Source organism: Xiphophorus couchianus, chromosome 8, assembly GCF_001444195.1.
Source record: "Xiphophorus couchianus chromosome 8, X_couchianus-1.0, whole genome shotgun sequence".
NCBI classification, from domain to species: Eukaryota; Metazoa; Chordata; class Actinopteri; order Cyprinodontiformes; family Poeciliidae; genus Xiphophorus; species Xiphophorus couchianus.
In genome coordinates this window covers 24,960,407-25,071,360 of record NC_040235.1, presented here as the reverse complement: position 1 = coordinate 25,071,360, position 110,954 = coordinate 24,960,407, and the positions used below count along the sequence as shown (strand labels likewise).

Below are 110,954 nucleotides of genomic sequence, written 5' to 3'. Positions count from 1 at the left end.
CAATGCGCAAATGGTAAGAATAAATGTATAAGAGAAGCTAACACAAAGGAATAAAGTAAAATGGTATGATCAAAGTATATTAGCAATAGCAGCAAGGAAATGATCCAAACAGAAAAGCAAATAAAACCCAAAGTTTAAAAACCCGCATATCATGACACTGAGGTTTGTAAAGCTGAAGGAAGTCAGGCAAAACCTTATTCCCAGTTTAGTTGTCAGTAGAAACACATGTGGATTGCTCATCTGCAGTGGAGCTATCTTACAGCAGCTCAGCTGCAATATCAAAAAGGTAAAAACACAAATTCTAGTGGCATACCACTTTGTGTGGCATGCCACTAGAATTCAGCGACGTGGAAAAACATACAATAGAATTGAAAAATTATATGCTATGAATTTAAAATTTAAAAAAGAAAAAAAAAACCTCAAAGGCTCCCAGATAGTCCCAGATAATATGCACATATTCTGTGAGCAGCATAGACTCCACACGCACTGTCTGAGGACGGTTGAGCTTTCATAGTCAAGCGTAACAATTGCCTCCATTTCTTGTGACAAAATTCCTTCTTTTCCCATTATCCAAAATGGATTTGTGGGAGGTTTGATACCACGAGACTAAATGCAAACTGTCACACTTGATCAAAAGGATCAAGTTCACTGAACGATCCCGAGGCCAGGAGTTTAGCTTCGACCGTTTCAGGTTGCAGTCGCCTGGACAAGTGCAGCAAGTTCAGGATCTTCGCAGGAACAAAATAGAGAGTGTGTGATTAGGGAAACAAAACAGAAAGGAAGAAATAGAGCAAATTCACTTAACTTCTGCTATCTTACCAAAAATTTGGACCTCTAATCAATCTTTTTGCAACAGAGCCAGACATACGGAGGATAAGGCGTCCGCACGTGAACTTCTCTAAATGTACTTACACACCTGACGTCAACGCAACTTCTCGCTAATGACGTCCCAGTACGCTGGTGTGAGGGACGCTTTGGGCGTCCCATTACCACATATGGACTCTCTGCTGGGTTACAATGGCTGGCGAGGGTGATAATGACAGTCTGGCTCTCTCCTGGGAATAATCATACACACACACACACACACACACACAACACAAACCTTGGTATCTGCTCGTGCTGGGATCATTTACATGCTCATCAGTATGCATGAAATCTCTTGCTGAACTTTAATACCAGAACTGCTGCATAATACACTATAATGAGCATAAAGAGTGAGGATGACAATTAAAACTCGCATTAATCACTAAAAGGGAGGGGATGGGAGTAGGGAGGGAAGGGAAAGATGGAGTAAAGGGAGGATGGAGAGGACTGTGGAATAAAGAAGAGCGCCAGAGAGGAAGGAAAGTGGGGTGAAAAATGAAGGAGGCGCCCGATCAACGCATGTAAGAAGCATTAGCGAGAAGGAGAGAGCGGTGAGAGAAGGCAAAGAAGAGTTCCTTTAGCCTTCCACCAGTTTCCTCTTTCCTTCTTTTCTCTCTTTGTTCGCCTTCCTCTTTGAAGAAAAAGGATTACGATTTCTGAGGATGAAACCTCCCCGTCGCTCCACTCCTGTATTTGCCCCCCCTCATTGACGTAAAATGATTAGCAGGTGATGAATATTCAGCCGAAAGCAACAAATATCATCTCAGCTGGGGTTCCTTTACACCTCTGAATCCCCCCCAGCGCAAAGATCAGGTGTAAATTTACTCCTCAGCCTTTTCCGCTGTGCTGCGTTTGGTTGATGGTGTTTGCCGCTCGCATGTAAGCAAGATTTTTTTAGTCTGTCGCAGCTTCATCACACCTCTGGCTCTCATGTGAGCTTGGCATTAATTCTGTAATGTTCTGAGTTTTTGTGTTCTCTGTTGTGACTTTTTTGTTACAGTAACCTTAACCTTAACCCAGCCAGGATAAAGATCATCAGTCATTTTATATTTGAGGGAGAAAGAAAATTCCCTCATAATATCCAATCAATCAATCAATCAATCAAATTTTATTTGTATAGCACATTTCAGCAGCAAAGCATTTCAAAGTGCTTTACATTATATCAAACACAGAAACACAATGCAATATAAAATCAACAATCAAAACACGACATTAAGTCAAGTTCCATCAATAAATTTGTAATTGATTACATTTCAAATACAATTCTAAACAGGTGGGTTTTCAGTTGACATTTAAAAGAAGTCAGTGTTTCAGCTGTTTTACAGGTTTCTGGAAGTTTGTTCCAAATTTGTGGTGCACAGATGCTGAAAGCTGCTTCTCCTTGTTTGGTTCTGGTTCTGGGGATGCAGAGCAGAACCAGAACCGGAAGACCTGAGAGGTCTGGAAGGTTGATGCAATAAAAGCAGATCTTTAATGTATTGTGGTGCTGAGCCGTTCAGTGATTTATAAACTAACAACAGTATTTTAAAGTCTATTCTTTGAGCAACAGGGAGCCAGTGGAGGGACTTTAAAACTGGTGTTATGTGCTCTATCTTCCTGGTTTTAGTGAGAACGCCAGCAGCAGCATTCTGGATCAGCTGCAGTTGTTTGATTGATTTGTTGGACAGACCTGTGAAGACACTGTTGCAATAATCAATACGACTGAAGATGAACGCATGGATGAGTTTCTCTAGATCTGGCTGAGACATCAGTCCTTTAATCCTGGAAATGTTCTTCAGGTGATAGAAGGCCGACTTTATTACTGTCTTTATGTGGCTCTGGAGGTTCAGGTCAGAGTCCATCACTACTCCCAGGTTTCGGGCTGATCGCTGGTTTTTAGTTGTAATAACTGAAGCTGTGCATTGACTCTAGATCTATAACTCTAGATCTATAACTCTAGATCGTTCCTCTTTAGGTCCAAAAATGATAATTTCAGTTTTGTTTCTGTTCAGCTGGAGAAAGTTTTGGCACATCCACACATGTATCTGTTCTAAGCATCACAAGCACATAAACTTGGGATAGAAGCAGTGGAGTTGCGTATGTCAGTGGTGCTAATGAAAAACTCGCCAAATCTTGTATACCAATGCCATGGGCGCCTTGTTCGGTATTGATTCTTGGATTAGATGGTTGAAGTTTGAAGAAAAAAAAAAAGACACTAACAATCAAACATTTTTTTTTCTTTAAATCAGGCATCTGTACAGTTTTAAATATGTTTTGGACCCAAAACAGAAATCCCAGAAGTTGTGGTCTCTCAGTTTTGTTTTCTCTCTTTCTGCAGGTTTACAGACAGTCGACCAGGATGTTCTCTCCATCCACGCTTCTTTATCTCCTCTACTCCTTTCAAACCTTTTCTCATCTCTGTGTCCATTTTATTTGAAATAATCCCAGAAAGACTTCTAATAATGTTTGATATATATAAATGTTACATTTATATATATCAAGTGACACTTCATGACAAAAATGCCCCACACATGAACGTAAAACGATTGAACAACTCGAAGCCACTGTTATTCTTCATTTTCCTTGCCGTCGGCTACGCTGCACACAGATGCGTTGCCATAGCAACCGACTGACAACAGCTCCACTAGTGAATCGGGATTTAGCAACAAAAATTAAAACCCAAACATTTCCCACACAAACAACACAACATTCTTTCAGCTACAGTTTTATTTTTCCAGCGTTTTGCAATTATTAATAAGTGATGGTCTGAATACTAGCCGTGGTTGATTAGCTAATTTAAGCACCTGCTCTACTTATGATCTTTTGGAAATTTAATGTGCGGGTCAACCGTCTTTGTTTTTCTTTTTCTTAAACTGAACCGAGACAAACCGAATTCTGCAGCACATCTACATGTTAAGATTGTCAAAGTCAAGCTAGCATAACTGACCTACTTCCCTCTCCCTTGTTATGCTTTCTAGCAATTCATTTAAAAAAAAAGTAAAACTGTTTCCTAACCTAGTTTTCTAGTTGTTGTACTGTTGACAATTAGAAGCAAACCACTGAATACCTTTCTCTTTTATGTATCACACGCACATTTAAAATTTATATTGACAACTTAACAGCCGATGGCTAAATCCAATTTTGGTCGTCATCGGCGAGCAGCTTCTTGCCCTCCAGCAGGAAGCGGGGCGAGGTTTTGGGCACGTGACGTCATGCTACAACCTGTCTATAGCAATTATTGTGGTATTCTCAACGTCTTCACCATACAATCCAGCTGATGTTGGCGCTGAACACACGTTCCTCCAAATGTTCCGATTCCCTTGCACACAGAAATGGCTTTGAAGGGCATTGATGACAGACTTCCTGGCCGCCCTGTCAAGCCAAAGTTTGGCTTTAATGAGTCTTTTCCTGTCCATGTAGAAATCCAAAGGCCGCACTGTTCTGCAAACTTGAACCACAAATCAGGACAAGACTGATTTTTGAGGCCCATTTTGTTGCCTGTCTCTGATATCATTCGTTCTGTGAAACTTGACCTTCATGTTGGTAATGGCTCTGAATGTCACTCGAAATAATGCAGAAGATTTCGCGCACACTTCAGGTTGCTGCAAACGTGGCAAAATTTGAGGAGTAAACTTTTACTCTTTTCACTTTTTTCAGTTTACTTTTTTCATCACGAAACATTTTAAAAACAAAGAAAAACACAAATTTCCTTACTTTAGTTGACGTCTTCAGCCATAAAAATTGTACACTGCAGATATGGGAACTAGAATATGAGACTTAGGCTTGACCTGCGTCAGCAGCCTCAGCCAACGTTTGTTATCAAAACAACGGACGCTAAACATTGCAGCGTGACAGATTTATTATTATTAATAAAGAAGTAACGGCGGGAAACAAATTTCCCCGAGGCGACAGATGTTAACTTCGGGAACTTGATTCTTTGGCACAAGCTTCGCAGGACAGTTCTGCTATTTTTACGCTGGTTCATATCCTCAATAATAAAACAACAACTGTTTGTACATGAAATGGATTGAAACCAGAAGCTAGCTGAAGTTGAAGACAGATTACTAATAATGAAAGGTATTTTCTGTCACTTTCTTTTTTTCCGATTATAGTACATCCGTGTTTTTATGAAGAGTTTTGGAGGTCACTTTCTGTTGTTGGTGACTTCAGCAGGTAAATCAGTTTTTCTGCAAACATAGCAGTGAGACGCCTGAAGCAAGAGCTGGAGCGTATCAATAACCTGCAGCATGAAGCATACATGACTTAAATGCAGAGTCATTTGCTGTCTTCTTTATTAAATTACACAAATTATATTTAAAGGTCACTTTCTGAAGAGTATAACAAGCCCACACACACACACACACACACACACATTAAATGCATCTCTTTATCTCATGCCCTGGTCCTTAAACTATATTTAAAATTGACCCACCAAACACCTGACAATAGCTGCGTTTACATTGTAAATGTCCGCACAACTTTATCAATATTCCACTAACGTCGAAAAAACACAATTTCGCCGTTACGGCGCTTCCATTAAATGCCCTGATCCTCCATCAACTTCCTTTTTTCTTCTTCTTCTTCGTGGTTTGCGCCAGTGGCAACATCCGGCTGTTGATCATGAGACTTGCGTGATGTGCAAAAAAAAAAGCTTTTCCACTGCAGGCTTGCGAAGTAAGCCGATTTCGATACGGCCAAGAAACGCATCTCAGTGGCAAAACCGCTTATAGAAACAAATTGCCGCGTTTCCATTGAGCAAATTTGTTTTCAACAGTGTAAAATTGCGCAATTATATGGTCGGCGGAAACGCAGCTACTGCGAGTTTCATAGGTTTTGAGTGCTGAGACACTATAAGTACACAGAAACCAAATGTAGGCCCAGATTCTCTGAAGTCTGTAAGACAACGTCACACTGCAGAGACAGATTTATGTCCTCGGATCATAACTAACACACACAGCCGGTGATCTCATCTACATTTTCGGCTGCTGTGGAGTTGACACATTTCTTCCAGCGTTTGACCCTCCTTTGTCCTCACAGCTAAACAGAGGCGCACGTGTGTGTGTGTGTGTGTGTGTGTGTGCGTGTGTGTGTGTGTGTGTGTGTGTGTGTGTGTGTGTGTGTGTGTGTGTGTGAGTGGGGTGTAATATAAACTCCATCTGCATTTTCATAAATCAGACAGGCAGGTTTGTTGTCACCCAGCTGAGGGCGCCTCAGAGGAAGGCCCCGGGGTCTGTGGGGATTATGTGTGTGTGCGTGTGTGTGTCATAGCATAACACATTCTCAGTAACAGCATCAACAGCTCATCATGGCTACAGCGTTCGTAATGTTTAAAACACATTTCTTTTCGCATTTCTCTCTCTGTCTGTGTCTCCGTTCTTGTTTCCGTCCTTTATGAATCTCATTGTCCTTTCAGTACACAAGGTCGCCATGCCCGTTACTAGGGAAAAGTTTTAAGCTAAAACAAAACTGTTATCCGAGATATCAAATCCCTAATGTCCATTTTTGTCATTTATTGATTCCAGAATTAAATGTTTCCTGCTGTATAAAATAAAAATAATGTCTTGCTCTCCTTTAGTGAGACTCACTGGAAGATTTCTTGAAGATACCAAGATGAGTTCTTAATGAACATAGTTCTTGTTCTATTTTATAAAAACAATTGTGTTGTTTCAAATGTTCAAATAAAGTACAGCAGCCTAGAGAAACTAGGTTAAAAAAAAAGAAAGAAAGAAAGACTAAAGAGAGACTTTCATCTTGGGAAAGATGGTCCCACCAGCTGCGTTTCCGTTACAAATATGTGCAAAACTTTGTCGGTATTCTGCTAACGCAAAAAAAAAAAAAACACAATTTCACAATTGCGGTGTTTTCTTTAAATAAGAAATGCAACTAAGATTAGGCGTGATAAGTTTGTTCACGCAATGTCATTGAAGAAAACGTTAATTGTTCAATCCATTAAAAGGGCAGTATTATGTAAAATTAACTTTTTTGAGCTTTAAATCGTGTTATAATGTTATTCCTTCATCAAAAACATACATGGAGTGTTGCCTTGATTCTTTCATGCACGTTTGAGAAATCCTCTAATCTCCCCTAGCAACCATTCGGCTGTTCAAAAAGCCTAGGTGGACCTAGCCCCACCTTCGAAACAAAGCTCCTCCTCAGATCTACAATTTCTAAGCTTCCAAGCTCCTGCCTCATACAGCGTGACTCCTTCACTCAGCTCCTTCAGACTAGCCTGCATCAATTAGCAAACACCTGGTGGAAATGCACATCAGCTGAGCTCATTGTACCAGCTACTTCTCAGTGAAATGCTGGTAAAAACATTGTTAGACATATCAATCAAGGAGTGTTGTGATGACTTCCTGATGGCAGTGTTTCAGAAAGAGCAGGAGTTTCTTAAAGAGACAGAGACACAATATCAAGGTGTGACTTTACAAAGTCAAATTTCTTCTAAATCTTATTTGATATCTAGAGCATTTTTATAACAACTGAAGGCAACATAAACGTAAAATGGAACTATATTTGTGGCTAGAAAAACACATAATACCCCATCTTTAAAATTTAAAGGTGGAGTGGAGGGTGGGGGAACTTTCTAGATTCATCTATAGCTCCTTTAACTTTTTTGTCTAATTTCTTTATTTATATAGTAGGTGAAACAGGGACAGACGAGGAGAATGAATGAAGGAGGGGAAAAGAAAAAAAAAACATTGACCCAGAACCTCTGGGCAAGTCACACAAGCAATTTAAATTAATTTGAGACTCTGAAACGTCTCCAAGCCCATCATTTAGCGCACGTCGTCGCGCTTTGTTCCTTCCCAATTACACAAAGGGAGTTTTAAACTGTTATTAATCCGCAACCTCTTCTCCTAAAAGTTTGGTTCCCAGTGCGAAGGGTCCCCCTCCTCCCTCTTCTTGCCAAAGGTAGCGACGGCGTCGTAAGAGTGCGAGTCCCATTTGATCGCATCCGGAGGGTTTGCGGTGGTGAAACTGATCCCCGCGGTAGATGCGCCGACAGGCCCGGGGGAGCCAGCAGCCGAATGAATTAGGCAGGGATGGGAGGGGAGAAGAAGATGACTTTCTGTTTGGTCTAGCCTCTAAATAATACAGCACGATGACAGCCAGCAAACAAAAGCGTTTGTGTTGTGGCTGAGCGATGGCGCGTACAGGATCCACGGAGGAATGGTTGAATTACAGCTGGGGATGGAAACATCTTTTTTTATGCTTTGTTGGCTCTTAAAGATTGATGGGAAGGGGAAAGGAGAGAGCAGCGCCGTGGGTGTGTGTGGGCGTGTGTGTGTGTTTGTGACCGTCTCAAACGAAGCTAAGCTAAGCTAAGCTAAGGAAGCGCTCGAGCAGAGAGGACACTTGTCTCACTTCTTCTTCTCTTTCTTTTTTTTTTTTTTTCAGTGCAACGTCAGGGCGTAAGACAACAAATGACTTTAAAGTAATAGTATCCATATTGCCCCCCCGAATGTGATTAAACATAAATGTGGGAAGTCTCGGCTCTGAGATTTGGCCCTGAATTATTGACAAGGCTGTATTATTATTACGCTCGCGCGCAAAGTATTCCGTCTTGCAGCGCTCATTTCACCCCGCGCGAGTTTTTTTCTTTTTTAAAAAAAACATTTCTGCATCTGAAAAATAATTGAAACGCCTGTGAGCTGCTGAATATTTAATTCACCTCCACCACTTTTTTTGTGTAAATTTCACAGGCTGAATAATGACTTTATGCGTCGTCGTCGTCCCTCCCCCCCCACACACACACACAAAAAAAGAGATGAATTTTTTAGGCATTTTAAATAATTAAGTCTTAGTGTTTGGAGGGCGGCTGAGTCTCGATAAACTAATCTGAGACTGGTGGGGGCGGAAGGGAAAATGGGGTCTGAGAGGGACATTAGAAATGAATTATTTTATCAGCTTCTATTTATTATTAACACAGAGAGATCCCATTAGCATTCATAGACAAAGGGGCTCCTGGGAGGGGGCCTGTGGATTTCAAGGTGATACATTAAGAAAAGAAAAGTTAAAGAAGGGGGCAGGAGGGAAGTATCCATGGCGGTCCATGATCTGCATACGAGCAAACATCTTTTAGCCAGTGAAGTCAGCAGGGTTTCTTAAGGTGGATTTTCTTATAATGAGGAAACAACGTCCTTTCCCGAACTTTCAAGGTCCTAGCCCAAGAGTAACTCACATCCGGTTCTCTTTTCAAGTGTTAAAATCAGGCCAGAACATACAAACGCCACTTTGTCTGCGTGTTGGAAGGAAATTTGCTTCTGAGAGATTAAAGGCATTTCACAAAAAGTTTTGATGTATCATTTTACAAACCGATATTCACAAACATTCATCGAACTGCCGCAAAGCTGTCAAGAAGCAGAACGTCTGAATCTGCTACTGTGTTTTTGTACATTTTTTTCTTATTACATGAAACCTTCATGTAATAAGAAGGTTACGTGAAGGTAACCTTCATCCTCGGTATCCTCCAATGATCCCGTTTTTAGCAATAATATTCATTGCTATATTGATTTGTGATTGATCTTATTCACTTATATATAGACAAAAAGTGATGCGGAGGTTAGGCACCAAACATCCTGGTAGGTATGAATTAGGCGGGTGCCATGTCGTCTCCTTTCCGGTGGATTTTGTTTTGTTGACACCGATGGAAAAAATCAATATCGCGATATCAAATAGTGACGTCACTTGAGTGACCTTGTTCAGCGCGAGATGCTGTGTGGTCCATACAGGGCGCTGTGATTACTCTCAAATATTCCTCTAGAAAAAAAAGAAAGAAAAGATAAGAAGGTTGCAGTTGCGGGACATATTTTAATGTTGAGTTTTTAGCATTTTTAAAAGCAAGATTTTCTTTCATATTAAAACAAGATTCTTAGTTTTGCACGTAATGTTTAAGTTCTTTTAAAAAAAAATAATAATAATTTAAATCACCAGGAGGAAATATTTAAAGTCTTGTACAACTAATGTTCAGTTGAACCGCTGCTTGGGTATGAAACAATGAAATCTGAAAAAGTATAAAATGGCAAAGGGTTGGAACGACCAACAACTGACTCGAGTATCCTCCGTAGTTTTATGATTCAACCAAGTTCAGTAAGTTAAGTATTTATACCTGTGGAGAAATCTTTGAGGAAAGAACAAAAAAAAAAAAAAAAGATCCAATCTCCGTCTGTTTGATGTGAGTGAGGGCCTGATATCCTGAGCTGAGGAGTCGGATCCCTTTTTCCTTCAGATCTAATAAAATAAAAATTAAAAAAAATACATATAGTTCCCATCTCATTTCCATCTCAGCCAACAGCAGCCTGCACACACACACACACACACACACACACACACACACACAACTCACACACGCTGGCCCTTTTATAAAAATATCCTAAAGTCAATCAGGTTCTGCAAATTTTATGAGCTGGCCGTCGCCCTCCTGAATTTCCTAACAGGTTGTCAAAGCAATCAAGGGGCTCTGAGCGCTGAATCAGAAAATCAGCTCCTCCAGCCTGTTATTAACAGACCGTTCCCTCGTCTCAACCCTTCACCGCTGCTGTCCTCCTCCTCCTCCTCCTCCAGCAGGCCTGTGTGGTCGCTCCAACAGCCTCATTACCAACAAAATTCACGGGTGAAATGCAAGATTGCTCCTTATTACACACGCCGAGAGAACTTTAAAGGAGAAACAGAATAAGATCAAATCCTTCCTGCTGCCGCAGCCCCGTCTGCTCCGACCGAGCAGGGCTGCATTAACAAAAGATGTGCGTCACAGTTTTGGTGCCACAGAGACAAATGATTTTACTCATGGAAAAAATTCCAATATCAGCGAGTGTGAATTAGCGCGCCGTTGGTCTAATATGTCCCCTGGCACAACGGCTCTACGTCGTTTCCAAAGCAACCTACTGCAACTTTGAAATGTTCAAATATATTCATTAAAATCCCGAGTTATTAACATAACTAGCCTGGGGTCACACTATGATTTTTACATACATAACAGTAAAATAATGTTTGTAAAACGGCGTTTTCCTAAAAAAATAAACATTTTTGTGTCCACCCCCCCAACTGAGGCGCTGAGCTTCTTGCCCCTCTAAGTCCCTTTATTGCTGTCTGTCACCTCAAAGCAGCCTGCTCATTTTCCTCTGACCTCTGACCTCAAAGGTGGTTCAAAAATCACCAGTAGATTCGCAGTTTCTGAAATGCTCAGATTACCAGATCAGCGTTCCAAGTGAACCCTGTTCTCTGTGTGGTGTTTGCGTTTTATTTTTAAGAAAACACCACACTTTTAGTCTTTTATTTTGAAAGGGTTGTCACCAATTTGAAGTTCTAGAATCACGTGACGTTCGGTCCCAGACGCAAATCTTCCGACACGGTCGCCTTAAGTTACTTTCATTTCCTTTCTGTTTTTGTAAAAGAAAAAATCTTTACGTTTGATCACACCTGGAAATTAATATTTATGTCATTGTCATAATTATGTTTGCTTTTGATGATGACGACGTTTGACAAAATGTAAGGTTTGTTTCATAACAGGTTGCTTTATTTTGTTTTTACGGCACAAGGCACTTTGAACCACATTGTTGCTGAAATGTGCTACATAGATACACTTAATTGATTTATTTAATAAGAATATGACAAAAAGAAAATTGCAAATTGTTTAAAAAAAAAAAAAGAAATCTGGAGGTTTCCAGATTTGGAGCACTACATGGGACCACAAGGTGGGCAAAAGTAAAATCCAGCAAGTAGTGACTGAAAATGAGGAGCTTAAATACTAGGTATCTCTATTCTACTGGAATAGAGAACCGATGGCTGATCAGTAATGAGCTGCAGCTGCGAGATGTGAGACCAGACATGTAGACGGAAGAAAGAGAGGAGCAGGAAGTAAACAGAAAAAAATGGTCACTTTATTAGAATATCTCCGATAAAAATTAATCCATTTTGGCTGCCAAGTGGGGCATCAGCATTCAATATGGCCGCATGAAAACAGAAACTGGGGTTTTAGTCTAGTTTGTGTATCTGGGGGAAATAAATAAAAACCAAACCCATCTGAGAAATAATAATAAGGCCGAGTTGAGGTTTGCCAGCAAAAATGTCACCATGACAACAAGGAGGGCTCTGCGTTGGATGAAATACAGGCAAAATAAAAGGGAGCTGAATTTCTTGGAAATTTGCAATTGTAATTGAAGATACTTTGAAGAAACATTAGCGGAGGATTTTCCTGAGCTCCTCTCTGCATTTCCTTAGAATCACTTTCACTTTGTGAATATTTCCCCCCCACCCCAATCTCCAGACTCCCTCTGTTCAGCCGTGGAGGTTGTTGGGTAATATCAGCGGACGTGTGAGCGCCTGGAGTGGTGGAGCTCCTCTGTGACCAAATATTCATCTCCTCTCTACACCCAAAAGAACCCATTAATATTTCCAATTAATGCAAATAACCTTAAACGATGAATAATTGTCCCCGCATCAGGATTCAATTACCTTTTAAACACCGTCGAATGGCTGATTGAAAATTAGGAATAATTCTTTTTTTTTGACAGAGGGAGTCTAAAAAAAAAAAAAGTGTCTCCAGTATTCAGGAGAGAGAGGTAAAAGAAATCCCGTTGGCGCCAGTACTCTGGCTCTACAACGTCACGAGGCTACTGTGGTTAACTAAAACTAAAATAACAAAAACGGAAGAAGGAACAAAAAACGTTTTCAATCAAAGTTTTAACTTCACAGTTAAAGTCTGGACACACTTTTGAGGGGAACAGCCTCAACATCCTCACCAGTGTTCACAATTGCTTCCACGTTGTTTCAGTCTCACACAAGGTTTTGCCACATATCACAGAGTCCAGTCCTCTGATAACATCACAGCGTCCTCTTGTTACTCCTAACAGCCTGCTGGATAAATTACGCAACGCTCTCAGAGGCGCGGCTGGTTTCTTCCCACTTGGAAAAAAACAGATGATATTCGACGTGTGCACGGTGAAACTCGGCGTGTCGTCACATTACAAGTCACGGCTTCTCGGAGGCAGCTGACCCAACTGTTTGGTCGGCGTGCATCAGTTTCTTTGAACGCAACAGCTACAAATGACTAACAGATGACAGAAAAGAGCATCAAGGCCAAAGGTTTAACGTGTGTGAAGCAACGGCACCATCTACAGGTGGAGGATATGCGGAGCTGAACGTGCAAGAGAAAAAAAAAAAAGTCTTCCCATGTGTGCAATTTGCTCACAATTTATTCACAATAGAATATATTCAAAGTTCAACAACAAAAAAAGAGAAAAAATCTCACGGAGAATCATTAAATCTATTTACAGGATGTGAAATGAGGTCATAAGTTTATTACCATTTCCTATTTTATTAGCAGGTAGTTAGCGTTAGCCTCAACCGCCTCGAGTCACAGAATGAGATGATGTCTGCGTGCGACGCAAATGTTTGCCTGACAGAAAGGTCTCACGAGAAAATTAAACTACACAGAATACAAAATTTAAGAGCTGTGATTAACACATTTAAGACCTACTTACTTTTTAAAAATGAATTCAAGACATCTTAAGACCTTCATTTTAGATACGTGAATTTAAGACTTTTTAACAATATGCTAAACATACGGGTCTTCATCGGGTGTCTACAACTGCATATCAAACGGTTTACATAAATCTTCATCTGTGATTTCATTAGTGAACAAAGAAATAAATCAACAACACTAAAGCGTATTTTGCTAATGATCTTGGGCATACCTGTTAATATCTAGAGTTAAAACACAAGTTTCTTTGGTTGTTCCCATGGAAACTCTTTTCTTCCAAAGTGACCGTAGCAGGCCGTGGCCTGGTAAATCGGCCGCTTTAGTCCCAGCTCTCTGTAAATGACAGGAAACAGCGTCACACGCACGGCTTTTATTTCAGGGCTCCTACGTGATGGGGGTGGGAGGGACTTCACGTACCTCACAATGACTCCAGGTCGGAGGTCAAAGTTCTTCTTCACTATCTGCAGCAGCTCGTCTTCGTCCCTGTCCGACGTGCCGTAGTGGAACACGGTGATGGAGAGCGGGTAACTCACGGCGATGGCGTACGAGATCTGAGAGGAATACCACGGAAAGCATCACGAGCTGCGTTTCCATTCCGCTGCGTTTCGACCACAGAGTCGTGTTACTTGGCCTTTCCAAACATAAATCTGCTTACTGGAAACATGGCCATGTCGAAATAAACTCATTTATCGATAAAAAAAAAAAAAGATTTGGCACAAGGAGGAGACGTTTGTTTTTAGCTGTATTTAAATTGGTTTAATTTGCAAAACTGCTCATTTTTTCACGCCACACGAGTCACATGACCGACAACCAGAAGTTGCCACTGGCGACAAGCCAAGCAGAAGATGACAGGAAGTTGGCAGGATGATGCCGCGGTGTGTTTTCTAACGGCTTATTGCATGAACAAATGCATTCAGGTGTGATTTTAATCGCGTTTCTTATGTGATGAAAACACAGCAATTGCGACATTGTGTTTTTTCGTCATTAGCGGAACGTCAACAAGGTCTTGAGTGCTCACCAATTGCACATCCCTGCACCTGCCTGGTGATCCCATGATGCCTGCTTGTGCACCTCTGAATTTTTGTAACTTTTAACATTTTCTTTTTACACAAAAACATGGCGGACTGCACTAGCGCCCTTACTACCAAGCTTGGCGCAGGTTTTCTGGGGGAAGCCCTGCGTCCCATTGCTTTGACAGTTACCAGGAACACTGCGTGGGTCTCACCTGAACGAGGGCCCTCTTGCACAGCCCCGCTTTGACCAGAGACTTGGCGACCCAACGGGCCGCGTAGGCGCCTGACCGATCCACTTTGGAGTAGTCCTTCCCGGAAAAAGCTCCACCTCCGTGGCCGCCCCACCCTCCGTAGGTGTCCACGATGATTTTACGTCCCGTGAGTCCTGCGTCACCCTGTAGGCACAGATAGCATAACCCCAACATGTCGCGTTTTAAAAAGGAAAACATCTGTCACGCCTGTAGTTGCGTCGACGCCGACCTGTGGGCCTCCCATTAGAAACTTGCCACTCGGCAGCAGGTGGTAGATGGTTTTCTCGTCCAGATACTTGGCAGGAACGACAACTTTCACCACCTTCTCCATCAGGTTGTGCCTGATCTCCTGCAGGGTGATGTCGGGGCTGTGCTGCACGGAGATGACCACCGTGTGGACGCGAAGCGGCTCCAGGGAGCCCTCGCTGTCTCGGTACTCCACCGTAACCTGACGGACCGCGACAGAGACAACGGGGCTAACGAAAACAGAATAAAGGCACAAAACGCTGAAGGGTAAGTTTCCACACCTGTGACTTGGAGTCTGGTAGTATCCAAGGACACTCTCCGTTAAGCGAAAGCTCCCTCATCCTGTGGTTGAGTTTGTGAGCCAGCAGGAGGGTCAGAGGCATACATTCCTCTGTCTCGTCAGTGGCGTAGCCAAACATCAGGCCCTGGAAATAAAAACATCATGTGATTAAAGGTGCCCAGTGCCTTTTGGTCTGGACTTTAACTAAAACCAACAGATGGATATGCTTCGATTGAAGCCTTCCATTATAGATCTGTTGACATTTCCTCATTTGTCCCTACCTGGTCCTTCCCCAGCTGCATCCACTCACCTGTAATTAGCTTTTAATGTAAGCCAACTTACATTTTTTTTAATTAACTGAAGACATTTGAAGGCTTTAATTTTTGATAAATGAATTCAAGACTTTTTGCGGACGCTCGGACTCTCTGTATGTCAGGTGCATTTACAGTACAAGGTCAGATACTGAACCTGGTCCCCAGCCCCGATGTCCTCCTGATCTCTTCCTTCAAACACACAGTCCGATATCTCCTCGGCCTGCGGCTCCAGGGCCACCAGCACGTTGCAGGTTTTGTAGTCGAAACCTGAGGACAGAAACAAGCAGCAGGTTTTTGATCCTTTGCCCGACTTTCTGGGGACGTACCTGCAAACGTCCACGAATGAGTCAACCGCGCGATACCTTTCGACGAGTCATCATAGCCGATCTTCTTGATGGTGTCTCGGACGACGGACTGGAGATCCACAATGGCTTTAGATGTCACTTCTCCAACCAGTAAAATCATGCCAGTCTTTGCCACGCACTCTGGAATCAGGATTTCAACACACGATCAGGGGGTTCCGCAAACGCTAGCCAATCTTTTACGTTTCGGCTTTTGTTTAATGTGACAGAGTTTCCAAAGTTAACCTTTTTTTAATAAGCAGATTTAACACCGCTGCCAACAACAGTATTCCACAGGGAATGCACGATATATCGGAATCCACATCGCATGGATTTCATAAGTAAAACTGAGCCAATATTAACAAACGATGTTTATTTCCGTCCCGTTGCTGTTTGTGTTCGTGGAGGCGGCTGGTCATGTGGTATTCGTTTGGCCATGTGACTGTGATAGTGATGCAGCAAAGGATTATGGGGTGTTTCACTGAAGCACAGAAATAAATGACAGAGCTGCTGTGTTTTTTTTTGTTTTTCTCAAACGGTGTTAAAAGGATGGAAAAATATACACAAGAGATGAACAGGAGGAGAGATGATTAGAGAACATCAGTGATGTTCAGACTCACCACAGGCCACCTTGGAGTCCGGGTCCTGACTCAGGTAAGCATCCAGGACGGCGTCGCTGATCTGATCGCACATTTTATCTGCACAAACAAAAGACGTCAAGGTTAAAAAGAGACCGGGAACAGAAAGTGTCTGTAAAACGATCAGGCACTCACCGGCCTCTTTATTAGGAACATTTAGTTTGACAGTTATGAATTACTGCAATAAGTTAAGTACATTTATATTATTGTAAGCAAATCATTTGTATTAGAAATTACTATTACTACAAATGTAGGTGTGGACGATGAATAATGATCTAATTAAATTTTATAAATATTTGTTAAATCATATGTTTTGTCAATAATTATTTTCAGTATTTTTATCTGATTTATTGCACCATGACAACTTAAACTGCCTCTCTGATTGGTTAACCTGTAAGCCCACTTTGCACCATATATTTTGCATAAAGACGTTAAACTCGCCCAATAGACACTTTTTTAATAGGCAAAACGGACAATTAAAATAACTATACTTCTGAGACATAAATATGTCCTTCACTGAGATAATAAATTATATATTTGTTTAATCGTTGAGTCACTAAAGCAATCTTTCAATTATCTAGTTTTTTTATTTAAAGTTGCAGTATGTAAGGTTTATAGAAAGACATATTGTTTTACACATTTGTTCAAACTGTCATAATGTTGTGACAGTACGGTATGAGACAGATAATCTATGAAAAAAAAAAAATCAAGCACCTCTAAATTCTCCCAGTGAAACTAGAAACAACCAATCAGAGCCAGGAGGCGGGTCTTAGCGCTGTCAATCATGCCCCCACCCCACCTCACTAACTTGCTCTCTGCTAATGCTACTTGGCACAGTCACGGGTGACGCGGATAAACGGTTTTCCTGTAACGGTGAGTTATTTCTCCGCCATTAGCACATTTAGCAGCAAGTCTGTGAGGATGATTGGCAGCGCTAAGACCCCTCCTCCTGGCTCTGATAGTTTTTTGGTGGGGGGTGGGGGTGGGGGTTGACGGGAAACTATGTATTTCTTCAAACGGAGGAGGTGGAGGATCTTTTCACTGACTATCTACTTCATATTATACTGTCACAACATGGTGCCAGTTTTAACAGATATGTACAAAAAAAATTAAAATAAACTTTTTTTTTTTTTTTAAAGTTGGCACTTTTGTAACTCCATACAAATGTTCTGAACCATTCCCATTCAACTTTCTTCCATATGAAAATGTTGTAGCATAAACTAAATGTTCAGTCCGTTTTCGTCTTTAAGCGCCGTTGAAATAAATGACTGTTAGCAAGTTGCTGTGTCGCCTGCGGTACCGTTTTCAGAACAGCTCGACCGAATCCGCACATGTGCAGACAGCGTGTTCTGCAGCCTTCCTTCGCCATTGTGTGTGTGTGTGTGTGTGTGTGTGTGTGTGTGTGTGTGTGTGCTCCGTGTCGGTCGGCGGAAGCTCGAGTGGGTACAGTACCGGAGTGTCCTTCCCCCACAGACTCGGACGTGAACAGAAAAGTCTTCCCGCTGCGCTTTCCTCTGCTGGGGTTCATCTCTGCTGAAGAGAAGCGCAGGTTTAGCGGAGTTCAAACGTGGCGACGCAGAGTAAAAAAAAAAAAAAAAAAAATAGAGCTGGATTATGACCGTAGTGGCTGTAAAAAGCAATGATTAACTAAGTGTGGAGGTTGGAGCTCAGGTTGGTTTTGATAAAAGTCAGCAGGGTGAACTTTTTTGCTTCAGCGCTCCTGCGGAAATGAGCTGCTATAAATCATCTCGGTGAAAGTTTTCGGGCCTTTCCGAACCCTGCAGGCTGACGATGGCTGAACACCTTCCAGGAATGTTTGGTGCCGCTAGGTGTCGCTGTGGTGTTACATTTTACAATACATTGAACTGGAACCAGAGCATTCTTACGACAGTAAAATACATGTAATATTGCTCACTATGGTATACTGCAGACCAGGGGTGCCATGTGTTGCTCTCTGAAGGACTTTGTGGTTTCTGGACTGAAATCTAGAATTGAGGAAACAAACATACACGGTTGGTATAAAAAAAATTGAAATTTTTCTTAAAATTCTGATTTTAACCTAGTGTCTTTTGATTTCAAGAGATTAAAGTCAAAATTCAGAGACAAATGAATTCTCTTGGGGGAAAAAATTCTGGGAATAAAGTTAGAATTATTATTATCTCTTCTTTCTTTTTTTTCTTGTCAGTGGCTTTTATCCTCTTCCATAGGTTGGTGTAGATGGTCACCTGTTAAAAAAAACAAGTGCTGACTAATGAAAGACTGACTAATGTCTCACTCAAGTTGTTAACCTTAGACAAAAATAAATAAATTCTTCTGGCCCAGAAAACGAACAAATCATCCCTAAAGTGTTCCCAGCTGTACTCCTGTGTCATAGCAACACGATGGTGAGACCCTGTTGAAGTTTTCAATCTGTTGATTTGTAGGTCAATTTCACACAAATCTGGCTACTTTGTTTGCTTAAATAAAATTGTACATCATAAAAAGCACATTCACATTTTGATTGAACAAAAATAAGTTTCTGTGTTGAATTTCAGAACAGAGACGGTGAGAATTTACTTTGACCTTTGGTCACTTGGAGTAAGGATATTAAAAGTATGTAATAACTAGAAAATTGTGTCTTGAATAGCCAAAAACAGCAGTAGTTGTGTGGGTTTTTTTGTTTTTTGTTTTGGCTTTAGTGTTCTGTTGGAAAACCACAGATTTCAGAATCGATACGAAAGTGAAAAATCCCAACTGTAGGAAGCCAGTGTTACCTCCCAGATTACAGACAAACCCCAAACATTACAGTAAACGTTGCTAACCGTTTGTCTAAAGTCCTTAAGGTTTTATTACCCTGCAGTCGTTTCAGTATTTCTGCTGACATGCAGGATCCTCAGTGTCCCTTGATGTGACTCATGCCCAGATCCGCTTTATCTGAGGAAAAGTTCAACTCTCAGAGGAGTTTCTGATGGACGTTTTTTAAGCTTCACTTATTTAACGTTTTCTTTGCTTCCCTGTTCGTCTCTGATGAAATGCTACGCAAATTTCCCAGCTTGTTGTGTTGCAAAACGTGCGAGGAACAAATACAAGAAGAGAGGAAGAAAAACGGCATTCGGCTTAAGATTTTATTCACATTTCAGTCTGTCAAGGACTGAAAAGGCTGCTGATGAGAAACGGTTATTTGAATACATCTACTGCTATTGTTTTAAATGTTTTTGCTCCATGTCTTAGATTCTTTACAAAAAAATCTATAATATTGGACCAGAAATTGATTAAGGCAGTAAGCTCAAGAGAAATGTGAATAAACACAAAACCTTAAAAAGAAAACAACAAAACTTTTGAAGCCCATTTCTGCTATAAAAAACAAAAGAAAGAAAACTCATAATTACACGTTTTAAAGTCCGGATTTTTGAGGGGGTTTTTTACCCCTCCAGGGGGTCTTTTGTGGGCTCTAGTGTCCCTTTTACGAAAGTAGGCTGACAGGAATGGGGAAGGAGAGGAGGAAGAAGCAAATGTCGCCGGGTCCAGGAGTCGAACCCGCGATGGCCACGTCGAGGACTCAAGGCCTCCATATATGGGTCGTGCTAACCACTACGCCACCACGGCACGCCCAGGATTTTTGAGTTTTGAGACTAAAAGTCATAATCTTGACTTTCAAAGATATTATGCTCTTGATTGTGACTGTGAATCTCACAACTATGACTTTGAAAGTCTAAATTTTGACTTTCTGTCTCATAATTATGACTTCGAAAGTTGAAAACACGACTTCCTGGTGGGGTTTTCTGTTTCCTTTCATGGCAGAAATGTGCTTCCATCCAAAACAGAGCAAGAAGTAGAGACAGAAAATGGTTGCAAACCAGGTCCAGAACTACGAAAGGAAATTGATTAAAAAAAAAAAACCTCAGCAACTATACACCGTGTTCCAAATTATTATGCAAATTGGATTTAAGTGTCATAGAGATTGAATTTTTTGTTGTGCTATTAAATTTCTAGATGGTTTTGTGTGTCAGGGCTCTTTGAATCACTCTAATTAATTTCAGAGAGCTGGTTGATTAGTTTGTCTGGTGAGCTCAATTAAAGGAAATCTACTTAAGAAGGATGTTCCACATTATTAAGCAGGCCACAAGTTTCAAGCAATATGGAAAAGAGAAAGAATCTCTCTTCTGACGAAAATCATCAGATAGTGTGGTGCCGTATGACAAGATATGAAAACATTAGATATTTAACAAAATCTGAAGAGTTATGGTACTGTGAAGAGATTTGTGGCTGATTGAGAACAAAGATGGGTTTGTACAGATAAAGGCAGAATGAGGAAGGTTTCTGTTAGGCAAATTCATCGGATTAAGAGAGCAGCTGTTAAAATGCCTTTACAAAGCAGCAAATAGTTATTTGAAGCTGCTGGTGCCTCTGGAACCTCAAGGTGGAGGATCCTCCAGAGGCTTGTGGTGCATCAACCTACTATTGGGCCCCTAACCAGAGCTCACAACCAGAAACGGTCCAGTGGGCCCAGAAGATTCATTTTCAGACTTGTTCACTGATGACTGCTGTGCAACCCTGGATGGTCCAGATGGATGCAGTAGTGGATTGTTGGTGGACGGCCACCACATCCCAACACGGCTGAGACGTCAGCAAGGAGGTGGTGGAGTCATGCTCTGGGCTGAATTCATGAGGAGAGAATCATTGGTTGACCCTTCAGAGCCCTGAAGGTGTGAAAATGACCTCAGGAAAGTATCTGGACTTTCTGACTGATCACTTTCTTTCATGGTTCAAAAGAAAGAGCCGAACCTTCAGTAGCAAAATCATCTTCATCATGACAATGAAGGCTGCAAGGAATATCACTGTGTCATTGGCTGCTATGGGCATAAAATGGGAGAAACTCATGGTGTGACCTCTGACCTCAACCCTATTGAGAACCTTTGGAGTTTCCTCAAGCAGAAGATCTGAGGGTGGAAAGCAGTTCATATCAAACCAGCAGCTCTGGGAAGATTTTCTGACATCCTGCAGAGAAATTCAAGCAGAAACTTTCCACAAACTCACAAGTTCAATGGATCAAGAATTGTGCTGTGATATCAAAGAAGGTTCTATGTTAACATGGAACTTGGCCTGTTATGATGTTTTTGATTGAAACAGCTTTTGGTTTTAGTACATGTGAACACTTATTGCTGCACATTCACAGAATGACCGTTTGCAGTTCTTTATAATCCATAAAATGTTTAGAAAATCTGCTGAGCATAATAATTTGGAACAGTTCATTTTGAGTTTTTTATTTTTGAAAAAAAAATCCTGTTCTCATGGGGAGCTTTGCTCAGTAAAATTTGATTTATACTGTAATAGTTCATGACTTGAAAATTATACTGACCATCATTTGCATTGACCATTTAAGAAAATCTGAGAAAATATCACTTGCATAATAATCTTCTAACACAGTGTAGAGGCACAAAGCTGCTACAAATAAGTTATGAATTTAACAGGTGTTGGAAATATGCTGTAAGGAAACGTGGTAACATGACTCCATTTATTATTTTTGGTTTCATGCTTCATAGTTCAACATCTTTTATGATTCAGTGGGAATCAAATGGGAGTCAGAACCAAAACAAACTGGAAAACAGCACATTACAAACACGGCGACATACAGTTTCATTAAATCACACGCAAGATGTGAGAATGTGGCAATTTATCCCCGCAAGTTGTTAAAAATAAAAAAAATCTTAATAGCAAAGGAAGTGGATAAAAATACATGATTACTAAATAGTTTGTTTCAAATTAACACATAAAAACCAAGAGAAAAAAATGATCCATGGTGAGGTCAAAGATACAAGCAACTCACAAAATACATAACTGAGTGTGTAATCTAGTAAAACCTAAAAAGGTAGAAACTCCTGCTTCACTGTGGTCTGCATGAAGCAGATGGCGACTGAAACGGCGAGGCGCCGCCGCCGCTGCGCAGGATGAGGAAATGAAGTGGAGCAAGAGCGTGACTTCACCTCACCCCCTTTATTGCCTTGCAAATCTGCCTGTGTCGAAAACACACAGCCCTTTGCCCGGACATATCAGCAGAGCGCCGGCCTGGATCCTCTCCAGACAGCTGATGGTATGTAAAAAAAACAAGAGGGAAAAAAAACACCTAGAAATGCAACTAAGAGATGTGTTGAACAAACTAGTTCTTTTCCCCCCCCCCTCATTTAATGACTACAGAACTGTTGTTGTCTTGTTAATGAATATGCAGCAGCTCTGCTTCTGTGAAGCAGGAAATGAAAGCGTAGCCTCAACGAGGGCAGAGTTGCTCTAATTCTTTGCTGGTGATGCCAAACGGCTCTGAAACCATTGAGAGTTTGATTGAGGCAACTGCTGGTTAATGGATAACTGAGCGGAGGCTCAACCTTTAGCAAGAATTTGTTCAGCCCAGGCCGTGAGTCATGTGAGAGCAGAAGAAGGACCCTGAAGATCCCCTGCTTTTGTTTACCACACAGGTGGGACTGCAGCTGGACGGCTTTTGTTTGATTTCATTCATATGAAGCTGAGTTTGATCCGTTGGGATTGAAAGATACTATGGTGAGTGTAAAACTTTTTCTTTTTTTAAACACAAAAGTTTACTTTCGGGCTTATTCTAATGGATATTCTTCATATTTTAAGTGGGTCCCCGGTTTTCAGCTCGACTCAGTTTACCTTTCTTTTGTGATTTAGAGCTAGTTTATGTCAAACAGGTCCAGCTGAAAATAGGTCAGGCGTCAAAGCGCTTCCTGTATAGAACAGTACCAGGAAGAGAAGCCCACGGCAGGAGCTCCTCTGTGAGCTTCTGCCTGCGAGGCTTTCAGTTTCCGTTGAATGTTTGATCCCCGACCAAAACTGAAAACGGTCGCCACCGTTTGTGTCCCGTACAGGCTGAAGCGAACCCTCAGCCGGCCGACGCGGCCTCCTCCGGCACGTTCGACCAGGTGCAGAGTCAGGTCAATGAAGTTAAAGTTATACTGAAGGACAACATCAACAAGGTGCTGGAGAGGGGCGACAAGATAGACGACCTCATCGGGAAGACGGACGACCTCCAAGCATCTGTGAGTACGAGACAAAAAAAATGAAGTGGAAGCTTGAACCAGGCACTCTGTGCCACAGGTGTCAAACTCCAGTCCTGAAGGGTCGCTGTCCTGCAGTTTTTAGATGTGCCACAGGTACAAAACACTGGAATGAAATGGCTTAATTACCTCCTTCTTGTGTAGATCAGTTCTCCAGAGCATTGCTAATGACCTAATTATGCTATTCAGGTGTGGTGCAGCAGAGGCACATCTAAAAGTTGAAGGACTGCGGCCCTCAAGGACTGGAGTTTGACACTCCTGCAGTCTATGCTAACACCAGCTGCATTTCCATTAAGTCACGCAACTTAAAATGACAAAACCACATCTGCTTCATAGAAAGAAATCGATGTCAAACTGTAATGAGAACACATTTTTCGCATCATATGAGTCACATGATCAGCAACCGGATGTTACTACTGGAGAAAACAACAAAGAAAACAACAGGAAGTAGTAGGGGGAGGATGGATTGTCTTTGGTTCTTTCGTACGATGTGTGGCATCGTACAACTCATAAAAAGTTGTGTCATTCCAACGTGTTGAATCCACCGCTCTTCTAGAAAATAACCGACTACACTTTCCCCAAAACGCCGCATACGTAGCCGCGCCCAAGCAGAGCTTGTCACGCCAACACCTGAATAAGACGCCATCGTCTCCTCTGATGTCTGATAGATGGTGATTGTTACCGCCTCGACTATATTATGAATATCTTTCATGTAACTCTTTGCAACTGTCGCTGCCATGACTATTAATGACTTATCGCGTGAACAAGCTTATTCACATGTGATTTTGATTGCATTTCTCATGTAATGGAAACACCACAATTGCAAAATCGTGCTGTTGTTGTTTTTTTTTTTTACATTAGCGGAATATAGACAAAGAGTTTTGCTCATTTGTTATGGAAAGTTTGTCACTGCCAGTCTCCCATAAAGTTTTGACTGGTGAAGAACCAACGCAACAGTACAGCTCAGTCTTAAAGACAAAATTAGTCGCCATGGGTACTGATTAACCAGCGAATTGACCTACTAGACAAAAGTATCTTTAAACTATGACCTGTGAGACAATCACTGCGATCTCTAGTCCACTCATTGTGAGACAACCAGCACCATTTGACTGGACCTCTGTTGAATTGGGTCGGTCATTTTAAACAGTCTATCACTTATTTTATGGTGCATATTTTTATTTGTCATGATTTTATAGAACTCAGTTTTCACTTTGATATTATCATGGTAAATAAGATGTAGAACATAGCTTAAAAATAAACTAGATTATGTTACTGAGGATAGCAGAGGATAAATGATGCAGTAAAAAAAAACAGCATTATGCAGATTATCCTGTAGGAAAAAATGAATGTAATGGTCAAGTATCAGTCCGCATACGTTGTACTAAATTTACAAATGCATATATTATATATTGTACTTTTTAACTGAATGTTTTTACTAGAGCGTTTTCTCTTGAAAAGCTTGCATCCACACACGGCTTAGCATCCGCAGATCAAGTTTCATTTCTATACAAATTAGCCTGGGTGTGCTGGAGAAGTTTTAAATCTGTTCCTACATCGTCACCCAATAATCGCAGACATACAAGGACAGCTGCTTTCAAGTTGTTTAATTTCCGACTTCATTTCCCCTTCAAAAACAGCAGCATAATTGATGTGTTTTAACATTTTTTGATGCAAAAATGATAGATTTTTTGTAGATTGGAACACCGTCAAATTAATGTCACGTTCATCTGAGGGTTTGAATTATGTATGTATTTTTTTTATTTTTACCAAAATGTTCTCATTCCAAAAGGGACAATTATTGTATTAAACACAGAATAGAAATGTTTTATTTATCCAACACAAAACGAGGCCTCCCTAACCAAGAACACTGAGGGGGACAAAAAGAAAGAAAATATACAAGCATGGTGGTGGCAGCATCATGTAGTGGGGTTGTTTTGATGTCTGGTTCTGACCTCAAATCCACAGCTAGATTTTTGACACTTAGGTGTTTCCATAGAACATAATGATTCCAAGGATAAATTATTATGGTGAATTATTGGCTTATAAAATAACACTGGATTTTGTTTTCCTGTTTTGAATTGTTGTAAATTTACCAAAGTAAAGCTAATCTGAATCTCAATCCAACGGGGACAGAGCGCATTGCTGAGTGTCTCCTTCGTTTGGTCTGTTTTGATATAAAAAAAACCAGTTACAAACGTCACGTTCCTTGCGGCGCTATTCACATCTTCACGTGTAAGAAGTGTGTGTTGAACATGCACCCAAAGTGGAAATGAGATTCGCTCTGTGATCAGATGCAGGCTTGGTCGGGTTTTCGACAAAGAATCAGATTTAAAGGTCGTGTCCGAAAAAGCCTTTACGTTTACTTCATTCATTTTAGCAGCAAAAGCCCAGAGAAGGAAAAAGACAAACAAACCTTGAGTTCAGCTACAACCGATAAGCAGAGAAGAAATGCTTAGCTCAAAAAATGATTAAGAGATCAGATATGATACTGTGTTCAGAAATAACAAGTTACATATGTACTTCCTTTAATTAGAGGGAACTCATCAACGCATGCAGACACTTCAGTGTAGTCAATGCCCAGTTCTGTACTGCTAGCAGATTTGCTTTAAGTGAAATCATACTTTACCTCACTTCTCTGCTCACAGCAACAGAGTTAAATGGACTACCAACGTAATCAGCGGTCAGATACCAAATCTTTTAAGAGTGAAGGTACAGCTTTGACTATGCCATCAAATTTTAAGGTGCAGACGCTTTTACTTCTTCAAACATCAGATTTAATCTGCGTTTGCTCTACGAGAGGGAGAAATAGCTCCCTCTCGTAGTCTCTTTCTACAGAAAGTCTCTTTCTGTAGAAAGAGACTTTGCTCTTTCTACAGAATTCCTGAGATTATTTGCTGGAAATGTACTCCCTAATACTTTCCTGTATTTTAATGTATTCAAACACTGCTGATACATTATCACCAACAGTGACCGTACAGTGCCGTTTGTGTTACTTTCATGAAAACAGTCCGAATGTAAACAAAGCAGTTTATTATTGGCCCAATGTGACGAGCGGCCATGTTTAAAATGGAGGCCGAGGCTGGTGAGACAGCACCAAACTCTCACAGGAGGAATTCAAATTTCATTCAGTTCCACTTCCAAACTAAACTTTCGGACTTCCTCCAATGCAGCAGAAACCATTGTGTCTTCTTGTAAATGCTATTGTTTCCTTTGGCTGCTTTGATTAGTAGCTAAGGTTACGGCACCCAGTGGAAGCCTATCAGAACGCTGCATTTCGTTTATTCACTGAAAATAAATTCTTGCCCAAATGATCATTTTTAGAAACTTAGAGTTGCTCTGGAAAATCACATCAAATTAACCGAACAGAAGAAGCACTTTTCTGATTCCAACCCAAATGAACCAGTTTTCCAACAGAACTTAATCTTAGTAAAACAGAGGTGTCCAAACGTTTTGCCAGGTGGACCAAAAATCTCATGTTAAAAGGGCCACAAAATTTTTTATTTTTTTTTTACCTTAAATAAATGAAACAAACAATACATTTAGCAAAATGAACAAAGATTCATAAAGAAATTTGATCTCTAAATTATATGGATCTGTAAATGTGACATTTCCTACATTTTTCAGGCGGATGGTTTTCTGTCTTTCTTTAAAATGTAGCTAGTCGAATTTGGTGAATTGGTGCACCAAGTAAAAGTTGCTAAATGTTTGTGGACCTGCTTCCTGTTCAACTAAATCGAAAGCAAAAAGTCTGCAAAGTACAAGAAAAAATACTTATGTCATACCTAAAATTCAGAAGATTTTAATATATCGGCACCAGAGCTCATTTGTATCATTCTTGTTGTCTGGGGCCACACAAAATCATTCCATGGTCCACAAATGGCCCTTGGCCCACACTTTGGACACCACTGCTACAACCATTTGAGGAGCTAGAGTGAAAAACTCTTCACACTATGCAGACGGAAGCTGACTTGTCCCGTACTATAAACCCATTAGCTTGCTTCATTCATGTACACATGCAGTAAACTACCATGCAGTTATTTTGAAACAGAAGCATTATGATGGTACTTTCGTATTTCACAATAAGAAGCCTCAAAAACAGGTGGAGACGGATGAAGCCGTCTTTAAGACCAACACGCGGTATCGGCAGGTTACAGCTTGTCGGAGCTAGCTAGCGAGGATATATTAGCAGCTAGCAAAAAGTAGCTAAAAAGTAAATATAAGAGGTTAAATAATTTGTCCTGCCACGACAAAATTCAAGACCTGCATGACTTTTGCCACGTCTTCTCTTATAACCCACTTTCCGTCTATTTCACTGTCAAATGGATTCCAGTGGTGCCAGAATAGACCTGTGATTAACGTATTTAATGTCAACTTTTATTCATGAATATAGGACATTTTAAGACTCTAATTTCAGGAGAGAGAAAAAAGTAAGACTTTTTAAGAATGTGCAGACACCCTGCTAACACCTTTCATCTGACTGGAAGGGCTAAACATTTTGAAGTTGTCCAACTTAAAACTTTTGCAGGAACCTAAAGATTAGGGTGATTGCAAAGAGGCTGTTTCAACCTCAAAAAAGGTAAGAGGGCATCCCCAAAATATCTGTAGAAAGACGTGTTGGTCTATCACCAAAAACACAGAAAACATCCTGAAGATTGTGGTTGTAACATTAGAAAACAAGGGAAAAAGTCCAAGCATGTGCTTTCTCAAAACCCTGACAAATGTCCTTCCTTCACAACAGCTTCGTTATAATTTGCTCTTTTGCTTTTTCAGGCCGACTCCTTCCAGAGAACGTCGACGCGGGTCGCCCGGAAGTACTGGTGGAAGAACATTAAAATGATGATCCTAATCGGTGCGATTGTGCTGATCATCCTGATACTCATAATCCTTGCTGCCTGCAAGGTCATTTAACCTTTGACCCCACACATCCCCCACCCCAAAGCGGAGGCAATCGCCACCAGACGACTAATTTGCACACATAAAACGTGTTGTTTTATATCTCAGAGATGTGTATGTAAATTCTAATTTAAACAGCGCATGACAATCCATTAAGGTCTCTATGATGATGTGAAAAAAAGAGATTAAATATAATAATAATGAAGTTTGCTGGCATGGAACCGTGACACTCCAGATGAACGCAAAAACCAATTTGATCCATGTTCTTCAACAAAACACAGACGAGAGCTTTTGTTTGGTTGTTGTTGGTTTTTTTTATTATTTTTGATCATTTTAATGTCCGATACATCACGTGTATATAATGTACGTTTATGGATGTCAAACTCTGTAAGAATATTTGTATTATATGACTGATGAACACCATAAAGTAGGTAAAACTGTGATCTCGTCTCTTTGCTGCCGCCTCTACAAGCGTCGGTCGGGACGACGTGAAGCAGCGAGAACTTCAAACACAAACCGGGGAAGAACGAGGACGTGAGAAAACCCCGAAGCGATCTAAACGATTCCAAAAAGAAACAAACAAAAAAAACCCAAAAAAGACACTGAAATACTTGGGTAAATACAGGAGAAATGTACGGTGGGTTCAAAGCAGTCTTCGTTTTGCTTTTCATAAACTAGCCATGTCTTTAGCCGGATCGTCTCTGTGGCCGACGCGTTCGCCTCCGGAGCCTGCGGGAAACAAACAGGAACAAGTCAGCCGTGGATGAGCGACACGTCTTCAGCTACTAAAGAAAGACAGGAATCCCCTGTTTTTAAACGGCCTACGTGATAAAAGCAATTATTTTTTCTTTACAGTTTTACAGCTTTAAAATGTGTATAAATTAAACTAGGGATCCTGACGAAGAAGTCAAAATACTAAATGGGAAAAATAAAATTAAAAATACGTTCATATCGGTCAAAAGATACAACATTATGGTGAGCATTACATGCAAATTTATGGAATTGTGGTGACATTTTGATTGAGTGTGTGTGTGTGTGGGCGTGTGTGTGTGTGTGTGTGTGTTTTTTAATCAATGGATATAAGAAGAAAATGTGTTACAGGGAAAATTAACAAAAAGAGGAGTCTTTTCCATCGCTGTCAGTAAAACAAAAACAAGAACAATACATTTACACAAATTAAAAGCACTTTATCCCCCAACACAGTAGAGTCCAAACCAGGCTTAAGCTCATGGACTACTTTAGCTAAATAAAGAAACAAGCATTTTTTTAAAAAAATACATATGTTAATATTAGGAACTGGAAAATCCAGAGAATGACGAATGTATCCTTTAGGAAAGCAAATCGTTATTTATTCATACGTTATCAATCGTTACTTGTGGGGGAGTAAGGGCCTGTGAAAAAACCACAGTTACATGTGTAGATTTTTAAATTCTTACATTACAAAAGACAGTCGCAGAAAAAGTATAGATAGATATATATTTATAAAATAAATGAAGGAAACAAATGGAAAGAAAGATGACAAAGCTGGACGTGTCCCTTAATTGTTTTTTTTTTTAGATTAGAAATGCGGATACAGGATGTTGTAAGACCATACCAAACGGCAGCATTCGAGAGCGTATGCTTCTCATACCCGGTCCGCATTGAGCGGGCCCTGAGAGTATCTGGGAGTCAGCTCATGGCCTGCAAGGAAGCTCCGCTGGCAGGTACAAACAAGGTATGTCAGAGTTAGGACACAACACACTCTTTCTTTTTTTTTTCCTTTTTCTGTTTTCCTTTTGCACATCCTTAACTTTGGCATCCATTTACTGTAGTAGCAGTAGTTTACCTGTTAACTTTACGGTTTAAAACGAAGAAAAACAACAACAACAAAGAGAAGATTGCAAAAAAAAAAGAGGCAGCGGAAGATTCGGCTGCTCTTAAAATTATTGTCACAAGAACCTTTTACGTTACCACTACTGTAAAGCATTTAAGAAAAAAACGAGAAAGAACAACAGAATTACACAAATATTATAAAAACACCAAAGTTAAAAAAAAAAAAAAAAAGCTAATTGAAGTTTTTTAACGGTGCTTAGTATGTGGTTGGTGGTACGTACCTCCTTGGAGGTGGAGGGTTTGTCCCTTTAATACGGTTTGTAACTGTTGGTGTGGCCACCACGCCGTGGTGACTTCCCATATCCACCAGACTGATCTGCAACAGCCACAACCTGCCGTCACACCGTGTTACCTTGGCAACGGCAATACATGTATCTATATATCCACAAATACTCACTGTTGTAGTCAGTATATCCATAATAATTGTTGTAACCAGAGTAATCATAGCCTCCATAGCCACCATATCCTTGATTGCCGTAACCATAATTTCCATAATTCCCATATCCCGGATTCCAGTAGTTACCATAGCCCTGGTTCCAGCTTTGGTTGGGACCTGCAGACAAATAGCACAGACTACAATGTATTAATAGAAGATCATCTATATGTTGTTTTTTTTTTTTTGCCGGCCAAACTTCAAATATGAACTTTATTTTAGCAACAACTAAAACAGATAGTAAAAAAAACTGTATTTTTGCCGTGGCTCTACTGAATTCTATGTTTCAACCACATAATTTGACAATTTAAGTGTAAAACACAAAGATAATATTACAAAGCATGACATTCAGAATAGTATAAATAGGAATAATATGATGTTCTTTAAGTGCAGTAGCTGATTAATTTGAGCAATTATTCCTTTCTCACAACAGCAGATTCTGCCGGACAACACATTTTCCCAGAAATTATCGTGATAATCAATAATATTGTTGCTTTGAGAACATTTTCAAGTAAAATGCTGTCAATGGCAAAAATGATGCAAGTTCGCCCTCTCAAAGACTAATACGCTTTAATTTTGGTAAGAACATTTAGCAATGGAACATCTTAAACATCAAAAATAAGACAAAACACGTAAAGACAATAAATAAATAAAAAAGCAAACAAAAACCACACAGAACCAAAACCATAAAATAAAATGGACTATGAAATCTCTGTAAACCAAATTTCCTTTCAAACATTGTTAACTATGAGATTAGTTCTCATAAATCTGTTTTGGGTCATGCGCTGCTTTTCTGCTTCATTCCCTGAACTGACCACCAGGTGGAGCTGGAGGTCTGCCGTTAGAAACTCACCCCCACCTCTCCCTCGAGACCTGGACGAGTATCCTCCTCTGCCTCCCCAGTACTGCTGCTGCTGGTACTGCTCCTTGGACACGGCCACCTTCACCTCACACTGAGGGAGCCAATCACACTTGTTTATTGTACCTTTTAAAGACGCTGCTACACGGGTATTTATGAAGCTACAAGACAAAAAAAAAAAAGACAGATGGAACCTTGCTGAGCCCGATATTGTGGTACTTTTTCTCCATGATCATCTTCACTGGGTCCTCCTCCTGGAAGGTGATGAAGCAGAAGCCCCGCCGCTTGTTCGTTTTGGTCTCCATGGGAAGCTCGATGGACTCCACCTGATTATTTTACAGCACGGACATGGCATCCCGTGGGTTTAAGAAAAATAACATAAGAACATTTGTAAGTTAGGAGACCACAAACCTCTCCAAAGGCACCGAAATACTCTCTGACTTTCTCTTCGGGCGTGTCTGGGGACAGCCCACCTACAAAGATCTTCTTCACAGGCTCCTTGCTCTTCATGGCCTTTGCTTTTTTGGGATCAATCACTTTCCCGTTGAGTTTGTGTTCCTTCTGTGAGGCAACCTTCATGGAAAGAAAGGAAATAGAACAGCAGAAAAGAAATAGAGCCTTTCAAGGCATGTTTAGCATAAGAAACACCAAATACATTAGGCTGATTTTATAGCAGACCTGTGGATGTAGTCTCAAAAAAAAAAAAAAAATACAAAGAAAATAAATGCAACTCTGCAGAGATGCAGTAATGGGCACTGCTAGCTAAAAAGTCAGTTGAGCTAAGATTAAAACACTTATCATAAATATTAGTTCCACTAACACTATAGCGCTACCAACACTACACTTAGCCGAAGCTAATGCTAAAGTCCTACACTAACATGGTATTAAGCGGAAGATAATGATGAAATGCTAACCAACATGATATTTAGCAGAAGATAATGATAAAGTGTAACACCAACATGATGTTTAGCATAGGCTAATGCCAAAATGCTAACTTCGACTGAAATCCTATCTGCCCTTGAAGTACTACAACCACCATAACAACCAATAAGCAAAATTTCAACACAGATGTCGAACTTTATTCCACTGAAGTTTTATAAAACAGCAAAGTAAATTAGCACTTTAGAGCTTATCAGGATATATTTCATCGGGGGAAGGAAGCGAAGTGCGCTAAATGTTTTCAAAGTTAGCAAAAGCGCTAAATGAAAAATGAGCTCCAGTAATGTGTCCTCCACTGCAAAGATGGTATAAAAACGTCTTAATGCGTTTCCATTGCGAAATATTTCCAACACCACCAACAGTAAGTCCAAACTAGGTTTCAAAGAAATAAAGTGTAAAAAAAAAAAAATAATAATAATAATAATTATATTTTGCTTAACAAATTTCAGATGCACAACAGAATTTCTAGAAAAGCGCAGCCTCCGGCAGCAAAGGGATACCTTTTCAACACTTTCTGGATTTTTAAAGAGCACGAAGCCGAAGCCCCGTGAGCGCCCGGTCATAGGGTCCAGTTTTAACGTGCAGTCCACCACCTCCCCGAACTTTGTGAAGTAATCCTTCAGGTCCTTCTTGGTCGTGTCCCAGCTGAGCCCTCCAACAAACATCTTCCTGTTAACAAAACAGTCCACTTCCCTTAGTGCTGCACTGTTTACTGTACCGCAATTGTCATCACATTAGTAATAATGTAATTGCAAAAGGCAAAGTGGATAGTAATGCAATAAATACGGTTGTAGCAATGTGACTTTGACAATGTCACAGAAAATCCTAGTTTGAATATTGTACATTTATGAATTTGATCATAGAAAATACTCATTTGCTTCTGGCAAATTTATGACTTTGACTGATTTTCCTATCAAACATATTCTTAAGGAGCAAAACAAGTCCATCGATGCACCGTGAAGACAAACTGCTGTATGTAAAGCTGTATAAAACTCTAGTCTTTGGATTTTATTACTAACGCAGACACTTTTTCCCCCCTCCAGACATGTTTAGGTGCCAGCAGAAAAAGTTGGTCATTAGGAATCCGAGTCGGTGACAAACTATGATATACTGCTCAACTATATTAACATATTACAAACAGTAAATATGAGTCGAGTCGCCGTAAACATACCCTTCATCCTCCTCATTTTTACTAGCGTCAATCTTCGATCCGTCGGCCTCTCCTCCCATCATCAGGCCACAGTCCCCAGAGGCGGACATGGGATCGTCACAGTTGCTCTCCCCATCCTCCTCCATTCTCATCATGCTCGGGTCTTCGCTGAATTCATAATCTTCCGACATGTCTCAAATTTATCAGCACCTGCTTCCAACGAAAGGGGCTCCAGAAAGGAACACAAAACAATCCAATGCGAGAAGGAGCTAAGCTAACGGTACAGCTGACAGCTAGAGGCTAGATAGGCAATTTATTATCAAGTGTGTTTAAAGGAAAAAAAGCTGGTCCGTATCAGGCGTTCAAAGTCGGCTTGTAAAAATCTATTACAAGCTAAAGTAAAATAAACGGATTGCGTTTCAGAAGGAAAGAGATAGAATTTTTAAAAACAATAAATTTAAGGGTTAATTTCTGAGCGTCGTTTTGTTTTCGTCGCAGTGACTCCTTCTGCGCTTTCGAAACACGTCGGTAAACAAAGTGAAATGTTGAACAGCGCCATCTATCGTTTCGACGTTTTTAACGGAATTTTGTATACAGTATTGCATGTTCATTTTAGTACTAAAAACTACGGTGGCCGACAGGTGCAAATGCGCAGCAAAAGAGAAAACATGCAAACAAACAAAAAACACGCGCATAAATTAAATGCGGCAAGCAAAAAGCGAATAAAATGCAGCAAACAAAAAGAGAGACGCAAACAAAAAAGAAGACACCCCCGAATGAAATGCAGCAAACAAAAAGTGAGACGCAAACAAAAAAGAAGACACCCCCCCGAATGAAATGCAGCAAACAAAAAGTGAGACGCAAACAAAAAAGAAAACACCCCCGAATGAAATGCAGCAAACAAAAAGTGTTGAAAACGGAAGTGCTCCAGACCACTAGGGGGAGTCAAAGAAAATAGTATTCATTTCTATGGGACCAGATGCAAGATTCAGAGAAAGAAATTTGAAAGAAAGTAAAGGTACGTATAACTATATTTCTTTTCAGAAATATAGTTATACGTACTATATAACTATATTTAGTACGTATAAATACTATACGTACTTATATTATAAAAAGATACGCCGTCTTTTATAATATTATAGAATAACAGAATAATTTATGGGTAGCGTGATAGACTTTGTGTCAGTCATACCGTTCTGGGCTCGGTCTCGATTTTCTTTGACTCCCCCTAGTGGTCTGGAGCACTTCCGTTTTCAACACTTTTTGTTTGCTGCATTTCATTCGGGGGTGTTTTCTTTTTTGTTTGCTGCATTTCATTCGGGGGTGTCTTCTTTTTTTGTTTGCGTCTCTCTTTTTGTTTGCTGCATTTCATTCGGGGGTGTTTTCTTTTTTGTTTGCTGCATTTCATTCGGGGGTGTTTTCTTTTTTGTTTGCTGCATTTCATTCGGGGGTGTCTTCTTTTTTTGTTTGCGTCTCTCTTTTTGTTTGCTGCATTTCATTCGGGGGTGTTTTCTTTTTTGTTTGCTGCATTTCATTCGGGGGTGTCTTCTTTTTTTGTTTGCGTCTCTCTTTTTGTTTGCTGCATTTCATTCGGGGGTGTTTTCTTTTTTGTTTGCTGCATTTCATTCGGGGGTGTTTTCTTTTTTGTTTGCTGCATTTCATTCGGGGGTGTCTTCTTTTTTTGTTTGCGTCTCTCTTTTTGTTTGCTGCATTTCATTCGGGGGTGTCTTCTTTTTTTGTTTGCGTCTCTCTTTTTGTTTGCTGCATTTCATTCGGGGGTGTTTTCTTTTTTGTTTGCTGCATTTTGTTCGCTTTTTGCTTGCCGCATTTAATTTGTGCGCTTGTTTTTTTTTTGTTTGCATGTTTTCTCTTTTGCTGCGCATTTGCACCTGTCGGCCACCGTAAAAAACACCGTTAATTGACAAACACAACAAAGCACTTGAGATAGGTTTAACCTTAAATAATACAAACGCACATAAATATATTGGGGGGTTACTACCAAGTTATTTAATTTTATTTTTGTGTTAAAATGTTGTTGAAAGGGTGGTAGTACTGTTTTATTATTTTACCAAATAAATTGCATAGCTAAATGTCGTTTTTCGTCAGCTGTAAGCGGGAAGTCATAATTATTAACAGGAATAAATACTTGAAAACATAACCCTGTGTATTTAATTTATATTATGATAGTATTACAAAATACCACTCACAATATGGCGTCTACCTTGACGTCAAAGGGGATAATATCGCCACCTGCTGGACTGGAGACTGAAGTGACAGAGCAGAACATGTGAGCTGGTCGTAGCTTTGTGCGGTAGCTAACTGTGGTGTAATGGCGTCTTCAGTCAGTTAGAGGTAAACCCCTGGTTTACCGTGTTTTGTTGCTAAACTCTACCGTGTCCCACCTGTCCGGCCCGGAGAAGCGGGAAGAGAGGGGCGCTGCCGGGCTGTAACATAGTACTGCTGCAGCTAGCTTAGCTAACGTCAGCTAACCCACTGCCAGCGGTAAACGCTCGGGTCAAAAATGGCCTCGGTTTCGATTCCTGCCTGCACCACTGCACTTTTACTGGACATCGAGGGAACCACTACGCCGATCACGTTTGTTAAGGCGAGTTTTACTTGTTCAAAGAAAATTTTAGCTGTTGTGCTAACAGCTTTCTGGTACCGGCTAGCTCATAGTAAAACATTGTTTTTTGGTTTAAAAAACAAACAAAAAACAGCAAATGTCTTTATATTTCGTGTTTAGCTTTCCTGCTTTTATTGTTTGCTCAGAAATCATACAGATCCCTTATGCTAGCTTCACCTTCTACGATTAGTGACGTAAATAGCGCTTTCCTCTCGTGAAGGTCGACGTCATCAACCAAGCCCCTTATGGAGATTGTTTTCCTTTTTTTGGTATTTTACACAGTCACGTCTGTTGCCATGAGAATTGCCAATTGTCTTTGCATTTTACTTAAGGTGGTATACCAAGGTGGTCTGAATGCACCATAATATTAGATCCAATATAGGTCTTAATTTTTTTTTTAAAGAAATACAAACAATTAACTTTGTGTATTGGTGATTTTATTATTTTTTCAGGACATACTGTTTCCTTATATCAGAGAGCATCTTGAGGATCATCTGTCCATGCATTGGGAGGAAGATGAGTGCAAACAAGATGTCCACCTGCTCAAAAAGCAGGTGCGTTGTGTATTACACTGAGAATCACTGGAGATCTGAAAAACACTCAGCGACTGAACAGAGGAGGAAGTGCTGGCGGCTCTCCTGCGCGTCAATCTGACAGACCCTCTAAAAGCCCGGCCTGTCTTTTCAGATCGAAGAGGACATGAGGCAGAACCGGGCGTGTCCCGTCCACACCGTGGACCAGACGGTCCACACGGACGAGGAGAAGGCCATCAGGGAGGTGGTGGAGAACGTGATGTGGCAGATGGCGGCGGACAGGAAGTCCACGGCGCTCAAGCAGCTGCAGGGCCATATGTGGAGGGCAGCCTACACGTCTGGGAGAATCAAAGGCGAGTAAGTACGCCGATGTGTTCGCTCGCTTCCCAAGGTTTAAAAAGAAACTTTTTGTTTTTTAAATGACTACACTTCTTGACGACGCCGTGTGTGTGTTCCGTTTGCGAACAGGATCTACCCCGACGTGGTGCCGTCCGTCAAAACGTGGCGGGAACGCGGCCTGAAGGTTTACATCTACTCCTCTGGCAGCGTGGAGGCCCAGAAGCTCCTGTTCGGATACTCGGTGGAAGGAGACGTTTTAGACGTGAGCCGCTCATCTAGACTTAACGGGGTTTTTGCTTCCGCGGGGTTCGGACCGGCGTGTTGTCCCAACTGTTCCGATCCTGTGTGTGATTTCAGCTCTTCGACGGCCACTTCGACACCACGATAGGAGCCAAAGTGGACTCGAAGAGCTACGAGCGGATCGCCGAGCGGATCGGCTGTCAGCCGGAGGAAATCACCTTCCTCACCGACGTTAGCAGAGGTGAGCCGCGCTTCGCCGCCACGCCGTGTTGGACCGGCTGGGCCGGAGGAGCCGGTTACGCTGGCTTCCTGTCTGTTCTGCTGCTTCAGAGTCACAACGGCTCTGAAAAACGTTGACTGAAAACGATTAAAAAACAATTGAAGTTTGAAAAAAAAAATAGAAATAGATATAACTGCAAATTCAGATTTGAGCTAATTTCCAGTTTTTCATGGAGTGATTGTATTAAATTTCAGTAACAGAGTGACATTAAAAGTACCAATTAATTTATTTACACCAATTTTTCTTATTACTCCGGAAACTTTTTGCAAATGTCAACATTTAATAGAAGAAAATGTAGCCGTCATTTAAAAAAAACAACGTTTTATTTACATTAAAACCTAAAAAGATGAATAAAATAGTTGGTATATAAAAATTACAGCAGATTTCCTGTAGTAGATATTTACCAAAAAAAATGTTTTTTCAAAAAGTGAGGTTATATTTGTGACTCCAAGTTGCTTTATTTAGCTGGAGTGATGAGACAAAAATGTCTCTTTGGATTGTAATCATTTTTGTCAAATAGTTTTAATACTTTGGCTTCACTATGTGACTAAGCTACTCTCGTACCGGACTGGGCGTCAGGTTAAGAGGCTTCAGGTGTTGTTATATTTAGATCTAGTGTGATCCGTCCAAGTTCACGTTGGAAAAACTCCTGACTGCGTCGTAAACGTACGGTGAGCTGTCGTCGTACTCAGGCTGGAGAGCGAACCGGCCTCGCGGTGAAAGCTTGTGTCGAACCGTCCAACCCGAACTCACCCGTGGTTTTGTGGTTGCAGAGGCCAAAGCGGCGGAGGAAGCCGGGCTGAACGTCCTGCTGGTGGTCCGGCCCGGAAACATGGAGCTGACGGACGAGGAGAGCGCTCACTACAACCTCATTACCTCCTTTAGTCAACTTCAGCTGACGGGGCGAGCTTAACGCTGACCCAGTCCGCTTCTCCTCTACCATCCCTGACTTTCTTTCCTTTTTTTTAAATCTACTCTGGTGTTCTTGATTTTGACTGTTGGCAGGAACTGGGACTTTTTTTTCATTTTTGTTCACTGTATGGCTAATTATGTAGCCTTGAATAAGTACTCCTCTTCCTCAAACGTTTCCATATTTTGGCATTTGCCACATCTTCAAACTTCAGTGTGTGTGTGTATATATATATATATATATATATATATATATATATAGTAATAGACCAACAAAAAGTTGTGCATAATTGTGATGAAAATGAGGTACATGATTTAAAAAAAATCTGTTGACCAAATGTTTGCTGCGGCTCTTGGGCTCAGTCAGGTGAACATGATGCTGCCACCGCCGTGTTTTCTTGTGACTTTGAAAGTTTGCCGTGTGCCCTGCATGGTTTTGAAGCAAAATTCTCTACTGATCGCTTCAGTAGGTCTCTGCTTTGACTAGGCCATTCTAACACGAGGACATTGCTCATCAGGGTCACTCCACCTCCGTGTTTTACGGCTTTCCAGCAGGTTTTCTTTCCATCAATAGAAACCCCACAACATTATGCAGCCACCACCGTGCTTCACAGCGGAGATGTTTTCAGAATGGTTTGCATTGTTGCTCTTCAAGCTGTGTGTATGTGGGTTTTTTTTTTTGAACAGTTCTTTAAATATCTCTACAACTACAACGCCGTTTGTTCTCTAACGAACCTGTGACGCCTTCACAGAACATCTGGGTTTCTCAGTCTCTCCAGGGAGATGTTCTTGCAATTTCGCTTCATTTTCAGTTTCATCCTTTTCTGACCAACCACTGCAACTCTCCACCTTAATCTAAAAGACAAGCTAACCCATGCAGCTCTGTCATATTAAGCTTGCTGCTACCCGTTTCGCAGCCATTGCTTGTCAGTCAATCCTTTTCCGTTTCTCTACAGAAGTTGCGCTCGCTGTTGCTTTCCACATATTTAAAATACATTTTTATTGCCAGTCAGTCAGAGATTAGACGTTAGAGCAGAGGCAGCAGCAGGACAATGACGTGGGGTTTTTTCTGAGAAAGAAAAGATTACAACTTGATGAGAAAATCTGAGGAAAGGGAAGGTTATGTGCAACATTTCAATTTTTTTTACAAGACCATGTTATGGTAAAAATAAAGTTTAAAAAAAAATCACAAATTTACTTAAAAGGTGCTGCAAAATGAGTAATTCTAGGCCAAGACGTAGATGAAAACAACTAAAAGCTCTGTCCACTGCGATTTCATTTAAGGGCATCAGAGTAAAGCAGCTGAATAGAAATAGCTTCAGATTTTTATTTGCTAAAAATGTTTTTATTTCCTTCTACTTTACTGTTATTTGCTCCTTTTTTGTTGGTCTATTCCATAAAATAGAAGTTTGACAAATTGTGGAAAAGCTGAATGCTCTTTGCTTGGCGTTTGTACCCATGAAATCACGGCAGAAATGCCTCCTTCATTTGTACAGAGTGATGTAACGACCAGAAGCGGGAGGTCGGTGTCATGGCAACCCGAACTGGACTGCGAGACTGTGGATAGGTGCTCTACAATCGCAGAAACTGTGAGGTCACTTTCTTGACGTTTGAACTTTTAGGTGAACCGTGTGTCTGACTTTCCAGCTGTTTGTGTACGAGCGTGATGTAACCGTTCCCATTTTTGTAAAACGTCGTTTGCCCGTGCGACTACGAGACGCGCTACAGTCGGAACCTCTGGTCGTGTTTTAGAGAGTAGAATCACTGTGTAGAAGCACTCTGCCGCGGCGCCGACGGGAAGCCAGAGTGTGAGAGTCTTAACCCCACCGCAGGCGGACGGCGTCTGTCTTAACGTGTGCCATCTGTGTCGTCTGTAACGGAGGAGAAAAACGATGCCGGAGCGACGATCAAATGTGTAAACGGAGTCGGTACTAATCCAGAAATAAACACCTTCTCACACACAAGACGCCTGCGTCTCTTTAGTTTGAGCAGTTTTAAAATGAAACTATGAAAGCATTTATTTCTTTTTTTTTTTTTGACAAAACTAAACTTTTACTATTAGGAAACTGTCGGCATCTTCCCTTTGAAGCAGAAATGAGTTTTTAGCTAGCAGCTATTCAGTGTCACTGTTATGATAGGTAGGGGATATATAAGATTTTGTATGAACCAAGTTTAAATAGAGCCACGGATGTACAATAACGAATAAAAAAATTCCATCTTATTTCACTTGGACACTTTTTCCTTCCACTCAACTTCCTACCCTGTCTAATATGCTTGGATAAATCAATGGAACATCCAGCTTTAATAATTTTGTGGTTTTCTCCTCAACGTGGAAGGCGTCAGTTATTTATTTTTTATTTGTCTTATGTATTTAATACTCAGAATTAGTAAAACTGATTTTTAGCTTTTCGTAGCTGTTAGCCTGAATGATTTACATGAACATCTGAAATATTTCCCTGAGTCTGAGTCCGAGTAGGACTTTCTGATCTGATCTGCTGAAATGAACCTTTCACATATATGACGCATACAGAACTAAAGAGAATAGAAATGAAGTACAATACTATAGTAATAACATCCATTCTTGTAATCAAAAATAAAAGTACACATTTTTCTGTCATACAAATCTCAACTTATTAACTGAACACTTTATAGCTTTAAAAATTTAAAATCTATTTGTTTGGCATCTCCTCTAGTTTGGTGGTATGATATTTTTACCAAGGCTAAACCAGCCATATGTTGACTTCCTATAACAAGGAGGTCAACATTTTCAAAGGATTCAGTCCAGAACCTCATCATGAGTTCTACTTTTCCTCTGTCTACTCGTCAGCAGTTTCACACATTATAATCCAAAAAATTTTTTTTAGAGCTCACACATTGTTCTTCAACTCCATGTCTCCAATTTCAATGATACGAAACCACCAAATGTCCTCTATTCTGCCCAGAATTTGTGATAAATTTAAAGTTCCTGACGTATTTAATTTTTTTCGCACTGCGACTCAGCTGTTGCATCGATTCAATCTGATTTATACAAGCCTGCCTGTCTGCCGTCAGGATCATAGTGTCACATCCAGCTTAGCGGCAATCAGCACCAGTTAGAAGAAATAACCAAACTTCCTCAGATGTAGACATGAAGCTGTATCAAGTATCTCATTAAGACATCTCAAATTATAAAACGAAGATAAAACAATATATACGTGAAACATTACTACAAAGCATAACATTGACATTGTAACCAACTTCAATAGTGAGATATGTTCAGGTGTTCAAACACAAGACCTTGTGGCACTCCTATAGCTCTGGCTGCTGCTCTCTGCAGCCATCAGCGTCTTCACGCTGACTCTGACGCTCCACCACGTCTCTGCACACCACCTCAAAGCGGCAGTGACGAAAGTCGATGGCAAAAGTGCTGATGTACATGAGGAAGAGCATGACCACGGCCCACTGGCAGCGAACCGTGTGCATGTGGGGGATAGCAGCCAGGACTGCATCGGGAGAGTCAAGGATGAAGACGGGAAGGCAATAACTGAACATTAAATCTCACAAATATAACATTAAGACAAAAAGCAAACAGTGGTGGGCTGCTAACGCGCTAATAGCAGAGCTAATTTTTCGTTCAGCGATTTAGCCCTTTTAATAATTTGGAAAACGTTTACCCCACTTATGTTCCCCTACATGAATGTTTCTAAATTTACTTGGCTGTTGTGAAAACTAATGTTTAGTTTACTGTAAGTGCTTCAGAGTCAGCCTAACTAACATTTTAGTTAGTGATTCCCACCATTGGTAAACAAAAAAGAATCCTAGAACATTTCTGCTAATAACCAACAGGCTAATTAATATCCTCCAAGTAAACCGTTCTCTGTCTCAGATCAACAAATTGGAGCTCAGAAATGTAATATTTTTCTTCTCACTATACAGTAGACACGTTGCATGTTATGGTTTATATCTGGCAATTTCAGGCGTGTGCACAACGCTGGAGGGCAAAAAGACTTCTTTTACTTGCCACCCATAGCTGCACTGTCGGGGTAGAACAACTCTATTAATAGAATAAAACCTGGAGATGTAGGTATTATGATTTAATTCAGTCCGCCACAGCAAAAGAAAAATAATTCAAAAAAATGTTGAAGAATGACTCAAAACCACTTGTGTTCTTTTTGCTCTCTGTGTTGGCTGCACTACATGCAGACTTGTTGCCATTAGCTACCACAGCGGTAGCTAATCTGCCACAGCGGTAGATTAGCACAGCGGCGTTTGATTAGCTAATTTAAACACCTGCTCTACACCAGAGTTGGTGTGTAGGTCGCCTTTCTTTATTTTGTAACTGAACCGAAACACAAAATTCTGCAGCACACCTACTTGGTAAAATTGTCAAAGTCAAGCTAGCATAACTTACCTACTTCCCTTTCCTTTGCTATTTTTTTAAAGGTACAACTTTTTCTTGACCTTGTTCTCTAGTTGTTGTAATGTTGACAATTAGTAGCAAAGCACTGCGTCCCTTTTTTTATGTGTCACACGCACATTTAGGATTTAGCGCATTATGTTGACATCTTGATAGCTAAAACCAATTGTCGGCTAGCAGGATTTTGCCCTCCAGCAGTGAGCTGGGGGACGGGATCTTTGTGATGTCACACTGCAACGTGTCTATAGGCAAGGAGGCAAATATGGAAGAAGGTACTCTGGACAGATTAGATCTATAATGAAGCTTTTGGTATTTGCTTCTAAAACCCTGTGTAAAGGAAAAGAAACTCTAAACACACCATTCCTACAGTGAAAGATGGTGGTAGCAGAACCATGCTTTTCCTCAGCAGAGACAGAGAAGCTGGCTAGAGGTGACGGGAAGATGGATGTAACTGAACACAAGACAAACCCAGAAGAAAACCTGCTAGAGGTTGGAGAAGACCTGAGACTGGGTCACAAGCTTGTCTTTACCCGGTACTACCAGTTGTCAGTGTGAAAGGATACCAGACTTCAGTATAATGCAGAGAGAGATGGCCGCAGACAGCACCAAACGGCCGATAGCAACCACCTTCCCCTGGTTGTTCAGGTTAACTTTCCAGGTGATGTAAGTCTGAAGCCAGCAGTACAAGTTGCCCAGTCCGAACGCCAGGAACGTGCCCAAGTTATGAGTCACCCACATCTCAAGGAGCTACAAAAACAGACGCGAGTCAGTCTGTCACAGTCCGGATTTGGAGTCGATTTCTTAACGATCGGCGGTTACCTGGAAGTTTCCCACAATCGTCATCCCAAAACAGGTGATGGAGAAACACACCACACTGACAATGTTCAGCCACCGCTTGTCTAATTTAGTCTTCAGCTGAAAGTACCTGAGGATGCCCACGACAAACGCTGAAACAGAGGATTGGTGAAAGCGGGAAGAGCCACAGGGGTCAGCGTACCAATCATGATCAGAAAATTTATTCAAAATAGAACAATTGGGATTCATACCGCTTAAACTTTTTCATATTTTGCCTAACAACAACCACAAACATTAATATATTTAATTGGGATTTAATGTAAAGCGAAAATGATACATGATGCTAAACATTTTCTTTTTTTTATACAAATAAAAAACTGAAAAGTGCGGTGTGCAAAAGCATTCAGCCTCTTTTTTTTCTCTGCGTGCAACCAGTTGCCTTCAGAAGTCGCCTGGTGACGCCGTCAGCCTGGACTTTGTATCTGAACGGCGTTTCTTTACCTGCGAACGCTGCCAGGTTCAAGATCTCACTGAAGTAGCAGCTGGCTGGGGGGAAATTCCCTGTGAAGCTGAGGAAACACAAAGTACGATAAAATAACAGCAAGCAGCTCCGGCGTCACTGTTAGAAGAACGTAGGACTAGTGCAGTGTGTACCTTATGTAGGGAGGATATGCAGATAGATTTCCCTTTCTAGAAATAAAAAAACAAACAAAATAAGATCTTATTCCAGGGCTGCACTGAGTAAATATTGGTTGTCCCTCAGAGAGGGTAAGTCGTACCTGTATGCTGAGGTCAGAGGCAGCACTTTCCCATCGTAGAGAGCTATGAAGTACCTGTTTGAGGTGGCAGAACAGAAGCACAGCGGCGTGTTAGGAACAGGATGCGCTGCAGTGGTGGAGCATGGACCATTCAAAAGACGTCACATTGTACCACTCGGCTTTTACCAAAGTTTGTGAAAGTGGAAAAAAAAGAAAGAAAAAGAAAGTCAATAAAAATAACCAATCTGCTTTTTAACTAATGGTGCGTTCACGTTTTGAGCGTCAGGTTTACATTCAATGTCTACGTGGAGCGTCAAAACGCTCCAAACGGTTCAAATCGCGCCACGCTAGACGCTCGAAATGCGCCACATAGACTTTGAATGTGAGGCTGACGCGCCTGACGCTCCAAACGCGTTTGGTGTTGTGGAGAAATAAAAATGTAATAATCAAGGATATTCATTTTTGTGTGAGTTTTGCATATTTCGAATATTGCAATCACACCTTTTGAATATCAAATGTAATGCTTCCTACTGCTAAACTGTGTGTTCCCATTACAGTTTGAAATGATTCAGCCGAGTAGTAAGACGAATAACCTTGTTTGCAAGCAACAGTTCGATAAGGAGCGCAGATTATGCTAGAACAGGACGTAGCCGTACGGAGTGTTCTACCGAGCAGAAGTATCTGGTAGAAAGGTGCAACATCTAGTACGAAGAAGAAAACGCGACTCCTCCAATGGTTGGTAGTCAAGCATGGAGTGTTTTATGCAGGAGAGGATTTGACAGTTTGTGTCTCGGGGTGCCGGGATGAGAGATAAAAGTATGAAGTCCTCACTCTCACACTCAGACACGACCTCCTCCTGCAGGGACTCATTGCTGTCCGTGTTTGTGGGCGAGTTGTGTCTCCATTTGGCCAAGTGCATTGATTTAACGAATGTCTTGTGAGTGATTTTATATTCTGGTTTGTGCCTCATTTTTGTGTCTTTTCCGAAATATCTAAGAGCCGGGTTTTTGAAGCGATGGTTAACCGAGTCTCTCAACAGTGTGAACGCACCATTTAAATTCACAATGAAGAATGGCATGTTGGAGATGATTTGCACCGTTCAGTCATCAGTAGAATATGTTCTTTTCTTGGAATTACACTAATCAAAACCTCCTTCTAATTGGTAAACAGGTTTTTCATGTGAATGTTGGTCTTTATGATGGTTTATGTTTGGCGATGAGCTCTATGAGGATGGAAACACTCATTGCCATCACCCTAATCTGTCCACAGATTCTCTATGGGAATAACATCGAGACGTTGATTTTTACCTCAATCACACAAAGCAAGTCAGTAAAAGTAAAATATTTCTTTAAAACTAAATCTAGGGATATAAACACTGTTGGACTTAACTATATACTGTTTATATTTAAATAATTTTAAACATAAGAAAAGGTGAGAACTCATTTAATAGTCTGATAAAGGAGTTTTAGCTCAGTTTACTTAATTTTTTTTTTTTACCATAATAAGATGTTTCATCATTTCTTAATAACTATTAAATTGATATTGAGGAAATGAAGAGTCCATTTTTTAATGGTAATTCACCTTTGCATATTTCTGTTTTATGAATACATTAAAGGTACTGATTTATATATATACTTTTTATATATCCTGCTTACCATTTTAAGATTTTAGGAAAACCTTCTTGCCATTTGATTGTCCAACTCAAAAGCACATTAATAAACTATCGATGAGTCGTGTTGATTCTTGAGTTGTTTTTGTTTTTTTTTTTGTCCAATCTCCATTTAATGTTTAGGCATCAACTCTTTATCTGAATAAAGGTCAAAAAGAGGTTGAACTTACACGACCCAAAGTCCAGCAGCAGTAAACATGGAGAGGACGGGAGGCAAGAGGACCAGCGGTCTGCACCACCACATGTTCACCATTCTGATGTCACACACACACAACAACACACACACAGCATTACTTCACATAATGATACTGAGCTCTTTGTTAGCCATTAAGCTTACAGAAAGCAAATAAGTGTTTATGTCGTCTGCAGTTTTTCCATTTCTAGTTGTCGGTTTTATTTTCATGCACAAATACACATTCACATATGTATATATAGCACAAAATGAATATATTTATACACATTTTGTTCTTTTAATGACACAAGGTTAGTTAGAGGCAGAAGAATTACGTCAAGGTCTGATGAGCCTTTACCTCTGGTGCTGGAAGGGTTCCAAGTCTTTGGAGATCTTTGGGGTGATTTCCTCAGACACACAGCAGCTCTCTGGATCCTCTTCACCTTGACTTAAGGCCTTTTTTATTCCGTACAGATGTAAACGAGTTGACTGCTCAGAAGGAAAGCCCACGTTCCTCTTCTCTGCAGGAGACTTTAAGGATGTTTCACCTGAAAATGCTTACTGGGTCACTTTCCCATGGCCCGGTCAGCTCCACCCATCTTCTCTTTCTCAGTCAGAGGCGTCATCAGATTTGTTGCAAGACTGACTGCTACCAGAGACACTTCCCTTTAATTTCGCTTTAAATAACGTAGTTTTGAAATGAGTTGAATTAATTACTTCCGTTCCTTTAATTTCCCTTTAAGTATTTTTAAATTGAGCTGAATTGAACGCATCTCCTATTAGAAATATCACATGTCCCTCTTTTCTTCTTTTTTTTTTGCAATGAAACTAATTATTAAGATACATTTTAGGGCAGATAAAGGCAGGATAACGTTAAGCTAATTAAGTGTGAACCTGAGCCATTAAACTTGGTGAAAGGAAGCGCGTTTTCCTTGCTGCTCTAATGATAGTTCTCGTCATACCTGGAGTGACAGTTTTACTGAGACCATATTTTAACGCTTAAATTGTCGAAAAATACCGAGAGAAATCTGTTCTGCCGCCAAACAATAAATGGAGGGAGTCAGACGTAACGACGTCACAAGCACGTCCCGACACGAAACGTCGCATTCCTCCGTCCTCTGGCAGGACGGCGAAGGCGGGTGTTTCACTGTGAGGCCTCACCTGTCCCTGGCTCCGGTGGGTTCGCTTCAGTGCACCTGGGTTCCGTTTAATAGAAAATGAACTCTCTCTTTTCCATTTTCATTCAATAGAAAATGAACTCCCTCCTGCTGAAAGCTGATATTTCCCGATGCTTTAGCTGCATTCAAACCGGTACATGGACGGAAAAAGAACCAGGGTGCCCCAGGGCTCCACCCCCCCCTCCACCCTCTCTCTAAATACAGTGTTTTTATATGAAGAAGAAGAAAGTCTGCACAGTGACGGCACAGAATCGATTCTGATTGGCTCATTTGTTTTCTGTAGCAGGAGCTTCTTGAAATGCAGGTGAAGGACGGAAAACACTGAATCATGTTTGCCTCACGTTGTTATCGAGAGTAATAAAATTATTTTCTTTTTTTTATCATTTAAAATAAATTTACTTAAAAAAAATAAAGAATTCTTGATATTGAAGCCATACATGATTTTCCCATTAGAAACCAACGACTGTATATTAAATGTGAACATATACATTTTACATAAAAAGTATAATTGTGTATGATTTATGGAGTTTATTAGACTCACTAGTAATTTTACACGTGCTTCTTAATAAATTTGAATAAACAAGAGAGAACAAAGTGGACTATGGCTCCAAATATATCGCTGATTACTGGAACTCCAGACTGCACTTCAAAAACTTTGAGACCGAAATATGACTTTTCCATTGCTGTTGTTACATACAAGCACAAAATTACTCACATTCTTGCCCAGACATGGATTTAAGATTTTTTTTTATTGTACTGTTACCATGGATTTTATACTGTGATGTAAAATAAATGTAATTAAAATAAATAAATAATTTAAAAGAAAAATCACACAAGCAATTATATTAAACTAAAATCTGACTAAACATTAAAAACTTTTTTTTTTTTTTAAATTAAACTAAGAAGTTTGCTTCTGCTCTTTATCGAGACGGGCTTCTCGCAAAAGATAAGAATCAGTCCTAAAAGACATGTTCATTCATATTTCATTACTAAAATGATGTAACATTTTTTTTGATTTTTAGTTAACAGGAAAACCTTTTTTCCCCCATGTTCCCACTGGTGTTTTGAAGATTTATTTATATACTTTTGCCATCGCCCTCATTTTTAGCCGAGACTCGCTATTCTGGTGGCGACTTCAAAACATTATTATTTCCAGTTCCTCAAACTAAAAAAACCAAAAAGAGCAGCTATAAAAAGTAAAAAATAAAAAAACAAAGACATAAGGTAATTTGTAAATAAATACTATTTATTGAAAATATTGCCTGTAGTCAGTCAGAAACAAAAAGACTTGTTTTCTCCTAGAACAGAAAGTGAGGTCGACCAATCAGGCAGCAGCCCTCATCGTTGCTGGAATGAATTATCAAGTACAAGCCTCCTTCCAGGTTCCCTCTGAGGTCCGATGAATCAGCACAGAAGTTCCTCTTACTGCTTTAAAGACAGCTGAGCCGTGTGTGTGTGTGTGTGTGTGTGTGTGTGTGTGTGTGTGTGTAAGAGCATGCATACGCTGAAATACGATAAGCTTGTTTCCGTAAAGTTCATTGCACGCTGTTGAGCCTCGTGATTCATGAAAGTAAGACAAAAATTTTAAAAAACTAATCGAATAAAAACATAGATATTCTCGACACGAGGGACTTCCGCTGCTGCTGCTGCGTTGGACAGCGTGTTGGCCCAACGCGTTGACCGCAGCGCCGCCAGTGGTGAAAGTAAGCAGCTGAACGTGAGAGCACGACACAAACATGGATTTGTAAAAAAAAAAAAAAGTAACTGGCACCGATTACATAATGCCCAGTTTGTTTTAAGTTAGTCAACATGATTTTCTGAAGGTTCGCTGCAAATTTTATGGACCTAAATTAAAAGAAATAAAATAAAATAAAATCAATTCATGGATTGGAAGGCATTATAAAGACGAACAAGCGAAAGTGTCCTAAATCTAGGAATGAAGGTGTAAGCGAAAAGCATGCAGCAGAAACCTGCTATTAATACGTAATTAATATTAGCTTTAATTTGTGACATTATAACACTGAGTAGGAACAAAGACGTGCCCTTAAACGTCCCGTTTTCTTCACAATCATCACTCCTGACTGTTTTTTAAATTATTTTACACAGTTTTACCTTAAAAAGAGGTTTTGCATATTCATTGACGCGTCTGATTTAAACTCGTGGTTCAGAACTCGCCAGCCCACGTAAAGGTCGGTGGGGTATTTTTCTGAATAGCCCTTGATTCGACTCAATATTTACTTTCACCACCGAGCGTGGCCGACCGCACGGCTTGTTTGAGTTGCGTCGTAAAACAAGAACAAAAAAAAAGCAACAAAAAGTCGAATGGCACGAAGAAAAGCCGACCGTCACAGCTGAGAAGTCTCAGGAGTCGTTCGCGTCGCCGACCGAACGAAGCACCCTGCGAAACGGGCGGCGCCGTGGCGACGAACGCGGACCTCAAACGCCGAGCTTGTTGGCTTGCGTCAGCACCACCTTCAGCACGGGCATGAAGGCGGACGTCTCGCTGAAGTTGCTGCTGCCGACGATGTGGGTGTGGATGTTCAGGCCCTCGGCGTAGGAGCGAGACTCGATGGTCCTCGCTATGCTGTGGAGTCCTCCGATGATGGCAGGAGAGAGCTGAGCGGAGGAGAAACAGCAGAGTTAGAAATAAATGAAATCCAAAGCAACCGACTGCCTTCAGAAGTCTACAGAGGGATATTAGCAGCAGGCTAAGAAAAAAAAAAGTTTTCTCATTTAGAGAATAAAGTCATAATGTTGTGAGAAAATCTTGTTGCGAGAATAAAGCCGTTGGAACAAAGTTGTAATAATACGAGAATGGAGTGATAAAATACAAGAATGAATTCATAATACTACCATAACAAAGCGGAAGTAGTACAAGAAAGTTGCAAAATACGAGAATTAAATAAAATGAGAAAAAAGTCGCAATAATACAAAAACAATGTCGCAAAATATGAGAACAAAGTCATAATGGGAGAAGAAGATCGTAGGAATACAATAATAAAGTTTAATTACCATAAAAAAGTCGTAAAAACGAGAATAAAATCAAAATATCAGAAACAAAAGTTGTGATAATACAATAATAAAATCATGATATGAGGAGAATGTCATAATAATACAATAATAAAGTTATATTATACCAAAATAATGACTTTTGGCATGACTATATGACTTCTATTATACCAAAATAAAAGTGTATTTATTTTTGGTATAATAAAAATAAATATTTTTTATTTATTTATTTTATAAACTTTATATACAACAATATGAAGTTGTAAAAAGTAACAAAATTCTCACAGAGCAGTTTAGATGAACTCATGTATTAAAGGGGTCTAGTCAAAGTCAAAGAGGTGCACACATGCTCGTCACCCGATCCGACCGTCTTCCGACCGTTTTGCGAAGAAACATTTGCGTCGATGTCGCCATAGCAGCGAGATGCACTCACCGTCTGCTCTCTGAGTTTGTCGTAGAGCGCTTCCAAGCGTTTGTTGGCGTCGTCGAGCTTCCTCTTGGTTTGCTGTGAGGAGAGGACGGATAAACGAAAGCTCACGTGTGTTAAACAGAGACGGAGGACAGGCAGAGCTCGTCCACGACACACTCACAGGGTCGGCAGCTACGGCCAAGCACTTCTGGATCAAACCCTCGAACGTCGTCTTCAGCACCAGGTGTTCGTCGGGGATGGGCTTCTTCATAATCTTCTCAGCAGGGATCGACTGCAGAGGCTGACGGGAGCAAACGGCGGCCACGATTAGAGGCATTGTACGTTTAAAAAAATAGAAGTATGTACATTTTGCGCAAAGATATTTTTAGACTCATCCCAGAACTTTTCTAAACAAAAAAAAAATTGCAAATTCCTGAGGTTCAGATTGAAAATTTGCTAGAAAAAGACGTCAGAAATTTTCTAGAAAAACAAGGACATTTCTGAATTTGAAACGTTAAAATGTGCCAGGGGAAAAAAAATCTCCAGAAGAAATTGTTTCAAAAGTTGAAGACTTCCTAGAAGAAAAACTAAATTTTGAGATTTATCTCAGAAAGTTTCTAGAAAAAACAAGGGAGGTTCTGAATTTGAAACGTTAGAAAAAAGACGTTTTTCATAAGTTGAAAATTTACCAGAAAAAAAACACAAAATTTGGTTATTTATCTCAGAAATGTTCCAGAAAAACAAACCTGGAAAATGTTCAAAAGCCAACCATTTTACACTTTTGAAGCTCAGACGTTTCCAAGGTTTTTCTAGAAAATTTCTTAGATTAATCTCAAAGTTTCTGAGCTTATTGGTGGAAATTTATTCATTTATCTTTTCCTATCTACAACCTATCTCCTATCTCAAGTCGAGACGCCATGGACAGGTCCGGTGGAACTTCCCCCTCAGGTTGTTGTTAGATTGACCCGAGACGTCCGTACCTGGATGGCGTCTCCTGTCGGTGCTCCGGGTGCGCCCTCCATGTTGGAGTTGGGCATTGAGGCGTTTATGCTTTGACTGGGGAGCTGTGTTTGGTGCATCCCTGAGTATGGGCCCTGGGGGCCCTGCAGACCCTGCAGCACATCCTGGGGGCCTCCAGTCGACATGGGCTGAGCCTGGGGGTCGGCGCCCGGCGGGGCCAGAATGGGAGCCGTGATGGGGGCAGGTGGGGTATAGTTCTGTGGAACCTGCTGTGGAAAAATAAAATCATGAAAATAAAATATTTGCTCTATTTCAGCATCTAAAAACTCCTGGACTGGTCAAATAAGGAAAGGTGCGTTCCAGACTACATGTAGGTCCATTTGTGGTTTTGGAGCCTTTGTGTTGTTTGAAGATTTAGTGTTTTGTTTGGCCTTTTAAACACCAAACAGGTGGGAACTTTGTGTTTTTCTCCAATCTGTCTTGAATCTTAATGGACAAAATTTGTCCAACAACTGGGGGCGGAAAAAAACCCTGTCTATTAGTGCATAATTTCTGCAACACTAATGTTAGCATGCTAGCTAAGTGAAACATGCTAATGGTCCACGGATGGAAACATTTATATAATAGTAATACCCAGTTTTTTTGTGTTTTTTTAAAATAAATAATGAATGCAGACTTACCTTCTTCTTTGGGGCTCGGGTCAGAGCTGGAGGGTCGTTCCAGCCATTCTGGGGTCCTACACACACACCCCCACAAGCACACACACACACACCTCAGCTGTTTGTTTTAAACTTTTCAATATTTGCCAACACACAATGTTCCAAATTTGGCCTTTGACTCCTTTAACAGAGCTAGATAAACTCAGACACAGCTAGAAAACGCTTCATTATTCAGCATTACACTGTACATGTACTGTATATTTATACACAAACATTTCATATAAAACCAGTTCTTCATGAAATTCAATATCTTAAAAACTGTTAACCAAGTATAACAATCATTTAAATTTCACATAAACATACATCAGTGTTTTACTAATGAATAAAAGCGAAAGTAAAGTTTGATTTCTTCGCCGGACTGTTTGACAACCAAAACAAATCAAGTGCCGACTCCTTGTTGATGAATCATTCTGAGATTAGAGACCAATGCGGTCTTTATTGCACCATTAATTTGTAGTCATTGCCAACAGAAAGCCATGCAAATTAACTTCACGTCATTTCTACATTTTCCCAGTAAAGATTTCTGTCTGCCAATCAGCCAATTTTTTCATTTAAATCTTTTTTAGTTGAGCATCAGATAATTGTTTAATCTGTGTCTTTAGGAGTCTCTACTAACATACACTTCTGCCAACAAGGACAACACATTTTTTTAAGTTCATTATTATTTATTCATATTATTTTAATGTTTTTATTACAACCATCAACTGTTTTAAAAAATTGTTTTTAAATGATGTTCTTATTTTTCTATTATTTTTTTAACAGTAGGGCCAGCCATAGCAACACAATGAGGTTAACATTAGCATTTTAGCTAATTTTGACATGTAAGCTAAAGATAACCTGAGTGGTCACCGTCAGCCAACATGCTACTGAAAGCACAGGTGCTATTAATAGCATTGTAGCTAACCTTAGCATCTTAGCTAAATTTACCTTGAACACTAGTGTTTGCTCAGCAAATGGCGCAAGTCAGTGATAGCCCAGATGCTACTGATAGCATCTTAGCTAACAGTAACATTTGAGCTAATTCTATATATTCTTATGAGATGCAACAAAAACTATCTGACGTTTTAAGCTGCTTAGGCATTTACACTTAAACCTGAGGACTGCAGAACATTCAGGTCAGTTTTTATTTTTCAGAAATTTTCTAGTTATTATTACGATTATTATTATCAATACCACTACCTTTTTACATTTTTTTTTTTTACTTTTAATTTGTACTTTTTTAAAAATTTACTTTATCTTTATTACCATTACTATCATTACCTTTATTTTTTTATTTTTTAGCATTCTTAAAATATGTAATATGCTTATTTTTACTACTACTATTTCTGACACTACCTACTACAACTACTATCATAAACTAATGTGAATCTTTCTCGTTCAGCTCCCTGTGAGGGTGAGTGAGCTGGTTAGCAGGACAGACAGAGTGAGGATGATCAGAGCCATGCAGACCTGTTCTCTTAGAGGCGGGGATCAGCCCGGGGTCGGAGTCTAGCTGTGTACCTGAGACTCCGCTCGGTGGAGGATGGAGAGGAGGCGCCATGTACGACACGGGAGATCCTGGCCCGCCGTGCTGGAAAGACGCTCCGGAGGACGGCGGAGCGGAGAAGGAAGACGAGGCGGGAAAGAAAGGAGGGCGAGAGGGAGGAGAGGAGGACAGGCCGTGGCTGGCAGGAGGCTGTCCCGGATAGAGAGGAGGCGAGAAGGGCTGGGTGTACTGAGAGAGGAAGCCGGGGGGCTGAGGAGGGGAGGAGGGCTCAGCAGGAGGACTGTGAGGAGGAGGAGCGGTAGAAGAGTACTGAAGAGGCTGATAGACAGGAGCCCCCCCAGCTCCAGGCGGGTACTGGTTGATCTGGGGGTAGGCTGGGAGGCACATGGGAAGTTCTGTTAGTGGAAAAACCTGCTGCAGTTCAACAAAACAGCTGCGACGTGCAACAGGACGGCTTCACTGCATGCTCTACGTGTAGCTAGAGAGGAGTCAGCGAGCAGAGAGCTGAGAGCTCACACGGACGAGTCAAAGACATTCGAGAATCAGACGTTAGAATCTAACGTTTCCACAGACAAATGTTCTAGAGAGCAGAGCTGAAGGCGTTCACTGGAAATGACATGTCAGAGAAAGTTGCCCCTACCCTGCTAGTTGGACTGGAGGTCAGAAGGATGCTACCTTCTACCTTCAGCCTCCTTTTTTAAAATTTTTTTTAAAAAAAAGACAAATCTTACTGTTTGGGAATATTTCTCTTCATGCTCTGGATTAAAAACGCTGCCAACTGTCACTTTCATGAAAGGAAGCTGTTTTAGAAGCCCAGTTGGCAGGATGCAGACAGGAAGTCAGTTCAGCAGGTAACAGCTGAGCAGATAACCTGAATATTAGCTTGTACACATGTAAGAATTCATGGCAAAATAAAGCATAATATTTTACACAAACACCTGAAATCTAATAGCAGAGCTAATTTTTAGCCTAGTGCTTTTGCTAACATGGAAAAAATAAAGTTTAATTAGAGCTTCTGCTAATTGTCATGTTTTTATTTTTTTGACCACTTTAGCATTAGCTTCTGCTAAATATCATGTTGGTTTAGCATTACTGGAACTCTAATATTAATTAGCGTTAGCAGAACTAATGAAGGCCACATGAAATTTCTTGCAAGTAAAACTACATAACAGTAAGTTTAATTTGGATTACATCTTTAGGGTTAGCACAGCTAACGTTTTAGCTAGCGGTTCCCACCACTGCCTGGTTCTGATAGCAAGCTGTCAGAATACCCAGTGCCTCATAGTGTAAGGAGCTACATCAGGTCAAGACCTCAGAAGTGCTGATTTGGTCATATTAAGCCTGATTAGTGTATCTGGGCATCACAGGAGCTTCGTTTATAAGTTCTGCAACTTTGACTGGATAATACACATCATCTATCTGGTTTCCAAAACAATAAGACATGGAAAGTCACGTTCACATTAACGGCTTCATTACACCAGAAGACCAGTAACACACTTGGAGTTCCACTTACGCTGGTACTGATGGGAGTACATGTAGCCAGGAGTGGAGGAGGCCGAAGGGGCTGCTGGTGTGCTGGAGGCTGGCAGGCCGTACATCGGGTTTGGAGGCTCCACCTGAAAGATTGAAGCAATTTCAGCGAAACGAAGAGCAACAGGAAGAGGGCGAGCTAATTATCTACTAAGCTGGCTCCCACAAAAATCCATTCAGCTACAGCTTGCGGTTCATTATCAAAGGACGGCAAGTATTTACATGTATAAAGAAAAATGCAAGTCATGCAGTGAAATAATCCAAACGAAGACAGTTTGAAGATGCATCAGAGCATCAGGAAGAAAGAGGAAACGGTTGGCAGGAAGGGGCTACAGAAGAGGGCATCGCCATAACAAATCAACTATTTTGGACATGGAGCATGGGTCCAACAAATAAAAGCCGGATTTATTTATTTAAACAAGATGCATGTCGAGTCAGGGATGGAGGTTTGTGTACCTGCTGGTCTGGGGTGCTGCCTACATGAGGAGGAGGAGGGACATTTGGGAGGGCTGTGGGAGTTTGGTTACTCCAGGAGGTGACGGTGGAGGCAGCCTTCACCTGAAGCAAACAGAGACACAGGGTGATGCCACAGAGGAGGGATGGCCACAGCATGGGACAGAGGGAGAGGAACACCGCCAGGAGAATACCACTATGAAGACGAGTTAAAGGGAAAGCTTCGCTTTTTAAAAAAGGGATGGAGTACCGATGAGCGGTGGGAGTGAGCTGGACAATTCTTCTTATTTAAAGCGGCAGTAATGGGTGTTTTTCAGGCACATGGTGTCATTTTATAGCACAATCATGTTATCTTCAGTCGCTATAAAAATGATATTTATGCTAATATGACTTCAAAGAAATTTGACTTTATAATTTAACATCTAGAAATTGGGCCTTTGTCTCTTTAAAACCTCCTGCTCTTTCTGCAACTCCGCCTTCAGGAAGTCATCACAACATGGCTCCTTTATTAACACTTTAGCAACATTTTTACCACCATTTCACCGAGAAGCAGCTCGTACAATTAGTTCAGCAGATGCTCAGTTCCACCAGGTGTCTGCTAATTGCTGCTGGTTAGTCTGAAGGAGCTGAGTGGGGGAGTCAATGAGGAAGGCAACTTGGAGGAAGCTTGGAAACTGTAGGTCTGAGGAGGCGCTAGGTCCACCCAGGTGTTTTGGAGAGCTGAATGGTTGCCATGGAGATTAAAGGATTTCTCAAACATTATAAAAGAATCAAAGCAACTCCGATTAGGTTTTTGATGAGGGAATAACATCATAACATGGTGTAAAGCTAAAAAAAAAAAGAAGTTGATTTTACACAATACTGCCCCTTTAAAAAAACGACTTGTAAGAAAGCCCTTAACCCTTTGACGGTTCGTTAGGAGAACATACCGGCTGGTAATACTGTAGCTGAGATGGGGCAGAAGCAGGCGTAGGGCCCGGTGCTGGAACTCCTGCAGCAGGTTGAGGGACCAACGCCGGCTGGACCTGGGGGAATGGATGCTGGGGGAGAGCTGGGCGGCCGGGCAGCTGAGACTCTCTGTGGGTTTGTGCTGGCGCTGCTTGCTGTCCTAAAGCCCAGATGAGACGGTCCCGAAGCTGCTGCACCGCAACCTGGACGGATGGAGATCGAACTGAGACCCAACACTCGCACGGCCTGGCTTAGGTCCTGCGCACTTGAACCCTTATGTACACTTCGACTGAGTACACACTTCATAGAGGGGTGTAGGGGGTCATTTTTTTAAATTTTTATTAATTCACCAATTAGTGCATACGAAACAAACATTACAGACTAACAAAGAAACTCTAGTGTATTTAGGTTGAACTAAACCAGGGGTCACCAACCTTTTTGAGACTGGGAGCTACTTTATGGGTACAGAGTAACACGAAGGGCTACTTGTTTAATACAGACATACATTTTCTTGGTTCAGCCTTTATAACAATAATATATATATTATATTATATATATAACATGTATATATGATTACATGCTGCCTGATCATATTTATGTTAGGAACCACTGACAATAGTTATCAGAAATAATTTACCATGGCAGATTTGGTTAATTGCTATTATGTGATCAGAAGTTCTTAGTTCAGAGTTTTAAGTTTGATTCCCTTTTGGAGATTTTCTGTGTGATTCTAAATTGCCCACCAGTGACTGAGAGTATGGATTGTTGCAGCTGCAGCTGTACAGCTGGACGCACTGTGAGATTTTCCTTAAAATAAAAAAAAGAAAAGAAAATGTATTGCACTTTTTATTATCCAACCCTCTTTACTATTAACAAAATTGCGGAGATATGAACAAAACTCTCACTGCACCTGACCTGCAAGAGCACAGCCACCTCTCCAACGCGCATCATATGCGCGTCGCACAAAAGCAGCACAAACCTAAACTACTAAAGCAGCGCACCCCTTTTTTTCTTTTTTTTTTTACACAAACGATGCTAAATAATAAAGACATGGAAGCGAAGCCTATATACGCGTGAGATCCACGGAAAGAGGTGGATGTTGATTCCCAGGTTCAGGTGGTGTCAGACGCCCAAAGGAGGAGAAGGTGAAGCAACAATGTTTGCTTAATTTTTTACTTTTTTGGGGAACGTTTCGACTAGATTAAATTATTTAACCCGCAGTCTTAGTGTGACGCTCAGGAAGAGGCAGATGTCAGCTAACGGGTGACCCATCAGCTCTCCAGTTCGGGAAACATCAAAGAAGCTCATAAACCGGCGACCCGCCAGAACCAAACATGGTAAAAAGCTCCGCCGGGATCCAAACGACCGCTTAGAACTACGGGAGGTTTAAACTCTGCTCATTCATTTTTAGCTTACAGAAAAAGCGCCAAGCCGGCAAATAAACAAAAGCAAACTGACCAATCAGATTTAAGCTTTGGCGTGCCCTTTGACCCCCACAGACTCAGACGTGACCTACGTACAAGATGTTTTGACACATAAGATCTTTTTTTTATCTCCACAATTCTGTTAATTGTAAAAAGGGTTCAATAATAAAAATTTCAGAAATTATTCTTTTCTTTTTTTACTTCAAGGAAAATCTTAAGGCAGGCAGAGCTGGTGCAGCCGTACAGCTGCAGGCGCTGCTGCCCTCCGATAAAATCCTGCAGGCGTCTGCGCTTAGTTCACTTTAACTTTAACCATAGAAAAGAGTTTTATGCATAAAGCAATTTATTTTAAACATTTTTTATAATTGACTTTTTTTTAAATTCTAAATATAAACAAATGTTATTATACTTCAATGTAAAAACATTAAATTAAATATTTTTTTTGGCAGTGCTCCCTAATGACAATGGCTATTTTTAGAACTTGCTCCGCGGGCGACTGACAACGTCTCCTCGGGCGACCGGGTGCCCGCGTTGGCGACCCCTGAACTGCGTTGGCGACCCCTGAACTAAACGAACCATGCTAACAGCTGTACTGCAGACCTGGTTGGTGTTGTCGGGCAGGTATGTGATGGCCGTGGACAGACCGCCCTGAGAGGCCAGCAGGCTGGCGTACTGGCTCATCTTCTCAGCCAGCAGGATGCCGATCGCTGCAGGTCCGGAGTGCTGGGTCAGCTCCACCGCCCGACGCAGCACCACCACCTTCTCCACCAGGTCCTGCGGCAAACGAAGGTAGAAAAGGGTGGAATAATCAGAATGAAACAGGCTCAGGATCCATCTATATTTCGGCTTTTATGTTTTTCTAGACACGTCTATCACCATCTATGGTTTTCTAGACACGAAAACCACAGATTATGTTACCAAGATTTAAAATGTTTTTATTAGCTTAATGTTTTACACAGGCATGCCAGTGATGCTGTTGTTTTGTTAAGGCATATCGAAACTGTCATTGAGATTTTTGGAGTCTAAACAAACTAAAAACCTCATACTTTGTATAAAATCTATTTTTTTATATTTCAATTGAATTAATAATGGGTAACACCAAAAAGCTCAACAGCGCCCCCCCAAAATTCAGTCAGGCCAGTCAGTGTATAACATAGACATTGGAAATAAGTAGTGGACAAAAAAAAAAGTCTCTTCAAGTCAGCGACCAAAACCAACAGGAAGTTTATTGTTTATCATTTATTATGAAAAACTCAAAAATTTTAATTTTTTGACTGCCTTGATGAATTTCTGCTGATGATGTTAAATAAAAATAAAAAAACATTCTCCACTTTTTGTTCCATGAAAGCGTCAATAAATATCAGTAAACTCAAATATGATTAAATGCAATTACTGACTGCAGTCTAGTGATATAAATCAGTTTTTTCCTCAAGTGGCGTCCTGAAGAAGCATATCTAAGAACAATAATTGTGTTTGTGGTGCTATAAATGTTGTGCAATGTAGTCACTGCACTGCAAAACTATTTATTACCTAAAAAATAAGTAATTTTCTGTTACCAAAAATAGTACCTCAAAATATTGCGATAAAATTCAAAGTCTATATCTCCCACCCCTACAGGAAGTCGGCCATTTTGATGCCTCCTCATTCAGGTTGCAGCGTGCGTTAAGACGAAATCCACAAACCTGCAGGGAAAGAGGGCAGTGTCCATCCTGAGCTCTGCTCCAGCAGGACACCAGCTTCTCCACGTTACCCGCACAGATGTAGCACAGACAGGCCTGAGACTGGAGCTGTGGGTCCTCTGCTGCCTCCAGTCTGCTGCCGAGAAGGTCTGACAAACGGAGGCGTAAAAGAAGGTGGTAAAACTGGGATAAGTTCATAACAAGAACAGGCGTGTGACGCCTCACCGCAGAGGGAAGAGAACTCCTCGGGCCGAGCGTAGGTCATGACGGCAGCCATAGCCTCCCTCCAGTTCTGCAGATCGCACGTCTTCAGGATGTCGTGCCAGTCTTTCATGACCACGGCGCTGATCAGCTGCGGGACAGAGGCGCACTTCCATCGTAAATAATAGGCTCTCTTTAATAAGCAAACTCTCCCAGCTGTGTTTTTTTCCCCCATCCAGGAGTCACCTTGGTGATCTTGCTGTTTGCTTTGGTGAAGTACTTCCTCTGGGTTTTCTCCAAGAGGTCGGCTCCTCCGGCGATTGCCAGGATGATGCTGTCTGCCATTCGGTTGTCGTGGAGACAGAGCTCCACGGCGCCCTGAAAGTCTCCAGTCAGCAGGGCCTGAGTGATCAGCCCGTCCACATCTAACGAAAAGGAAGAATTTTTTTTTATATATTAATAGTAATATTTAAAAAAATATTATATGGAAAATCTGCATAAAAATTAAAGTCCTGGTTTGATCAATCTTCAAAAATGGACCAAACGTTATTTCCCCAACAATTAAAGCCAAATTCGTTCCAATAAAAAAAAAAGAGTTTAATTTGAGCTTCTGCTAAATACTTTGTTGGTTTAGCACATTAGCATTAGTTGGTTTAGCACATTAGCATTAGTTACTGCTAAATACTTTGTTGGTTTAGCACATTAGCATTAGTTGGTTTAGCACATTAGCATTAGCTACTGCTAAATACTTTGTTGGTTTAGCGCATTAGCAATAGCTACTGCTAAATACTTTGTTGGTTTAGCACATTAGCATTAGCTACTGCTAAATACTTTGTTGGTTTAGCACATTAGCATTAGCTACTGCTAAATACTTTGTTGGTTTAGCACATTAGCAATAGCTACTGCTAAATACTTTGTTGGTTTAGCACATTAGCAATAGCTACTGCTAAATACTTTGTTGGTTTAGCACATTAGCATTCGTTGGTTTAGCACATTAGCATTAATGTGGTGCCCATCACTGACAAAGCTGTCAGTGCTTCACGGCGTATTGTGTTAGGTGCTACATCGGTTTAAAACCATACCTTAATTATGTTGTCATGAAAAAAAAAGAGCTTCATTTGACAAAAATATTTCAACACAGTTTTATAGAATCTTTCTCTCTCTTCCTGAGCCGGCGTGGCGATACCTTGACTGACGCTGAGATGGACTCCCCCTGCAGGAGTGGGAACCGGAGGGGGGATCTCTGCTGGCGTCTCAATAGGACTGCTCTCCTCCACTTCCACCTGGGCTATCAGGTCCTGAAGCATAAAACAAAATGTTTTCTACACAAAACTAAAAGCTGAGGGCTGCACAGTGGCACAGTTGGTAGCACTGTTGCCTTGCAGCAAGAAGGTCCTGGGTTCGATTCCCGGCCGGGGTCTTTCTGCATGGAGTTTGCATGTTCTCCCTGTGCATGCGTGGGTTCTCTCCGGGTACTCCGGCTTCCTCCCACAGTCCAAAAACATGACTGTCAGGTTAATTGGTCTCTCTAGATTGTGAGTGTGTGTGTGAATGGTTGTTTGTCCTGTATGTCTCTGTGTTGCCCTGCGACAGACTGGCGACCTGTCCAGGGTGAACCCCGCCTCTCGCCCTGAACATAGCTGGAGATAGACACCAGCAACCCTCCCGACCCCATTAGGGACAAGGGTGAACAGAAAATGGTTGGATGGATGGAACTAAAAGCTGCAGAATAACTTCAAATCATTAAAAAGAAGACTGAGAGAGGACATGCTTTGATGCAAGGAGTCCAGCAAAGGCTCAATTTTGTGGTCCAACACATTTTAATCCAAAGCCATACAACCAGAGAGGCTAAGAGATGCACTTTTCACAATGGAAAATAATTACCTTCAGGACCAAACAGGGAATTTTAGTTATTGGTAAAGACAATTAAGATGAATCTAACGTCACAACTACCACAAATGGCAAATCAAAATTCTCAGGTGTGTCACGATTCAAATTCAAGTTTCACAAACCACTCAGAAAACATAAAGAACGGAGTTAATGACCAATGCCCAGGGTTGACCATTCATCTTTCACTTCATAGAAGAGACCTCCATATCCTAAAATTATCTTCCTTCTCATACTTCTTAAAAAACAAAACAAAAACACACAGCATCACAACACAGATGTCTTGTATTTCAGGATTTTGTGTTTTTATAGCCATATTCTTGTGTCCTTACTTCCCATCAGTTTGTCTTTCTCTATTACCATCTGATTGTTTCCTTTTTGTGATTGTCATCTTATTTGTAATGCGTTTTATGTCCGTAAGACCTTTTTAAACCTCTGCGACACATTTTGCATCACAATTTTTCACATATGTTTTTTCATATAGTTTTCCAAAACGGTTCTGCAACAAATTGGATTGGAAATAACAGGCTTCAGGAATCACAACACGCAAACAGAGATGTCTCCTGTGATATTTTCAGAATTCAGAAAGTCCAACATGGCGTCATGTTGGATATGCAATTCTTGCACTGCACAAAAAAGCCCCAGGTTTCACCGTTTTCAGTCAAAACACTGCTTTGTTTGCCTAAAGCGACCAACACACTTACGTCTACGATCGTTTTTTTTTTTGTTTTTTGTTTTTTTGAGACTTACTTACAAGCCAAGAAAATTTAGGGAAGTTCTTGTAACTTAAAAAAATGCAACCGAGTTCAACTGAAATTTTCTTTTTTCGCTGCCGTTTCAACGGGAGTTATTCAACATGAACGCAGCACCTTCACTAGAATAAACCCACATTAATCTGACTGACAGATATTCTCATTGATTAATCTCCTCTCAGTGGCTCCTAATAGAGAATCACCAGCGGTATGCAGCGACCTGAACAACTGGCTCCGAGGACGGGCAGCAAGACTAAACCTGCACGAACTTTCGCCAAACAGTGGAGACAATAAACCTTCTCTTCCAGAGCAATTGTATTACAATCACCTGCATGAGCCTGTGTTTAGTTGTGCAGTGATATTAAATGCAGCTTAAGAGTAGTTCTCATCAAAGTGTACCTCATTCAGAGGAATCTCGTCCTCTTCCTCCTGTTTCTCCTCCTCCTCCTCCTCCTCCACCATGTTGGTGTCCAGTTCGCTGTCAGGACCGTCTTCCGGTTCTGCCGGCTCCTCGCTGTCCGGATCTGGAGTGGAGTTCAGCTGCAGCGCGGCTGCAGGCTGGAGGTTTGAGGCAGCGATCAGGTCGAACGCTGCCTCTGGAGTGTCAGCAGGGGGCGCCAGGCTGAGGTCTGCTGGAGGCAGCGGAGAAGCGGAGGCGGACAAGTCCGGCTGTAGAGGAAAAAGACAAGTTTGGGACTGAGACGAGACGAGATGGAGGATCTGAGAAAAAAAAAAATAATACAAAGAAAGAAAAAAAGAAACAAACAACCCAATGTCTCATTTCATTGTGTGGAAACATTTCTGGGTTTTATGTTGTTACAAGGAGTTGATGTACGGAATGGTGGATGAATAAATACAAATAAATACAAATAAATAAAATGAAGCCTTAAATAAAACAAAACTCCCCATATTTATTCCTTACCAGATTTTTCTTGCTACTTGAAAGCGACCTTAAAAACATTTTCCCTGCTCTTCATGGCTGCTTCAAAATTAAATGTTGATTTATGTGCAAATTATTTGGCGCAAACATGATTTTAATTTGCTTTCCGACCCGGAAGTTAGTTAAATAGGATTTTATTTCAGTTCAGATGAGTTGAACTTCTCCTTCGCTCTTTTTTTCACCCCAACTGAGTGAAAATCCTGAAGCTACAAAAACAGGAGAGGAAATCTTGCAACACTTCCTTGTTGCACAACGTGACAAACCCGCAGCCTCAAGCCTGATGATACACAACTATCGTCATAATAGTAATAATGACAGTTATTATTTTTTGCAGAAAATCAATGTTAATAAAACAATTAAATTAGCGTATTTCTTACTAGCTTAGCAACAATCTGCTAAATTGGTATTATATCCGTGAGATGCAGCATTAGTCCAACTCCATGCTGCTTTTGCTCTGAGAAAAAGTTGAGTAATGAGCACAATTTTTTTTTTCTGGACGCATCTCCCCAAAATCCTAAAAAATTACCTTAAAACATAGAAGTCAAAAGTTGCAGCTTACCTGAGGGACGTTAGCAGGTTTCTCCTCTAAAGCTGCTGAAATCTGTAAACATCACAAACACATTTATCACAAGACGTCAAGATGGAAAAAAAAGCTTGAGCTAAAGCCAGGCTGTGTGAATGCAGTCACCTTGGAGGCAACCTCCTCTTTGTTGTAGCCCAGGAGCTCCAGGTACTTGCTGCGAACGTCGCTTTCGAAATTAACCTAGCAACCAAAAATCACTTATAAAAAAAAACAAAAAACGAGTGTGTTTTACTGGAAACTCTTCTTTGAAGCAGATCGAGGCTCCTACCTTCAGGAAGGACCAAACTGTTCTCTCAAACTCGTTCCCAGCTGCGCTGATCTTCTCCTGGCAGAAGTCCACAAAGCCGCCCGAGCTCAGCGTGGCCTGCAGCCGGTCGGAGCGCTCCAAAAAGGCCGTTTCCGTGACGACCTGACTGACGTGAACGACGTGGGACGTGGGCTGCTGAGGCTGCGGAGGCCTCGCGTTCTCCAACGACACCAGCTTCCCTCCGAACTACGAGAAAAAAACAAACCAAAAAACACAGAGTGTAAACGATGGCGGTTTCCACTAAAAAAACGGAGCAGAGCTTCTCGGACTCACGGCAAAGGAGGCTCCCACTGGTCTGCGGATCCACTTGGGGGGCTTCTTCAGGGGGTTGACTGTAGCCGGAGTGGCGGGGGTCTGCGGCAGCTGCAGCGGAGGCAGCGGCGGCCCCGTCCCAAACGGGTCCAGGTTCCCAAAGGAGTTGCTGATCTGAAACGGAGCAAAGTGAGACGCACTGAAAATCTCACTAAATATCGCAACACAAAGCAGAAATGATGACAGATGCAGAAGCAGTCATGCTTTTCATAGTTAGAGGCCCAAGTGTCTTTATGTGTCAGTTTTATACAGACACATAGCTGACATGTGTGGCATGCATGTGTAACCAAATGGAAATTATTGAGCTTCTTTTAATTTATCAGGCGGTTCATTGATTCACTGTTTAAATTGCGACGGGCTTAATAGTGAAGCCCTCACCTGATCGGCGTGCCTCTGGCTCTGCGCCTGGCTGCTGCCTCCCATGATGGAGTAGATGTCGATGTGGCCGTCGAAGCCCGCGGCCGACAGCACCGCGGGGTTCCTGGGGCACCACTGGATGTCAAAGCACCACTGACTGCCAGTGGGCAGCTCGTACAGAACCTGGAGGTTTGGGCCAATTGTTCCCTCGTGAACAAAATGCTGAGAAGGTGAAGAACATTCAGACGAACCGGCGTCACAGAGAGTGGGGGAAGCGTTACCTCTCCTGTGTTGGGGTTCCAGCACAGGATGCGGCTGTCTTTCCCGCAGCTCAGGAGCAGCTCCGGATCGGCCAGGCTCCAGGCGATAGCCAGGACCCCTCTGCGCGAAACAGAGCAGCAGCATTAGACCAACTGGGTCAGGAGTACACTCCAAGAGACTGAAAGGTTTTCACAGCCACTCAGCTCCTTCAGACTAGCCAGCAGCAATTAGCAAACACCTGGTGAAACTGCTGAGCTTATCATAGGAGCTACTTCAGAGTAACGCTGGTAAAGACGTCGTTAAAGAGTTAATGGAGCCATGCTGCGATGATTTCCTGAAGGCGGAGTTTCCAGAAAGAGCAGGAGCTTTTTAAAGAGACAGAGGCCCAATTTCAAAGCGCTTAATTTCAAAGTCAAATTTCTTTTAAGTCATATTCGATAAAAATAGTACTTTTATAACAACTCGAGGTAACATAGTTACTTCACTGTGCTATAAAATGCCTGGAAAATACATAATATTCCCCCTTTAAGCATAGCAGGTGATATGTTTCTGTGTAATGAGGCAGGGTGTGGCCTAAGGAGGTTAACACCCTGCATCAAGGTGAGCATAATTATTATTTTTTCTTTAGAGCCAAACAGCAGATTAAACCGACTCTGAAACGCCAAAAATGACCAAAAAGTCTCTAATATTGACATGCAGCACTCATGATAGATTTTGTTTACTTTTACATGATAAAAGCCTAAATGTAAAGACTCGTGAATAAAGCCTGCCAGAGGAAGGGAGCAGAAGTTTTTACCGCGTGTGGTGCTCTAAAATCTTGAGAGGAGAGGAAGCGAATCGCAAGTCCCACATCTGGATGACCGGCAGCCGGTCGTCTTCTGAGGCCAAGACCAGCTGAGTGGCCACTTCAGGGTTCCAGGCCAGCCCAGAGCAATGCATCTGGAGGCAGACACATGGGAGCACAGCAGCAGGGTGAGACACGCTCCACGACAGGGCTGAAACTGACGGTTATTTTAGTAATCGATTATTCTCATGATTAAGCTGTTAATCATATAAAAAATGTAAAATGCTGCGGATTTTTGATTTAACCACCGAAGCCTTTTTATACAATATTAGAACGGCAACTTGCAGTGCAGATTGTTTATTGCAGTACAAATAAACAAATTATTCAATTCTTTTATAAAAAATTTTATTGCCTAAAATGCAATAAAAGCATACAGTTCTTTTAGTCAATTTAAAATTGAAACTAAACCACTTGAGGAGTTTTGGCTAAAACTCATTTACACACAAAGGTGTTTTTTTTTTATTTTAAATGCAATATATTTTGTACAGTTTCGGCTCTGGATGTGTTGGTTTTGTTTACAGAAATGGCCTTTGCTGGGTCTCTGTACTCCAGTTGACGATTAATCAATGACCAAATAAGTTTGCCGATCGTTTCAACAATCGATTAATCACAATTAATCGTTTCAGCCCCACTCTGTGATGTTGTGCACGCGCTCGGTGGAGGACCTACTCTGTTGCTGTGGTCGCTGACTTTGATAATCAGGTCGTTCTTCCGCAGGTCCCACACCGAGGCCCTGCCGCTCGGGCAAGCCGAGGCCAGGATGTGGTGGACCTGTTTGTTCCACGCCACGCAGCTGATGTCCTCTTGCGGCTTTAAGAGAGAGAAACGACGATATACATTAATACATTCGATAGAATGAGTGTCAGCAGACTCAACATAGATAATATGGAGGGTGAAGCGTGGCAAATTACAAAAAATAAAATAACCTTTGAAATAACTTAAATGTGTCAATAGTTTTTCGCAGTGTAAATAAATACAGAAATAATTTAATAAATATAGAATTCATTATATGTGTCTCATATGAATGCATTCATCTCATTTTAAAGGCTAGATGTTATTATTTCATGATTTCATAAATTATTCCATGTTCCTATGCTGAAGCGTATCATGAATTAACTTAAACTGTCAACATTACCCATCCACCTTAATAGGCGGGATTAAAGAAAGACCCTGGTGTCTGATTGGCCGATTCAAACATGAGATTAATTCATGATGTGCTTCAGCACAGAAACATGAAACAATTTATATCTAGTTTTTAAAATGAATGTGTTTATTTGAGGAACAAATAAACAAATCTATATTTAATAATCTATATTTAATATTTCTTTTATTTTCATTTCCAGTTTTATCAAATTAATGACAATTTAATTTAGTTATTTATTTATTCTAATTTGGCGCTCTTCACGTTCCACAATAATGGCTGAAGGTAATCTCTGTTGCAAGGTTAAGCCTGGCATTTTATCCAACTTGTGTTAAAGCAATTTTTAACTTGTAGCTGAGTTAGGAATTACTAAAAACTAAAAATGCTGTAAGCAGCGTAAACGTACCTGTGCTTTAGGTCCTGGTGTCATTGGAGAGCCGAAATTATTCATGTCCCAGATGTAAATTTCTGATTCATTCCCACCAGATGCAACCAAGTTTGACTGGGGGAAAAATAAAGGGAGAATAGTCAGTATAAAAATCACCTTGAAAAATATCCATAGCCCTTAAACTTTCCCAATGGTTTTCAGGTCACAATCTTGGGTGTTTCATTGAGATTTTTATGTGACGCAAAGCGGCATCCAACTAGGAAAGTGGTTTTCAAAAATAGCTCATAACTAAAACTAAAAAATGTGGCGTGCATTTTATTATTTTGAGACCATTATCAAGTAGAACATTGATATGGATTGAATAGTGCAATGCATATCAACGGAGCAAGTTCGCTCTCTCAAAGTCTAGTAAGCTTTAATTTTGTTCAGAACACTGCATGCTGAAAATGGAAGATGTTTTAAAATATCCAAAATGAGACATGACAACCAAAAACAATAAATAAAAAGGAAAAAAAAAAACAGGAAACCATAAATAAAATATATTATGAATGATTGATCATCAAAATGGAAACTAATGAGCTCATTTTAATTCATCATGTGACTAATTGATCAGCTTATTGCGACAGTTTTAGCAAGTTCTCACTTAAAATGTCAAAAAATAACAATAACAATAATAATAAACAAAGATTTATTGTAGCTGGTGACGGCTGTGGGAAGGAACGATCTCCTGTAGCAGTCTATATTACAGCAAACTTGAAGAAGCCTCTGACTAAAGACACTGGTTTTCCAAGACAGACTCTCTCCTGAAGAGAATGACCTGGGTTGTCTAATCATTTTCTTGATTTTATATTTTAAAAAAGTAACGTGAAAAAGATTAAAAAGCATGAATATTTTTTTCATTGGAGCTAAAAGGCAAATAATTTAGAAAAAAACAATTCTCGGGGCCAGACGGCTACGTACTTGGAAATGGTTGACGTCGAGGGCCCTCACTGGCCCCGTGTGCCTGACGCTCTCGGCTACGATGACGTCGCTCTCTCCGGCCACGATCTTGGCGGCGTCGTACAGGATGACGTTGCCGTTCTCCCCGCCGGCGATCAGCACGCCGGACGGGTGGCCCTGGGCGTCCATGCCGTAGGGGCCCCACACCAGTTTATGATATCTGTGGGAAGCAAAAAAAAAAAAAAAAAATTAAACACGTGAGAGGAGAAAGGGCAACACACACACACACACACAAACAGGAGAATTCAGCCAACAGTGGCGGTGCAGAGAAACTCTTCTCCACCTGTGAGCGGAGGAGAGGCTGCCGCACGACTTCATGTCCAGAGACGGATCAGCCAGGTCCAATTCGAAGAGCTCCAGGGAGGCATTGGTGCTGAAGGAGGCATCCAGCTGCTGTGCGGACGTTCCTGCACAGACAGAACCGGACAAATACGCCATTTAAGTAAATGGGTCTTCCTTTCCTTATAGCGATAAAACCACAGAAGCAAGTCATTTACACAAACCATGGCAACCGAGACTCCAAGATTCATTTATATTCAAGAACAACTTTAACTAGCTGGCTTGCTTGAGAATCTAGCTAGTTTCCTTTTCCTTTTGATACCTTTTGGTGTCAAAAGGTAAAAATAATAAAGTTAAATCCCTTTACTTTTATTATTAGGCTCAAACCTGTCGCTAGGTAGATCGGGTGGTGTTGAGCAGGACTCCAGCTCTGGATGGCTGTGCGGTTGATCTCTTTAAGTTTCATCCTGGACGAAAAAGCAAAACAAAAAAAAACCCAGTTAGAACGTGACATACTAAAATGATGGCAGAACTGGTGAAAGCTGTGCTGGTTTGCTGGGGGAGGGGGAGCCATCATGAAGCTGTTCTCCCGACATCTTTTTTTAGAAAAAATGTAACTTTTTCGACACTACACTTATTCTTACTCGAGTAAACCTTTCTGTACACTCTACCCTCCGTTAGTAGCTTCATTACATGGAGCCAAAAAATGCATCAGATACACACCTGCTGTTTAAGCTAAAGTGAGAAGAACTATTGTTTGTACACAAGCTTTACTATTACTTTTCTTGTTTTCTAAAAAGAAAAAAAGCATTATTTTTAAATCATATTATGTATTGGTATGTTTTTTTAAATACCAGAATAAGCATATAACATAATATTTTTTGTCATTTTAACATATTAAATACAATGTTAGTACCTCAGTATTTTTGTATACCTTTTTTTCTTTACCCTTACTTGAGTCATTTCTTAGGTGGACACTTATTAATTTTACTTAGTGCAACTCGTACTTCAGTGCCAATTTTTGGCTACTCTACCGCTTCTTCATTTGATCACAACATACTTTGTTTTCACGAGAATCTGTGTAAAGTCTACAGAACATTTTAACATCAAGGTGAGTAAACTATTGTAGATTAACAGACCGTGACGCTGCTGTTCAAAGTTAATCATTCTAGAAGCAGAACAGATGCAGCAGGCTGAACATGGGACCATGTTTAGCTCTTCCCAGTCCCGATGAAGTACACGGATGTAACAAAAAGAGAGTGACGGTGTGAATATTTTCAGAAACAATAATAATAAACACCGAAAAGTTGTAAAAAAAAAAAAAAAAAGACCAGTTTTAATGGTTCATGCCTGCCATTTCATGCTGCACAGAATTGTTTATATTGATCTGCTTCACTGACTTCCAGAATCTGATCAGGTTCGCCTGTTCTTAAAGAGAGATTAACCTTCAATGACACTTTAGAAATGTATGGTGTGTTTTTTTTTTGTTTGTTTTTTTTTTACAGTTGAGTCTGATTCTGCGACAGCTTAGTTACAGAATAACAGACCCGGGCCTCGTTTTCGCATGGCTTCTGTGATTCATATAAAGCGACAGCAGGGGAAGCGGATTTCTCTCAAGAAATGAAGAATCTGGCTTGATTTCGCAAGGAAAAAACACCCGAGCTAGCAGGAAGCTAACAGCTGATGCGGGATAACAAAAAGCTTAAAAGACTGGGAACATTAGTGCTGAAACGCAGTCGATGTGTTACTGTCAACTCCACAAGCTATCCGGGAGAGTGTTACCTGTTCTGGTAATGGACATGTTTTGTTTTTCCAGTTAGTACCGTACTAGCTACATATGAAAGACAGTAACAGACCTACACACACAGAGACAGACAGAGATCTTATTACTTCTCTAAAGCGGCTTACCTTCTGATCTGAACCGTTCCTCACATGAACGCAACAGCAGGGCAAACAGACACAACCTCCGGCCTGAAGAAGAAGTTCCCGTTTCGGTTCTGCTCCGATGAATAACGGGTGTGTAGGCAGAGGAACGGGCTACCGGGTCCCGGCTGCGGACTCTCAGGACAGATTTCCACGTCCCCACTGGTCTCCATCAACGTGGCACTAAGCAACAACCTCCTCCCACGAAGAAGAACACCAGCTTCCGGGTAGACGGACCGCATCGTCTTTCCCTTGCTAGCAAGCTAAGAAGCTAGCATAACTCGTGCTCATTTTGATCAAAAGAGCAGCTGCTTTTGATAAAATGCATCTTATTAAAGGATTTTATTTTAATTTTCCATACATTTCTAGTATTTAACGAATAAATGTAAATACTCACACAGTTGTGGAAATAGGAATATGTTTAAATAAAATTATATTTAAAAACTAGCAATACTACCTTATAAACTATCCAAAAATGACAGACATAAAAAACTACACACGCTTCCAGACATCTTATATTTCACGAATTAAGCATATATATTTATACATTGAAATTTAAAGACAGACATATTACTTGCGACAAACGCATCTTGTAGTTTTCTTTGAAGCCAAGGGTTTTTTTAAGTAACCCTACACATTTCGTTTGATCTGAGCATCCTATTTTTAACACAGTATTATTTTGTTTCTAATATTTGGGTTTTTAATTTTCTAACAGTATTTTACTCAATTTTGTTTAAATGTCATAACATTTTTAAAGAAACTGCTCAAACTAAATAAAGTACTTTACTTCTATTTTTGTAAAGTATTACCATTAACTTCACTTGTAATCTTAGTTTTAACATCAAAATGTATGAGTCATTTTGACTCGTACAAAATGACTGGTACGAGTCAAGGTTTGTCAGAACTTAACTAGTGTCTCAACATTAAGACAATCGTGTTTCCTCAGTCCTTCACACAATCACCTTGCATAAGCTTCATTAAAAGCCACCATTTTGGGGTGGAAAAAAATAAAAATTGTATCCAATTCTCTTGAAACCAAAATAATCATCCAACTACAGTACTCAATGTTTGATTATTCTAACAAAGAATGAATTATCTTAAGGCATTTTCATGTTACACATTGTCTTTAAATGGAATACAAATATATTACATGACATAAAAAGTTTCTGTAACTATTCCATGTGTACTTGTGGCTTATTAGCTTTTAACAGACGCCCTTTATAAAAAGGCACAAACGTTTTGGGGGAAAGGAAAACTCTCACACCATGTCTACTTCAAAATTTATTTGCTAAATTAAGAAGAAAAACACAAGACAACTGGTCAATCTTTGTAAGGGGTAGTTGTGTCAATGCCATCCAGATGAGGACTGACTCATCTCCAACTCTGCATTCTGCAAACCAGGGCAACTCTGAAAGGGCAACAATGAGGAAATGTTAACTCGTGCAGAAAAGGCAAAAACTCAACATGACCTTAATTAAAACACCCTCATTTTGGTCGTTATCCATAATCTCTCCCATACATACATATGTATGGGTCAGATGGGTAGTGATTGATATAATCATTGGGACAGCAATGCACATGGCAGAAACATAACCGGATTTCAATACGTACCTCTAAGAACAAAAATCAGCTCCCCTCGATTAACAGATTCTGGAAAACAAAATTAGGTAAGACGTTTTAACAAGCAATGTTTTAATCAATTCAATTTTGTTACTACAGCTACTCTTTAATTTCTATTGAACTCTGAATAAACTAAAGCAAACTGAGTTATAGCACGTGGCTTCTCCATCGCCACGAGAGCGCGTCGCGTGAAAAGTCAAACACCACAATGGGACAAATTAATGTTCATTTGAATTCACAAATCAATTATGGAGTAAAAAAAAAATACATTTTTATACTGCAGAATCTATTTTAGCCAACTCGCCTCTTGAAATAGCGTGGAAACCGAGGAATACTTCCGAGTCTCGTTCACAAACTTGCTTAAAATGTAAATAAGCGAAAAAATTACAACTAAAAGTTTTAGTACCCAGATAGAAAGAAAAACCTTTGAGCTCCTCCAAACGCTGCAGCTGCACGTTGGCCTTAACATCGTTTTCCGCCTTCCTCTTCTTCTGCTGTGGATTAATGGTGGTTAGCAGCGAACCAAAGGTGTCGCCACCCACTGCAACTCTAAATTACTCGCTTTTTGCCGCTACGGCCACCTAGCGGTTGGAATGTGCCGAGACGCGTTATACCCATGTTCCGTTTCTTTTTCATTGTAGCAAAGTATTTTCATGAGTTATGATTATTTATTGTAAAAAGGCTCATTTTGAGCTGCACGGTGACGTAGTTGGTCGTACTGTTGTTCAGCAGGCACCACTATTGGAAGAACACTGCCATCAAGTGGTGAGATTAGAAAATTAAATCTTCAGGAAACTTTAGCTTCTTGCTTTTCACTTTGACACACGTACCAGTCTGGTGGTGAAGAGTGTGTTGAACCCTGTTAACTAAATACAATGGTGACCACATATGAACCTCTGGTTTAGGGGACGTGTTTGTAAAATAGAATAAAAATGGTTGTAATGAACTGAAGTGTTTCAAATAAATCAAACAGACAAAATTCAACACTATACCCATTGGCGGTTTCCGATATGGGCGACGTGGGCAACCACCCAGGGCGACATGAGACTTCTGCATGTGTAATTTTAAAATCACAATATTTCTTTACATACAACAGTAAAAATAATAAATTGATAATATTGAAGTGGGAAGAGTATTTGAAATGAAGTGTGTCTCCATGTGATACTGGCCCATAAACTCTGCTGGAAATCCAAAATGAAGTAAGTTGTATCAAAACTAGCAAAGACAATTTCAATTTTGGGCAAAACTCGTTACATACTTAATCACAAGGCTCCTCTTGTTTTCATCTCTAATATTATCGTACCCGAGTTATAGTGTGGAAGTTTGGGGTAACACTTCAATCAGAATAGCTCACAATCTGCATTTAAGCTGTTTTTGAAAGCAAACACAAAAATTATGGGATGTGGTTAAATATAAAACAGTTCTTACGTTTAAAACAAGAATCGGTTAACTTCCTGGAAACATTCAACAAATGTTTAGTGACGGAGAAGAGGAGGTACAATTTCAGAGGTCAACTTAATTAACAAAAACACAACACTGTTCGTACTACAAGGAGGATTATGTGTATCAATTTGTGGAGTGTATATGGGATGGCATGAGAGACGAGTTGAAGCAAAGCCCAAACAAGAAATTTTGCAAAGCAATACAAAAAAATTGAGAACTACTAATGGAGGAGGGGTTGTACTGATGATACAAATTGAAGAAATCAGTAACTTTTTTCTGTCAGACCGAGTTATGAAGTGTTAAGTTGATATAATAATCTGAACTGTATCAAATATGCAAATAATACTTAGAAATTATCATGACATACTGTAAAAGAAGAGTAACGGGAATTAGTTTTTATTTTACTTCTACCTACTCCTGTGTTCTTTTTGTATTTCACTACTTTTTACTTGAAATAAAAATCATGATACAGGGCAGGATTGAGGGCTGCAGAGCTGAAGTAGAGAAGCCATGTCAACGGAAAATATTGGTTAATCAACCATAACAGCAAGGTTAATATCGATATTGGTATTGGCCAAAGTTTTCATATCGGTGTGTCCCTAAAATAGATTGTTTGTGGGGAGGGCAACAGAAGGTAGCATGGGTTTATTTATTTTTTTTCTTTAACAAATGCAGCCAGTAAACCTGGGAAGCTATTCCAAAACCAGAACAAAAGTTATCTTGGATGTGCACGTCCAGTATGACTTTAACCGACTGAGTTTACTTTTATTTGGGGTATAATTTTGCAAAGTTCTGTTTAAATTCTGGGTTTCTGAGCAGTGAGAACCTGTTACTTTTAACCCTCCCGCGGTCGTCGAGCTTTTTAAAGCCAGCGTTGGCACACGAGCAAAGCCAGCGGTATGTCGTTTAGAGTTGACGCCATACCCGTGTCTCCGAGTTGATGCAAAGAGACAGTCAGTTCCCGAAGCCACGCACGCGCGCGGTACTGGTGCCACCCCGCCGGATCGCGCGCAGGGTGTTGATTTACTCTTTTACAACCGCGGGAGGGTTAAAACAAAATTTTAAGTCGGACGAAAACAGCTGGTGTAAATCCCGGTAATTTGTCATTACCGTCAGTCATATGGACCTAAAGTTTTCTCAAGTCAGCTGTGAGTTCATGTACAGTATGCATTTAATAAAGCATATAAGAGCACCTGGGGAAAAAGTGGAACTCTATCAGTCTGAGTGTGTTCAGCTGCTACCAGGAGGGCTCTGTCTCCCTCTCTCTGTATACCTGTAGAAAATCTCCACTTTCTGCTGCTGGAATAGCTTAGCCTAGCCTCGGTTAATAATCGACAGACTGCAGAGCTCTAAACCTTGCATATTAACACTCACACTTGATTACAAAGGTTTGTTAAAATAAATATCAAAAAGATCTACTGATAAACACAGATAAACTGTTGACATTAAAATACAGGGGTTCTTGGAAAACGTCAAGATGGCAAAAGAATAGAGTGTAAAAAATAAAAACAAAGGAGAGGAGAGATCCGGAGAGCCCTTAGAGGGCAATAAATCGGGCTGAAGTTCATGTTTCGGAGGCAGTGTGCTCTGTCCTTTTGTTTTCCAGCTCAAGCCTATTAATGCAGCTGAACTCCGGCAGTCTGGAGGACCTCTCCGCTTTCAGCGTTTCCGGAGAGCAGCCAGAGAGTCCGGCTCTTCCTTGTTCAAGAGTTTGCGGACAGAGAGCCAGAAGAGTTCGGCCTAGCAGTTGATGGAGGCGCAGTCTGTCTTAGCTTTCCCGGCAGAGCTGATTATGCTCATGAGGCAGTGTCCGAACTCCTCCAGGATCACCCTCTCCGCCTCCGCCTGAGGCTGACGAGTCTGTTCGGCCCGTTTGGCCTGCTCTAGTAAACACTCGCACGTCGCTTCCAGCACTTCTTTCGTCACGAACGTGTACGGCAGCCTGCGGCAGGAAAGGAAGAAACAGAGGTTTAAGCAAAACGGGATGTTTATTCATGTTGATTTTTCTTCCTCAAGTTCAAATGTTTGCAGAGCTAAGATGGATTATGCTATTTTACAGTGGCAACTGTAGGCTAGGCGATACGGTGTAAAGATTTAAATTAAATTAAAATCAAATCGCCTTCCATTATTTTACAAAGGTGATGATACGGATTCTGGTTAGACAGAACGTCCAGCACTCCTGGAGGACACTAGAGAAGAAGGGTGGCAAGAACACGCCCCTGGGGAACGCCATTTCTGATAGTTCTTATAATCTCTGTTAAATTTTCAATTAAGCAACGACTGTTCGCAGCAGGAAAGTTCAAAGTAAGCATTTTTAAATTGTACATTTTTGTATATTATAGTTCTTAAAATTGATTTGGATATGAAATGGCAAAAAAAAAAAATAGCTGCATTTCTATTTAAGTAAATGTTAGAAAAGGATGGACGTGCTTGAGTACCTCCCGCCTCCACTCGATATAATGGGAGTTGTCCTCATCAGCAGGTCTGAGATCTGTGAGGACAGTTTGGTCTTGGCCGCCGTCTGCTGCTGGACCCTCACTTCTGCCGCGTCCGCCAGATGCATGAGCGTCTTCCTCTCCGGGCTCTCCTCAAAGTTTTTGCAACCGATGCATTTGCAAATGGACGAGCACATGATCTTTGCCTTCAAGATAAAGAAAAACTTAATTAAAAAGGAAAAAATAAAAAGGATTTTTTTTTTTTTTTGAATGAGACTCCTGCCCGACTGCTGAGACGGAGGTACGCGAACCTCATAGCACTCGCAGTAGTTCTTCAGGCAGCCCGACCGCTTGCAGTTGCAGCCTTTGCTGTGCCGGCGGTCCGACTCGCCCTCTTTGCCTTTGCCAATTTTAGGTTTGAAGGCCTCTGGGTTTCTGTCCAAGCAGGTCTGTAAAAACAAAAACAAAAAAAACAACTTCCTCTTAGTATCCATCAAACGGTTTAGGCGACAGTGTCCCTGCAGACACCGAACCTGGAAACTACCTTGATGGCTTTGAGTCGTTCCGTTTCGTGCTCCAGATTGTTGAAGCAGTTGTTGCAGTTACAGTTATTACAAAACTCTCCGTTTGCAAAGCAGTCGCAGTACCTGTGGGAGGAAACATGAGAAAAGTTCAATTTGATGCTTTGCATCTCCTCTAAACGTTTCCAAGAAGCTTTTGCAATTGATTGTGTGGGTTTGTTTGCAGTCACGCACTGATTTTGTGGTGCTACTTTAGAAATTCTCGTATGAAATTTTGGATGTTTTTTTCTTGTTGGACCCGTTCAAAAAAAGTGCCGTACTGCAAGTCGGGCAAAAAATAATTTTACTGGGTTTGCGTTTGACAGTAAATACGACGTTTTGTTACTCGCCATGTGGATCACGGAGTGGAACTTGACATCAAGTCTGAGGCAGCAGAAGTAAAGAAATTCTGCCACCTGCAGGTGGGAGTTAGCATCATTTAAATAGAATGTTTTGGACCATATTTGCTAAAGAAATAAAAAACAGCAATAAACTCACAATTATTGAGTGAATAATAATTATGCAATTATATTACATAACTTTTGGAGGAACTCCTAAAAAAATTATGTAATATAATATGGAACGCATTGATAATGCATGTTCGCTCTCTTGACCAGTAAACATTAATTTAGTAAACAACACTTAACACTGGAAGACATTTTACATATCCTAAAATAAACAACAACCAAAAACTATAAATTAAACTAACATAAAAACCACACACACCTGCAACCATAAATAAAACGCATTATGATGTCTCTAAACAAAATTACAAAAAATCTTAATCATCAGAATGGAAATTGGGAGTTCATATTACTTTGTTATGCGATCAATCGATTGTCAAAAACCACAATAATAATGAAAAAAATTGTTAATCTTGTGATGAGGCAATTTAAGCATAAAAATCTTATTTAATTATCATTCAATATAAAAACTACATTAAAAAGCAACCATTATTGTGTGATTTCTTTTCTAATTTTTTCCTCGCTCATCGTTCCGTTTTTCACCCTTCTCCAGATCTTGAGAGTGATGATAGCTAATTCGATACTTTTCAAGATGTTGGACGAACCCCGACAGTGAACACATGTCCCACTACCACTTTAACGAAGCCAAACCAGTCAGACTTACAGCTTGAGGCACTGTGACTTGGTGCAGTTGCATGGTTTTCTGGGTCTCGAGGTCGTCTCTGCTGCCGACACGCTTTAAAGCAACGAATCATATTAAAACACGGACAAAACAAAGAGAACAAGTGTAGCTTCTAACATCAGTAGAGATATCAATCAATCAATCAAATTTTATTTGTATAGCACATTTCAGCAGCCAGGCATTTCAAAGTGCTTTACATCACTACAAACACAGAAACACAAAGCAATATAGAATCAATCATTAAGTCAAGTTCCATCAATAAATTTGTAATTGATTACATTTCAAATACAATTCTAAACAGGTGGGTTTTTAGTAGAGTTTTAAAGAAGTCAGTGTTTCAGCTGTTTTACAGTTTTCTGGAAGTTTGTTCCAAATTTGTGGTGCATAGATGCTGAAAGCTGCTTCTCCTCGTTTGGTTCTGGTTCTGGGGATGCAGAGCAGAACCAGAACCTGAAGACCTGAGAGGTCTGGAAGGTTCATACAACAACAGCAGATCTTTAATGTATTGTGGTGCTGAGCCGTTCAGTGATTTATAAACTAACAACAGTATTTTAAAGTCTATTCTTTGAGCTACAGGGAGCCAGTGGAGGGACTTTAAAACTGGTGTTATGTGCTCTATCTTCCTGGTTTTAGTGAGAACGCCAGCATCGATTGTATTTACTCTATCTAACTCATCGTTAGATAGAGTAAATACAATCTGTAAACAATAAGCATAAAAGCCAAATAAAATAAAAGCTTTCCCGTCTTACCCATTATAAGGGAGTTTGGCCTGAGTTTGGATGCTGCTGGACGCAGGAAAACTAGAGCTGCTGGCGAGCGTCACAAACTGTGACTGCTGGAGCTGCAATAAAAGACGTTACCACATCAGAAATGTTCTATAAATGCTTCGAGAAAAGGAATAAAGAAAAGTAGTACGAACCTGTGTGACGTATTGTGCTGGAACGACGGCGTAACCCACATTGCTGCCACCGGGGGCAGATGTGAGGACGGTCCCTGGGGGCAGGTTGGTGAAGTTGGGCTGGATCTGGGGCAGAGGGGTGGCGGGCATGATGAGTCGCTGCTGCGTCTGAGTGGTGGTGACCACTTGTGGTGCAGCTGTCAAGGGCTTAGGCACCACCTACAGGCAGCAGAATGCAAGAGGACAGCTTAGGAACATTTCACACACACAAACTCCCCCAGAAACCAGCGAGCATACACCGTCTGCTTTACTTGTTTCATTGTCTGTGCTTGGACGACTGGGACCGACATCCTGACCGCTCCGGTGTTCACCACTAAAGGTTTACCTGGAAAGCATAAAACACACACGGTAAGGTCCAGGCACGCTTTCCGAGTAGGGCTGCAACTAACGATTAATTTAGTAATCGATTAAGTGCCGATTAATCAGATAAGACAAAAATTGGCACATTCTGCAGATTTTTCATTTAACCATTTAAGCCTATTATAAAATACTAACAATACTTTAAATACAAATAAACATTAAAATTTTAAATTCTTAAATGCAGCTGTTAACTGTATTCTCCAGTTAACGATTAATCGGTTACTGAATTTGTTAACGCTCATTTCAATAATCGATTCATCGCGATTAATCGTTTCATCCCTACTTCCTGCCAACACAAGAAAGCTAGCTCTGAATTAGCAGAGGGAGCGGGAGGAGTTTAGAGTTTACCCGTGGGCACTGAGCTGGTGTTGGGAGCGCTGGGCTGGCCCGCCGCGCTGGCCGTGGTCGCCGAGACGAGGCGGACGTAGTGAAACCTGCTGCCCGGCACCTGAATCTGCTGCACGTTCGGCTGGGTGGCCAGAGGGATGATGGTCTTGAACTGGGAGCCGCCCACTCCTCCCACGGCGACGGACTGGACAGGCTTAATGTTCTGAGACGGTTCAGAAAAAAAAGACGAGGTTTCAGGTGAATAAATGCAGGGGGGTCACTGAGCAGAAAACCGGTAACTGGAATAAAGGGAGAGCAGAGGATTCTGCAGACGTGTAGCAGGTGGCCTCACCTGCGCCGTCGTCTGGCTGGTGGCCACCTTGACTGGAGATGCAGGCGCCGACTGCTGGACTGCAAGAATTTGCTGGCCAAGTGCTACATTGACGGGCAGAGCTACTGACTTCTGGCTGGTGTTGGACGGCGGGGAAGCCACTGACACCACGGTTACCTGGACGACACAAATAACATGCGGATTAAATATTTACACATCAGTGTCTAAGCTAGGTTTTATCTGAATCGAAAGCGATTTCTCTTTAGGTACACATACAAAAATAAAAATCTATAAATACTAAAACAAACAAAAAAAAAGGTAAAAAATATTTTAATTAGGAAAAAGTTAAAACACCATTAGTTAGTCTTAACCCATTTGCATTAGATAGCGTCAGCGTAGTGATGCAATTAAAGATACTAGTTATTGATTAACCCATTATTCTGACGATTCATCAAATAGAAAGAAATTGGCACATTCTGTTGATTGTTTTATTTAAGCAATTTTTTAAACATCAATAGAAATACCTTAAAGCAGTGGTCCCCAACCTCCGGGTTGAAAATAGGTACCGGGTAAGAAACAATTAAATATTTCCGTTTTATGTATTATGCGAGTCTGGATGAGCTTTTATTTTTTGAAAATCCTTTAACTGGATTCTCTCGGTTACGTCTTGCGCGCCAACATTGAGCCACAAGCAGCAAAATGAGTCAGAAACAGATCAGATTCTTTGGAAAGTTTCTTTGCGAATTGAAAAAGCCCAGAGAAGAGACAGGAGAATGGATTTAACCCGGCAGGTGATTCCCACATTCCAAGCTCTGCATGATATGGTGACCGGCTCGTTAATGAGGGAATGAAGCTTCAAACTGATTCGCCAGTAGAGACCATGAGCACCCTGTGCATAAGCAACACTTCTGGTGTCATTGTCTCTCATCACTCCCAGATGGATCGTCTCATTACAGAGAAACAAGCTCAGGGCTCCATTAGTCGTTATTGTGAGTTAAAATTTTCACAAAAGTAAAATGTTCGTTTTTGTGGCACATCTATATCTTATTTTGAAGGGATATGTACACGTTACCATAGCGACCAGAGTCAGAGAGCGTTAGGGCAGTGAGATGAGAGGAGTGGAGCTTGTGAGTTTTAGGTCTGGTTCACACGGCACGATTTAAGGATTGTCGGCCGATTTTCCAAACCTCTGTGACCACAGAGCCGATAAAAGTCCAACAGGTTCGGTCGGTTCGTGTGTCCAGCCACACGGCAGCAGCAACACACCACACACGAACCGATTCCACTCACGAACATCCCGATTCCAGAAGAAAATCCAGTAAAACCAACATACCATAGGTGAATTTAGAATAATCAAACATGGATGACGATGTAGAAGCAGCAGTGATAGTTTGTGGACTCATTTTAAGCGATAAAAGACGAAACAAAAAGAAAAGGCATTTGATATAAGACGGCGGGAGCAGCCGCTCTATTTGCTGCACTATGATTTGGAGGGGAGTTATGTTTGTAGTTAACAATTTTAACTGAATAAACATAACCACATACAATAAACATGTAAAAAAATGACGTTTACATATAGTAATAAAAATTTCCACATATCACCTCTGATGTCCATCGGATTCTCAGTTGCCATGTCAACAGTTTGGGATTCCCCTCCATTCTTACGTCATCGTGCTTTCTGATTGGCTACCTGTCACATTCAACAGGCTGCGTTCTGCTCCCAGTCAGGGAAAACCCCCACAGGCTGCGATAATCGGGCCAAGACAATGTTGAAGATGCCCGATCTAAAATCGGGCATATTCAACACACCATACACTGCATTACGTTGTAAGATTGTCGTAAAGGGAAAATCGGGGCAAAAAAAAAAAAAAGGCTTTAGCTGGAACACGAACATGCAGAAGCATTATCTGATGCTCCCCGGGCCGCAGCAAAATTGCCGAGTCTTGACCGGTCCGCGGTAATAAAACGGTTGGGGACCACTGCCTTGAAGGATGTAAATATTTCAATTCCTTTTTAAAATAGGAAAATTAATATTGTACTGCATGAAATGCAATAATATCATTCCTTTAGCGTACGCTTGATAATTTTAGCTAAAAAAACAAAACAAAAAAACACTTAACTTTCTGCTTAACTTATCAACACTGTGAAGAGCTGATCTGATGATTAGTGTTTTGATTAACAATTGGGTAACAAAATGTGCTTACCAAAAGATTTAGTCTTAATATGCACTTGAGTTTTGAGTGGAGCGTTTTTACATGGAAAGAATATTATTTTTAAAATCTTCAAAGCAAAATGCATAAATTTTTGCACAATGTTAGTTTAATTGCTGCTGTGAGTGTGCTGCTGTTTTAGCAATTGGTCTTTTTTGAGTGTCTATACTCGAGTTAACAATTAACCGATTACTAAATTAGTTTATGATTAACTCAGTAATAGTGCAGGGTTTCCTCCAGTGTATTATAAGCCTGGCGGGCCACCAGGCTTTACGCCCCCCACCCGGCGTGGCATTGCTTATTTATTTACGTTTTTTTGACTGCCTACGCCCCAACCACCGGGCTTAGCAAGTCTTCTGGGGGAAACCCTGTCATGTAAAAACTACAAAAAGGCGCTAACGATGGCAATTATGGCACTAAATTCAAAGGCATAAGAACTTCTGCTCTTGACACCACTTTGTTATAAATGTAAATTCTGTTGCGACACCTCCAGGCGCTGCAACCATCTTCTGATGTCTAAGTTTATTTCTCATTTTGTACTATTCATTTCTTTATCTTGGTATATTACGTATATACACATAACCTGCATCTTAACTCGAGTCGAGCAAATCTCAATCTCGTTGTAATCTGTTGATGACAATGACAAATAAATCTTATCTTATCTAAAAGGAATTAAATCATCTTATTTGCAATTTGTTATGCATTTCCAATACCGAATGAAACGAGCAGACGTGGTTAGATTAAAAATCTGCAGAAGGTGCCAATTTTTGCATCTGATTAACCAATTAATCATCAGAATAATCAATGCAATAACCAGCAACTAAAATAATCGTTAGTTGCAGGCCTGACCGGTCTTCAGAGCTCAGTGTTTAGCGCCATCTTAAGCCTGAACCCAGCAGATCCCCCAGCAGCTCACCTTGCTGGGAGTCTTCAGAGGCGAGATGGCGATCTTTTTGCCAGGAACGCTCTGGATCGTAGTGTTGTGGGGCTCGGACAGCGTGATGGTTTTCGGCGACATCACCGGAGACGTTTGTGTGACCACGCGCCCTGGAAACGCACCTCGGAGCATTAACGAGGCAGACACGCGTCGAATGCAGCAGGTAGTTGTCGGGTCAGACGAGACGCTTACCTGCGATAACAGGAGTCACCGACGTCTGAGGACTCAGGCCTTTGCTGTTGACCGTCTTTGTGATAATGAACTTGATTGGAGCAGTTGAGGATGCTGGTGTTTTCTTGGGGATCTAAAGGAGGAGACCAGTTTTTAAAAGAAATAATAAATCAGCGTTACTTGCAGCTGATTTCTTTTTTTTGAGGACCCCCGATAAAGAAAAAAGGACAAAACTACAACTTTTAAATGCAAATCTACACACAAAAATGTTGAACAGAAAGTCATCACTTTCCAAGCTTTCTGCTTTCTTTCCATCGTCATGGTAACTAGGACCGCATGTCCTCATTGGCAGAGTCTAAAACACACCTTAAAATACGTCCAATTGCTGTATTAAAACTCAGCCAAGTCCAGCAAGTGTTTTTCAAATAAAAACTGACCAAAATTCTCTCTTCATTTGCAGAGAATAGACAAAATATTGTTCGAGTTTTCTCCATTTGAGCCCAGAGTGATAAGCAAACTGGATGTTTTTGATTTGACAAGAAAAACAAGAAATAAAAACATTTGAAGTTTTGGATCTACAATCCTGTTGTGATATACGTATATATACAGTACAGACCAAAAGTTTGGACACACCTTCTAATTCAATGGGTTTTCTTTATTTTCATGACTATTTATAAGGCAAGAAATCCCACTTATTAACCTGACAGGTTGACCTATGAAGTGAAAACCATTTCAGGTGACGACCTCTTGAAACTCATCAAGAAAATGCAGAGTGTGTGCAAAGCAGTAATCACAGCAAAAGGTTGCTACTTTGAAGAAACTAGAATATAAGGGGTATTTTCGGTTTTACACTTTTTTGTTTAGTGCATATTTCCACATGTGTTATTCATAGTTTTGATGCCTTCAGTGTGAATCTACAATGTCAATAGTCATGAAAATAAAGGAAACTCATTGAATTAAAAGGTGTGTCCAAATTTTTGGTCTGTACTGTATATAAAGTAGAATTAATAAAATAATAGTTTATAGTTGAGTAGGTAACTTTTTTTTCAATCACAACATTTTTGGTAATGTTAGTGTTTAAGTACTGACGCTTTTGACTTTGGCCCACATGACAGTAAGTTTGGAGACACCAGATGTTTGTTAATAAATAAATAAAAAATTAAAAAATCTTAATGCACTCATATCAAATGTTTTTACACCAATGTTGCAAAAATATATTCAATGTCATTCAAATGGAAAGCATAAGAATGATGCAATGTGGCGCTGAATAGGTCCGTCCCAATAACAAATTTTGCTAGAAGATAAATTGTCCCAATAATTATTGGATTTTTATTGTTGTTTTGAGGCCATTTTTAAATATTATATTGACAACAGCATAATGAAAATCTGTAAGGTCACTTAAAAATAATAAGAAAAACAAAATAATAATAATGATAAAGAGGCTACGGATAAGAACTGTCCTCACAATCAGAGTTGTGGAGAGCTGCTGCCGGGTAAAGTTGGAAAATATTACAAAGACGAGATGTGTGATGCCGACAGGTTCCAACCAAAGATGGCTGATTTAAAAGGCGCTCCAACAAGTATTAGCATAAGGGTGCACACACTCATGCTAACAGGCTGTTGCAGTTTTTGCTTTTTCTTCCCCTCCTCTGAGAGTTGTTTGCTTGTCCCACAGGACAAAATGCCACACTACAGGGGAGAAGGTTGCAACTCACAAACATCTGGCATCTTAACAGGGATCTACAGACTTTCTGTAACCTCTTATGATTCATAACCCTGTATGCTGGGCTCCATTAGGTGTTTGTTTACACAAACGTCTACGGTTACTATACCCGTCAGGTCTGCAGTCCATTAACCCTTGTTGGGTGTGAAAAATTATTTACAAAACAGAACATGTTAAGCATATGAGCAGAGATACTGTTTAATAAAGAGTAGAGTTTAGATGCATGGTCCAAACCAGAATTATTTGCTTGATGGTCAGGTTCGCGTCAGGCGTCTATGGTGCGTTTAGTCGGCCTAAAATACATACAGCACGCAGAATGCTGTATGAAGTTGTGTTAATCTAATTATAGTAGTAGATAGCTTAACCTATTGAGGAAATAAAGAAAATATGTAGGGTGCAGAAGTTAATAAGACCAGGTCGGGTTGGATTTTGTTTTTAGGACCAATATAAACTGTAATGGAGAAGTGATGTGGTTTCAGTATGCATGGATTACTAATTGGGGTGTGCAGATAAGTCCACCCTGATTTCCTTATTTTGGGTGATCGGACGATGCTTATATGTGGAACCGATCTTATCTACAACATGAGGACATTGATGTTGTCATGGATCCATCGAAGGGTGACAGTTAAGTTTTTTTAAGGGTTTTTTTTTTGGTGGCCTTTATTTGAAAGTGCCAAGACAGGAAAGTAGGTAAAGAGAGAGAGGGAAGGCATGCAGCAAAGGTCACCAGGCCGGGAATCAAACCTGCGACGGCCGCAACAAGGACTAAGGGTTGTACTTAACCGCTGCGCCACCACAGCACCCCCAGTTAAGGGGTTTTAAAGATTGATGATCGGCCATTAAAATCCACAATCGATGCATCTCTAGTAAATATCGTCTTGCATCTTCGTTCAGCTCCTTTATATACACCTCAGTAGTTGCGTTTCGATTGATCATAAAATTGCGCAAATTGGAATTCTGAAAATAAATGTGCTTAATGGAAACATGGCAATTTTGGAGAAAAAAAAAAATTGTGCTAGGAGGACATTTTTGTTTTTTTAATTTATCAAAATTAGCATACTTGATAAAACTACAATGGAAACCCTTTTTCGCATCGCACGAATCTTATGAACAACAACCGGATGTTACTAAAAGAAAAGAAACGGAAGACGACAGCAAGTAGTAGGAGGATGACGTTGTAGCATATATTCAATGACTTATAGCATGAAGAAACGTTAATTCACTTGTGACTTTCATTGCATTTCTTTTTTTTTTTTTTTTTACCCCTCCAGGGGGTCTTTTCGTGGGCTCTAGAGTCCCCTTCTACAAAGCAGGCTGACAGGAAAGGGGGAAGGAGAGGGGGGAAGACATGCGGCAAACGTCGCCGGGTCCGGGAGTCGAACCCACGACAGCCGCGTCGAGGACCCGAGGCCTCCAAACGTGGGTCGCGCTAACCCCCACGCCACCACGGCACGCCCCTGCATTTCTTATTTAATGGAAATGCAGCAATTGCAACATTGTGCTTTTTCACAACTGACAAAACATCACCAAAGTTTTGTGCACATTTGTAATGGAAACGCAGTTACTGACAGTAGAGCAAACTTTGGCTCGTCTTCAGTCAGTTGTTTCGGTCATCACGACCTGTTGGAGTTTGTGTAGAGTGCATTCACCACTCAGGTAAAAAAAGGACAGGATTTTATTCTCCAACCAGAAGACAGAGTGTGAAACTGCCTAACTCAGGTCATTGATACATCGATAGCCATGTTAAATCCTCAGTTGGCGTTCCTTTAATTTGTTGTATTATGAACACAAACCAAGCATTATTACCTGCATGGTCTTCAGCTGATGGGCCTGTAATGTGGTCACCTGGTTGCCAGCGCTCCCCACCACTGGTTTCAGCTCTCTCCCATCAATAGTCACCACTTTGAACTGCGGCGTCTGAGACTTCGCGTCCCCTGAAGTCTGCAAAACCCCGGGTTTGCTGCCTGTCTGGGGCAACTGGAGCACAATCGACTGCCCCGACTTCCCTATCGCCGTGACCAAAAGTTTCTGCCCTTCTTGTTTGATGACTTGGGCCGGGGCGGCCGCAGCTTTCGCCGCCTCCGTGGCTTGAGCCGAGGCCACCTTACTCAGAATGATCTGGTGATTGGCGGCAGAAAAGGCGAACGGAGTCGCGAGCTTCTGCGTGCCGCTCGTGGAAACCGTCGTTCCGGTGAGGCTGTCTGTAGTTTTGGTCGCAGCCGTGGAAGTAGCCAAGGCGGGCTTGATGGTGAACAAGGTCGACGAAGCTGAAATCGTGACAGAAGACTGACTCCCGGGGGCGGAGTCTGCAGCTGCAGCGGTGGTCACGGCCTGGACGTGCTCCGCCGGAGCGGCGTTGGAGCAGATGTTTAAACTTTCCGATGTCACGGGAGCGTCTGTTTCCATGGGGACAGGCGTGTCATGCATGGGCTCTGACTGGGAGTGAGGGACCTCCTCTATGGCCTCCGTATCCATGATTTCATCAGGAAGGAGACTGTTGAGCTCCGGTGACACCACATCCATGCTTGCCGTCTCTTAGCTGTCCGTTAGACCTAAAAAAAATAATAATAAAACCAATTAGATGTGTCAAAAATGAGAAGTTTCAAAACGAGAGCAAAACTGAATGGAATACAAGTCTCTAATGAAACAAATCCATAAAATACCCAAAAAAGAAACAAGACAAAAACTGTTCTTGAGTGAAGTTCATGAAAATATCTTGAAATAACCGCATGACAATTTTTTGCTTTTTATTGCTGCACTGTCATGGTAATAATTTTGCTGGACGATAAACTGTCTCATAAGTTATAGCGATAATATTGTTGTTTTGAGACTGTTTTCAAATAATATGGTAATGGCATAATAACACAAGAACACATTTTCAAAGATTCATAAACCTTAAATTCTAATGAACATTTAATGCTGGAACTGGTTTTAAATATGTGCAGAGACGTGCTTATTAAGGACCAAGACTAAATAAGGGCGGCCGTTCATTTCTATGGTCCTCTCATAAACCCTATTCTATGTATTTTCTAATAGTTTAACATTCAAATAGCTTTTGTCTTTAGATGTCACACTTCCTTTGCATGGTAGCCCTTTTAATGTATTTATCTGCTAACTGTAGTGTGTGTTTTTTTCTGTAAAGCACGCTGAATTGCCTTGTGCGTGAACGCTGTAATCCAAAATGCCTCCCTTGCTTTTGCCATGGTAACTGAAACAAAAACAATGAAGATGAAATTAAGAGAATGGTTCACGTTTCAACTATCAACTTCCGAACACGTCGTTTAATTCAACTGGCTGCACGTAATGCAAATGTGCATGAACAGGAAAGCCTTTAGACAACCCTCCAAACCCAACAAACATAAAGCTAGCCAAGCCAAAGCTAGCAGTGAGTTGACACCAAAATGCCCGCTTTGAGAACTTGACCTGTAATGTTAGCTGCCAGGGAGGGCAGATTAAAGGAGCGCAGTGATGAGCTGGAGGTACATTTGGACTCGAGCTGATTTTGACAGACGCTGACAGCTGACGGTGGGTCCGCTAGGCCGCGCCGTTTATCTCCGGCGTATCTTTGTCTTGCCGCACTCTGCTCCACATTAATCCAGCGAAACGCTCATACATGAACCCCCCTCTGCCCTCCCTATATTCACTCCACACAGACACACTCCCTGCTCGGAGTTTCCCCCAATGAGCCTGGAAGGAAGGACGGCCAACAAACGCGGGCTGCGTCCGTCTGCATTAAAAACAACCCAAGACGTGATGTCGCTTGGGGTAAAAAACTGGGGGGGAAAGCGTCAAGCTCGTTGCGTTACTATTTCGGGCCGGAGTTGGATTTCGAAAGATCCGCCATTTTTACCTCGTCATCAACTCGGTTAGCTCTGCGGCTAACACTATCCATTTCATATTCTTCCCCCATAGGACTGCGACTTTTACAGAGACAACTCGTTAAAAAAAAAACAAACAAACAAAAAAACACGTAGAAACAAGGCCGGAAATTAATAAGAAACTTGGTTGTAAATGTACTCAACGATGTACTCTTCCTACACACTGACAGTATAAACAAAGCTAGCTTTCATTAATTGCTCCTGTCACCTGAGAAATCCATTTAGAAGCAAACATTTTGCGGCACAATTCCAGTTCAAGCTGCTGTAACTATGTGTTTCAATACAACAGGCTCCACTGTGTGTCTGATTCGACTTGTGCTCATCAGTAATCATTTACACATCTTGTATTAACAGGATCAGTCGCTTAAAGGAACAACAACCGCGTCACTAGACCGACCATAACCTGTCATTGTCCAGCTGAAGCCTTTACTTTATAGTAAGTTAACTAACCAGACGGTTCACAAAATACTAGCCGCATATCCTACATTGAAAAAAAAAAAGTGTTCATTTTGTCCCCAAATTGTTTAAACATTAGTCATACTGTACATAATAATTTCTAGGGAAACTCTGCGCCTTCCTGGCTATCTTTATGAGCAGTATCAGCAGCTTCATGAAGCCAGCCCAGCGGGCAGGACAAACTGACTGTACTAGCGAAGTTGCTGAGCTGGCTAACTCGAGCTAGCTAGCACATTATACCTCAACATTATTTACATCCTTAACTTTGCAGCTTCCGGTGGGATACGCTGCAGTCAAGCGTAGAGGGGGCCAATATGCAGCCGTGCTTACCCGAGATCTTAACGCTGGGCAGCGTTTCCAGGTGAACCGAGGAAAGGAAAAGGCGATTGTTCAAAATACCGCGCCGAGCGCCATTCCTCCCTGACATTTCACAGAGCGGCCACGCCCTCCACGTTCGACGTCACCGTGACACTTTGTTTAAAGGTACAGCGCAATATTTACTTATAATAGAAACGTAATTAACCTCGTCACAAATCTAAAACACATTTTAGAAATATATTAATTCTAAACAGCGGGTTTTCTTTATAAAGAATTACAATTTACACTTTAAAACCTATGAAAGTATAAAAATAGCACCAACAAGGACACTCCTAAACATTTATGATGACGTATTGATCATACCGTGTGGTCGGTCTTTGCTGGATCTCCTCACTTAGTCCTAGCTTTTTTTTAAAATTATTTAAAAAGACAAACTTTCAAATCCACTTAATTATGATGTGGGCAGGGTTTTAGTCCTGGTCATTTTTTCTGGCCTCCATTGCCCCTTGTTTTTAATTTATTTATCCAGAAACAGCATCACACACTGCAACTACAGAGAAAAAAACTTTTACGATAGACATTTTACCTGTATATGGACAAATTATAGCTGCACTTGAAAGTGTCGTCTCTCTTGGTAATTCATGCTGATATTATCCACTGTCTCAGATTGTTGAACAGTATAAGTGGTTTACTTTCACCAAAGAAGCAGTGTCGAACTGTTACTGGAATGGATAATTTATTGACGACACACACAAAAAAATGATCTTTTTATCTATCTAAACTTCACTTTCCATATATTTAGCTTTATGAAGTTTATTCCTTCATAAAGTGCTAGTCAACAATGATAAACCTTGTTAAATAAGTGTTAAAATATCTGCTTTTACTTTGACAAATTATTACAGGGATTCTAACAATAAATACGACAAACGTACTGTTTACGTCAGAGCGTTCAGCGCGCGCGCTCATGTGACTCGCAGGAGGAAGGCAGCTAGCTCAGCTCGCGCACAGAGGCTAGCAAACCGGGTGTTGTTGACACTTTTTAGCAACACATTTAGTGACAATGGCGGCCGAAGTGAGACAGGAGCTTGCACAGTTGATGAATTCAACCGGATCTCACAAGGACCTTGCTGCCAAGTACGTAGCTATTAGCGGACAATAACATAAGCTGCTAATAAAAATCAGTTCACCACGGAAACGCCGCATTCGTGTTAGCTGGTAGCAATGTAGCTTTGTTAGAATTAGCCATGCTAATATCATTCACTCAGTTATTAGCCACATAGCAATTCGTTAGGCTGAACGCTTCAGTGTGACAGTGTAGTGCAATTTAAGAGTATTTTGTGTTCACGAAGCAAGAGGTTACTCTGGGTTGTTGATATACCTTTGCGATGCCTGCTGACTTCCATGGAAGCTAACGTTGCTTTTTAATTTGCAGGTAGAAAAACAACAACCTAAAACGAGTTACAATTGGGCTATTTTTCGTATCACACAGACACATTGCAGTGCTTAATGGGTTTAGGAAGAATGTCAAATGATCCACAAATATTGCGGATAAAATCCTCTGTGAGTGTATGTTCTTATGAAGGCAGGCAAATGCTGAACAAGATACATGTTAAACTTCATTTTCACTTGTTCCTATCTGTATCCAAAAGAAGCAGATACATTATAGAGTCTGTAACGATTCTTTTATTCTTCTAAGAGTGAATGACTTCAACTACAACATGTCTGATGTTGAGTTGATCAGGACGAAAAAATATGAATTTTCTACTTTTGACTTGCAGCAAAATGACCCATTTCAATCACTGACCTGATGATTGGTATATCCCGTTTTCTCGCTGAACTGTTTGTTTCTTCTCATTACCTTAACATTAAACATTTATTTCACATTTTTAAGAAGACTTCCACAAGAAACCTTAATAGTGCGTGTAATCAGTAAAATTTCTCTGTAGATATCGACAGATTTTGGAGAAAGCCATTCAGCTGATGGATGCAGAGCAGCTGGAGTCCTTGAAGGCCTTTGTCGAAGCGAGTATGCATTACGGATATTGTTCTCATGTGGCCAGCCTCATCTACAAGTCTGTTTCTTCAAGCGACTGTGAAATTTTACGCTTTTTAATTTAAAAATGTTTTTTTGCAGTGGTCAACGAGAACGTCAGCCTTGTCATCTCGAGACAGCTGCTGACCGACTTCTGCACGCACCTGCCCAACCTCCCGGACGCCACGGCTAAAGCGGTGTATCACTTCACCTTGGAAAAGATCCAGCCGAGGGTCATCTCCTTTGAGGAACAGGTAGGTTTCTTTATGTTCTGCCACGACCTCCATGGAGATTTTCTTTTGTTTGTAAAAATTGTTTTTTTACATATTTGTTAAAACTGTCACCACGTCGTGACGTTATAAGGTGGCACAGGTAATCTGTGAACTTGAGCTTCTCCACCGCTCCCGGTTAAAAACCACCAATCAAAGCCAGAGGGCGGGTCTTAGTGTTGTCAAGCAACCTCGTAAACGTGTTGAGGACCAATTCACTGTTACAAGAAAACCGTCGTCATCGGTGGCCATGCTAACTAACCTTAGCATCCACAACAGGCTCTGCTGACGGGGAGTGACAATTTAAACAAATATGTAAAAAAAAAAAAATTTCTTATGAAAGTTGCCTACTTCAGCTTTAATTCCTTATAAAGTTAAAGAAAATAACTGATTGAATCCTGCATGGCTAAATAATGCTCCTGTGTCTTCAGGTGGCCTCAATCAGACAGCACTTAGCAACCATTTATGAAAAGGAGGGAGACTGGAGAAATGCAGCGCAAGTTTTAGTTGGCATTCCTCTGGAAACCGGGCAAAAGTACGTAGTTTGTTTACAGATTAACGTTCAGATCTCTGTAAAAGTTTCACGTATTTGAATGCCTCTTCGCTTCTCCCCCCAACACAGACAATACAACGTCGACTATAAGTTGGACACGTACCTAAAAATTGCCCGGCTCTACTTAGAAGACGACGACCCCGTGCAGGCGGAGGCCTACATCAACAGAGCCTCACTGCTTCAGAATGAGTCGTCGAACGAACAGCTGCAGATCCACTATAAGGTGCGCGATCTCTTTATCGAAAACAAAGCCTTCCTCTGAGGTGCAAAGTCTCTACGGTGAAGTCTCTCCTCCTGTTGTACTGCGACTAAAGCTGTTGCTCTTTACCAGGTGTGCTACGCCAGAGTCCTTGATTTCAGGAGGAAGTTCATTGAAGCTGCGCAGAGATATAACGAGCTGTCTTATAAGTCTATCGTCCATGAAAGTGAACGACTGGAGGCGCTGAAACACGCCCTGAACTGCACCATCCTGGCCTCCGCAGGTACAGGAAATCTGACTTTGACTTACATTTTTCAGAAATTATCTCATCAGTTCTTTCCTTACTTGTCATTATATTAGGGATGCATTAATATGAACATTTCGCTCAATATATTCCATATTACTATTGCTGGCCAATAACCAATATATACCCATCTTAATCAAAAAACTAAACATAAACATTTGTTCATTTGTGGCGTACTCGCCACAAATGGTCAATAAAGTTTCTTGGGAAAAAAGAAAAGGGAGAATGTGAGGAGAGGAAACAGGACTGCTGCGAAAACAGGCTTCAAAATAAGAGCGTGAATACAGGCTTCAATAACCAAAACTTCAACACAGATTGCCAACCTTTATTCGAACTGAGAGTTGACAAAAAAACAACTAAAGTAGCGCTTTGGGGTTTATCAGGAAAATTGATTTAGGGGTCGCAAAGTACGTTTTCAGAGTTAGCAAAAATGCTAAAGTGCTATATGAAAAATTATCTCTGCTGTTAGTGCATTAGCAGATTAGTGTAAGTGGTTTCCACCACTACGAATACCATGTCCAATCCCGTAATTAAACAGAGAGTGATTATGAGTAGAGGAAATGGAACTGATGCATAAACAGACTTCAAAATAAGAGCATGAATACAAGCTTCAATAACCAAAGCTTCAACACAGATGGTCAAGCTTTATTCAAACTGAGAGTTTACAAAGCAGCCTAGAGGATTAGGATTTATTGGAAACATTTATTTAGGGGAAGTTAAGTATGCTAAATGTTTTCAAAGTTAGCTAAAGCGTTATGCAAAAAGATTAGCTTTGCTATTAGTGCATTACCATATTAGTGGAAGTGTACACTGCAAATACCACATGACCAACCCTGCCACCTTCCCCTAGAGAAACACAAACGCAGACAAGTTGGAAATAATTGTCGGTTGTTAATATTGGCCAGTTTTACTTATGGAACCAGTTCTGGTATTTTGAAAACTTGATATCTTTGCCCAATAGTGCTTTAGTTTTTTTGTCGTGCTTCCCAACATTCTATTTTTGATCCGCTGCAGGACAGCAGCGCTCCCGTATGTTGGCCACTCTCTTCAAAGATGAGCGCTGCCAGCAGCTGGCCACTTACGGGATCCTGGAGAAGATGTACCTGGACCGCATCATCAGAGGGAACCAGCTGCAAGAGTTCGCTGCGATGCTGATGCCCCATCAGAAAGCCACAACGGCAGACGGTAACAACACAGGACAGATTTTATTTTTTTAACACAACAGAAACTCATATGTTGCTTAACCTTGCGTTACACCAACTGTGACCAACTTTTTTTTTAATTTTTATGAGACCTTAGGTAATTTGGTTCTTAGCATATTTCAGCAAAGTTTCATTTTATTATGTGCAAACAAAGCTTACCAAACATGAGCAGTTATTATCGTATCCGCAGCAGATCAACTTTTTAATAATCTCAGTTTGAACAAAGAAAAGCTCCAGTGTGAATATTGACTCTGGTCAGAGTGGAGGAATAATCATTCTTTCGCTACAGAGTTTTGATTCAGATCTGATGGTTTGTGATGATAACAGTAATTCTCCTTTTCAGAAAAAATAAGCAAGTTTAATGTTTTCAGATTTCTTTGGGCATGTTATCACTCCTAGTTTTATTTGTTTTATTTTCAGGGAACTTTAATTTTGAAACAATCTGTATGTTTCATTGAAAACGAAACATACATCTTCACAAAGTTTAGTTTCTTTTTTGGAAAAGTTTAAAGGGACAAACAAAAAATATTTGAACCAATCCTTTTACAAGAAAATGGTGGTACTGCTGCTCTTAGTGAAACATAGCCATTAGGGATGCACCGATCAGAAAATTTGGGCCGATAATTATATCCAATATTTATCTCTACATACATTTTTCTATGGGTTCAACACTGAAAAAACAACCACAGTGCTCATATTGCTTCTGTGCTTTAGGGAAACACCCACAATCCTCTGCTGCATCACTGTCACTGTCTCATGGAAAAGCCCCTCCCCTTCCAGAAACACAAGATGTTAATATCATCTCACTTTTATGTACGGAATCGATACAGATATGTTTGTATGTTGTTTTTTTTAATTGATCAACATCGGCCGATACCGATTTTAATTATCACCTACAGTACATTTGCGTAACAAAATCACTTTTTACTTTTGTAGTTGGTTGTTTTGTCCATGTGAAATGACACATGACTTTAGACCCTGCAAATATGTCAGAGGTCCAAAAGGATCAAAGAGAAGAGCAGTGGCACATTTTCCATATCTGGAACAATTTTGACCGAAATAAAATGAAGTTTTTTGTTTGTTTGTTTTTAACTTTACAAATTTGGCAACAGCTAGAGATGACAAACTCTCTCGTTTCAGGCTCCAGCATCCTGGACAGAGCCGTGATCGAGCACAACTTGCTGTCGGCCAGCAAACTCTACAACAACATCACGTTCGAAGAGCTGGGAGCGCTGCTGGAAATCCCCCCGGCGAAGGTGACGGCTCAGCGTTCTCGTGTTCAAACAGGACGTTCGCTCTGTATATGCGTGTTGTCCTACAGATTATGTGTTCCACCAGCAATAAGCAAAAACAACGTCTCTGTGTCCAGGCTGAGAAGATTGCGTCTCAGATGATCACTGAGGGACGCATGAACGGCTTCATTGACCAGATAGACAGCATCGTTCACTTTGAAAGTGAGTTTCTGTGACCTGGTTGCTGTCCTTTTTAATTTTTTTTTTTCTTTGTTCAAATGTAAGTACAGTAATATACCATACCATCAAAGTTGACACGTTAGAAGCAGGAAAATGTGAGGCGTCTGAATGCGCAGTTAACTGGAGCTCATTGCACATCAGAAACGTTCTCTGGAGGGTCAGGTGAATCTTTTGCTGATCTAGTAAACACTTGGTACCAGGATGCATCATGGGAAAACGGAGGTAAGCATCTGGAGGCAGTCGGATGCTTTGGGCCGAGGTCTACAGGGCAAACTTTGGGTTAGCAGGGATCACCAGGGAGACCTAGTACGGCGTTTCATGTAAACAAATCTTCCCCGGCGTCCGCGGCCGGTTACCGCGGGATACTGAGCCACAAAACAGAAACTGTTCGTGAGTAGTTTAGGGCCGCAGCTAAAGATTATTTTAGTAACCAATTATTCTTAGGACTAATTGTATGAAATTTTTTTTCTTTTTTTTCCTTTTGACCACTTGTGCTTATTTTATACAAGATTAGAATAAAAAAATAGAAATAAACAAGTAATTAATTGTCTTTTTTAAAGAAGAAAATAAACAATTAATTTCCAAAAATACAATAGTGGTATTTCTTTAGTGAACGTTTGATCATAGAGAGCAAACAATAAATCTGCAGCTAAAATAATACTCCTAACATCAACATGTGGAAAGCTCAGCTCTTTCTACTTGACTTAACAGTAATACAATCTAGGGCTGATCTGTTTATTTATTTATTTATTTATTTTTGATTAATTGATTAATAATTATACTGCAAAAAGTGCTCAATAGGAGATTTTATTATTATTATTTTATTTATTTTACAGAATTTAAACCAGGTGAAACTTAAACTGTGTTGAGGCATTCTGGGTAGAACATATTTACAGTCAAATATCCTCTTTTTTTTTCTATTCTTGAATGCAAAATGTATATTTAGATATTTTTTTGGACAGTTTTGGCTTATTTACTGCTGTGTGTTCTTTGATCAACTGACCTTTTTTTTTTTTTGTCTGTGTCCTAGTTAATGATTAAAGTAGTTGACAATTATTTCAATAATCGATTCACAGTCACAATTACGGCCTGCTTATGAAATAAGCAAGGCTGCAAGTAACTGCCTGAAAAACTATTTTGAATTCACGGTCATCCAACGCAGGAACCTCATTAATTAATTTATGAATTTTAGTCCCCAAGGGGGGATATTGGCATTTTAGTTCAGTCTGTCCAAGAGAGCAAAAAACAAACAACATAAACCATGGGTAGACGGTGCCTGAGGCTGCAGCCATGGGAGATGCTACCCTTTCATTAGAACTTAGCCGTGGCAACATAATTGTGTAAGTTTGTTTGTTTGTTTTTTTTATTTCACTTTATCTGCAGCAATTACTTTTTAGTTGCCTACACACAGAGCAAAATGGACGATTTTGCACTAGCAAAATTGTTACTAGCGTCTGTGTCCAGAAGGGGGCATCCTCGTTAAACTGGATTCCTCAGCAGCGTCACATAGCCTGCATGTCTTCATCTGGTTGTTTTCTGTGTCTCTGGCAGCCCGGGAACCCCTCCCCACCTGGGACAAACAGATCCAGTCTCTGTGTTTTCAAGTCAACAACCTGCTAGAAAAGATTCGCCAGGCAGCTCCAGAGTGGGCGGCCCAGGCTATGGAAACCCAGATGACCCAGTGAACATCAGTACACCCCCTCCTCCCTCCCACTTCTGTCTTCCTGCTCAAACAATGTCATCTCTGAAGCCCCGGTTATTAAAACACCCGAGAAGAACTTCATATTGTTTGTATTTTTATTATTATTATGATTATTATGAATATTGTTTAAATAACAACAATCCTCCAGCCATGAAGGAAGCCAGTGAATGTACTTTCAAGAGCGACTAATAATTAGCATGTTAACAATCTGGCCTCATATGTTGGCATGTACCGTATTTTCCGCACTATAAGGCGCACCTAAAAACCTTCCATTTTCTCAAAAGCCGACAGTGCGCCTTATAATCCGGTGCGCCTTATATATGGACCAATATTGAGCCACAACAGGTCTCGCAACTACGGTAAGCAGCCGCCGACTTCATTTTCCCCCGTAGAAGAAGAAGCGCGCGGTGCATGCTGGGTTTTGTGCAAAGACCCCAAAATGGCTCCTATTAAGAGACACGCTTACGACGCAGAGTTTAAGCTCAAGGCAATCAGTCACGCAGTAGAACATGGGAATAGAGCAGCAGTGAGAGAATTTAACATGAACGAATCAAAGGTGCGGAAATGGATATATATTGTGATTGCACTAACGTTTGATTTACCGTAACAGTATCAGACTGTTTTTTATGTGTTTATTGAATGGAGGAAAAGTTCCCCTCCACTATATGTTATACCTTGCTGTTGTTAAAAGATAAACTGTGTCACGAAAATACCACGTCAATTACTTTACCTCGGGGAAAATAATAAAACAGCTGTTTATTCATTTTGGGAATGAATGAAGTTTTCAGAACGCTGGTTTGTAATTTATTAATAAAGTTTGACTGACCTATCTGACTATTTTGTTGACATTCCCTTTAGCGCAGCTCCATCTAATGGATGCATAACGTAACCCCAGCCTCTACTGTAGCTTCTATTCTATGCGCCTTATATATGAAAAAAGTTTTAAAATAGGCCATTCATTGAAGGTGTGCGCCTTATAGTGCGGAAAATACGGTGATAAGGTTGACAACGTGCCGTGTAAGTGGTTGGTGAATAATGGTATACTTGTTGGTACAAAGCTGTATTTTCAGTGAAGAGAAATAAATCTAAAGTTAAAGTAGCTTGTTCAGCTAAAGAGCTGTTATCGTTTTCTCTTTTTTTTCTTTTTTGTTTTAGCAACAGTAAATCTCCATTTGGAGTTATTTTTGCTTAATAGCCTCTTTTCTGTACGTTTAAATACAATAAATGAGGCCTAAGATGATCAACTAAGGTTTTTAAGGGTAACAATGAACTAAAAGTAATTAGTTTTAAAAGGTGTACAAAAAAATATTCAAAAATAAACTTTCTGGATCATCGGTAGATGTGGACAGCTCTATTAAAGGAGGAGTTTCGCTCATAACTCATATCATCCAGGGATCTTCAAAGAGTCATGGACTTTGATGCTGTGGGCAGGAAGCATCTCCAGTTGCAGTCAATCTCGCAGTGAATCTGACAAGGCCTCTGACTGAAGACTTGCCGTACGACAGTGTCATGACTTGTGATTTTTCTGAGACTTCAAGAAAATGCACGGTGGGAGGAATGCTGCGATGTGGCGAGGACAGCTGACTCCGCCTTGCAGCGGGAGGACAGCAGCTGGCTCAGACGGTGCAGGGTGAGCTAACGATGATTTTTGTATTAAACTACTATAAAACGTGTAATAGTGCAGAAAATACATGAGCCAATGTTAGTCAGGGTGTTGCAAATAACTTAAAAGTGTCAGAATTCATTCATAATATTCCAATGTGTTTTCAGATGTTGGTAAACTGCCGCTGCAGATCATCAGTGCGGTTCTTCGTGCAGCCTCTGAGATGCAGGTTGTCTCATCGGTGTCCGTCTTCCTGACTGCCAGTCGGTGTTTTACCTTCAGGATGTGTCCAGAGACCTTCGCCTGTCTGGAGCAGGGATCACATGAGCTCAATGTGCTGATGAAACATTTCTAATTTTTAAAAAAAATAATGTGGCGGATGTTCTTACAGAGTTGAAGTGCATTAACAATCTGTTGTTTTTAACTTCTCAATATGTTTAAATATGATGAGCCGGGCTGGTGGAAAAGGGGCATTTGATCGTCACTGCAGGAATTTTACTGACCACACAAAGACTTCTAAGGAAATCCATCGAGCTTTTTTATTATTATTGGGAGTTTATCAGAGTTTAACAGTGAAGAGTAAATTTAGGTTTATCTCAGAAATTTTCTAGAAAGATCTTCAGAAGTCACACATTTTCCACTTTTGGAAATTTTCTGAGCTTGAGAAGTCAAAAATGTTCTAGAAATTTCTAAGATTAATCTAAACATTTCTGAGGGGTTTTTTTTTCTTGCAGTTTTGGCTGGTCGAGCTCAGAAATGTCCTTGTTTTTTCTAGAAAGTTTTGGAGTTTTTCTGGCGGAAATCTACTCTGTATTGTTCTACCTGCAATTGTTGGTCATACAGGAATAATGGATGTTTTTTATTTTACTATTATTATTATTTTTAAAACACAGCGTTCCTTCCTTAAGTTAACAGTACAGAGGATATGACCTCACATGTCGTGGTCAACTAATGTTGATCATCTGCATCATCAAACCTGGAGGCACGCTCAGGGAAACCAGAAAACTAAAGACTAAGAAAGATGATATTTTGTGAAGCTTTGTAGATTCAAGAGAGAATTTGCAATAAAATGAAAGAGAAACAAGAAAGCACATATAACCCGAGAGTGGTTATTGTTGGGTCTAAATACCTATTAAACAAAACACAGGAAAGACAAGAGAGTTAAATTCTTTTTGTACTCGCGAGGAGAGCAGACAGAGAGATGCTTTCAGTTACAAATCTCCAACCGCTCTGAAAACACATCTCCCGCTCCCTCTATTTTATTGCTTTTTTAGGGGACCCTCTTACACTGAGCGCTTTAACTCTCAAAGGGAGGGGAAAACAATTTATCACATTGTTGCAGCGCTAATGACATTTACTATTAGACACATGTTATCTACACTCTAAATCTTTCTGCTCCAGTCGAGTACCAGACACGGCGTCGAGTACCACAGGAGAGCAGACAGAGTTGTCTCCGCTATCTCCATGAAGGCTTCACTGCTCTCTTTCTCAAAGAGGTCACAGGAAGGAATCATAATTATTCAACACACAGAGACATTACTTAGAATAGAAGAAAAAGAGAAAAAGCATATAATTAAACATTTTCTAAATGTTACTACAAAGCTACATGATACAACGAATATTTGATAATTACTAAAAATACAATTTATCCAACAGTTATTAAAACTATTTAATCTAAAATCAAGTTTTCACGCGTTCCAAGAGCCTCCCTGTGGAAAATGACCGCAGTTTTACAAGCTAGTGTCAATGGAAACGAAGAGTTTTACAACATAATGTTAAACTATCAGCGGCATATTTTAATGACCGCAGGACATCATAACCCAGGGTGGGACTAATAGCAGGAGATAAACATGGCTTCCCAATGTGGAGCAAAGGTTTGTGGATATAAGAAAAACAAAGATTCACGAGGCTATTGATGGAAAAGGTGAACGGCACAACGTAAAAAGAACAAACAAAACGTTATAAGCAGAATAATTTCTTCATCAAGAGAGAAAGAAAGGCTCCTCCTCATCAGTCCAGGGGGAGGTTTACGACTTCTCCGTCGTCATGACGTCTCGTCTGTAAGGCACAGAGGAAACGCGCCTCAGTTCAGCCCCGTCGCAATTACGCAAATGTCGAATGTTGTTTGCGCGCGGGACGCTCACCTGTTTAGAAAATGCCCTGCTCCTTCCTCCGCTTGATGTCCCGCTTCAGCTGGCAGGTGGCGCACGACAAGCAGCAGGCGACCGCATAGAAATCCTTACACAGAGATCCCTACGGGCACAAAACAGTCACTGTGAGAGGTTGCTCCTCCTGACTGACCTGATAACGTCCAAAATAGACCAACTAAAAACAAACAAAAAAAGTATGGATGCCAGGAGGAAGTTCAGTTTGTGTGGGCAGAAATATGATGTACAACACTAAGCAAGGGTTATAGATTATATAGGCTTTAAACAGGAACTTGAAAACAAAGAGGTTCGTGCAGCTTGTACATGTTTTTGTTTACTAGTTGTTTCTAAAAAATAAAAAAATTTAAACACTTTAGTCTTGCCAAACTGAAGACTTTTATCATCCAGTTTTTGGTAGAAAGAGAGAAAAGAGAAACAATATAAATCACGAAATTACTGAGCACGTTTTCATTCATCATGCGATTCATTCATTTATTGCTTATTGCGACAGGCCTACGTATTCATGAAAGAAATAAAAAATGAAAATCTTTTGGGCCACCCCCCAAAAATGAGAGCCCTGGGCTGCTGTCCCATTAAGCCCTTTCTAAAGTAAGAACAACAAACTCAGAGACTAGTGGTTGTGATTCCCACCTTTCTTGGGTACAAAATGCTGGATAATTCTAAAATAAATACATTATCTGGATGATACAGCTAAACTTCCTGGGAAAATACTGTGAGAACGCAACACTTTTAGCTTGTGGAGGTAAAAAAGTAACTGTTTTTAAACGCATTTATTCTTTAAGAGTTTGTTTGAAGTGACGTCACTGTGTGGCCGGATGCCAATAGTAATGTCCCTGATCTGCCACTCTGCCAAGGCAGTGTGAGAACCACACCTTTGTCATAAAAGTATTGTAGTAATAACAACTTAGATGATGTATTAAGTTGCATCTCAAAATGTTTTTCACTTGTCAGCTTTCTGCCTGCTGCTGTTTGTCAATGACACAGAGGCGGTTCTGGCATAAATGGTTCCCTGGGCAGGTCCAGCCCTGTGGGCTCCATGAGGTGCTTACACTGCGGGGAGGGACAATTCCCTACTGAATGGTCAGATGATTATTCAACCAACTTTTGAAGTTGCTGAGAAGATATTTACTTTAGCCACCCATGCTCTGAAATAGTAATTCAAATATTCAATTAAATACATTTTGTCAAATTGCTTCTTCTGGGTTCTTTCAGGTGCATTTATTTGAACCGTTTTCCAATGCGGCCTTCAATGGGAGATTCTTCTCTACCTACTTCTACAGTAGAGGTCATGAATTGAACTTGTTGTTGCGTCGGGAGCTCACCCTGATGTTGTATCTGGTTCTGTAGACGGCGCGGATCGGCATGCCAATGCCGCACATGCAGCACTCGTCCATGTCGCGGGCGATGGAGCAGCCGAGACACGGCAGGCAGAAAAACCCGCAGCAACCTTAAGACACAATGAGTGGAACCGCAACAAAGGAAACGTTAGGAGACGGTGAGACTTTCGACGTGTTTCAGCGGCGACGTCGGCTCCTGGTGCGTTTATGAAGTTTTTACGGCAGCAACACGGGAGCATTATCAAATGTGTTTCTTAAAAAACTACAAATGGTGGTGATAGGCAGAAAAATATTGTTGTAGTCATAAAGCAATTCTGTTAACATGACATTCAAATACTTAAAAAACTATCAGTTTTGTCAGCTGTTTTTGAAAATATGAACTATATTAGTCACTTTATGCTGTACTTTTTACCTAGAACACTGCTATGTGAAATTAACATTTAACTTTTGCAGACTTAACTTCTTATTATTCATGTAATCCTGCTGTAATTTCAACCCCCTTTTTTTACAGTGTAGAGATTGAAAAATGCTGAAGATGATCAAAATTTCAAACAATTCGTTTAAAAAAAAAAACAAAGAAAAAAAAAAAGAGAGAGAGTAGAAAGCTCCTTACAGACTCTAAGGTCATCGCAGCACTCGCACAGACCCGTCTGGAAGTCAGATGGCTCGTATTTGCCTGGTTGGTTGGTCACAGCCATGACGACAACGATGAAAAAACTTCCCCTTGTGGGATGAAGAGAATCCCAAATCACTTAAATCTCCTCCCTCACAGGTTTCCGTAAATCTCTCCTCGCTGTCGGCGTCAAACAGCCGTGGTTTCCAGTGAGGCGGTTAGAAGAGTAAAATCTTACCAGGTGGAGATCAGAAGGAAGTGATGCGGCTGAGTTAGTCTCCTGGGCAACAGGTAGAGAGCAGAAGGTGACGGTGGCCTTTATCAGCGACCAAAGGTGGCCTGCTGGGGCCGCGTACGTGCGACGCCCATCCAGTCGTGACGACAGGTTTCTGGAAAGTAGATCATTAAACACACCTATACACACACACCCCACGGTAAGGCAGTAAAACCTCAGTGACGAGGCTGTTTCCTTTTTTTCTTTTTTCCACTTGCGTCTTTTTCAGGAAACATTTACAGCTCATGTGATGTTCCATGTTGGATACGAAGGCATCAAATTGAAGTAAAATGAGAGACAAATCCTGGAAGGAAGTTTGAAGGTGTGTGGAAAATCTTCAAGATAAATGAAGGTTCCACTAGAGAGGTGGAATTTGACACATAATATGTTTAGAGAGGCAAATATTGAATGTGAGTACCTCCGTTAAAAGGGGAATGTCACCCGAACAGTTCCTCAAATCTACATGTAATGCTTCATATTCTTAGATGTTTTTACTCGCATGCTTTTGTTAGTTGCCATTAAAAAAACCTATAAAGACAACATAATTTTCCTTCCAAAAATACGCAATTTGCATATCAAAAACCTGCGTATTATAGCACTTTAAAAAGTGTTTTAAAAAGACATTGAAGGTATATGAAAACATAGGCTGACATGATTTTTCTTATACAGCACACACTCAAAAACATGAACCGAAGATGATTTAAAGCTTCATTTTTCACGTTTTTTTTTCTCTATTTCCTTTCCGTACCATCTTTACCCTCCAGCAATAGAAGTAACTAAAGAATTCTCTTTCTTTTTTCTCTCTTTCTTTGTCAACCCCATCGTTACCAACTTCGCAACTGTTGCTATTTTTCCGCGGGACTTTTCAGACTGAAATATTGGTATCGGCCGACATCGGAATCGATCCGCAGATCGGCGCTCGGCCAGAAATCTGCCATCGGCGCACCGCAGCAAACATGTGAAGAGCATGCAATGAAAAGAAACAAGCATCAATAATTGTGCCACTGGTGATTTTGTTATATATATATATAAATAACTGTGTTATCCCCCACTCCCACCGCTCCCACCAAATAAATATTTGGACATGTGTTTCATGTGAAACCAAACTCATATTCATGGACTTTGAGAGCTGCGTTAATAACGACCCGCCCTTTAGCGCTGATATAGAATAAATGCTATCAGCGCTAAAGGGCTGATAAATATTGCAACATAAAATCCGTGCAATGTTAATGACAGACTGACAGCACGCCATAAACACCTTATCTTCTACGAGTTGCACTGTTAGTTGGTGGAAAGTTTGAATTTTATGGACGCTGGCTGCAGGAAGCTAGATTAGACTATGTAAAGCCTTCCATCCTGGACTGACTCAACTGGGCGCTGGCCCCGCTCCAACACAAAGAGCGAGAGGATCGGTGTTAACCAGCTGAAATAAGAGGATGTTTTTATACTCACTTTTATTGTGTTACTTTAATTGAGTTTATACATAATGATTATAAGATGGGGAAACTAAGTGGCTTTCAAACTTTTTGCACCACGAGCCAAAAACGTAGGAGTGGCATCCTTTTCTGTTTTTTTTTTTTTAGGCAGCTGCATGTGTAATTCCGTAAAGCTGACCTATTATGCTTCCTCTACCAGATTAGGATAGGCCTATAGGCAGTACAAACCATTATCATTACATTTTTTTTTCTTTGCACAAAATCCCTTGGAAATCAAATTTTAGTGTGTTAGGTTCTGTCTATTCTGAGCTCCTTTCAAAATTAGCTTTTTGGTTCTCTTGTCTCTTTAAATCCAGCTGCTGCTGGCCACGCCCCCTGCACCCCACAACTCAAGTTTACAGAAGCGGAACCAACAAGAATGCAGGAAGGGGTTTCTGGATGGTAGGTCAACAACAAAACACTTGTCTTTTTTTTGTCTTTTTTTTTTACAGCAGCCATTGTACAACGCACACAGCCGTAAAGCCAGCTCACCTAATGTGCTGGAGCTCAGCTTGGGTTGCTAGGAAACGGTGCAGGTCCTTTCGATTGTGGCTCAACAATCCTGAGGATGTTTTGAAATGGCTTGTTTTCCAGTCACCAAAAAAAATGGACTGTTTCTAGAAGCGTTTGAGACCCAAATGGAAGTTTAAAAACGTACAAAGTGTAAAATTTTGCGTAGTAGCTCCCCTTTAAACACTATTCATACCCTTGAACTTGTCCATAGTTTGTTGCACTATATATTATTTCATATTAGAACCACAAAATCTATGTCTTTTATTGAAAATGTACATAACAGAACAACATACATGAGCACTCAGTTGGGTAGCTGAAGGGAACTGATGCTTAGTTTTCAAAATTCTTTGAAATGACACCTTAGATTTAGGCCTGGACTTCAACTAGGCCATTCTAAAACATGAACTGGCTTCAGTCTAAGCAATGAATTTGTAGAGCTGGCTCCATATTTAGAAGACGTGTCCCTCTGGCACAGAAAATGGCTTTTTGGGTTGCAAAGGTTTGGATTGTGGTGATAAATGTCCACCACAATAAAAAAAATAAAAAAAAGTCTTACTCCAGGTTTTCTTCCAGGGTTTCTGGCAACATAATGCTGCCACCACCAGTGTTGTATTTCTCTTATGCCGAAAGAACTTTGCACGTTAGCCAAACAGCTTGGTTTGGGTCCCAATCGGAACAGGTTATTTATTAATTTTTCAAACATAAAAATGTAGATCTTTAAATGGTCAACAATTGAGCATTGAGCAACTGAAAAAGTCACAGAAAGAGATTGCTGCACATTAGAAAACACAAGGACACTGCTTAAAAAAACAGACATGACAAATAGCACCATATTGCTCAATACTGCTTACTTATAAACCGTAAAAGTTATATGCTTATGGCTTTTCAAAACATTCCACTCTGTCCCTACATGTCAACGCCATAAACCAAGAAGCTGACGCACCAGCGCCACACCTTGTCCCTTTTTATTTTTTACAACCGCAGATACATTTGCGTATCCATTGCTTTCCTCCGCGTACAGTATCTCTTTCAACAGTTTTCTGAGCCTTCGGGTTTCTAAATGCCATGCTGTGCTCCGTTTTGCACACACGGTGGCGCTGCTTCCCCATGAAACCAACCGAGCCCCCCCACCCCCGCGGTCTTTCTGCTTTATGAGCTCACATAATAACTACCTGGCTGTAATGATATGGGCTCCCGACATAATGAGCGGCTGTAACTGAAACTCAGGAAGGCGCACGATTTTCAATTTCCGACAGAATAAAGATAGACGCGCTCCAAATGACTCTGAACAGGGCTGTCATTAGGCTGCAGCGGCTCCTCAAACGTGGGGCTTGGCGAGGACGAGCACAGCGGCTCTATGGGGGACGCGCAGGTCCACGTGTGTTTTAAGCAGCAGAATGTTGAGGTATGCTTTCTGATAAAAAAAAACAACAAAAAAACATTTTTGTACTCCCATTTATCTCACTGTTGCTAAGACAGATTTCAAATCATAGCTACTGTGTTATTTTCTTCTGTAATCATTGGTTGGTATTATCAAAGTTTAATCTCTTACTCAAATAGTGGGATTCCTTCAAATGGCCACATGGTCAGTTTAAGACGTCAGTGGAGACGGTATCAAAATGTTTCCATCAAAAAAAAAGTTTTTTTGTTTTTTTTTTGTAATATATTGGAGACCATTGCTGAAATTGTAAATGATACTACATTCAAATTTGGATTTTTGTCAAGACTATAACAAAGTATTATAACAAGATTATAACAAAGTGATGTCAGATTTTCTGCCACGTTATTACGTTATTGAGATTTGAATCGAATGCACTATTCGATTCAAATCTCGCTTCACAACTTAATCCACGCTTTCTGCCATTAACTCCGGACTCCTCCAGCAGAATTTCTACCGGGCCAATCAGTGAACAGGAAGAAAAGTTGGGAACGACGACGTCAATTTTCTGCAATGTTTTACAATCCTCATGTGCCTGGAGTTTTAACAATGGCAGCGGTGGAAGTGAACGAATCCATGTTGACCAAGCTTCCAAACATAATTAAAGTTGACAACCAAGTTGTTCGGCTCCGCACTTCTTTCTTTCCAGTGGAGGACGGTTGCTTACAGCGCAGGCAACTTTGGGTAAGCTTCATAGCATCGGACTGGCGCATTACAGACGTCAGGGGCGAACGCTGGCAATCGTTTCTCAATAGTCGAGACCCTCTGTACGAAACAAAGCGTAGAACATGAGACTGGTTTTTACTAGGCTACATTATCACTGGATTATTGTTCATTTTGTGCTTTGATTACCTGTCTGAGAAAAATGGGATTTCTTCACATTCTGAGAACCTGAAGAATCATAGCATCACCATATTTCTGCAACAATTTGACTGACTTGCTTTTCTTGCTGTTGTAAATGTTCCTAAGCATTTGTCTTTTTTGTAAGCGAGCAAAAAGTGTAGTCTCTTCAGTTCGTCCAGCTGACCAGCAGAGTGCAGGTGGTGGAGGGACGAACCAGCTTTACGTTAAGCTCCAAACATCGTAACTTCTTAGCAAAACTGTCACTTTGGAGCTTCCACTGACATTCTCAATAAAAGAACCTCGAACCATTAAAATGGCATGATGGGGAAATTTGACGATTTTCAAAGCAAGCAAAGCTTTTTGAACCCTTCATATACCTTTATGGCCGTGAATAATGGCTCGCAATGTCGCTCAGTTCCAACATCTTAGAAAAGCCTTTGTAAACCTTCCAAGACTGAAATCAATGTTGATGATTTTATTTCTTCTGTTCTTGAAGTTCTTCAGATCAGGATATGAAATGTTGCTTTTTGAAATCCTTCAGTAAAATTCATGTGGTCAGACAGGTTCTGTTTCAGTGATTTCTAAACTTCAGATTGTGTTTTATCACTGGGCCAGGCTGCTTTGGATAGACTTTCCCCCCGTAATCAAAGTCATAATTAAAGATCTGAAACACTGAAGTGTAACGAAACTGAATGCAAGAGGGAAAGTAATTTTTCCCCAAATTGTTACGTAAATCCAACATTACTCTCATTTGAGGGTCTCTCTGAACTAGTTTCACAGCATTTATTTTAACGGTCCTCAGAAATGAGTTTGAACCAAACGTAGAGTAAAAGATCAAAACCAAGTTGTTGACAATAAGAAGACACGAGAAGAAGCCTCATCATTGTTTACCGGCCACCATTTTGAAATAACTAATGACCTGAAGAAGATCGAATATGATATAATTAGATGGTTAAATGCTTTCAAATATTTTTACCATCAGTGGGTTTGAGGTAAAGACTGTAGGAGACTTTGTAAAAGACGTTTCTTCACTTAAGATAACGTTAGTCTTTTATTCGCTAAGTAGTTAACACATGCTATGTTATGCTAGCTATGGTCTGTGTTCACACTTTGGCCAAAAGATTTGGCCAGAAAGTTGGTTTACACAAACTAAGAAGCTATAACTTTTTTCTATTAAAAAATTTAGTGCAATTAAACTGCTAGGTTTTTGGAACAATTGTGTTTTCAACATTGTTTGAACATTATTAATATAATAATGTAAGCTTGTTTGAAATAAAGATCCAAAGAGGAGGATAAAATATTCTTTTCTATTGCTACATGTCAAAATAAAATAATTATTTCATCATGTGGTCAACAAAAGTTTTATTAAAATGTATGAGGGTTTTTTAATCAGATCACTTTTAATGCAAAACTAAACTGAACACAGAATCCTTTATTTTAACCCAAATATTACTTTATTCAGGAATTCAAGTATCGATTCTTTTCAACTCAAGTCTTTTGACCTCAGATGGAAAATCTAACCCAGTTAGAACCTCGATTGAATCAATGGGTTGGTTTAACCCTACTGAACTGAATCAATTAAGGATGAAGGACTGGCTCAGAAGAAAAAATAGAGGAGATTGTTTTCAATTCAGCAGGTGCTATAGTACATAAATACCTCCAAAATCCTAATTTAACATGGAAATGAATGTGCTCAGTCTCTAAAATTTTAAACTTGGGTTTTAAGTAAAAGTACTTACGTGTTTGATTTAAAAACAACCAGGAGTTTACAAAGGAAAAACCAACATCTAAGGCACTGAAGACCTTACCTGCATTGGTTATGGTTCATGATTCAAAAAAAGAAGAAAGAAAGACTGGGGGGCGGCGGGGGGAACTGCATCAACGGGAGGGTTGTAAGGCAAAAACACTCACAGGCTCATCTCACATTTTTACAAAATATATTAATGATCCCCAAGACTATAATGAGGCATGGTGAGGTAAAAGCGAATTATGTGGATTTGTTTTTGGAAGGTGAGCATCTCATTACATCTGGGTTAACATTGCCAAACATGGTGGTGGCAATCATGAACTCGGTATTCTAGCAGAAACCCCTGAAGGAGAGAGTCCTGCCATCGGTTTATGTTCATAAGGCAAGGTCTGGACTGAAATCCAATTGAGATGTTTTGGCATGACCTTAAATAGGTGTTTCTTGCTTGAAAATCCTCCAATGCGGCTGAACTGAAAATAATTCTGCTGAGAAAAGTGTGCCAAAGTTCCTTCACAGTGATGTAAAAGTCTAATCACCAGTTATCTAAAATGCTTGATGGTAACTTTAAGCACCATGGTTGGTACTAAGGATTCAACCAATTAATCTACTAACCATTAATTGCAAATTGATGGTTTAATATATTAAAATTAGTTCCAGTCGGTTAACTAATGGCGTCTTCTTAGACCTTCTTCTAGTGTTTTAGTTTGGCCGCCATCCAGCAGAGGGTGCTGGTGGTCATCCTTAAACGGAGCCGTACAGAAACAAAGATGGCGGAGCCAGACCTGAACGGTAAAGAGAAACAGCCCAGAAGGAGTCTGTGGTGGGATGGAAAGTCCACTTAATGTGGTTCTGTTTTGAAATATAGCTACACGAAAAGTTCACCTTGATAGCGCTCATTTCGTCAACTTCTCGTTCAAAAATGATTGATGTGATAGAAAGGTAAGATAAATAAAGCAGAAAAATTGTAACGTGATGGGGAAAAATATTGTGGCAATAAGGACGTGAATTAATGCACTTCATGGCGTAAAGTTTTAAATCTCCTTCCAGGT

General features: G+C 40.6%; 9 protein-coding genes across 22 annotated transcripts; 3 read left to right on the top strand and 6 right to left on the bottom strand.

Moving 5' to 3' along the window:
* Positions 1-13,022: 13,022 nt before the first annotated feature.
* mat2al (methionine adenosyltransferase II, alpha-like) lies at positions 13,023-18,438 on the bottom strand. The gene is made up of 10 exons (XM_028025214.1): positions 18,326-18,438; positions 17,863-17,940; positions 16,393-16,470; positions 15,794-15,916; positions 15,586-15,698; positions 15,119-15,262; positions 14,821-15,039; positions 14,553-14,735; positions 13,745-13,878; positions 13,023-13,660 (listed from the first exon to the last, which is right to left on the bottom strand). The coding sequence occupies exons 2-10, from the start codon at positions 17,936-17,938 to the stop codon at positions 13,558-13,560; spliced, it is 1,173 nt and encodes a 390-aa protein (XP_027881015.1). The 5' UTR covers positions 17,939-17,940; positions 18,326-18,438; the 3' UTR covers positions 13,023-13,557.
* A 3,860-nt stretch (positions 18,439-22,298) lies between these two features.
* LOC114149393 (vesicle-associated membrane protein 8) lies at positions 22,299-28,939 on the top strand. The gene is made up of 3 exons (XM_028025218.1): positions 22,299-22,480; positions 23,271-23,441; positions 28,230-28,939. Exons 1-3 carry the CDS (start codon positions 22,346-22,348, stop codon positions 28,365-28,367), a joined length of 444 nt encoding a protein of 147 aa, XP_027881019.1. The 5' UTR covers positions 22,299-22,345; the 3' UTR covers positions 28,368-28,939.
* hnrnpd (heterogeneous nuclear ribonucleoprotein D) lies at positions 28,663-33,796 on the bottom strand. Of its 3 annotated transcripts, XR_003596493.1 has the most exons (9): positions 33,627-33,796; positions 32,956-33,124; positions 31,928-32,089; positions 31,711-31,842; positions 31,511-31,610; positions 30,622-30,777; positions 30,446-30,540; positions 29,947-30,048; positions 28,663-29,081 (listed from the first exon to the last, which is right to left on the bottom strand). XR_003596493.1 is itself a non-coding variant. In XM_028025216.1 (8 exons), the coding sequence occupies exons 1-7, from the start codon at positions 33,794-33,796 to the stop codon at positions 30,473-30,475; spliced, it is 957 nt and encodes a 318-aa protein (XP_027881017.1). In that variant the 3' UTR covers positions 28,667-30,048; positions 30,446-30,472. The 3 variants fall into 3 exon arrangements, 2 of the variants coding, with proteins under 2 accessions (XP_027881017.1, XP_027881018.1); XM_028025216.1 differs by having other exon boundaries at positions 28,667-30,048; XM_028025217.1 differs by lacking the exon at positions 29,947-30,048 and having other exon boundaries at positions 28,667-29,081.
* Positions 33,797-35,846: 2,050 nt separating this feature from the next.
* On the top strand, positions 35,847-40,493 carry enoph1 (enolase-phosphatase 1). Its single transcript, XM_028025512.1, has 6 exons — positions 35,847-36,210; positions 36,681-36,782; positions 36,916-37,118; positions 37,230-37,362; positions 37,458-37,581; positions 38,394-40,493. Exons 1-6 carry the CDS (start codon positions 36,127-36,129, stop codon positions 38,531-38,533), a joined length of 786 nt encoding a protein of 261 aa, XP_027881313.1. The 5' UTR covers positions 35,847-36,126; the 3' UTR covers positions 38,534-40,493.
* tmem150c (transmembrane protein 150C) lies at positions 39,200-47,677 on the bottom strand. 2 transcript variants are annotated; one of them, XM_028025514.1, is made up of 8 exons: positions 46,678-47,677; positions 46,318-46,401; positions 44,500-44,553; positions 44,375-44,410; positions 44,222-44,289; positions 43,745-43,872; positions 43,489-43,672; positions 39,200-42,011 (listed from the first exon to the last, which is right to left on the bottom strand). In XM_028025514.1, exons 2-8 carry the CDS (start codon positions 46,398-46,400, stop codon positions 41,818-41,820), a joined length of 747 nt encoding a protein of 248 aa, XP_027881315.1. In that variant the 5' UTR covers position 46,401; positions 46,678-47,677; the 3' UTR covers positions 39,200-41,817. The 2 variants fall into 2 exon arrangements, with proteins under 2 accessions (XP_027881315.1, XP_027881314.1); XM_028025513.1 differs by having other exon boundaries at positions 46,318-46,403; positions 46,686-47,676.
* A 1,045-nt stretch (positions 47,678-48,722) lies between these two features.
* On the bottom strand, positions 48,723-71,517 carry sec31a (SEC31 homolog A, COPII coat complex component). Of its 8 annotated transcripts, none has more exons than XM_028025470.1 (28): positions 71,274-71,517; positions 69,753-69,832; positions 69,370-69,493; positions 69,048-69,246; positions 68,106-68,201; positions 67,228-67,368; positions 66,511-66,653; positions 65,735-65,834; positions 65,475-65,636; positions 65,058-65,210; positions 64,746-64,970; positions 64,583-64,657; positions 64,454-64,495; positions 63,354-63,623; positions 61,502-61,613; positions 60,562-60,740; positions 60,340-60,466; positions 60,118-60,263; positions 59,036-59,209; positions 56,993-57,214; positions 56,067-56,168; positions 55,594-55,696; positions 54,044-54,454; positions 52,556-52,611; positions 51,896-52,141; positions 51,097-51,216; positions 50,940-51,011; positions 48,723-50,113 (listed from the first exon to the last, which is right to left on the bottom strand). In XM_028025470.1, the coding sequence occupies exons 2-28, from the start codon at positions 69,829-69,831 to the stop codon at positions 49,934-49,936; spliced, it is 4,059 nt and encodes a 1,352-aa protein (XP_027881271.1). In that variant the 5' UTR covers position 69,832; positions 71,274-71,517; the 3' UTR covers positions 48,723-49,933. The 8 variants fall into 8 exon arrangements, with proteins under 8 accessions (XP_027881271.1, XP_027881270.1, XP_027881273.1 ...); XM_028025469.1 differs by having other exon boundaries at positions 51,896-52,144; positions 71,274-71,516; XM_028025472.1 differs by having other exon boundaries at positions 54,095-54,454; positions 71,274-71,516.
* A 1,039-nt stretch (positions 71,518-72,556) lies between these two features.
* lin54 (lin-54 DREAM MuvB core complex component) lies at positions 72,557-90,319 on the bottom strand. 4 transcript variants are annotated; one of them, XM_028025581.1, is made up of 16 exons: positions 90,174-90,319; positions 87,316-88,061; positions 83,808-83,919; positions 83,595-83,725; positions 80,490-80,645; positions 80,159-80,360; positions 79,702-79,775; positions 79,412-79,609; positions 79,242-79,333; positions 78,475-78,546; positions 77,331-77,433; positions 77,098-77,235; positions 76,790-76,992; positions 73,315-76,293; positions 72,900-72,938; positions 72,557-72,696 (listed from the first exon to the last, which is right to left on the bottom strand). In XM_028025581.1, the coding sequence occupies exons 2-14, from the start codon at positions 88,030-88,032 to the stop codon at positions 76,092-76,094; spliced, it is 2,400 nt and encodes a 799-aa protein (XP_027881382.1). In that variant the 5' UTR covers positions 88,033-88,061; positions 90,174-90,319; the 3' UTR covers positions 72,557-72,696; positions 72,900-72,938; positions 73,315-76,091. The 4 variants fall into 4 exon arrangements, with proteins under 4 accessions (XP_027881382.1, XP_027881384.1, XP_027881383.1 ...); XM_028025583.1 differs by having other exon boundaries at positions 73,333-76,293; XM_028025582.1 differs by lacking the exon at positions 90,174-90,319 and adding an exon at positions 88,933-89,281.
* An 801-nt stretch (positions 90,320-91,120) lies between these two features.
* Positions 91,121-97,975, top strand: cops4 (COP9 constitutive photomorphogenic homolog subunit 4 (Arabidopsis)). Its single transcript, XM_028025585.1, has 10 exons — positions 91,121-91,295; positions 92,108-92,187; positions 92,296-92,447; positions 92,894-92,997; positions 93,085-93,238; positions 93,347-93,497; positions 94,533-94,703; positions 95,861-95,976; positions 96,090-96,174; positions 97,744-97,975. The coding sequence occupies exons 1-10, from the start codon at positions 91,222-91,224 to the stop codon at positions 97,875-97,877; spliced, it is 1,221 nt and encodes a 406-aa protein (XP_027881386.1). The 5' UTR covers positions 91,121-91,221; the 3' UTR covers positions 97,878-97,975.
* Positions 97,976-101,152: 3,177 nt separating this feature from the next.
* Positions 101,153-103,973, bottom strand: plac8.2 (placenta associated 8, tandem duplicate 2). The gene is made up of 5 exons (XM_028024599.1): positions 103,854-103,973; positions 103,616-103,726; positions 102,988-103,112; positions 101,642-101,750; positions 101,153-101,555 (listed from the first exon to the last, which is right to left on the bottom strand). The coding sequence occupies exons 2-4, from the start codon at positions 103,698-103,700 to the stop codon at positions 101,646-101,648; spliced, it is 315 nt and encodes a 104-aa protein (XP_027880400.1). The 5' UTR covers positions 103,701-103,726; positions 103,854-103,973; the 3' UTR covers positions 101,153-101,555; positions 101,642-101,645.
* Between the last annotated feature and the right edge of the window lie 6,981 nt (positions 103,974-110,954).

Bases quoted from the DNA above. Each gene is read 5' to 3' on its own strand.
- mat2al (XM_028025214.1), bottom strand. From the start codon at position 17,938: ATGAACCCCAGCAGAGGAAAGCGCAGCGGGAAGACTTTTCTGTTCACG. The intron at 15,263-15,585 runs GTTCAGTATCTG...TTTTATTTCCAG, and splicing joins ACATCGGGGCTGGGGACCAG to GGCCTGATGTTTGGCTACGC. The intron at 14,736-14,820 runs GTCGGCGTCGAC...CTGTGCCTACAG, and splicing joins TTCTAATGGGAGGCCCACAG to GGTGACGCAGGACTCACGGG.
- LOC114149393 (XM_028025218.1), top strand. From the start codon at position 22,346: ATGAAGTGGAGCAAGAGCGTGACTTCACCTCACCCCCTTTATTGCCTT. The intron at 22,481-23,270 runs GTATGTAAAAAA...TGTCCCGTACAG, and splicing joins TCCTCTCCAGACAGCTGATG to GCTGAAGCGAACCCTCAGCC. The intron at 23,442-28,229 runs GTGAGTACGAGA...TTGCTTTTTCAG, and splicing joins CGGACGACCTCCAAGCATCT to GCCGACTCCTTCCAGAGAAC.
- hnrnpd (XM_028025216.1), bottom strand. From the start codon at position 33,796: ATGTCGGAAGATTATGAATTCAGCGAAGACCCGAGCATGATGAGAATG. The intron at 31,611-31,710 runs GTTCCATCTGTC...TGGCTCCCTCAG, and splicing joins ACAATATCGGGCTCAGCAAG to TGTGAGGTGAAGGTGGCCGT. The intron at 30,778-31,510 runs GTGAGTTTCTAA...ATTTGTCTGCAG, and splicing joins GTCTCGAGGGAGAGGTGGGG to GTCCCAACCAAAGCTGGAAC.
- enoph1 (XM_028025512.1), top strand. From the start codon at position 36,127: ATGGCCTCGGTTTCGATTCCTGCCTGCACCACTGCACTTTTACTGGAC. The intron at 36,211-36,680 runs GCGAGTTTTACT...TTATTTTTTCAG, and splicing joins CGCCGATCACGTTTGTTAAG to GACATACTGTTTCCTTATAT. The intron at 37,582-38,393 runs GTGAGCCGCGCT...TTGTGGTTGCAG, and splicing joins CCTCACCGACGTTAGCAGAG to AGGCCAAAGCGGCGGAGGAA.
- tmem150c (XM_028025514.1), bottom strand. From the start codon at position 46,400: ATGGTGAACATGTGGTGGTGCAGACCGCTGGTCCTCTTGCCTCCCGTC. The intron at 44,554-46,317 runs GTAAGTTCAACC...CACCTCAAACAG, and splicing joins GCTGCTGGACTTTGGGTCGT to GTACTTCATAGCTCTCTACG. The intron at 42,012-43,488 runs GTATCCTTTCAC...CTCCCGATGCAG, and splicing joins CTGCATTATACTGAAGTCTG to TCCTGGCTGCTATCCCCCAC.
- sec31a (XM_028025469.1), bottom strand. From the start codon at position 69,831: ATGAAACTTAAAGAGATCAACCGCACAGCCATCCAGAGCTGGAGTCCT. The intron at 60,741-61,501 runs GTATCGCCACGC...CCTTTTCGTTAG, and splicing joins CCATCTCAGCGTCAGTCAAG to ATGTGGACGGGCTGATCACT. The intron at 56,169-56,992 runs GTATGTTCTCCT...TGTTTGCTTCAG, and splicing joins AGCTACAGTATTACCAGCCG to GTGAAGGCTGCCTCCACCGT.
- lin54 (XM_028025581.1), bottom strand. From the start codon at position 88,032: ATGGATGTGGTGTCACCGGAGCTCAACAGTCTCCTTCCTGATGAAATC. The intron at 80,646-83,594 runs GTGAGCTGCTGG...TGTGTCGTCCAG, and splicing joins CTCTGAAGACTCCCAGCAAG to GTAACCGTGGTGTCAGTGGC. The intron at 79,334-79,411 runs GTTCGTACTACT...CTTTTATTGCAG, and splicing joins CAGCACAATACGTCACACAG to CTCCAGCAGTCACAGTTTGT.
- cops4 (XM_028025585.1), top strand. From the start codon at position 91,222: ATGGCGGCCGAAGTGAGACAGGAGCTTGCACAGTTGATGAATTCAACC. The intron at 91,296-92,107 runs GTACGTAGCTAT...ATTTCTCTGTAG, and splicing joins CACAAGGACCTTGCTGCCAA to ATATCGACAGATTTTGGAGA. The intron at 92,188-92,295 runs GTATGCATTACG...GTTTTTTTGCAG, and splicing joins GAAGGCCTTTGTCGAAGCGA to TGGTCAACGAGAACGTCAGC.
- plac8.2 (XM_028024599.1), bottom strand. From the start codon at position 103,700: ATGGCTGTGACCAACCAACCAGGCAAATACGAGCCATCTGACTTCCAG. The intron at 103,113-103,615 runs GTAAGGAGCTTT...TTGTGTCTTAAG, and splicing joins CTGCGATGACCTTAGAGTCT to GTTGCTGCGGGTTTTTCTGC. The intron at 101,751-102,987 runs GTGAGCTCCCGA...TTGTGCCCGTAG, and splicing joins GAACCAGATACAACATCAGG to GGATCTCTGTGTAAGGATTT.